Consider the following 144,179-nt stretch of genomic DNA (forward strand, 5'->3'; position numbering starts at 1 on the left):
GTCTCGTGTATAAAAGACATCCCTCCCCCCTCAACAGAACAACCCAGTTTCTTTCATTCCAGACAGTAGATCAGAGAGGGCGGGTGGCAGCATTGCACTCGGAAGGGCTCCTTCTTGAAAGAAAGCTGTTTTAAAAAGAGCAGTTTGTTTTCCTGTGTGTGTCAGCCCATAGGCAGGGGTGAAATAACAATCTGCGGCAGCCCTTTTCAACAGCAGGCTCCTTCATGGAACAAGCCTGCTCCCCGAAACGCATTTGTGGCACGCCAGGGTGTGAGGAAAAAGGTGGGCGTGAGGTGTTGCTTCCCTCAGCTGTGATTTTCTTAGACAAAGCCATTCCTTTAAAAGGGACCCCCTCACATTCTGCATTGCAGCAGCAGCAGCTCACTTCGTGTCGGACTCGTTCAGGTTTGGCACTGTTTCAGTGTCACTTCTAACCCTTCTTTCTTCCCTGTTATCTCTTGAGGAAAAAATGTTTGCAAGCCCTGCAGTGATTTCAAACACAGGTATAGCATTCCTGTCCCAGTGCCCCACAATTCTCAGGTTTTGCTCAGAGCCAGGGGCAACGCAAGGGATTTTGCTGGCTGAGGTGATGGAGGAGATGGCTTGGCACCCCCCCCCCCCAATTCCTTGCACAAAAGCTGACTGGATGGGCAGCTGAATTTTTCTTCAACGCTAGTAGTGGGACAGCATCCTCCAGCACACCTGAAGGCAACAGGCTAGCTTAGGGGCCACAGGGCAGGCTGCTTGGCACAGCTCTCTCCTCAGACTCCTTGCTGCCGCCTCCCAGCATCTGCCACCTGGGGCGATTCCCCACTCTACCTAATGGCAGGGCCGGCCCTGCTCAGGAATACTGTATGGGACTGGAGGGGAAAATCTAATGAAAGCCACCTCCTGTACCCTCTTTTTTTACCATAAGCCACTATGATCACAAAGGGTCTTGGAAGAATATAACTGCCTGGCAGCAACAACCCCGGGCATATCAGTTCTGTCTCATGCATCAACTAAGTTCCCCGCTTCGCTGCTGCCCTCTACCCTGACGCAAAAAATAATTAGGAATTCTCCTTGGTTTGCAACAGAAAACCACCTCCGGTCAGGGCAAAAAATAGCAGCAAGAGAGCAGTGAAAACCATCCCCTCTGCAGCCACCTCCCACTCATTCACCCACTCACAACCATTCCTGCACGAAGCCATTAGGAACTGCTGCCAGCCAGCCCTTGGAACAAATAGCTGGAGCCAGGGCTGGCCCAAGACCTCCCTCTCCCTGAGGCAGGAGGACATGCCGCTGCTGCTGAGAGGAGGGGGGACATGAGACGCTGCCGGGGTGGTGAGGGAGCATGGCCCAGCGCCACATGCCACTGCTGGGGAGCAGGAGCACGAGCCGGAGCTGAGCCGCTGCCTTCCCCTCAGTGCCTCGCTCTGAGGGCTCCTTCCTCAGAGGAAGTGGCAGCTCTGGACGCTGCCTGTGCTGTGGCAGCATAGGCGATCTCCAGGGTCACCCCACCAATGCCTTGCTCTGAAAAAGGACCCCTCAGGGTGAGACATTTGGCTGGGTGGGCTCAGCGGAGAGCCACGCTGCGTGCGCTCTTGATGAGGCGCTGCAGAACAGCCACCTGCCTGTGCCTTGTTCGAAGCGAGGCACTGGGGCAGCAGCGGCTGCTGCTCCGGAGAATCGCAACAGCGGCTTTCCTGCTGCGGCATTTGCCATAGCAGGGGCTCTCTGGAGTGCCTGGCCGGCCGATGTCTCACTTTGAAAGGCAGAGGGCGTAGGTGGCCGCGAGACTCCCCATGGCAGGCATATGGAATCTGCCATCCTTCCTGATCCACCACCTGAGGAAGGGAATTCGCCCCACTTCATGGGGGAGCTGTCCCTGGTTGGAGCCAAAGTTGTGGCAACACCAAACAAGCCTGAATCCTCATATATTTGTGTATGCAAGGATGGAGAAGGTCCCATAGCCTATATGGAGGCCATTCTCATACCAATATTTATTTGTCTTTGATAAATAGATCCCTCCTTCCCAGGGAGGATATTGCAGAATATATAGAGCAACAATAAATCTCAGTAAAACAATTAACAAAATATTAGGGCTTGGATCCAGCATTGTGGTTCCACCAGCAGGAGGATTCCACATCCTCACCTCTCCCCCTGCAGTCTCCTGTGCACCCTCCAAATTTGCTCCGGAGGGCTGTGGGACCCCCTGGGAGGGATTTGGAGGGTGTGGGGGAGGGGCTGTAGGAGAGGACGCAGAAGTGCCCTTCTGCCAGCAGTATCCTTCCTCTGATGGAAAAGCGATGCCAGATCCAACCTTAGAACTACAGAGGAGGCAATATTCCAGTGTTAAATGGCATTAGAACAACATTCAAAAGGCCTAGACAAATACAAGGACCTTTTTGGTGCAACAAAAAGAATTCAAATTCAATTAACAAAAGAAGTTCGGTTTAAATTAACATACTGTGTTAAGGGCTTTCCATGTTCGCTCAAGCTCCAAAATGACAGGACCTTGCCACCATTAAGGGCCACACCCTTAACAGACGCATTATTTAGGCAACATGCCTGTGTTATGATATCCTATAGTGGTTAGTTTCAGTTTCACCTCTACCTTGGAGCTGGATAGCTGTCAGTGCCAGGCTGCTGGACTGAAGTCTCAGATTTATCTGTTCACAGGGACAGTCAGGGTTGGATCCAGAATCTGTGTTTTGGAAGAGGAAGAGCTCCACTTGCAAAAGTCGATTTTTTCTCTCTCTGCGTTTTCAGGGGCTGGAGGGGCTGCCGTGGGAAGGAGGGAAAAGGAATTCCACTTCTGCCAGTGCGGTTGATCCTGCATAAATCTGGATCCAACCCATGGAGTCTTTGCAACTAAGCTATCATACAACTCAACCTATCATTCCATGTTACAAATACCCAACTGGCAATCAATACCACCCACATGAAATGCTAGAGGTGGGAGGGCCATGGGAAGCCCTTGACATAGCATGTTAAATGGAAAGGTTTTTTTTGATTAATTGAATATAGGAGCATGGGCAGATAACAGTCCTACACTTTAATGGTTGCTCTCCTTGTAAGCAGATCATTGGAGAAAGTGAGCGCAATCTTAACCGATCTTAGGGTCATGACATAACATTTAATCAGCTTTGATCAGATTGTCAGTAATGCCACTCAAAAGATCATGACACCCTAATGTCTGACATGCAGAATGTACGTTTTGCATTTGCTTGCCATATCCTCATGGAAAGGAAAAACTCATTGTGCTTAAGACGTTGCAGTAAGCGGAGATACACAGAGGATACTTCCAGGTCGGAAAAATTGTAATGCGTAAAACATGAGATATTCTAAAATTCTTCTTCATAAGACTAAAGGAGGTAGGAGACCTTTTGTAGCCACAGTAAGGCTGCTGGCTTACTGCCAGTAGAAAAGCTACTAACACTCTTGCATTGTACCTGATGTGGCTCTGTAGCCTAAAATCAATTACCCAAACATCAGTGGGGTTTTTAAGCCTTTGAATATTATAATAAAGTCATTGGGCAAACAATCCCTGTGCATGGACAGCCTGGACAGATGCCTCTGTTGATGTGAATGGAGCAATATGCAACCAGGTCTGGTCTATCAGTTGTTAGGTCTGATACACTCCCTGCAATTGCAGGTGGATCTAGACCATTGTCTTTATAATAAGCTGAATCACCAGTCCAGATGTGAATGCTGATGGGCTTTTAAGACTGTGTGAAGTCTGAATAAAAACACCATGACCAACTCATCCTGTCTGCTGCATGATGGTTACTGAACAACCTGTATTAAAATGCAAGTAAAACATTTAAAAAATCATTTTTTATTGCTTTTGATAAACAAATATCCATAATAAACTCTCACAGAGAAATGGTTCATATAACTAAAGATATACAGTGCATTAAAGGTACAGGCCAGCCTTGTATTAAATAATCCGCTCCATACCCCCATTTTGGCTCTCTTTTTCCCATGTCTGCCCATAAATGGACTCTCTTGCACACTCTCTCACACATACAACCTTGCACAAATGTATGCGTGTGTGTGTGTGTGTACACACACACACACACAGAGTATATATATACATACAGACGTATAGTTAAGATACTGTGGTTCCTGGCATGACTGATGTTGGTAGAGTCAACATGTTCCATTTTCTTGTTATTTCCTAGGGCAGGAATATAGAGGTGATTGTTAATTATGACGACTCGTTAATTATGGGAATCACAGAAAGATTGATGGTGTCCATCAACCACCATCCATGAGTGCCTTGGTTTGATTAATATGGAGCTCCCTTGTCTTTCTTAATATGGAGCTCCCTTGTCTTTCTTAATAGAAAGGATGCCATGTACAGGAAACTGTCAATGCTTGTGGTACAAACAGGGCACACTCCTTTCATACCCTTCCATGTTCTACCTTTCATGCTCATTACTGTCAGTTGTTTTCCGCTGTCAGTGACCTGTAAGCATTTGTGGCATAAGATAAGGAGATGACTTTCTGCTTAGCATCCCCTTTTTTTGTAAGAAATGCAACTATTTTCTTTTGTCCCTCATTCAAAGGTCTGGAGGGAGATGGGCCAAAGAATGAGTGCGACAGCAGAATGCCCCTCTCAATAAAAGGAGCAAGGGCACATAGAACTGGAGGGCAACTTGTCCTCAACCGCCTGCACAGTTCTCTTTGGGGAGCTTTTAGTCCAAAGGAAACCTCCGACACTAAACCAAAGGCACAATATCTGACTGCAATGCTTTTATTTCCCTGCACTTTACAGGAACTAACCCATTCAAGTGTAATTTCTGCTGCCTTGGCAACAGACAACTAGAAGTGTCTACCTGTTCTTTGGTCACAACAAATTCTAGCTCTTTCTTTGTGGGACCTGTTGGGGAAACATGCCCATGCAAAGGATCAGGAATTGGCCCAGCAGATCTCCATCCACTTCTAAAGGAATCACTTATTGCTGAGAGGAAGCTGCTGTCACCACTCAGTGGAGTTTTTACATGTCTAGGGACTCCATCACACGGGCGGAGAATACCACATCAATGCCAGTTCTTTCCCCATCTGATATCATTGCAGCACTGGGTCATTCTCTTTAGATGGCTGTCCCCGTCGCATTATTTTTCATTTCTTTCCTTCTCACGGGGGTGGTGATGCCGCTTGGGGTATAGCGATAATTCCGCCCTGGTTCCTGCCCCTTTCCCTCCCCTTGCATATTACTGTGGAAGGGGACTGACAATGCTGTAAGTCTGCAACTCTCAGCACACTTACTTGGGAGTAAGCCCCAATGAACTTAATGGGGTGCTCTGAATCAACAGAGGATGTTGACTCTGAGCCTGGTGGGGTGGGGGATCAGATATGTCTCCCTTCTTTGCAGGGAGGTGTTTTACCCTCTTCTTCCTCCAATCAAGAAATGTGCTCAAGCATTTACATGGCAGACACGTGGTTTGAGAGCAATGCACTTCTTTGGGCCGTCTGGTGCTGCAAGGAAGGGAGAGAGCACAAGCCCTTGCACCTGTCAAATCTGCTCGGACTCCTTCCGTGCAATCCTGCTCAGGATCTCCCGAGCGCGACATGCCCCGCAGCCCATTCTCAGTGCCTTCGTCATCCTGACCGTGCCCCCAACAACTGAAAACAAATGCCCACAGCCGGTTTCTTCTGCTATTGGAGAATTTCATGGGGAGGTCACGGCGCTCCTGTTTCGTGGGCTGGAAAAAATACTACTTTTGCATTTGAGAAAAACATGGGATAGGCTGGGGGGAATGATGGGAGACACCCTGGAGGGTAACGGCGTCATCTAAAGAGCCCACAAACTTCCATGACAGAGCCATCTCAAGAGCAGGATAAAAGCTCCGTGTGAAGAAGCCCTAGGTATGCAGCTCTCTGTTGTTGCTCTCCAGATGCAATCGAACTCAAAACAGCAACAAGGTCCATTTGGAATCCCACCCAAAGCAGAAGTGGTTGACCACTTGCTGCAGGCAGAAGCACCAGTATAACTACATGTGGAGATGTTGCTGTTACGAATACGACAGAAAGTTGCACGTTCCAGGAAAGGGATACTCAGAGGAAGTTGCCTCTCCTTCAAATACTTTAGGCCAGGTGTAATTTGATGTCCAGTATCCCTTCGCATTTCAACCAAGAGTCCCCACTAGAACATCACCTCTTCACAGCTCCCATAGTCGCTCTCCACCATGTCGGAGCCCTCATAGTTAGGAGGCAGTACTCGCTGAGTTCTGACATTGGATGTAGGCCTCCCCTCGTAGTCTGCATAGGAGGGCTGGGCCACACTGAGTCGCATGCTCACCCTCTTGAACCCACTGTCTGGATGGTAAGGTAGTCCCTCATTCTCTACCAGCTGGGAAGGGTAGTAGCTAATGGCAGTGTATTCATTCTGACACGGGGAAGCAGATAGCTCAGTGGAATCAGGGGGTAAAAAGTCTTCCAGATTCTGGTTGCTGTAGCGGGGTGGGATTGGGGCCCGCTTGTTGCTTTGGTCAAGTGGGAAAGGAAAGCCACCATAAAGGCCAGCTGGATCTGAGTCTACGGAAGGAGGCGATCGATGGCATGGAGAAGGAGGATGGGGGCCTTCAATAACTTCATACTGGTGATAATCTTGGTTATCTGCTTGCTGGTATCTCGGTGGCCAGTAGGTTGTCTCTCCTGGGTACACTGAAATCAAACCAGAAGCATATTAATATCTCCCAATGAAAGTGTAACTTGCAATGCCATGCCTATTATTTCACTGTGTTTTATGAAATCTTGTACACCACCTTGAAGGGGCAACTGTGCCCCAAAAGGCAGTATGTGGAATTCAGCTGCAATTCTACACACACTTACCTGGGAGTAAGTTCCACTGAACACAATGGGACTTACTTCTGAGTAGGCACACCTAGGATGATACTGTAAGGCAATTAATCTATCGATCCATCCATCTTAGTATCACATGAGGATGAGCTGGCAGGCCTTGCCCCTGCCATCATGACCCAGGTGCCAAGATCCACCTTCCATGCACTAGAAGATGGAGGTTTGCCATGGGGAGCCTGCTTTATTTGTGTAGGGTCCCAGTGCGGTTTAGAACTCCCAACTGTGCAGAGTTCAAAATCATGTGGATAAGCCTAGACAAGGACAGCAGACCTTCACTTTCCAACCCTGGGCACAGGGACACGATGTGGCAGGAACAGCAAGCGTGCCCCCACTCTTCCCAAGCAATTCTAATTGCAGGGGGACTAAACACCTAAATAGGGTGACTGCTTTCTAATAAACTGATACACAGGCAATGCGATGCTCATGACACTTCATTCCACACCACAATAAAGGACCAATAATCGTGCATCCAGTTTATAAATTTTAAAAGATTCTTAAAAAAAAAAAAAAGGGCCTGCCTGGACCTGAAGATCATCTCCATGAGCCCCTGCCAAAGGAAGTAAGATGGGTGGCTACCAGGAGGAGGGCCCTTTCTGCTGTGGCACCCCGGCTGAGGAATGAGCTCCCTAGAGAGGTTGTGGCGCCTACGTTGCATTCCTTCCGGTGCCAGACGAAGACCGTTTTATCCTCCCAGGCATTTTAGCATTTTAGCTTCATAGTCTTTTAGCTTTGGTGTTTTAAATCTGTATTTTAAATCTCTGCATCGCTGCTAGGTTTTATTCTGGTTGTATTGTTATATTGTGGTTTTAATGCTTTTATATTGTTTTATCCTGTACTTTTTGGTTTTAATTTTTGTGAACCGCTCAGAGAGCTTCGGCTATTGTGCAGTGTGTGTGTGTGTATGTGTGTGTGTGTGCATGTATGTATATATACATATACATATACATATATATAAAACCAACCAACCAACTAACAATACATTTCCCCATGGCACATTGTTAACTGTGTCACATGCAGCAGCAGCATCAATGCTCTTAAAGGCGGCTACTGGCAATAGTGGGGAAGTGAACAGCTTGACAACATCATCATGTAAGGTAGGTGATTCCATGTGTTAGCAGCAGCCCCATGCCGAGTGTATCATGCAGTTCCGTCGCCTCACCCTGGAAAACAACCTGGATTTCTTCTAAACAACTCTCTAGTCCTCCCCCTTTACTAAGCCTCAATTGACCAGAGCCTGAATTACCTCTCTACATATTAGAAAATAATATGATCAAACATGCAGGACTTCCCTTCTGAATGTGACTATACTTGTGTGTTCTAAGCATCTCTCGCCACTCATCATCTCTCGGTCCTCATCTCTCGCCACTCTACTTACCTATGACATTCCCCCCCCTCCCGCAGTTCTGTCTGCTTGTCCTATTAATCCTCCCTTTAGTATGAAGCTTATATGCATCACATGGCTTTGTTACTGAAATACTGTATGTTGTTACTGGCATTTGAGACTCATAGTTAGCCTGTTTGACCTCCACATGAGAGCTGAACCAAGATAGCTGGATGGACATGAGAGCCTTTGACATGGAAACTTGGCTTAAAATCATGAGGCTTGTCTACACTGCTCAGATTGCCCACAGCTCTGTCCATGTCATTAACTCCCTCCTCACCATAACTAACTTTCAATATATTACTGCCCCTGAATGGCACATCAGAAGGAGTGTTGAAATTAACCACTAGAAGGGTTTTCTGCACCATGGGTTAGAGTTCTCAACAACCCAGAGAAATTAAAGCCAAAAAAATGTAGGTCTAGACTGAAATGTTGAAATTAGCCATTCTTTACTAAACACAGCTGTTTTGAGCTGATTACATCTTATCTGGATGCAGTTTCTCCTTGAAGAAGAAGGACATGCAGTCTGATACAGGCTATGGTATCCCCCCCCGCCCCATTGCCAAGCTGTTCCATTTTTATTAAAGGGGCAAGTACAGTCAAATATGTCAGAATCAGACAATTTATTTGTCTGATAATTTGTCCGATTTGTCTGATTTACCTATGAGCCAGAGTGTTGCTAACGTAGGCTAATGTGTGGTATGTGTAAATGCCCTTAATGATAGATCATAAAGATCCATGCATTTCAATAGAAGGGCACATCAGTGATAAGTCTGTATGGGAAAAGATGAGGATTCTAGAGATCAGAATGGAGATCAATTAGCAGAGACATGGGGTAGAAAGGAACAAAGAACTGCCTACTGCCTGAGCTACTGGCCTGTTTCTACCACTCCTGTAATCACTGAGGGATATTCTTGCTACGGTGTGATAGCCATTCATGCATTCATTGGGTAGTATCCAATGTTAGTTCTACATAGAGTAGACCCATTGAAATGAATGGGACTTAGGTTAGTCATGACTAACCTAAGTCCCATTCATTTCAGTGGGTCTACGCTACATAGGACTAACTTTGGATACTACCCATAATATCCTTTTACATGGGGGCGGGGGGGGGGAGAGATTTGTGCACCAGTATGAGAGATGGGGTGAAAAAACCATCAAAAACATTTTTTTTTCTTTTGAAAGCAAAAGTTTCATGAAATGGCCAGGACATGGCTAGGGTTGGAGTGGGGAGGTGGCCTTGCTGGTGTATGCTGCTGCTTTTAAGGGCAACAAGTGCTCCTGTGATTGAGTAGTTCGGCAGGAAAGCCTCTAAAGAATTAAAGATGAAACAACCCTTTTGAAAGATCACAAAATGGAGTGAGAAGTTGTGTTGCTCGTGACTACCGCCATAATGGGCCCTATCAAACAGAGGTCTGTCACACTCACGAAACTGCATTCCAGATTAGTGCAATGATGCACTGAATGGGAGGGAAGACTGCCTTGTTGTGGCGAAGGGGCTTGCGTAACTCAGTGAAGCCATAAGCTATGCCGTGCAGGGCCACCCAAGACGGACAGGTCATGGCGGAGAGTTCTGACAAAATGTGGTCCACTGGAGAAGGAAATGGCAACCCACTCCAGTATTCTTGCCAAGAAAACCCCATGGAACGTATAACAAGGCTAAAAGATATGACGCCGGAAGATGAGCCCCTCAGGTCGGAAGGTGTCCAATATGCTACTGGGGAAGAGCAGAGGGTATTTCCAAGTAGCGCCAGAAAGAGTGAAGCGGCTGGGCCAAACCCGAAAGGACACTCAGCTGTGGATGTGTCTGGTGGTGAAAAGAAAATCCGATGCTGTAAAGAACAATATTGTTTAGGAACCTGGAATGTCAGATCAATGAATCAAGGTAAGCTGGAGGTGGTCAAACATGAGATGGCAAGATTGAACATCGACATCTTGGGAATCAGCAAACTAAAATGGACAGGCATGGGCGAATTTAATTCAGGTGACCATCATATCTACTATTGTGGGCAAGAAACCCTGAGAAGAAATGGAGTAGCACTCATAGTCAACAAAAGGGTGGGAAAAGCAGTACTGGGGTACAATCTGAAAAATGATAGAATGATCTCAGTACGAATCCAAGGCAAACCATTCAACATCACAGTAATTCAAGTCTATGCCCCAACCACTGAGGCCGAAGAAGCTGAGGTTGATCGGTTCTATGAAGACCTACAACACCTTCTAGAACTAACACCAAAAAAAGATGTCCTCTTCATCATAGGGGATTGGAATGCTAAAGTAGGAAGTCAAGAAATCACCGGGATAACAGGCAGGCATGGCCTTGGTGTACAAAATGAAGCAGGACAAAAGCTAATAGAGTTTTGCCAAGAGAACATGCTGATCATAGCAAACACTCTTTTCCAACAGCACAAGAGGCGACTCTACACATGGACGTCACCAGATGGTCAATATCGAAATCAGATTGATTATGTCCTTTGCAGCCAAAGATGGAGAAGCTCCATACAGTCAGTAAAAACAAGACCTGGAGCTGACTGTGGTTCAGATCATGAGCTGCTTCTTGCAAAATTTCGGCTTAAATTGAAGAACATTGGGAAAACCACTAAACCATTCAGGTATGACCTAAATCATATCCCTGATGAATATACAGTGGAGGTGAGGAATAGATTTCAGGGATTAGACCTGATAGACAGAGTGCCTGAGGAACTATGGACGGAGGTCCGTAACATTGTTCAGGAGGCAGCAACGAAATCCATCCCAAAGAAAAAGAAATGCAAGAAAGCCAAGTGGCTGTCTGATGAGGCTTTACAAGTAGCTGACGAAAGAAGGGAAGCGAAAAGCAAGGGAGAAAGGGGAAGATATACCCAACTGAATGCAGATTTCCAGAGAATAGCAAGGAGAGACAAGAAGGCCTTCTTAAATGAACAATGCAAAGAAATCGAGGAAAACAACAGAATGGGAAAGACTAGAGATCTCTTCAAGAAAATTGGAGATCTTAAGGGAACGTTTTGTGCAAAGACGGGCATGATAAAGGACAAAGAAGGCAGGGACCTAACAGAAGCAGATGAGATTAAGAAGAGGTGGCAAGAATACACAGAAGAACTATACAGGAAAGATCTGAATGTCCCTGATAGCCATGATAGTGCGGTCACTGAACTTGAGCCGGACATCCTAGAGAGTGAAGTCAAGTGGGCCTTAGGAAGCATTAGTAACAACAAAGCTAGCGGAGATGACAGTATTCCAGCCGAGCTATTTAAAATCCTAAAAGATGATGCTGTTAAAGTGCTGCATTCAATATGCCAACAAATCTGGAACACTCAACAGTGGCCACAAGACTGGAAAAGGTCAGTTTACATTCCAATTCCAAAGAAGGGCAACGCCAAAGAGTGTTCAAACTACTGCACAATTGCGCTCATTTCACATGCCAGCAAGGTGATGCTCAAAATCCTACAAGCTAGGCTTCAGCAGTATGCGAACCGAGAACTACCGGAAGTACAAGCGGGGTTCAGAAGAGGCAGAGGAACTAGAGATCAAATCGCCAACATTCGCTGCATCATGGAGAAAGCAAGAGAATTCCAGAAAAACGTCTATTTCTGCTTCATTGACTACGCTAAAGCCTTTGATTGTGTGGATCACAACAAACTCTGGCAAATTCTTAAAGTGATGGGAGTACCAGACCACCTTACCTGTCTCCTGAGAAACCTGTACGAGGGTCAAGAAGCAACAGTAAGAACCAGACATGGAACAACTGATTGGTTCAAAATTGGGAAAGGAGTACGACAAGGCTGCATATTGTCACCCTGCTTATTTAACTTATATGCAGAGTACATCATGAGAAATGCCGGGTTGGATGAATCAGAGGTCGGAATTAAGATTGCTGGGAGAATTATCAATAACCTCCAATATGCAGACGATACCACCCTAATGGCAGAAAGCGAAGAGGATCTAAAGAGCCTCTTGTTGAGGGTGAAAGAGGAGAGTTTAAAAGCTGGTTTGAAACTCAACATTAAAAAAACTAAGATCATGGCATCTGGCCCCATCACTTCCTGGCATATAGAAGGGGAAGAAATGGAAGCAGTGACAGATTTTACTTTCTTGGGCTCCAAGATCACCGCAGACGGTGACTGTAGCCATGAAATTAAAAGACGCTTGCTCCTTGGGAGGAAAGCTATGGCAAACCTAGGCAGCATAGTAAGAAGCAGAGACATCACCTTGCCGACAAAGGTCCGTCTAATCAAAGCTATGGTTTTCCCAGTAGTAATGTATGGCTGTGAGAGCTGGACTATAAGGAAGGCTGAGCGCCGAAGAATTGATGCTTTTGAACTGTGGTGCTGGAGAAGACTCTTACGAGTCCCCTGGACTGCAAGGAGGTCAAATCAGTCCATCCTAAAGGAAATCAACCCTGAGTGCTCATTGGAAGGACAGATAATGAAGCTGAAGCTCCAATATTTTGGCCACCTAATGCGAAGAGAAAACTCCCTGGAAAAGACCCTGATGCTGGGAAAGACTGAAGGCAAAAGGAGAAGGGGACGGCAGAGGATGAGATGGCTAGATAGCATCACGGATGCAATGAATATGAACTTGAGCATGCTCCGGGAGAGAGTGCAGGACAGGAAGGCCTGGCGTGCTATGGTCCATAGGGTCACGAAGAGTCGGACACGACTGAACGACTGAACAATGGCAAATTGCTACATTTTGAATATTGGGAAACTGAAATCCCTGCAACAGAAATACTACTGTGAAAAAAGACATCTGGACCCCCCACAACAAATTGATAACAACTCTGTGGATTTACTGGGCAGTATCCTATGCTGCCACATGCTAGTGGGAACTACCACTAATGCAATGGAAAGCTAGCATTTCTGAAACAGGGTAGGTCAGTGGGGCTCACAGAAGGGAGCTCCACTGACCTGTCCAGAGTTGGAAACAAGGGTTTCCAATCATTTCCAAGGCTGTTTTACAAAGCACTAGTCCCTGTTGTGCTAGTGGTAGATCCTGCTGGCACAGCAGAACTAGCGGAGGTGCAGCAGCGGTATTGGATACTGCTCACTGCGTCAAAAGAACGTCCTTTGGAAAGACCCCACTATAGCATAGGGAAGGGAGAGAGAGAAAGAAGGTCACACAAACCCATCTTTTCTCCAGCCCAGGTGCTCTTGATGACGGACTCATTGTCAGAGTTAGATGAGGGTGCAGGAATTGGGAGATTGGGGGCCACACTGCACACAATGGCACCCCGCTGTTTCTGGAGATTGCTTGCGTTGAAGGCGATGAACTCTGGTGTGGCGGAAGGCTTGCCTGGGTCTAGCGCATTGAGATGGTTGTGGCGACCGTCACTGAGGATGCTGAGTTCAATGGGGGGAAGACCTTGAGTGCCGACCCCGACACTCTTGGAGAATTCGCTCTTGGAGAGCAGGTCTGGGTCTTCTTTGGCCACTGGTTTGTGAGCCTTGACTTTGTGGCAGTAGCATTTGCGGATGACTACAAATGCTGTCACCAGGATGATGACACCGAGCACGCCGGCAGAAATTTTGGCAATCTCCCCAGGCGCTAAGAGCCAGTTGGAGGGACTAATATTTGGAGTCACAGTTTTCTGTGCGCAGAATGCCCCCTGGAAGTCACCCGTGCAGATGCAGTGAATGGAGCCGTCAGCGTTCACACAACGCCCAGCGTTCAGGCATGGGTTCTCCAGGCACTTCCCGGCAACTTTTTCACATCTGTGGAGGAAGGGATAGACGATAATGATCATCAGACATCATGACATCAAGACACGCATACCACAGACTCTACCTGTGATTTCGGCAGGTCTTTCAGAGTGCCAGAGAAATAAGAGGCCTGGATCCCAATCCAGCTAAAGTTAGATGTGTCTAGGTCCCACTGAAACCAACAGCACAAGCTGGGTGCAGCTATCTTCAGCCACATCGTTTTCAACAGAAGAGTCACACCTGAATGTAGCTGAATCCAGGCCTGGGATCTAATTCAGAAGACTCAGTTCAAAAGAGTAAAGATGTTAGTATGAAAAGCAAGGTTTTGAAAAGAAATGCATCGGAAGTTTCACTTTATTGGGATATGTCACAAATTCTTCGTTTTTAAAAAAAAATACCACTTCCTCCCACAATAAATTTTGCTTCTACTTTTGCTAGCATGCTCACTTTGCAGTCAATAGCAACTGCTGTCTCATATGAAAACGGCATTTTCTTCTTTTGAAAACCATGAAATTTTGCAGGGAGCCATACCATTTCCCGCTGTAACGTGAAAAAGCACCGAGCTGGATCCAGGTTTAGCCACCTGCAAGCTAGACTGGCAGAAGCAAGCGTCCCTGTCTCCACAGCAGCTCCGCCAGCCCACCAAAAACGGCACGCAGAGGGCTGGGTGACCCTCCTGAATAGGGTAGGCAGTGGTGGCCACGGAAGGTCCCTCTGCTGGGTTTTTAAGGATCCCTCTCCCCGCTGTAGCACAGCTCACCCCACTCGGCAGGGTCTCCCGACTCTCTGTGTAGCATTTTCAGGGGGCTGGAGGGGCCGCCGTGGGAAAGAGGGGTGGGGAAGTCCACTTCCGCCAGTGCAGTGGATCCAGCTTCAATCTGGATCCAACCCTGCATGTTCGGTCTCACAGATAGTATAAGAGGCTATAAGCCTTGGGGCCGCCACTTGGAAAGCCAGGATGAGGAAGACTTTCCCTTTGCTAGGTGCCACCCTGTGACAGCTCTGTCTTCTTTCGGACCATAACTGGGATCCCGCAACCCGGAACGTCGTGCTCCTCACCCGCATGGCAGTAAGGGGGGTTACTGAATGAAATGTCCCTGTTTAAACCATTATCATTAATGATAATAAATACATCACTTCTTTTCCTAGGACAGCCTTGCCCAGCCTGGTGCCCTCCAGATGGGATGGGCTAAAACTCCCAGCATCCCCTAGTCGGCCAGCTGAGAGTCCAACATATCTGGAGGGCACCAGGTTGGGGGAGGCTCTCCTATGAGATGTATGTACCCAAAGATCTGTAAAATAAAGCTGGTGTAGCAACGCCATCTGGTGAACATTAGTGTCTTTTCCTCGTATAGGGCTGGTGACGACAGCTACCCTACCACGGATCCCCATTCTCATGTTTGTTCCCAAGGTGGTCTGCTTTCCAGGAAAACACACAAGCAGGATGCTTCTCACATTTAGGGTATTTCTACACCAGCGTAATCCTGCATTTAAAACAGGGCTTTCTGCTTCCGTTTTAAATGCAGGATTATCACTGACTCCCTTTACACGTGCTTCCTTTCCCCCTCTCCTCCCCCCGCTTCTCCCTATATCTGAGTCTTCCATTATCTTTCATTGATCTCGTTCCTCTTCTTGCCGCTTTAACTCTTTTCACGGAGGAAACTGAAGCGGAACACAAGTGGGGGGGAGTAATTTGATAGCTCATTATCTGCGATCAATTTAAAAACGGAACAAAGGGCATTTAGTGCAGGAGGGTCACGGCGTCATGTAAAGAGCCCGCAAACTTCCGTGAAGGAGCAATCTCAATCGCAGGATAAAAGCTCCGTGTGATGAAGCCCTTAGAATCTCATATATGGAGTCCTTCTCTCTTGGGAATACTCAATAGAGTCCACATAATAAACAGGGGCCGTAAGTGCTTTGTTATTTCTCCTATATTGGTTATCTCACAGATACAACTGAATTAGCACTAATGCGCAAGTGCATATTAGTGTTAATGCACACTTGTGCTAATGCTAATGTGCTAATGCTCATTAGTGCACAAATCCTCCCCCAAAGTGAAAAACCGGTCTGCAGGTCCACAGGGCTCAGAAAACGCTGGTCCACTTCGGGATCCACAGGTCAGATTCTTAGACATCTGAACTCACTTGAATCCCTTGCAGATTTCTCCGACATCGAGCTTGCTCCTCAGCTATGGAGCCACACAGCTCCCATGTGCACTATTGCCGATTTGCACAGAACAGCCTGTCCCCCCGTCCTCTCCAGTCTAGCCCCATAAAAAGGCCCAGAGATGTTGCTGTGAATTTAGAGGACAGCAAGAGAAGGTAGAATACATACCAGTTAAGGGAGCAGTTCTTGGAAAAGAGCAGTCACTCTCTTGATTTGGAACCAAAGAAAACATCCACAACCAGTTGTGTAAGCACTAACTAAATTAGGCTGAACTCTCTCAGTCTGTAATAGCCGTGCCACGCACGGAGGATGGGTAGCGTGCAACCACAGTCCTAGCAATGCAAGGTCTGGGATGCATACGATGACATGGTGCAAGTCAAAAAGTTCACGCAGCAAAGCAATTAGGCCTGATGCTTGTAGCAGCATTCCTGAATTTGGTGCCCACCAGATGTTTCGGACTGTAACTCCCACCACTCCTGACAACTGACCATGCTGGCTGGGGAAGACGGGAGTTGTAGTTCAACACTTTGGGGGAGACTGGTTTATAATGTTAATAGGTGATCAAGAGCTGATCTAGACAGGCAGACATATCACTACACTTCAATGCACCCATCACATGTACAGAAATTAAGTGCAGAGAAATCAGAAGAGGAACAAGCACACATGAGCCTCCTTGGCAGATGAATGTGCCTACTGCCTCCATTGACAAATGTTGTGTTTGAGGTCAGGGGGCATGAAGCCTGTCTGTAGCATCTGTTATGCGATGGGCCATTTGGACATACAAGTCATGCCTTGGCACTACACCACTCATGGAGTGATGAACATGTATGTGTTCTTGGTGTTTAATGGAAGTTATGGTCTTCTCTTTCATGTGTCACTCAAGCTGAAAGCATGGGAGGGGGGCAGCACTTAAAGGGCATTCTTACCTTTCTCCCCAGTACCACTCTGGGCAATGGCAGGTATAGCCGCCTTTCTCGGAAAGGGCACAAGTCCCTCCATGTAGACAGGGCTTGCTTTCACAAAGGCTGTCAGCCACTTCACAGTGGTCTCCAGAAAATTGTATGGGGCAGGTGCAAGAATAACCTAGTGAAAACAAAAACAAAAACTAAGGGAAAACAATTAAAAAAAACGGTCGGTGGGCTAGCCACTTGTGAAACCAGAATATACTTCAGATGAAGCTGTTTTCTGTATGGAAAGGATGGTAGTTATCAATTTGTTGGAATGGATCCAAACAACACATTTCCTCTGCAGCTATCAGTTCATGGGAAATCACATTTTCCATGCACCAAAACACTACTGTTGTGAGCAGCACCTATTGGACAGTGCATGTGGTATCACTGTCGTGAAAGACAGAAGTTCTTCCTCGCATCATTTGGAGGAGCTTAAAAACCTTGCCGGGTTTTCCCCCCATTTTTCTTGCCACTTCCTGCATCACAGTGGTTTTCCTAACACAGCTGTCCAACTGAAGGATACTTAAAACGTGCTCAGTCTATGCTCAGTTACTAACCCTGAGGTTGTTCCAGCCAGTTGTTGGCATTCTAGAACATCCTCAATGTGCCTTCCAAAGTTATGAAGGCACACTCCCCTCGGGCATTTTTGTACAAGCACACACTCCCTGTCATGTTCCCAAGCACGCTGTCACCATGTGCCGCAGATGCGCATGTAAATCTGCGAGGACATGAACTTGTACGCCCTTGTCTCTATGAATACTGCTGTCTAACAAGTGCAACTTTATTAAATGAGCTGCTGAGCTGACAGGAATCCTAATCTTCTTGCAGTGAGCTGACGGAAAGGAAGAGGTGCGCCCCCCGCCTTTGGCTACTTGCTCACCTGTCAGGGCATGCAACTTGGCAGCAGGCTTCAGGCAGAAATAACAAAGGTGCATAGGCCTGCAGAAGGCGGTTCAAAGAGTTTCTCAGTACACATCTCCCATTACCGCATGCTGGCATCAAAGGCACATGCACCCATCAGTCCCACCCACCCCCGGATAGGGAAAGGGACCGTCTCTGTGAGCTGAGAAGCATCTCATACAAAGACTTAGTGCAGCTGGGCTTCTTCCTCGCTTGTAACATATGCTACTTCTGCTCCCAGACATTAGGCTGGAATATGCTCCGCTGCTTGGGGACCCTAGCAACAGAGAGTGCAGAGTTCTTGTAAAAGCCAGATGCACATGATGGTTGTGTACTACAGTTTGACCTTGAATTTATGGTTTCTCTTTTCCCCAATTCCAGAAAATGAGATACTGTGTGTAAATTACGCCAATCTGTCAAAGATCGTAATACGTACAGAGATTAATAGTCACACCTGGCCACACACGTTTGTTCACAGAGAAGTGACTGATACTGCTGGGGGAGGGGGACAGTAGTAGGGTTAACTCCTCCTAAAATAGTGGTTAACTCCTCCTAAAAAAGCCCTTTATCGTCCCATCTTAATGTGCTATTTTTTCTCATCTTGCCTGCCAATATACCTTCATTATTTATCATCACGCCTGCACCTAAATGAGAGCTACCACCCAGCCTGGGATCTTTGGAGTGCCTAACTCCATGTGTCAGCCCCTTTCCCAGTGTTGCCGCTTGAGTTGCAAAATATTCACAGGCCAAAACAGGTTTCTCTGCTTCTCCCCATCCTGCCAGCCTAAGGGCGCAATCCTATGCATGTTTAGACAGAGAAAATGCTTACAATTCCCAGCGTTCCCCAGCCAGCCATGCTAATGCATGCATAGGATTGCACCCTAAATGTCCTTGTCATCCAAATCATCTTCACTGGCCATAGGGAAAAATTCTCATCTGTTCTTTTTCCCTTGGTAGCAAAAGCCAGCAAACAGCAAATCCCAGACTTTCCACACTCCTTCTTGCTTGTGTTATTTAAACTGTAATGGAGGAGAGGCTGGTGTTTGGACAGTCAGTTCCTGCCATTTGGTAGGTCAACCCCTTTGTGCCGCTGAGGGCAATGCTCTCTAGTCCCGACAGTTCAATAATTCCTTGGGAATGTGGCAAGGTGTTGCAGGCCACACTGGAGACCCCTGTCCTGATTTTTGACAGCTCTGCCTATATCACTTGGGTAATGAAGTAGAATTTACTTCAGTTTTAGAAGTATCTTGGCATCTTGACCAAACTTCTTTAGCATCCTGCAAAAGCCTCCTATTCAAAACATGCAACAATAAGCCAGTGTTATGTGGCCATTAGAATGTTAAATCTGCAGCAGGGAGATCAAGGTTCAGATTTATCCTCATGCAGGAAGCTCATTGGGTGACTTTGGACTAGTCATCATCTCCCAGCCTAGCCTACCTTGCAGGGTTGTTATGAGGATATAATGGGATGGCCCTAATGCCTTGAGCCTCTTGCAGGAAGGATGGCATTGGGATACAAATACCAGATGATAAACCGATTGTATATGTATAGATAGATGATAGATAAATGATAGATAAATAAATTCATAGATGATAGTAGATCGATGATAGATAAATTGATAGATAGAAAGATGATAGATGGCAAGCAGGCAGGCAGGCAGGCAGACAATAGAATAAACCTTCACTCCTGTCTGGTAGAACAAATGGATGCAAACTGCATACTTCCCAGAAATTAAATTATTGAAAGAAGGAAAAGAGAATGGAAATTGGAGGAAGCGTTTTTCTCTGATACCTCTTCCCCCAGCACATGACAGCAGAGGAAGAAAGCCCCAAAGCATAATGGTGCAATTTGTTGATTTATTTATGTATTTAATCATTTCATTTTCTAAACTTGGATTCTGCCTTATTGTCAAAGACTCAAGGCAGCTAACAGCAGCAAATATTCCAGATCTTGCCGTAATTTGAGCACTAACAGTTACTTCCTGGACTAAAAGCAAATCCTGCAGATGGGAGTATGTGCATACAGTACACACAGATAGACAACAAGGAACACCACAGCTGCCAATGTCAGTGCTTGTTTAGGCAGGGGTTGGGCCTGCACCGAGATCCTGGATTGTTTTAAACCAGAGTTCCTGTTTGGGGAACACTCTTTTAATGTTGGTTAACTGACTAGGATATTAAGCCAGGAGGAGGGGAGGGGAGAGAGTGTGGTGTGTGGACCCTACACTCGTTCCTGGCTTCATATACCGTGGTCCTAAACAGGCTAATGCTTCACAAGCGGAGCATATTAACGTAGAACAGGGGTGCAGAAGCTCTTTCAGTCTGAGGGCTGAATTCCATTTCGGAGAAGCTCTCAGGAGCCACATTCCGGTGGTGGGCAGGGCAAAAGGGGCGGGACATAAAAAACAAAAATACCCACATAGTTTAGCTCTTCCTGCCAGGAACTAAGCCTTAGGAGAGGCATTTCAACCTTTTAGAATGGGGAAGAAATTGTGCAAAAGCCGAGAAGCTACCAAACAACTGGCAGTTGGGCAAAAGGTGGGGCCAAGGAAGCGTGGCTTTTTGCGGCACTTCAAAGGGCCTGATTGGGACCCCAGAGGGCTGGACTTGGGCCCTGGGCCTGAGATTCTGCACCTGATATACAAGCTCTATGAATCTCTGCTATTTCCCTATAATGTGACTGGTTTCCATGGTTATGATCCCAGGGCATGGTCTTAAGGCACATGAGGCAGCCACCTTGCTGAAGCTAAGCAGGTCTGGGTCTGGTCAGTGCCTGGAGAACCACATGTAGCCATCTTGAGTTCCATGATGGAATATATATGTAATAAATAAAAAATAAATAAATATTTATTATAATAAAATAATAAAATACTTCTCTAACTGCCCGCTCCCATTGGCCATTGCTACTTACCTCCACCTTTCATCTCAGTGCACAGCCCATCATTGAGGCAGGGGTTGCTGCTACAGACCCCAGTGTGAGGGCAGCACTGCCTAACGCCTGCCTCTTCAACGACTCCTCGGGACCTCTTTTCCTTGGGCAGAACCACCAGGTCTCTTCCATCAACTGTAATGGCATCCAGGCAACCTCTGAACCCACCAGTGACCCGCTGAGCCTGATGATGCTGCACAAATCCGCCAACGAGCAGATCTCGCCTGGAATGGGCGACACTGCAGGCCTCGGGCAGCTCTAGAGAGGTGCTTCCCAAGCCGTCAACAAGCAAATGAATGGAATAGCTTTTCACTTCCAGACGGACAGCGTGCCATGCTCTGTCGCTCACAAAATGGCTGGATGAAAGGTTCCCGCTGAAACCAGTCCGACATCTGTACCCAAGGTGAGGCATTCCATTAACAAGCTGCAAAAGATGCCAAACAGGTATTTTTAAATGCTTTTCTTTCTTTCTTTCTTTCTTTCTTTCTTTCTTTCTTTCTTTCATTTTTAAAGTCTTTTAAAAGTCTGGATTAAACACACAGGGTTGGATTCACAAATGGGCTACCGCACGCAGAAGGCAAACACTTGTGGAGGGGGAGGTTCTGCATTTTTTCCTCCCCACTGCAGCCCCCACGCACCCACCAAATCTCCTCCAGAGGGTTCTCAATCCTCCAGAACAGATCTGGAGGATTCAAGGGGAGCTGTGTGGGGCAGGGGAGGAGAGGATGCAGAGGTCTAGTACCCCAAGTGGTATCCTTCTGGGTGAGGTAAGCCTGTTTGTGGATCCAACTCATAATTGTTAGGCTCACAACAGACTTGTTTCCACTTAGCCAAGCAAATGAAAGTCTTGTTTGGAAACATTCCTTGAAATGGGAATGTGAGTGTAGTGGAAACAATGCACCAATAGTGAGGCATACCTAAATCACATTGAACTGGATGCAGGCTGAAATCAATGGGACAAGCCATGATGTAACTTTTCACATTGATTTCAATGGGACCGCAGTGTAACGAAGTCTGCACTCAACTGCATTGATTTCAGCATCAACTGTGCCCGAGTTCCACTGATTTCCCTTAGATTTAGGAACATCTAGCTTTTGTTTATATTGTGCCTATACAGCTATTTATTTGAATTGGTCTGTTCCACCAAATAAGTAGTACGTTCTTAACAAGATCAAAAATGACCAACCCAGCCAGGTAAATAGATTGCGTTATAGACAGATCTGGTCTATGAAGCACAATCCACAGAGATATTCGCCTGCACAAGTCCCACTTAAATTAATGGGAACTGCTCAACAGCACAAGACTCCTGCAGGGATCCTATTCTTTTCAATGGGGCCTGCACAGGATTGATTGCATATTCCATACTTTTGTTTTAAAGCTTTCTATCACACTAAAACACAGATGAGAAAAAGGTATGTGTATTGCTTGGAGATTGTACACAGCAAGAATGCTTGGTGGATTGTTCTCATGGGGTTTCTTTTTCAAGTCATACTGTTTGTTAATTTATATTCTATTTCCTGTCTGGATCTTGGCTTCTGCTCTTATTAACATCCTAACAATGATGTCAGAAAAAGTTAACTGGATGACAATGGAAGTTTTTATTCCAGGGTTAATGTTTTCTTATTTAATTATGTTATTTGTTTAAAATGCAAGTGAATTTTTCCGTATCGCAGGGTCAAACAATATAGTCAACATGAAAGTTCCATGCATTTATAAAAAGGGATGATTCTTCCACTGTGTTACACCCTTGGACTTGCCAAAAATTGGAGGCTCTGGCCCTGCCCCCAAACAGTGAGTTCAGACCCCTGGCTGCATCACTGAATCTACTCCAGACCTTCCCTGCTGCCCTCAGGGACTTTGTCTCCAGGCCTTGCCTAGGCACCAGAAGCATTGAATTCAAGAACTGACAAACTTCATGGCAAGACCTATGAATTGGGAGATTCTATTCTATTCTTTCCTCTGGCATAGCCCTCAACAAGGGCAAGGTTACTTTCCCTCTGCTCTTATCCATGTCTTAATAGGGCTGGATCCAGTATCTCCCTTCTGCTCATGGAAGGTCCCTCCAACTGATTTTGGGCGATGCTCCCTCCGCCCACACCAGAGCTCCCCCATTCAGCAGGTTCTCTTGACTCTCTGTGTAGCATTTTCAGGGGGCTGGAGGGGTTGCCATAGGAAGGAGGGGATGGGGAAGTCCACTTCTGGATCCCATCCATTGGCTACAATCAAAATAGAGAAGTGTTTGTTTCTTGCTATATTGTAGTGCATTGATTTCAATGTGTATCTGTTGGAAGCAGTAGTAGAAAACACTGCCTAGGTTTTGGAGTGTTGTTGCTGTTACTCCCAGAGAGTACTGAGAGGCAAATTAGATAAGTTGATAATTTTCCAGTTGAAGAGTTTACAAGCTTACAAGCCTCACTGAACTCTTCTTATTCTACCTAAAGAAAAGCTTGCTCTTCCTTTCTAAGATATTGCTTTTCAACTGGACTCCAACTAATTCTATAATTTAAGATGAATCTGATGGATCAGGTCCTTCCTGCTCAAAGTCCCTTCTTCTCCCCTACCCCAATTCTACTGCATCTACTGTTGCATGGACCAGTCCCTGAGCTAAAGAGCACAAGTCCTATGTGAAGTAAAACGAAACAGATTCCTCCCTGAATCAGGCAGCTCAAAAGGTCAGGATTCAGTCTTTTGCTAACAAAGGTTGCTAAATAAAGCTCATTAACTCATGTCATTATACAACCTTGGTGAAATATTGCCAGCCCTTACTGTGTTTGGTAATGTACATTCACCTACAATAAAAATAAAGTCTGATGGGAACAGAATCTTGGCCTTGCCCTTTGGTTTCTTGACAACCTGGCCAGACAGCTTTTTTTTCTTTCCCTTTTCTGTTTCGATCCGTTAGCCATCCTACTTGTCACCGGTGGCTTCTGGAGCTGGAAATATAGTGCTATGACATCCCATGTGGGACATCATGGCTGCCAGTTGGAAGCCTGACCTGTCTCCCTCTGTTTCTGGGTCTTAGATTATTTGGAAGTGAAGAAATGCAATACAAAAAAGTGTATTGCTTATAGAGACAGGCCAATCCAAATAATATAGAAGAGGTAAAAATGTCTGAAACAAAGACATAAAACGTGACAAATTGAGCTTCTCAATTCTCGTTCAAGCTTTAAGATTGTGACTGTTGTGCTATGTTCTTTTAAAGTTTTAGGTCATCGTGCTATATTTTTCAATTTTATGTTAATTATGTAATTATGATATTTTAATTATTTATAAATTATGCATTTTTATTATGTTTTGCACCACCCAGGGCTCCCTTGGGAGAAAGGGCAGTGTATTAATAATAACAACAACAACAACAACAATAATAATAGTAATTACTGTTGTTGTTGTTGTTATAAGAATTTTTAACATAAGCATAACCATTCAGATTACATTAAACTTTAGTCCAATTAAAGAGTCACCTTTGCTATCCACTGGCACTTTCTTCACCATACTTGCTCGAATTTTCCTAGCTGCTGTTGCAACTAATGCAAGTTGATAGAACATACATTCATACTGAACTTAAAGTAAGTATGCCACTAAATAAATGGCTTGCCACTACAAAAAGAGATCACCAAATATCAAAGTATTTACAGATTATCACTTTTCCCCATTTGAGAAAAGCCTCCACAGAACTTAGATTCTAGCAGATTCCAACTACTAAAGGCATGCTCCATCATATTCCTGTAAGGGGTAGATTATGAGTTATTTCTAGATGGACAGCTCCTGGTGTGAGAGTGTGGCATACTTACTTTTAGATGAGTACAAATGTATATCAAGTTGCATTATTTGCAACAGCAGCTGATCTTTTTTTATAGCAGCAAACCATTGAGAAGAACGATGTATTATTAATAATTTCCCTATCTCTGAGTGTGTGGAAGAAAGTAATCTGTTCATCAAGCCCTGATTGGAAGCCATGTACAGCTACACACTCTACATATATTGAATGCTGCCACATTCTGTCCTGAGAGATCTGTCATGAAGAGATTGCTTGATTGCTGGGCTCAAGTAAATGCTTGCCTAAATGACTGTACAATCTTAGCAATGACACCGTGCTCACTCTCTTGTTTTTGCTATGGATGCTGCTGCCTATGCTGGAACTGCTCCTTTGCTGGCACTAGGAAGGGCTGTTGACAGAATCCATACAACGAAAGGCAGCTGACAGATTTGTGCTGGGAGAACCGGTAGAGGAGAAACAGTGGTAGAGAAAAAGTCCTGCTGTAATAGTCAGCTATTTTCCAACAGGATGGAAACAGACAAGCCTGTTTATATATCCATGAGCTTAAGCCTCCCATAAGTGGCATCGTGAGAAAAGCAATGGGATCACAGAGCTTCTGAGTAGAAACCCACAAATTTCTTCTTCACTGTGTCAGAAGGGCGGTAGCAAACATTTGGTTGTCGAAGATTTATCCTGACGACAGCTGTGGTATAGTGAAAGACTGGGTGGGGGAAGCATGGAATTGCAGCTTTATGTAGATCTCAAGAAAAAATTCCTGTTTCTTTCCCTGTGATTCCTAAGGACATTCTCTCTACAGGAATCAAGCAGCGTGAATTAAGTGCTAGTCTACCGGGATTTGTATCGATCCACAAGTGCAAGGATATCGCTTGCAAAATAGCACTTCCATATCCTCCCCTTCCCCCTGCAGCCCTCTTGGACATCCTTCGAATCTGATCCGGGGCGTTTGGAGTGCGCAGAAGGCTGGAGAAGTGGTGGAAGTCCCATTCCACAAGTGGCATCCTTTCACTGGCAGAACAACAGATCTGGGTCAAACCCAGGGAAAATAAGTAGCTTACTTCTTCTCTAGAATAATCTGTAGGTCACGGAACAGGTACTACCAGGAGAATACAGCCTAATTGGAAAAATCAATGTAATGCATGCAACAGCTCTGGAAAAATCTATGACAGATATAGGGGGCAATCTCTGAAGGAGCCTAAGGCTGACACAGGATATATAGAAATCAACTATGGATCAACAAATACATGCATATTACCAAGCGATCATGAGAGACTTGTGGAAATCTTGCAACATACTCAGCAAGAACCTTTTATAAACAGAAGGTGGGAGGCCCTGGCAAGAATTTGCCATAAATTTGCTTATTTGCCATAAGCACTGGTATTGTTCGAATGTATGGAACAACGTAAGACTCAACTCTGACGAAGCTATTATGAGAAAGTGACAACAGACCTCCTCAGCTATATCACTGTACTCCTCCTTAGGTACTATTTTGGAATGCTTGCAATGAACAGAGAAAGAGGAGGTGAAAGGACAGATAAGAAGGAATAGAGAAGGCAAAACAAAGGTAAAATCTTGGAACAGTTTATTGAGCGCCTTGGAAATTAAAAGCCTCAGACTTGCACAGTCTGTAATCTTGCAAATTGACTTCAGTGGGAATTAAGCAGCTCACCTGGGCAGGACTGCACCCCTAGACAGCTTATAAAGAAAGAATGACAGTATAGCTGTGCTATACTATGTCTAAATTTCTATTTTCCATTTCACTCTGGAAATGCTTAAAACTATTTGGAAGTTAGAGCTGGTGCCGAATGTGGAATCCTGGCAGCCCATCCCTTAATGGGAGCTGGACGAATAAGAACCTATATGGCCAGTCCTATGCTTGTTGTACTGCACTGGCTGTTGGTTGGCTTCTGTGCTCAACTGAAGGTTCTCTGACCTAGAAACCCCTATACAAAGAGGGCCTAACATAACATAAGAACGTAAGAAGAGCCATGCTGGATCAAAGATCCATCTAGGCCGGCATTTGGTTCACACAGTGGCCAACCAGCTGCCTGTGGGAAACCCACAAGCAGGACGTGAGTGCAACAGCACCCATCCATTTTCCTAGCAACAGGTGTAAATAGGCATACTGCCTCTGATACTGGAGCTAGCATTTAGCCATCAGGACTAGTAGTCATTGATAGCCTTTTCCTCCATGAATTTATCCAACCCCCTTTTAAAGCCATCCAAATTGGTGGCCATTACTACATCCTGTGGCAGTGAATTCCATAGTTTGACTATGCGCTGTGTGAAGAAGCATTTCCTTTTATCTGTCCTGAATCTCCCACCAGTCAGCTTCATGGGATGACCCCGGGTTTTAGCATTAGGGGAGAGGGAGAAAAATGCCTACTAAGGGGCTGCATAATTAACAGGCAGGTATTAATTAGTATAGGGAACAATTCTGCCCTTAGGAACACAGGGAATTGCCTCATACCAAGGTTCGACTATGTATCCATCTAGCTCAGTATTGTTTGCTCTGGCTGACGGTGGCTCTTCCCAAGGTCTTAGGCCGAGAGAGGCCTTTCCCATCAACTTTTATGAGATCCTTCAAACTGGGGATGCCAGGAACTGAGCCAGGGGCCTTCGGTATGCAAACACCTACTCTACCACTGAGACATACCCCCCTTTCATATCAATAACAGACCCATCCAGCCACTGAAATGTGCAGAAGGGTCTTTGCTGGAAATCCTGTTCCTATCAAATTCATTCCCTAATAAGGACCATCTAAGTCCTAGTTTGCCAATTTTTAGCAAGTAAATGGAAGGTCTTTCTTTTTAGGAAGGTCTTTGGAAGTCTGTTGTAAGATTTGTGAAATGATATTTTATTGCCTCTTTTGGTTAAGCAATTTATGAGTTTAATACCCCCTCTATTGTTGTCTTCGTATTTCTATTGTTTTACAGATCTTTATAACTTTTTGATTTTTTGTATATTTTACATGATTTATAAGCCGTGTTGAGCAGTTTTACCAACAAAGTGGAAAACATATGAATAACCATAAAACACTATAACAAATCCTTTACCTATTTATTAAATAGCTGTGGAAGAAAGGTGCTTTATTATATGTTGGACCTACTAATTCCACCGAAAGGGGTGAAAGAAAAAACAAACATCAAAGACACAATTCAGCCAATGTTAAGCACTATTAAGTGCCATTGATTTTAATGGGGCAGCGTGCTTAGTTTTCCTACTGAAATCAGTGGGATTTAAACGTGCCTAGGTTTGGGTGCATTGTGTGCTAAAATATTTAAATGGGTAAATTAGCAGATTAAATAAGCAAACAATAGGGCATAGGATTAAAAGGTAATTCAAAATTAATTATCTATTAACAGTCAACTGAGGAGTAAGTCCCATTAAATTCAATGGGGATTACTCCCAGGTAAGAGTGTATAGAATTGCAGCCTATACTTCATTTACCCACTGGTTAGCCAGATTTTAGGGGCTGACAGTTTTTTTAAACGACCATGTTGCTCAATTAACTTACAGCAATGGGGAAAGAAATATTAAAATTCTGAAGACAACAAATTACAAGCTCTCTTTTCTGCATCAAGTTACATTAATATCAATGAGGGACCAGCAAGTTTTAAAAAACTGGTATCTGGTAGGTGATGCTCCTCCTCTGTTGCCAAGAGAGCACTGATGCACACACCTTTGAATTCCATACAGATTCAGAAAGTACAGCCAAAAAACGATGATATTAGATTAAGATGTTCCTGCTTCTGGCAAGAAGTCTTGAGTGATGAAACTCATCAAGGGAAACATAAACTTAGAGGTTCACATGTTTGTGCTTGACTGGGTCTCCTTCTCCCTCATCCTAATCCGTCAACATTCACATGGATTGTTCATGAGAGAGTAGGTCATGTAAGATGACCTTGAAAAGACATTAGTGCTCAATTAAAGCACAATTTGTTTAAGTCATCGCTGCTTGACATACCACATTTTTCAAATATATATGATGACCAATGGGTTTGACCTCAGCCTTCTTGACTGGGACCTTCCCAATCGAGTAAAGACTGTCTGAGCCATTTGTGAGGAAATTGCATGTTCCCCTTGATTTGGTGGTCGATGAGTAACATAATGTTCAAGGCTCCAGTAAAATCAGCCTGTAGGCTGTGGATTAGGTTAAAGCTGTGGTTGGGTTAAAGCAATGGGAGGCAATCTTTTCAGGGCGTGGGTTGAGAAACTCTCCTGGGTACCACCACAAAATGGCTGCTATGGCAAAGGGCAAGTAATCTGCCCAGAAGACTGAGTACAACACAGAGGTGGGGCATGCTAAACAACTCCTTTGAACTGACAGTTTTCAGCACCAACAGAAACCTATTTCACAGCAATCCCAGCTGCTGGTTAGAAAATGTGTTATTTTATTTTTTTTAAGGGTGAGGGGTAAGACACTGTGGCAGGTGCCAAGAAAGGTGTCTGGGGGAATGTTGCCTACTCCTGGGTTAAAGGCTGTTGACTTATTAAGCTGAGAGTAGACAGCTAACATGCTCAGGAGTTATAGGCAGCCAGTGAGACTTTGCTTTCATGTTGCTGCCTCTCATGGGATTTTTAAGAAATATTCTTTAATTTAATAAACCTTTAACCTGACTCCCAGCATTAAAGCTGCTAAGACTGCAATCCTATGGTCCCTGGGAGGGCATCCCAGGGGGCATAGGATTTATTGGATCTCCCCTCCTGAGAGTGGAGAGAAAGATCTGTCCACAGAAGGGGAGATTCAACCACGGATGCTCCCTCCCTGCCTCCACTGAAGCCTCCACAGCCCTTACCTCCACGATACCAGAAAGGGGGAAAAGGAGCTGTGCTAGGGATGGGGCAGTGGCCACGCTAGGTGAGACTGTGGATCTGCAGGATCCACAACTCTCCTGGGCCCCAAGATGGCTCCTGATTTCCTCCCACTGGTTTTAAGGGAAGAGAATTCATAAAAACAACAACAGCAGCAACAGCTTCTGCTTGTGTACACTGCTTCTCCCTCATTTCCACTCTGCTGGCATGAGCCCAGCAGGGCTTGGGATGCTTGGGAGGCTCTGAGGCCTGGACATTCTGCAACTACGAGTAGGACTGCTCTGTAAAACACAGAAAATCAATTGTATCTAAAAATCTGAACAACTGCTAATAAAGATACAGTATAGGAATAATCTGAAAACTAACACAAGGAGTCAATTAAAAAATAGGTTGAGAAATTGAATGGCATCTCTGATCAGAGACCTTCCTACCATAGCCAACCCTCTGAAAGGCTGTGGTGCTGGAGAGATAGCCGTGGCTCTCATTCCTTTGTCACCAGGTTAACTGGAATGTTCCTTCTGGCTTCAGAATGAGAAGCCAGACCAGCACGGAGCAATGTTGGAAATTCCATCCCATAATAAATAACAGTATCTCCCAGGCAAGCGTTTCAGGGTGCTTCAAGACAGAGGGCTCCTAGCACTACCAACCGAAAGGCATTGTGTAGCGATTCTATCTGGTCTCCTTAACAGATTTTCTCTGAATAATGCTAGATGCGTTGGACTGAATAAGGACTGAATATGCTAGATGCATTGGAGGGCAGATCTGGAGGGCAACAGGTTGGGCAAGGCTGGAATAAGTGGTGGGGAAACACAGAAGAGTTGCAAAATGAAGATGACGTCATCTGGACACCCTGTAAAATTCCATGACCCGGGTAGGGCAATTGTACAAGGAAAGCCTCACTGGGAAGCACCCTTGGTCAAAAAGACAAGGCGTGGGGAACAATTAGGACAAATGCAAAGTCAACAAACAGCGACAACAACCGAATATTTTTAACACGTGCTTACTGTGCAAAGAGTCTAAAATGTTATTAGAAAATTAATTAACTATGCATAGTAATTGCAAACTTTCCTCAGCCTCCCTGAAAAGCTTTAATTAGCTCAGTGTTTTGACTCTTTGTCTTCACACAATGGCTCCTAAGCCTTAGACTGGTAGAAGGCAACCCTGTAATTGCTTTCTTTCTCCCGCTGTGTGTCATCACAGGAGATTCAGTAGCTCTAGCCACATGCCTGTTGCAGCATGTTCTTTTTCACTGAAAGGAGACTATGGTGTTGAAGTCCCAGCAGCACATGAGCATAATATACTGCAAGGAAGGTACGGCCTACTTTGACAGCTGTGAGTCGAGGTGTAGCAATGCTGGGCAGAAAACCTAGACTTCCCTAGCACATTCCAGTGAGATCAATAAATACTCCAAATGAATTTATGTCCTACCCTTCCAATGCAGCTGCATCTCTCAAAACTGCTTCCAACCATTTTAAAAACAACAAAAGCGACAAAAATCAACCAATAATAATAAGCAATAATAATTTACAATCACTAAAATAGAAAGAGGTAGAGCAGAGAAATGCAACTAAAATAAGGACTAACTTGAAAAATACCTCAACCGGGCAGGTCACATGTCTGCCAGAATAAAAATAAAACATTCTTAGGGAATGGGCCGGATGGTATGGGAAGAAATGGCCCTACAAATATCCTGGTCCCAAGCCATTTAGGACTTAAAAGATAATTAGCAACACTTTCAATTGTGCCCCAAAACTAATTGGCAACTGGTAAATCTGTTATGAGACAGGTGTAACACTCTCCTGTAGGCAAGAACCAACTAGCATCTTTGGTGCCTCGACTCCTCAAAGGTAGTGTACTTTGCAAAAACATCAGCCTTTCCCCCGCTAGCACAGGGGTGCAGAACCTCAGGCCTGGGGGCCAATTTGGCCCTCCTGAGGCCCCAAATCATCCCTTTGGGGTTCCCCATATGGCCATGCCCTCTTCCCCTGGCTCCACCCTTTCCTACCAACCACCTATCATTTGGTGATTTCTCAGCTTTTGTGCAGTCCGCCACATCCCCCTCCATTATAAAGGTTGAAATGCCTCTTCTAAAACTTAATTACTGGTAGGAAAAGCTTTAAGCTACAATATACAGGTATTTGGGGTTGGCCCAGCCCCTTTCTGCTTTGGCCCCAACTCCTTTTGCTTTCAGCCCACCACTGGAATGAGGCCCCCTGAAAGCTTCTCTGAAATGGAATTCAGCCCTCAGGCTTAAAGTAGTTCTGCACCTCTGACCCAGTGGGACTAACAGCAGGTTTGGGGAGAAGGGTAGAGCAATTTCATTTGGGAAAACAACATGGGGAGAAGAGTTAAATACCCTTGCACCAGCACCACTGCTCTGATCAAAATTGGAGCCCAGCACTCATACATTCTCTCACGGCTTCTTTAAAAGAAAAAAAAAAGTTGCAAGAGCTGATCACAGATCTAAACAACTCGGGAGCAGGGTACCTAGCTGACCATGCTCCCTATATATACCAAATCAGCCCAAGTTCTTTTGAGGAGACTGTCATTGGGGAACAGTATGTAAATGGGCCTTCTCAGTAGTGGCACCCCCCACCCCCCAGAACACTCTCCCACATGTGGTTCAAGAGGTGGAAACTGTGACAAGCTTCAAACGCCTCTTGAAAACACATTTGTTCACTCAGGCTTTCCCCGACCTGAAATTACTTGTAACTGATCTGCTTTACTGCTTTTGTTGTAATGTTTTTAAGATGTTTATTATTTCATTCTGTTTTCGCATTGGTTTTTACACTGTATGTGTTTTTATGTAAACTGCTTGGACATCCCAGGATGTCTAGTGGTACAGATTCAGCTTAAATAAATAAAGACAATGATATAATCTCCTGCACCACATCTGTTTTGATCCAACGTGTGTGGAGCACATTCATTCATCCAAGTGAGTCACGTAGTTCATGACAATTTATTTCAGCACATCTCCACTTGAAAGACACTGATAAATATTGAGATATGATGGCAGCCAGCCATGATTGATGGATGTACTTTCTTGGGTGGCTAGGATGAGACGAGCTTGCCCTGCTTGTTTCTTTGCTTATTTATTTATTTAACAGATTTATATACTGCTTACCATATTCTTAAACTATGTCTAAGTGGTTTACATAAAATACATTCAAATACAGCATTGAGCAGAAAGCACTATTGCTGCCGCTGCTCTTAGCGAAATGGACACTTGCATATATGTAGGCACTCTATATTTGAGGTGGGTGGCGGGTAGGGGAGAGTGTGCATGCCTCTTTGGGTAGTGAGAGGGGCGGCCATGTAAGGACTTGGGAATCCTACCTGCAGAACAGCACTATTGCTTCCATTGGTAGTGAGCAATACGGCATGGAGCTGGTGGGTTTGCAAATGGAACTGCATCTGCCAGTCCCTTTTGCCTTGGTGGTGGTACCATAGGTAGCTGTGTCCACTGAACCTCAAAGCTGTGCCTGGGAAGATAAGCAAAGGCAGCGATATTGTGAAACAGAGCAACAGCATACGGGGCTCCTCCAGTTATGTGCCTCCTTAATGTAGTGTATGGAGCATTTTCAAGTCTTCAAAGTGCTACACATGCATTATCTAACTGTAACCCTTACAACAGGTGTGTGTGGGGGGTGTTTCCAGACGTTGCTAGACTCAAACTCCCATCAGCCCCAGGAGGCATGGCCAATGGCCAGGGAGGATAGGAGCTCTAGTCCAACATCTGGAGGGCCACCACTTGCCCACCCTGCCTTGTAACAATCCTATAAGGCAAGTCAGATTTATTTATTTATTTGCTTTATATCCCAGCCTACCTCACAAAGAACCTAGGATGGCTTATCTCCTATGTCGCAGATGTGGGGGTGCCTGAGACTGAATGAGAGTGGCTTGCCTAAGGCCACCTAGTGAGGTCATGACAGAGGCAACATTTGAACTGGGGACTTCCTGCTTTGTTGCTCAGTCTCTTCAGCCACTATGCTACACCAGCTCTTCCTCCTTAAGGCACATCTGCACCAAGGTCTTAATGCGCTTCCAAACACATGCACAGGGCTGCCAGCCCTACTGAATGCCCCTTGTAATTTGCATCACAGAAGAGCATCAGACTGGGAGTCAGTTGCTGAAATTAATATTTCCTAATGTGAGTGGATTGTAATGCTTGCCTCAATTTCCCCCCCTCTATCTTGGATATGAATCAAATCTCTGTCAGTAGCACTGGGAAAACTGCATTTCCCATCACTCCTGGCACCTGACACACAGCTGCAGCAGCGTGTCAGAGAGGGAGGGAAAAGGGACCTCATTCTCTGTCTCCATTCCACTGCTTCTGGAGCAACAATCCAGGTAAACAGGTGTGTGGGGTGGAAGGAATGGGGGGCGGAGTGGGAGGCAGGCAGGCAAGGAGCTTGGAAGCTCATAGGGGTGAGGGTGGGACTGGCCCCTGCTGCACTCCCAGCGATATCACAGCAGGGATGTGATAGGTCTAAGATTTGTGTTATTCCGTATTTTCTAAGTTTGGGGAAAGCAATTTGTTTTTTGGCGGGGGGGGGGGGTGTTGAGCCCAATTCTTAGCCTGTCTGGGGGAGTTCTCCCCAACACTCCAGACGAGCAGGTGGGCTGCACAGTCCAGACAACAATGATGAAACTAAGATGCCTGTGTGTGTGTGTGTGTGTGTGTGTATACACACACACATATACATGTACATAAATAAAAACACACACACATGCTGGGCATTCTACCATGAGGCAATCACTAACTGAAACACTGGAATATTGTTTTATACAGGATAGGAAGATGAGTGATAAGACGTCTTTCTCACCATTGCAAGAACAGATTTGTTCCAAGCTGTGCCGAGGAGTGAGGACACTGAGTCGGGCAGTACTGTAAGTGAACACCATGCCTGGGTCAAGCTGGATCGTCTCTTTGCAGGCCCGCTGGGGGGTACACTCTGCTTCATGGCATGGCACACGAGTCACCTTCTTCATCTGCAGCCCCACTCGCTGGTCTAGCGACTCAGCTGACTGAGATATCCTGCTGGCAACGAAACTGGGCTTATACAAGGCATGACGAGGTTCTCCAATGGCCAGCAGGAGGTCCACGCCATCCGAAGCACCGGAAGGTTGCAAACTAGCCATGTGGATGTTCTGCCGCCTAGTTTCCAGGATGCTTCCCAGAAACCTTTGCAGGTTGCGCCAGTGGTCCCCAATAAATTCCTCAGGGGTCAGGTGGCGGAAATGTAGCACCACAGCCTTATCCAAAGCTTCCTGGCTGAAGGACCACACATGGATGTGGACACTGGTGGTGGCTGCAAAGGTCCCATCACTGACGGTTACATTCAGAGCATAGTGGCCATGCAGGAGGCCATCGCCCACAATTATCTTCCCGTCCGTGGCCCCTACTGAGAAGTGTCTCTTTTCAGGTGCGTCTGACACCAAGGTGTACAGGAGGGTATCATGGGGGTCTCGGTCTGTGGCATGAATTTTGCCAAGAACCCCACCTCGGAATGCTCTTTCATTAGTAGTGATGAAAATCTCTAACGGGAGGGCTGAAGGAGGGTATCTGCTTTGCTGCGTCACCTGGACGTTTACAAATGCAGATGAAGAGAGAGGAGGGATACCACTGTCTGTGACCTGTGGAGGGAAATTAAGCAAACCATTACAACTGCGCATCAGCACTTGCACTCAGCTTGTCCCTGGTGTGCTTGTTTTTTTTATTTAGGCCTCAAGATAAGAAATCCATGCTCTCGTTCATTAATTCCCCGTCAGTGTTCTTCTCACAGCAGTGTATTTCCATTGAATACACATTTAGACACATCCGGGAACCTTCAAGGCCAGCAGCTTCTGGTCATGGAGGCCCCAGAACTGGAATAGAGAGCATGTTGCAACTGAGAGCTGGATTACCTTAGTGGAGTGTTCCCCAATATTTTTACGGAGTTCCAGATCCTCCTTTCAGCCTCACCTTCTAAAAAGGAGCCCAGCTTTGCTAAGAACCTTGGAAACGCACACTCTCCTATTACCCTATCACTGTCACTGACCCCAGAATTTCCATACCATGACTAGTCGTCACTAATAGACTTCTCCTCCATGAATTTGCCTAATCCCCACTTTAAAGCCATCCAAACTGGTGGCCTCATCACGTCTGGTGGCAGCAAATGCCATAAACTAATTATGCATTGTGTGAAGAAGAGCCTTTGTTTGTCTGTCCCGAATCGCTCACCATTCAGCTTCATCAGATGACTCTGAGTTGTAGTAGTCCACTTGGATTTTCACCATCCTGAAAAAGTTGGTGTCATAAGCAAACGTGGCTACTGGCTTAAATGTGACATCAGGCAGAAAATATTTACCTGTGAGAAATTGCATGCGCCCAGCATCTTCTCTACACCGGGCTGCCTTGCCTGCACATGCAGCTTTAGCACGCCAACATGGTATTTGCCTGGGCTATAGATTCCTGGTGTGCTAACACTGCATGTACAAGTGAGGCCGCCTGGTTTAAACAAGATACTGGCCACACAGTATTCCTGCATGGGTAAGTTTTTGAGGATGCCCAGCGCCACATTTAAATTGGGCCCTAGTCTCTCTGTAAATTAAGAGAAGTGATAGCAAGTACAACTGTGGTGAAACTTGCTATTATGACTTTGTTGTTTCCAAATGTTATTGTAACCGTTCCAGTCCCAGAGATCTTTGCAGAACTAAAAAAACAGGGTGCTTCCAGACAGAGGTCAAAAGGCACTGGGCAGCAATTCTGTCTTTTCCTCCTTAACTGATTCTACCTGGTAAGAAAAAAGACAGAAGAAGCAGTGGGAAAACACTGGAGGGTTACAAATGGAAGATGACAACACCTGGAACTGCCCTGTAAAATTCTGTGTTTGAGGCAGCGATTGCAGAATAAAAACCTCATCTGGGAAGCACTCTAAGTCTAATTTCCATAGGTTCCATTATTATTGTACCAGGCTGGGTACATTTGAAAACGAAGGGCTAAACTACACGCTCCACAGGAGATCTGTGACTGGATCTCCCGATGCTTTTTTCGGAGGGGACTGCCAATTTCATCAGAGCAGCAAAGCTGCAGGAGGAGTTATTTAACCCTACCCATCACAATATTGTGCAATTAAAATCCTCACTCCCAAGCTGTTGTTTGCCCTGAGCGGTATTTGTATTTTTTTCCCAAATGGGACAAACAAGAGCCCAGAGATGTGATTTTGGTTGGGAAGACGGCCCAGACAGAAGGGTTAAGCACCCCTTCCCCAGAACTGCCGCTCTGATTGAAGTGGGAGCCCCACCCCGCAACAGCAGCATTTCATCCAAAAGCAAACATTAGAAGATCCAGTCAGAGTTGTCCCATGTAATGTGTAATTTGGCTGTAAAAATAGATCTACCTGGACTTGCAAAAGGTATTGCTCTTTAGCTCTTCTGTTCAAGATGGATGATGTCACCAACACTCCATCCTGGTTGATCTGGAATGCCTTCCCTTCATTTCCCTCAGTGATGAGGAAAGAGTATGGTGGCCCATTCTCCGGGGAGTCCCTGTCGCTCATTATCAGCTCCAGGACACTGGTGCCAACTGGAGAGTTCTCCTGAAATGTTAGAAAAGCAAAAGGCCAATAGTTTAGCTAGGTACAGAACTGCTAATTTGATTCACAGGACAGAAGAGGAAGGGATGACAGAGGAAAAACAAACAGAAGGTTTTGGTTCAAGCTTTGTAACTTTAGCCAAAGGCCATCTCAAAAACAAAAGGGTTGGGGTGTGTGCAGATGCCGAACAAATAAGCATCACACAATGTCCTGGTTTTCATAACTATTTTTTTCTCACATGTTTGAATGTTAGAGAATCTTTGATAATTTAGAGGTCTGCTTATGTGGTAAGAAATCTAGTGACCAGATGTGAATGTTGCAGTTGACATCTGCAAATGAAGTTTAACTCGAGGGCTAAACAGCGGCCTCTGATTTCACCAGATTGATTTCTTACTACTGTTAAGCTTTGGTTGTCTCTTAGCTCCCAGGCAACCCAGCAATTAATATGGGAACTCTCAGGACCATCTTTAGAAAAAACCTAATTGGGTAAGGCTGGTGCCTCAGAAGGGCTACTTTACCTGCACCGCCACACTGTAATTGAGTTGAAAGAGCCTGGGTGGGTTATCGTTGACATCAGACACCCGAATGAGCACAGTGGCATCACTGAAGAGAGCCACCTGTCCATTGTCCGTGGCTCGGACTGTCAGAGAGTAGCTGGATATCTAGAAAAGATAACACATGTACTAAGAAGGTTTGGTTGCTGGAATACACATTAAGCCAAATGGTAAGAATTAAGTAAAGTATCAGCTATGGCCTTTTTATTCTTAGTGCCTACTACTTTACTAGGACTAAGGGCTGATCAGTTTTAAGTCTGAGCTCTGATCAGAAGACCCTTATTCCATTTGTTAATACAGAGGTTTTGTTACCTCCAAAGGATGCTCCCAAGGGGTTTTGCTGGACTGATAATGGAGAGAATGTGGACTATGTTTATGTCTTGACATTCCTTCCTGTCTACAGCCGATTGATAAACTGAGAGAAAGGTTAGAGGGATGTCAAAATAAGAAAACTGCATTATCCCTGTCTTATAAGCATGGACTGTAATTCACAGAAGATGGAGTTAGGGAAGCTGAGGTGGATGTGACGAGGCTTATGCGCCCAGCCAAGGAACCACAAATATATTCATGATCAAGACTGTACTTTAACCATTGACCACCACTGCCTTCCCAGGTACAGAGCAGTTCTTACTGCCTTTTCAAAGCAGCATTCATACCGTCTGTTTCCTATGCCCAGTGAATGGCAAGCAGCCCTTTCTGACTATCATTTTATATTATTATACAGAACATGTCAGGTAGATGGGCACCATGAATTTCTCTTGTCATCTGGGGGCATGTCCTCCTTTGTCTTGTGGACATGTGGCTCAGTGACCTCATTTTCAGTATCAAGCCCCGAGTAGTTTCACCCCCAATCCCAGTGAACCTGTCACTCACCTCTTCCCTGTCCAAGTGCTTGGCAATATGGATCTGTCCAGCTTTGGGGTCAATGATAAAATGGCCCAATGGATTCCCTACCACAATAGAATATGTGATCTGGTTGTTCATCACCCCATCTTTGTCATCAGCTAAAACCTGTCAAGAAAAAAAGGGATGCATTGTCATTACAAACATCCTTTCACGGGAAAGAAGTGTTACCTGTTGGGCAACTTTTGAGTCTTACTAAAACAAGCAGAATTTAAAGCAAGATTGGAGAAATTCATGGAGGAGGAGGCTATCAATGGCTACTAGTCCTGATGGTGATATGCTGCTTCCAGGATCAGAGGCAGTGTGCCTGTGAAGACCAATTGCTGGGGAACATGGGTGGGAGGGTGCTGTGGCACTCGTGTCCTGCTTGTGGGTTCCCGGTCAACAGCTGGTTGGCCACTGTGTGAACAGAATGCTGGACTAGATGGGCCCTTGGTCTGATCCAGCAGAGCTCTTTTTATGTTCTTATGATTAATATTTTGCAAGGAACCATTATATAAAGAAAGAAAGATTTTAAAAACAACTGCATAATTTACTCTTCTAAAATGATCTAGTGATTCTGAAAAAGCACATGGTATAACTAACTTGGGACTATATCACAACCAGAATACAGTAGAGAATCATATAATTAAATGCCATAAGATTCTGGCTGTGGAAAGCTAGCATCACAGGGAGGAGTTCTTATCACTTTCCACAGGAAAAAAATGCTTGTTTCCTGTGTGTTTGTAGTTTGTTTGTTTGTTTGTTTATAACATTTCTATACCACCCAATAGCCACAATATTTTGTGGGTGCTTCACAAAATTAAAACCACAAAATACATCATCAAAACAATATAAAATATAAAACCTTAAAATGACCATATGAAAATACAACCAGAATAAAACCTAGCAGCAATGCAGAGATTTAAAATACAGTAACAGGTTTAAAATAGCAAAGCTAAAAGATTACAACAGTAAAACGCTAAAATGCTGGGAAAATAAAAAAAGGTCTTCACCTGGCGCTGGAAAGAGCACAATGTACGTGCCAGGTGAACCTCTCTTGGTTGGTTTGTTTACACACTTGCATTGTGAAGACTGTAAACCCTTTTTCTGAATATGTACATTGGTAGTAAATCACATTTACAGTTATAGCAGGCACAGACTGCTACTTTGGCAGAGTTGCCATTGCATCTGTGTGATGCCAATGCTCATTCCAGCCCTGTTTGTGATTCAAAAGTGTCAAAGATTGGGCTGATTATTAACGCAAACTCCGTTAATGTGGTAATTTCTGCTTTTAAACGTTTTCTGTTAGATGTTTTGTGATCTACTTTTTTTTATAGCAAGACTTTTTCTGTTGTTCTTTTTTTGTCTGACCTGACTACAGAATGCTTGGAGATGGCTATCAGCTAATGTGCCTTTAATAGCTGCCTTTCACCCTACTGTTTTCCACTTCCTCGAACTGTTTACTGCATGCAACTATACTACCCAATATTATATCAGGACAAAGGCCCATCTTTTAGTGGCCCCAAGTCCTTTCCCATTTTGCAATGTGGCCCTCAGGGTGAAAAAGTTTCCCCACCCCTGTTTTAATGATAAGCAGATACACTGTCCAATGCATTGTACTTCACAGAGGCTGCTGAAACGCAAAATTGCAATGGCAGAGAACAAACCTGTGCCCATGCCTGGTAAGTAATAATGGAGTCTTTTGTTATGTCTTACCGTGAACACCATTTCACCAACAGCGGCATCCTCACGGATGTCAGCAATGTAAAGGTCTTGGCTGAACTTTGGCACATGATCATTTATGTCCGTGATGTTGATCACAACCATGGTGATGTCACTGAGAGAAGTAGAGCCCTTTCTGATACCCTCGATAGACAAGTAATATTCATGGCTAACTTCAAAATCCAGACTCCCATTAACATACAGGATGCCTGCACATACACAGGAAACAAGGATAAGACACATCTTGAACACAGGGCACATCCTATCTTAGAGATTCAGACAAACTGAGCGGATGACTGGGCAGATAAACTCTCATAGGCAAATGAATTGTTTCAGCTAAATCAATATTTCCAATCAAGCTTCACCAACATTTACTGGTAGATTTTTGGAGTATGAATGTTAGAAAGCTAAAAACAAAATCCTTCTGAGATCCTGAATGGATTTGTCATAGGATCTGTGGAGAAATGGATCAAAGGGAAAAATACAGGAAAGGAAAAGTGAACGGAGCAAGTTCTGATGAGTGAAGGACAAGTCAGAAGTGCTTAGAAGAGCCTAGAGGAACCCCGATAAAAGAGAACAAAGGAGCATGTTGGACTACCCTGACTGCTGGATAAAGAGCCCACTTACCCGTATTTGAATGGAGCCTGAATTTCCTGTGATCATTTCCATTCATAATTTCATACTTAATTTCTGTGCCCTTAGCACTATCCCTTGTCAGTGAAGACAGATTCAGAACCTCTGTTCCAACAGCTACATCTTCCTGCACCACAACCACATATTCCGTGTCCAGGAACACGGGCAGATACTCCTTCAGATCTACTACTGAGACTGTCACAGTAGCAAGGGAAGAGAGGGAGTGTGGGAAACCCCTGTCTGTGGCACACACAGTCAGCTCCAGTGCAGATGCCTGGGACTCCTTTAAAGGCTTCTCCAGTCGGATCACACCAGTTGCCTCCTCTATTGAGAAGTGGCCATTCGCTGATTCAGCAAGAGAATAGAACACTTCTCCATTACGACCTGGAAAAAGAGAGATAGGAATCTTACTGGAGAGACCATTTTATTTGGGAATTGTTATTTAATACATGGAACAAAACAAGGGGAAACCAGCACCTGACATCTCAGTTCCTGTCTCAATAATCAGGAGACTCAAGATTTAACCTGGGCCAAAAGTTAGGGGATTTTGCTTGCTGGAATAACAGAAATTAGATGGATATATGAACATTATAGAATGGATGGTGTTTTTTTTATTACTTGATGAAGATACACCAAGACAGGAAGGTTACTGTGTTCAGTTTGACAAGTATATGCAGGTTAGAAATATTGTCATGGCACAAAAAAGGGCAAAGAATATTTTAAGATGCATGCCTGCTTTGAAGAAATAATTAGGATCAAAAAGAAGGAGACTCTTTCCAGATGATCTCATTTGTTAATAACTTTGGATCACCTCAGGGTTAAATCCTACATATCAAAATGAGAAAAATGATCTGCTGCAAGCTACTCTACAGATGGGATGGTGATTCTCCTTAGCATGGGATCAAGATGTTTTGTCTGTTTAGATTTTAGACACAATTGTATAAAGACAGCCATGCAGTGGTGTTGGACACCTTGGAAACCTTCTAAGAGATAAAACACCAGGAATGACAAATGGTTGGTTTTGCAATAAAGTGAAGGGAGTGCTTCTTCACTTCTGGTGGGAATGTTTTAAGAGCCAGTAAATTTTGGAAAATAGTAATTTCCAAAGACGATATGCTCAAAATAACCTTATAACTGAAGTGTCTGTTCATTTATGTGAAGGAGTGTGTTCCAAGTATCCATGTTGTACTCATTTTCAAATCTCTTGTTATGGCCAGAATTATTTAAGTTAGATATACAGCCTACAAGAAATGAGTAGCTATGTCAAATTTATGAAACGATAAGGCTGACAATATATAGTTGTTATCAGAAAGCAGTAGGGATGGTAGCTGTATTCTACAACCAATGGGCTGCAGTGGATAGATACATAAGCCACTTAGCATTATTTACCTATAACGTGACACAGCTAGCCTGGACCTAAGGGGTGGTACCCAATTAAGTCCTCCTAATGATGGAACTGCTTTTGTCAGAAGACAGGGAGGGGATAATTCCCCTTTCCCCTTCACACTCCCAAAATCTGCTCTGGAGAGCAGGGGGCCCGCTGGAGCAGATTTTATGGGGTGCAGGGGGGTTGCAGGGGGGAGAAGAGGAGAAAGTCTAATTGTGCAAGTGGATTTCCACTCGCATGACAGATTTCGCTCATGACCCGTTTAATGCAGGGGTGGGGAACCTGTGGCCCTCCAGCTGTTTTTGGACTACAACTTCCATTAGCCCCAGCCAGCACAGCCAATTATCATGGTTGATGGGAGCAATATCTGGAGGGCCACATGTTTCCCACCCCTGCTTATTATATTACTGTTATACATGAACTTCTATGATACAATTTCTATTGGCACAGAATTTCCTGCCATTTATTATATAAAATGTGAAAATTTTAATTATAAAAATAATGTAGAAGAAGATTTCCCTCTGCAGAAAGAATACATGACATTTCTCATTCATCGATCTAGGTAGAAATGAAAACCTAATTTGGAACTCACTAGATGTTCCAGTTCTAGACATTTCAGTAGAATTTACTTTTCAGAGCATATTTGCATACATCTGTACAGTGGTCTGTCTCTATCTCCACTGACTATGAGTTGTGTTCCTAAGTATCTTGTACTCGCTTAAAAAATAAGCCACTTAAGATTACACACTCAAAAACCCAGACATGTTTAAAGTTCAGTCATGGTCGCAAGCTATGTTCCTTCTTCATGTGCAGAAGATATTTTCCAGATTGTAACAGAACTTATTCTAAACACCACATTTTGACTTACCTTCATCAGGGTCCCTTGCAGAGACAACTGCAACAGGTGTCTTTACTGTGGTGTTATCAAAGACAGCTACTGCACAATGGCTGGGAAAGAACCTTGGAGCATTGTCATTCGTATCCTCAACGTCCAGGGTTATGCCCACCTGGCAAAAACGCCCTCCTCCATCTGTTGCCTTGGCAACAAGCTGGTACTCTGGCTTCAGCTCACGGTCCAGTAATGCAAAAGTGGTCAACTCCCCTGGTGGGATTAAAAACATGAAATCCAGGGATATCAAAGTGGCCTTTTATGGACAAGACATCTTCTACTCATCTGTGCTCAAGAAATGGCTCCAGACAAATGGAGAAAATTTGGAAATTTAAATACAGGTGGAGGGGCTGTGGCGAAGATACAACTGAGGGAACATGGGAAACTATATTCCTGGAGAAAATAAGTTTCTCTGTAGCAACCAGTGTTAGGGAAAGCCATTTCACAGGTCTTTATAGATGGTATCTTTCACTCGTTAAATTAATTTAAAAATGTAATTGGGCTATCCCAGACAATTGCTGACACTGCTCTTAGCCTAAGGCAGATGGTAGTCAAGCCACATGTAGTAGAACTGCCCAGAATAAAATCGGCCATTCTGGAAAAGGATACAAACCATTATTAAGGAGAATCTTGGCTTCAAAATCTTTGGTCCTTGAATCTCAAATACGAAATAATGTTTTGCAGAAGCTTCTCCATGTCAGAGTATTCAGCTGTCAGGCCATGTCCAGGAGAGGCACCAAATGCTAGGTCATCCAAGCAAAAAGAACTGCCTGGAAGAAAAGTCTCTGCCTGCTTTACAGTATATAGGCACAACATTCTGACCTCTAATGCATATTCAAGTAATGAATATGAAAACCAATAATACACCTTCAAAAATAGCCACGATGTGTGTGTATAGATTCCCTTCTTACCTGTATGGGAGTCCAGTCGGAATTCCTCAGCACCAGATCCATGAAGACTATAAATAATCTGGCCGTTGCTGCCAACATCAGCATCTGTGGCTGCCACTTTCAAAACAGAAAACCCTTGAGGTGCATCTTCTGCAACTTTCCCTTGGTATGGCGTCTGGAAAGAAGAGCAAGTATCTTATCAAGCAAAATAATGGACTTCATTCCAGGTACACAAAATGCCTAGCAGAAGTGGCCTGCTCCAGATGTGTTAACAGATCACAGAATCATAGAATAGTAGGGTTGGGAGGGGCCTACAAGGCCATCGAGTCCAACCTCCTGCTCAATGCAGGAATCCAAGTCAGAGCATCCCTGACAGATGGCTGTCCAGCCTCATCTTGAATGCCTCCAGTGCGTGAGAGCCCACCACCTCCCTAGGTCATTGGTTCCAGTCCAATGTTGTAACAGATGTTGTAATTCCAAGGAGACACGAACTGATCAGTTATCAGCAAAACCATAGAATCGAAGAGTCAGAAATCTAATCCTGAGGCCCAAAGCCAAGACCACTGAGCCACCAGCTTATGTGTTATTCTGAAAGGTTATGTTATATCTGGCAACACTAATCTTAAGGAAATGTGGACTTGATCAGTGCTTGGATCAGTAAGTTGCTCCAAACTTTCTAAAAGAAAAGTGAAATAAAAGTATAATAAATAGGTCAAATCTGATCAGCCACAGATCAGCCTCTGCCATCCTCACCACAGTGTGCCATAGGGAGACAACATGTGCCCTACACCAATGGAAGACAGCTACAAAATCCCAAGGTGCACAAGAGTTCATTCAACACGGCCAGCCAATCCTTGTACTTTAATACTTACAAAGCACCGAGATTATACCAGATGACTTTCAAACTAGTTCTTCTTCTTTAGGGGAGTAAGTTAATATCTTGTATTGCTATTACAAAGGGAGAATTTCTAGGAGCATGGAAGTCAGAAGAACTAGGACACACTTCATGGTACAGGAGGTGATGGAAAATAGTGTGGGGTGACTCCACATTGCAGGCATGTCATTGCTCAAGTGATTGCCCCAGGTTGCACTATAGCTCCGCTGTCATACAGCTTGTAGTGTGTGTTTTTGAATGAAGAGATGCAGCTTTACCAACATACACAATCACCTGCTTGCATTCAGGACTGTTATCATTGACATCAAGGACTGAAATCTCCACTTCTGTTGCTGCTTGGAACTTCCCATCAGATACCATAACTCTGAGCAGATATTTTTCTGTCTCTTCCCTGTTCAGAAGCTTCTTGGAAAAAACCCTCCATTCTCCATCAACCTTGTCAACACCAAACTGTCCCAGAACATCTCCTTCTGTTAAGGCAAAGAAGGCATAGTTGTGAAATACAGGGTGAAAAAGAGTTTCAGGAGAGAGAGATAAGGCAAGGAGGCAGGTATCCTGAGTCGCCTAAGTGCCATTCACCCTGTCCAAATGGACTGCATAGGACAGTGACAGGGAACCTTTTTCGGCCTAAGGACCAAATTCCATTTTGGAGAAGCTTTTGTGGGCCATGTTGCAGTGGTGGGTGGGGCGAAAGGCTAAAGGGTGGGGCCAAAGACAAAGGGGGTGATGCCAAAAATACAAATACTAGGATAATGTAGCTTAAAGCTCTTGCTGAAAGGAGGCTTTAAGAGAGGCATTTCTCCCTTTTAGAATAGGGAAAACACTCCACAAAAGCCACCAAATGAGAGATAACAGGGGAAAGGGGTGGGGCCTGGGGGAGGGGGCATGGCCACCTCTGCTGTAAGAAAACTAGAGAATTTGCTTGCTTCTGGATGAATTATAAGGAACAAAAGAAAACATCGTATCTCGATCACTTCATCTAGACACCTGACTCTGAGCCAATTCACAAAATTTAACCTCTATATGGAGTACACGGATTGACTGGATTGAAGACAATTATAGTATGTACTGAAGCAGTTCCTTCATCATGCCCTCTGTTTCAGAACCAACCACTTCTCTATCTGTTTGGGGCAGCTTTGCAGTAACATCCTTATTATAATTATCAGTGAGACATATAGGGAAGCCCTCCCATGATAGCGTAACAATGAGCTAGGCTGTATCCAACACTTAGTGAAATTCTGAGTATGTTCAACGGTATATAAATCTGTTAAATAATAATAATAATAACTCACATTGGCAACTTGATAATTGGGTCTGTGACATTCATTATTGCAACATTCAAATCCTCCGACTCTATCACAAGAGGCATTTGTGGTGAGCAAATGGCAAATGGTGTAGTGTTAGCTCAGCTATTGTGTAGAAATAAACATGGGCTAGTTTAGATAACTGAGGGGTGGGTTTTAACACTCCTGATTAATCAACATCTGATTAGTTGACCTTTGGATGTTCCTCAACAGCTGAATTCACACTGTAGATGTAAAAGAACTTGGCTATATTTAATTAGTAGCAATAATTACTAAAATTCAAATAATTTAATGTTATGTGATTAATTCACACAACGTATTTTCCATCAGAGATTTCCCCCATAACTTCTACTGAGCATAATGTGCCTTAGGAAGAGGCCAGACATAGGAACTGCTTTCCCCTTCTCTCGTTTCAAAGAGCTGCCTTCCTTGGGACTGACGGCATGTAGTTTTCACGTCTGCACCATTCCCACAAAACTTCCTGAAGAGAAATATCTTCTATTAAGTAGGGATGTGCGAACCCACCCCAGCTTGGGTACTCTGGGTGCCTGCTGAAGCACTGCCCCCACTCCACCCTCCTGGACCCATGCTCGAGCCCCCATGAACTCAGGGAGTCACCCACACTCACCCCAGGCTGGTCTGGTGAGCGCCTGCCATTTTTTTTTTAATGGGAAAAAGGGAGCTTAAAAGTGCGCATATTTAAATATGTGCAGTTTGGGGCTGGGAAAGCTTAACATGTGCAATATTAGGAGGCATCATGACTCTAATGTTGTGCATATTAAGCTTTTCTGGCCCCTAACTGTACATATTTAAATATGCACATTTTTTAGCCCCCTTTTTTCTGTAAAAAGCCCCCCAAAGGCAGCAAAATGGTAGACACCCACTGGACAGGTTGTGGTGAGTCCGGGAGAGCATGAGTAGGTGCGAGCAAGGGCAGGGGCTCAGTCCAGGGATTGTGGTTCGGGTGGGGGGGCAAGAGACCTCCGGACCCAGTCGGGTGTCTGCAACATCCCTAGTATTAAGTGGACCTTTGTTATAATTACTGTCACCTTAGATACTCATCTTACAAACTTCAAGACTAATTCATAGAATAATGGTCTTCTCAAAGACAAGCAAACTTATCAGAAAGAAGACCTATTCTAATTTATCAAAAATATTACGAAAGGTAGATTCTTACCAGTGATGTAACATGAGACTTGTCTGTTTTGCTCTGAAATATCGCTGTCTATAGTTCTAAGAGTGGTAATTATCTGTCCAGGCTCAGCATTCTCGACCACTGACCCTTTATAGATTTCAGAGATGAACTGTGGAGCATTGTCATTTTCATCAGTGATCGTGACCTCCACTAGGGCTTGAGAAGAAAGCTGGACATTTCTGCCATGGTCGGATGCCACAACAAAAAACGTGTATGTTTCTTGGACCTCACAATCTAGTTCCTCAAGTGTCATGATCCAGCCACTTTCACTGTCAATGGTGAAGAGTTCTCTGATGTTGCTTGGTTCTGATCCTAGGCTATAGGTCACTTCCCCATCACTTCCAGTATCCTGGTCATTGGCGGTGACCTGAATCACAGTGGTCCCTGCTGGCATATTCTCCATGACAAAGGCTCTGTAGGGATTAGCCTCAAAAAGAGGTTTGTTATCATTGACGTCTTTTACATGGATGTTTATGGATACCAAAGAGACCAAGTCAGTATTCTGGTGTGAGCAGTGAGCCAAAACATCAACTTGGTACCACTTCATCTTCTCATGGTCCATTGCCTTCTGGATAGTCAAGGCCCCTGTTTGTCTATCCAAAGCGAATATCCCCTCTTTATTGCTTTCAGCAGTGGTTCCTTTCACTAGACTGTAGATGATGGGGTCCTCTGCCACAGCTCTAACTGATCCTATTTCTGATCCCGCTGGGAGGTCTTCAGATGCTGAAAAGGTATACAGTGGCTCAGAAAACCTTGGCAAAGACACTTCCTTTGGAACAACTTGAAGGTTCACTGGAACAACAGAATTCCAAAGGGGAGGCCTGGCATCTTCAGCTTTGACTTTAAAGTTCACTGTTCTGTTTTCTAGCCCACTTAGGACCTCCTTGACTGTAACAATTCCCGTGGCAGTGTTAATCTCAATCACATCCTCTCCAATGACCTTCTCCACTGAATCAACAGAGTAGGTGACATCGGCATTCACACCTTCATCAGCATCATAAGCTAGTACCTGAATGACTGGGGACCCCTTGCTCATATTGGACTGGATGGACAAGATGTATTCAGAAGCTTTAAATTGAGGTGGGTTGTCATTTTCGTCTGTGAGTATGATTTTGACCGTGCAGAATGCCACTTTTCCTCCCCCGTCCTTGGCCATGATTTTAATGGCAACAACCCTCTCTGTGGAATTTTCTCTGTCCAGTTTCTGCAGTGTTTCAATGTGCCCCTTGTCATCTATTGCAAATTTCTCTTGACCAAGCTTGTTTATGATGGTATAATCTACTGTGCCATAGAGACCATCATCCGGGTCAATAGCTAACAACTCAATCACCTTGGTTCCTACCTTAGCATTTTCAGCCAGTACTGCTTCATAAACATCCTGCTGAAATGATGGGCTATATTTATTTACATTTGTGGTATTGATGTAGACTGGCACAGTGGTTTTAAACACTCCATCTGAGGCACAGACCTTCAGATTGTAAAAAGATTCCAGGTCGTTTTTGCAACGATTCAGTGTGGAAATGATTCCAGAAGCGCTGCCAATGGTAAAATGTCTTTTCTCATTCCCCGAAATTATCAGATATTCCAGCCTAGGGGTGTCCCTGCTGTCCGGGTCAGAAGCCTGAACTTTTAGCACAACGTGGCCACAGGTGACCGTTTCGCTCACGTTCGCCTGATATTGAAGCTGACTGAACTGAGGTGGGTTGTCATTGACATCCAACACATGGACCATCACAAGGGCTTCACTGCTGAGAGGAGGCATCCCATGGTCTGTGGCCCTAACTCTAATGTGAAACTCGTGGTTGGCTTCATAATCTAGAGCCTGAGCTGTTGTTATTTCACCTGTGCTGGCATCAACGTGAAAGAACTTGGACGCGTCTGAACGGTCCTCCAAGATCTGATATGAAATGAGTTTGTTCCGCCCTGAATCTTTGTCAGTAGCAAACAGCTGTACAACGGGAGTCCGAGACAGCATACCTTCAGAGACAGACGCAGTATAGACCACCTGAGAAAATTCAGGTAAATTGTCATTAACATCCTCAACTTCTACTTCTACCATTGCTTCTGAAAAGGCACCCACTGCTGTGTCTGTCGCTCTGATGGTAAAGGCATGTTTTGTGTCAGATTCATAATCCAGTTGGCTAGTGACCATAAGCACACCGGTCTTGAAGTCAACGCTGAACTGTTTAAGGGCTTCCTCTTCCACAATGTTGTATATTAAGCGCAAGCCTTCAGGGCTCCGAGCCTGGATATGGAGAATAGGCGTGTAGAGTGGAATGTTTTCAGGCACTTTCACAGTGTACAAGAGGCTCTGGAACAGAGGGTTGGATTTGTTACGCACCACGATTACAACCTCTTCTTCAGCATACAAGGGAGGTTCACCGGCATCTCTGGCAATAACTCTTAGTGTATATTTATTTAAAGATTGATAATCAAGAGGTTTCTTGAGCGAGATGTCCCCTAAGTAGGGGTCAATCCAGAAATATTTGTAGTCTTCTACAAAGGAGTAAAAAATGACTCTGTTATTTCCCAGATCCTGGTCAGTTGCGGAAACCTGAAAGACAACATCGCCTGGCTCAGTGCCATCCTGTATTGCTATGTAATAAGGCACTTTTTCAAAACGAGGCGGATTGTCATTGACATCGTCCACATTTATTTTTACTATTGCTTGAGAAACTCTTGGTGGATTTCTAATATCCTTTACCTCCACTGCAATCTCATACATGTCCTGAGTTTCACGGTCAAATTCCACGCCCTTGGTCTGCAGCACTCCTGAAGACTGGATCATCCTGAACCTTTCTGTGCCATTCACGATGGAGTAAAAGAGTGGTTCGTTCAGTTGATTCCCAGTGACACTAAGAACATCCAGAGTTTGAATATCTGTGGAGTTTTCCTTCACTGTTACTGTATATAAATCTTGAACAAATTTTAAGCTGCTGTTTTGTGGTTCAATAAAATTTATTCTTACCAACGCACTAGTTGTATACAAACTATCCCCAGCTCGAACTGTGAGTTCGTGATAGCGACCCAAGGTAGTAGCATTCAGCACAGAGATGGCACCAGTTATTGGGTGGATGTAGAAAACATGGTCATGATTACCTTCCACTATGCTGTAGGTTATCTTTGAATCTACATCTTTTGCATGTACTGTACAAAGTTCCATACCCTGATGGACAGGAAGCTGTGCTGAAAGTTCATAAATACCTTCTGTAAATACTGGAGGACAGTCGTTTATATCTCTGATATAAATGGTGACTTCAATGGGTTTGGAAGCAAATAAAGTGGGGTTGCCACTGTCATGGACATGGACACTGAAGTGGAAAACTGGGATACGCTCATAGTCAATATCAGCACAAGTAGTAAGAGTGCCCATGCTTGGATCTATTTTGAAAAAAATCAGTGCCTCTGGCTGCAAAAGCTCATAGACCAACAAAGCATTAGAATCTTGGTCAGCATCTGATGCACGTATCACTAATGGGGTGTTGTTTTCATCCATAACCATACTCCCCAATGGGATGTTCTCATTGACCCAGCCAACAAAAGAAGTCTTTTCAAAGACAGGCACATTGTCATTCTCATCTATGATATAAACAAACACCAGGACATCCGTAAATGACTCTGCCATATTGGTGCCACGGATTTGTAGCTGGTAAGACGAAGTCTGCTCAAAATCTAGGCTGCTTTGCATAGAAATAAGTCCAGATTGATAGTTAATGGAAAAGAAGCCATTCTCATCTCCTTCTATTATTTGATAGGTGACAGCCGAAAGGCTCATGGCTGAAACAAGGATGACAGGAGAGCCGATGGCAGCAGATTCACTGATCTCTACAACGTATTCCTCCTCTGTAAATTGTGGAGGTGTGCCATCAGAGGGCTTAATGTAAATGTTCACAGTAGCCAAATCCTTCAGCTGGGGAAATCCCTGATCTTCTGCCTTTACAGTGAGAGTGAACCTTTCTTGCTTGGGGTGATCTAGCTTCTGAGAAACTGTAATAATTCCAGAGAGCTTGTTTATGGTGAAAATGTCCCCATTGTTCCCTGAAAATAAATAAATGAAAGCTTGAATGAAGAGAGCAAACCCACTCTTGAATTGCCCTTATACTTACTGGTTTCCATCTACACACCTAGTTTGATATATTAAAACATACCCATTTCAGTCACTGGGAAATAATGGTTCTTAAAAATGTTTGTTGATGGGGGAAAATGCCATCCTGTTTCCTGAGGCTTGTGCCCTGAGGACTGTGCCACATATTCTTAATATAAGAATCTTGCTACACATGGGAGGAGTATGACCCTGTACTAGTTTACTCAGACGGAAGCCCTAGTAATTTTAGTGCTGGAACTTACTTCTGAATAAGGATTGGAGCCTTAGGGACGAAGAGTTCTACTCAATGCAGTATAATGGGTAATGATCCCACCCCCTGGCAGCCTGCTCTCTGAAGAGATCTAGGAATGTGAAACTGTATAAGCCATGTGCCATCAAGGGTATGCATCAATTAGAAAGGTTAACAGGCATTCATGCTAGAGTTCGGTCCTGATGGCCTGAAGATAGGAGGCGACAAAAAGCGATACAGAACACAATAAGTTTCTGTTGCTTTGCAGCTCAGACAGCCAATGGCCTGAACTCAAAGACAGAAAATGCTCACTGTCCTAGACTTGCTACTGCAGTTTGTTCAACAAGCTGGCTAAACAGGGTGACTGTTTTTTTCAGAAGCCACTACGGTCTAGAATGAGCAGAACAAAACTGATCCATTGAACATTATATGGCCTGGTGTTGCTAAACGAACAATGTTCATCCTTCCCATTTGTCTTTAACTACGGTTGCCTTATTCCACGGAGGGTTCTGCTAACAAATAGCAGTTTGGGCATGCTCCTAGATTCATCATTGTCATTAGAAGCCCAAGTAACTTCTGTGGCACGGAACACCCTCTACCAGCTTCATCTGGGAAGTCAACTGCGCGCATTCCTAGACACGGATAGATGAACCACTGTGATCCATGCATTGATAACCTCTAGACTGGACTGCTGTAATGTTCTTTATGTAGGGCTACCCTTGAGGCTGGTTTCAAAGCTGCACCTCCTGCAGAATGCTGCAGCGAGGCTGTTGGGTAGAGTGCCTTGCCATGCACATATAACACCTGTTCTGAACTGGTTGCTAGTTTGCTACAGAGCCAGGTTCAGGTATTATTATTGACATAATAAGCCCTAAACAACTTAGGACCAGGTTACCTGAAATATCATCTCCCCCTAAATAGACCTGTTAGACCACTATGATCTTCAAGGGAGGCCTTGCTGGTTGTGTCACACCGTGCAGCGTCCCATGGCAGCAACACAGCAATGGGCCTTCTCTGTGGTGGCACCTTCCTTCAGGAATGATCTCCCCTCTGCAATACATCAGGCTCTGATGATCATGTGCTTTCAATGCTGATTAAAAATGTACTTTTTTACCCTCATTTTTCCCAATCAGTAACTTGTCTAAATGTTGTTGTGCTTTTATAATGATGTATTGTTTTATAATTTGTTGCAAACTGCTTCAGCATTCTTAAAATAAGAAGCACTATATAAATATTCTAAAAGAAATAAATAGATTAATAAATACAATGGGTAAAGGACAGCATTTCTATACACTGAATTACACAGTAACTAATTGTGTGTTTCAGAGACTCTGCACATTTATAAATACTAAGCGAGAAAATACTATTCTTCTGCAACATATGCAGGAATAAGTGATATTACTCTGCTGCTGTAGATAAGCCTGTGCTACTGGTAACTAGAAGGACACAAACCAGTATCAGAGAAAAAAATGGCTGATGAATTTGGAGACCACAGTGATAGTTGAGGGACCCTGGTGCGCTGTCTTCAGTTTACACAAAGGGTTTGGGAGGATAGGGATGGAGAAGGACGCTGTATATTCACATGCCAGTCCACTCCAGTGCATGTGATTTCACTATTCTAGTTAGTCTTGCACATCTAGTATACTGGAAAGGGGTATATTTCGCTAACATGTGTAGTTGCACTCTTTGCTCCGGCAAGCACTTGTGTTCACAGTCAGCGATGACTTGCTCAAGTCCCTTACCTGCCTCAAGGGAGTAGAGGATTTCAGCATTAGCTCCATGATCTTGATCCAGGGCTCGGACTTGCAGAACCTCTGTGCCTACTGGTGCTGCGTCCAGAACCTCCGCTTTATAATGGAGGCTGGTGAACTGGGGAGGATGGCTGTTACAGTCTTCTACGTGGATGATAACTCTGGCAAAGTCTCGCTTGATCGGAACCTCCTGGTCTCGCACCTGAGTGGCAGAAGGGATGGAGATGTGTCAAACTCAGGGAAGAGAGGCCATTCCTATGGCGCACTTTTCCAGTTGCAGAACGCCTGGTGGAAGGGTATAAAAGGCCAACCTGGAACTGATGCTGTCTTTGCCACTCTCGTTCATTTGGGAGAGCTCCCAGGCAGGAATCCAAGAGCCACATCTCAGCCCCTTGATTCAAAGCAGCAGCGCCAGCTCCAAGTGTTTGAGGGCCCTTGCGCAGGGCCCCTGCCACGGGCCCCCTCCTGTCTCCCTTCTCACCACCGTTGTCACCAGCTGTTATTACTCCTCATCCTCTTTCCCATCAGTGCTACCACTTGTTGCTTGCTTGACAGAGCCTGTTGCTGCCCAGTTGGCAATGGCAAGCGGTCGGTGATATCTACGCTTTGTTCAAGGGATGTACGAGAATTTCGTTTCTGTTCTCAGATCATCAGAGCTTGCCCTGTTTGCAACCCCAGATGTGAGCACATTTTTCGGAAAAAGTTCACACATCCCCAAATTTGCAATCATCCTCAAAAATGCATATTTGGGGGAAATGCGCACTTTAAGATGGGCATAAGAAAGGCGTTTTCACACTTTAGTCAACAGAGAAAAATGTTCAGTTTTGAAAAATGCGCACAGAAGTGCACTTTTCCAGTTCGAAAAAAAGAAAAACAAGACTCAAACGAGAATGGGAGTTTGGAGAACTGAGATTCGAAGTGGAGTTTGGAGACACTCGGCAAGCTTGAGCATCCCTGATTCTCCCATCCCTGCCTCTGGATGGCCGATTAGCCTTGCAGCCAATGCCGCATGGGTGGAAGTCCATTCGCACAGTGGGACTTCCGCTTGGCACGATGGAACTTCTCCATCTTCTCCTCCCAATCAGCAGCCCCAGAGCACCCCCAAATCTGCTCCAGAGTCCCCCAAATCTCCAGTACCAGAGGCAGTGAGCCTATGTACACCAGTTGCTGGGGAACATGGGTGAGAGGGTGCTGTTGCACTCATGTCCTGCTTGGGGGTTTCCTGTGGGCAGCTGGTTGGCCACTGTGTGAACAGAATGCTGGACTAGATGGACCCTTGGTCTGATCCAGCAGGGCTCTTCTTATGTTCTTATGTTCCAGAGCAGGTGGGGGTGTGCAGTTGAGCTGCAGGGAGAAGGGGAAATGCACTCCACCATCCCTCTCCCTTCTGCTGGCAGAACAACACCACTGGATACAATCCATGTCTGGTTATTCATGATGTGATCTTGTTTGTTTGTTTTTTAAAAACAGACTTTACATTTATAATGTTATTTTAATTTCATTTGGTCTCTTTTATCCCCCAAACCATTTTGTTATTTATTTATGTTCTTCATATTCTGCTTTTCCACAAATGAATGGTACTCAAGGTGGCTAACAATAAAATACAGATTGAAGGCAAAATATTAATTAAAATATAACATAAAAACAAATGAATTAAAAACACAAAAAAGCAACAATAAAAGAAATATTGTTTTATTTCACCAGAAACTGATGAAAACCCACTTCAGCAACAGACCAGCTTATAAGCTAAAGGCCTGCCAGAAGAACAACATGGCTTGCCAGAGGAAGAACCACAGAGAGGCAGCCAAACTAACCTCCCTCAGCAGGGAGTTCCAAAGCCTGGGAGCAGCCACCGAGAAGGCCCTCTCGTGCATCCCCACCAAATGCACCTCTGATGGTGGTGGTACTGAGAGAAGGGCCTCCCTTGGAGATCTTAAAACCTGGGCAGGCTCGTATGGGAGAAGGCAGCCTTTCAAGTCGCCAGTCCCAAGGAATATAATGCCATGGTCCCAGGTGTCCTGCCGCCACCAGAGTCATCCTCAGAGGAGGAGCCAGAACCATCAGAGCCAGTTGGCCCCTCAGGAGACCCTGGCACTAGCCAGGACAGTCCAGGACCCTTGGGGTGATGCCTTTGAATCTGCCTCCTAGAGAGGTGGAGGATTTAGCTTCTCAGGCAGAGGAAGATGCTGAGCTGCCCTGGCCCCCAAGAACGCCGGCGCCTTAAGGTCTGTGTTAAGATGGTGGCCAGGCAGAGGAGTGCTCCCTTACTGAAGAGGACTGCTCATGAGTTGGGCCCTCCTCATGAGGAGGACATCTGACAAGTCTCTAACAGGAAGCATCGGAGCATCGGGGGGGGGGGGGGGCTCTAGCAGCTTTGCCTATATCAGCTCTCACTGGTAACCTGAGAACTGCTGGGAACAAGGCCTCTGCTACTTCCAGCGTCCGCGACTTGGTCTCTTGTGCCTTGCCTTGCGATGGATGCTCTGTGCTACTGACCCTGGACTGTTTCTTGACCCTGCTTCTGAACTCAGTAACGTGCCTGACTGAATTAGGGCGCAATCAAATTCAGATAGGCAGACGCCTCCGAACTCGGAGGCAACCGCCTAGCCAAAGCGGGGCAGGAGATGCACGGAGGAGGTCGTTCCTTCCGCACTTCTCCTGCTCTGCATTTTCGGCTAGACAGCTGACTGTGGCTGTCTAACTGCGGGAGGGCAGAGCAGGGGAGGAGGAGGCTGCCAGATGACACATAGGATGTGTCGTACAGGCATTTCTGCCCTCCCTGCCCCAGAACACCCTCCGGAAGTGCCCTTTTTTGGCTGCTCTGTACTCCTCTTGCGAGCGTGGAGGATGGGGCTGTTCCACACTGCCTCTGAGGCAGCACAGAAGTGGGGGTAGGTCGGTTCCTGGAAAATCAGATATCCTATGACCGTCTAGCCGTTGTCCAGTGGCCATAGGATTGCTCCCTTACTGTGTTTGACCTCTTGCCTGTTACCTTGACCACTCCTGCTGTTCCTGATCCTTCTTGTCTGATTGCCTGCCTGTGTTCTGATTTCTCCTTGATTTTGACTACTCTTGCCTTAGCCTAAAACTCCTAGGACTGAAATCTGTGTGCTTGACGATTTGCTTGCCAAATTAACTATTCTATTGCATCGCTCTCTGTATTTGCTTGCAAAGAGCCAAGACTCAGCCTAGAGCAGGACATATAGGGCTTTTTACCAGTACCTTGAATTGTGCCTGGAAACAGCCTGGTAGCCAGCGAAGCTGTTGTAACATGGGAGTCACATGGGATTTGAGGCCAAACACGGGATTTGGAATCAAATCCATTTGATTTCATTAGATTGTGAGTCCCTTGGGGAGAGAACTATTACTATTTAGAAAAACTACTGTAAGCCCCTCAGGAGATGATGGGATAGAATAGTATATTCATCAAACAAACAAAGAAACAGGTTGCTTTTTTGTGACTCACGTACCATCACTGTCAAGGTGTGCATGGACATGCCTTGAGAATCAAGCCCTGCCACAGTCATGAGGGTGCCCCTGCTTGGGTCTATTTGAAACAGCATCATGCTTCTGGGATCCACACTGCTCTGAAGGGTGTAGATCAGCCCTTTCCCGGGGTCCTTGTCTGTTGCACTGACCCAAACAAATTTGGTCCCAGGAGGCGTGTCTTCTGGGATGTGTGCCTCATACTGGTACTCTAAGAACCGGGGGCAATGCTGGTTGATGTCAATCACACGGATATAGGCCTGTGGGGGTGAGAAGAGAAAGTGTGCATGAGAGAAGGTCAGGTAGGGTCTGGTATAAAGCCAATTCCTAGGCAATCATACCATTTTTCACTGAAAGCCCTTCCCAGAAATGCTTGCCTTAGGGTGGCTTTGGATGTGCATTTAGCATGTCAGAATCAGTGGGGTTTGGGTCTGTGCTTTCTGCCATGTCTATCAATGCAAACGTGTATTTGCAGGGGAGCGCCATGCAAGCGAAACCCCATCCAGGAGCACTGCTGTTCTGTTTTGGTACTCTTTTCCTTCTCCATTCTTACCCTCACAATCCTTGTCCTCATTTGCCCACAACTGTCATCTAAACACATCTGTTGTGGTGATCCATACCATTTTCCTTGATGACGATGCAAGCCCACATCTGGGCTGGGGGGGCTGGGCAAAGTGCTCTTTGATGGGCCCCTCCACCAGTGGTGGGCCCTGGTGGGCTTACCTGGCCCTGGTGGCAGTGTTCCAAACAGCACTAGGCGCCCGAGGTTGCCATTATAATTTCTCACAACGTCCCAGAGTGACACTGTGTCAGGGGCATCATGGGACATTATAAAGGGGGCCCAGGGCAAGTGTAGTTGGTGGGCTGTGGCAGGGTGCTGGCAGATGCCCAAGGATGCTTGGTGCTGATGTTTGTGCTGGCCCTGACTTGATGACACAACATCTGATGCGATGATATCATGGACTCCTGTAACTAAAATCACATGGGTCATCACAGCCAATCTGATTAAATGAAGCATGGGCAAATGACGATGAGGACTGCGAAGGCATAGAAAAAGGAAATGGTGGCAAGAAGCAGCAGCAGCTAGGGGAACAAAAAGGGTGAAGCAACGTGCATCTTTGGCTGCATCGGGTATGCTATTTTGGAAGCAAATGTCAAAATTACGGAACGTTTTGTGCAGCTCAATGTAGGTTAACTTCATTCTAGGAAACTAACAGAATAAAGGGAGAAATGGAATGGTGGAAAGTGTACTTATATCAGAAGCAGTGAGGAAACATATTTGAAAGAGCTGGCCCTTGTAAAAGGAAAAATAAACCCGTCCCTTGCTGTCACATGTTGCAAAGAGGATCTGGCACCTTCCTTCTATCTGATCCGACTGCTCGTCATCACACAGCCACACCTTGGAAAAGGACAGCCTGATGCAATAACTTTCTTTCTTTGGAGAAATCCAGCTTGCCACGCTTTTGCAAAAGCTGGTTCACCAGCATATCCAGCAGTGGCTGCCAATGCCAAAGTAAACAGAGAAAGAAGTTCCTGGAGGCTGGGATTGCATGTCAGCCAGGGTGTCAGAGGATGACTCTCAGTGGCAGAACAATGTCTGAAGACATTCAAAACGGCATCGGCCAACGACTGAGTCACAGTGGAATGGCACCCTCAGCTTCAGCTTCCCACAATTTCCCATGTTATACATGAGGTTAATGGCTACCAGCAAAGAAAGGATTGTATTAGATCCCTGCGGAACACCTTGTTTTTCTAGGTGAACCTCTTTCTATCTATCCCTCCCAGCAGGAGGGAAAGAGGGCAGAGCCTGATTGTCGGGGGCAAGAGGCACGTCTACACTGTAAATATATCAGGGCTTTTTGACCCTCTTTGACTGTCATGACTACTAGTGAAGCAGTCCTTGAACTGCAGCTCTTTGATGAGGCTAAATATCTCTAGCAAATAATTCCCAGGCTATGTTAGCTAAACTAATTTCAAAGTGGTTTGGCTGTGCTTTAGGATCTTGTTTGAACATGTAGTAGGGGAAGAGGTGGAGCAAGGGTTCCACCATTTCTGTTCCTCATCTTTCTCCTAGCCTTACCAGTCAACAGGCCTTTATAAATTCTGCCAGATATGCACAACAGGCAACTGGGTTAAGATGTGGACTAGACCTGGACCTGTGGAAATCTGATGAGTTGAAGTGAAATATGAATTTTAAACATTTTTGTAAAGGAATTATTTTTGAGATGACTCCATCTGTTTATCTACAGCCCATCTTAGTTCTTATTAAAGCTCCCCACACTGAAGGGTTTGGATCAGGCTCTGGGGATGCTGACCTGTGTCCTGATGATGTTCGATCCATCGGTGACTTCTACTGTGAGGTTGTAGTTCGACCTTCTCTTTGCATCCAGGGCTCTTGCGATAACAATGCTGCCAGAGCTCTTCTCAATGTCAAAATCCATTTCATCATTGCCACCTTAGAAGAGAGGGAGGAATCAGTAGGTGGGAGGTATGATAAAGAAGAAGGCCAGGTGTTTGATTACCAGCATCTCCTAAGGGGGACCAGGAAGAAAAACAATCCTTGCAGCTGGCAGCGGTTGCCACAAACCCACTCACAGGATTTGATGAGAAATATCTAGAGGGAGGTAGCTGAATAGCATAAAAGGTGGGTGGGGAATCTCGATGAAAAGCTTCTATTGTCACCACTGTTTTTTGCTTATTTACCTTAAATTTTGCCTTGGCTTAGGAATGTAATGCCAAGTTTGTTGCTGCAGTTGCAGTGTCGTTCAAGGTGAAGGGAGGGAACTCAAATTAACCAGTGGGAGGCAGGAGTGCATGTTCTCCTGAAAAGAAGGCATATCAAGGCAAATTGGCAGGGGAGAGTAAATCTGCTGGCTTCCCTTCAGGGTGTGATGCTTAAACCAGTTCCCCTCTCTCTCCCTTAGCCCTGTTTGGACTTGCCCCGATCCCTTCATTCCAGTCTCCTGCTCACTTCCCTTTTGGTGATATGTGCAATGAAGTAAGTTGAGCTCAGGATGCGCCAGGAGAGCAGAGAAACTGACCAATATTTTTCTGAAGCTGTGGGAGAGCCTTTGTTCATCTCCCCACTGTTAGTTACAGTGGGAGGAGGACCTAACCTATGCACATTTAGCTTCTCAGAACCGATTTTTTTAAAAACACCTTTATGATCCAATAGTCCATTCACAGGGGGTAGGTTTCTATGACCAAGAGATCTCTTTGTGTGAATGTACACCGAACCACAGAGCTTATCTGAGGCTGCTTCCACACTGGGCATTTACTGCAGAATAGTCACACTTTCCTCCTATAAAATATTCCTCCTAAAGGAAATCAACCCTGACTGCTCATTGGAAGGACAGATACTGAAGCTGAAGCTCAAATATTTTGGCCACCTAATGTAAAGAGAAAACTCCCTGGAAAAGACCCTGATGCTGGGAAAGACTGAAGGCAAAAGGAGAAGGGGACGGCAGAGGATGAGATGGCTAGATAGCATCACCGATGCAATGAATATGGACTTGAGCACGCTCCGGGAAAAAGCGCAGGACAGGAAGGCCTGGCGTGCTATGGTCCATGGGGTCACGAAGAGTCGGACACGACTGAACGACTGAACAACAACAAGTCACACTTTGTTCACTCACGTTTTCAGGGCATCTGCATGATATCATGAGCAAGCCACCCTTCTCCAAGTCTCCCCCACCAGCCTGTTTTTCCTCCAGAGCTCAGGAAATCCAACTTTTAAAAACAAACCAAAATGGAATAGTTGCATTCGCCACATCACACAGCTACTATTTCTATTAGTTGTGGCCTGTATAGCTTCTCTATGGTCTCTCTCTCCTCTCTAGGAGCCAATTTACATGGAAATGGGCTTTGAGGTGGTTCTGTTTAAATACAGATTGTCATGAAATCGAGTTAGCTCCTCCTGGGACAAACGGTAGCCAGTAATGCAGTGTATACATTTAAAAAACCCAGTCTGAATGGGGCAAATGAGTAGAACTGAATGTCATCAAATAGGTAAGTGCAGGGAAGTGAGGAGGCTTGCTCTCTGCTCCCTTGCTCTCTGCTCCCTACACATACACACACTGCTCTCAGTGACGCTTTTAAAATCAGTAAGGCTCTGCATACCTTTGCACTTCCATACATAACAGCCTTGTTATGATCCCCTCCCCACTCTGTGAATATTTAAAGGGGCAGGCAGTGATTGAGCGCAGGGTCGAAACAGCATCCTTTCAGAGCAGCAGGGCTGACTCCCATCCCCAAGGCAAGGAATTACTCTTCCCGTCTGCAAATCAGCGCTGCTTTCACCAGCCCACGCTGAAGCCAGTTGAGGTCACATGGACTCCCAAACTGCACTGAAGCCACTGTGACTGGAAAACTCGCCACATACAGAGTTTCAAAAGACCCTGGGTTTAGGGCAAGAAACACCGCATTAGCTACGGGGAGAGGCGTGCATCATCTGACATGATCGGCTCGAGGGGGGGGCGGGGACGGGGGGAGCAGAACTGGAATAAAAGCCTGGTGTAGATGAGCCCTAGGAATCAGCTCTACCACTTTAACCCTTCCCTTTTCAAATAGCGTGTCTTTGTGCCCATTTATTTTTCTCCTGCACCCTCCTTAAATTGCAGGTGTGGTGGTGATGCTGGCAAAGGGGGTGGGTGGGCCAGAAATGTAGCAAGAGGGGGAAGGAGGAGGACTATTTAACCTTTCCCCCCACCCAAATGTTGTTTGGATTTCAGAGGTCTGGAAGCAGCGTTGCTGCTCCACGTGCAGCTTGAAGCAGAACAGCAACTGGATGCTGCTAAATCACGCATGCCTGGAAGAGCCACGTATAATCCAGGAGAAACCAGCTTCAGCCACAGTCCAGTTTGGGGGATGGTCATAAGGGGCGGAGTGTAGGTGAATGGCAAGAGTGGCAGGACTTGTGTTCATTAAAAAATATTTGTAGAGGTTCTGTGTTTTGGCACTGGAGAGAAGGGACGGAAAGGTTACTGATAACGAAGAAGAAGAATTCAAAATGTTCCCAATATGGATTCCTGAAATGGTGGAGCGTTAATATATGTAGGGAAGAATGTCGCATCTGTGTCTGTATGCACGTGTAGCTTGGAATTCAAGGTCAATCTTATGTGTGAGCTTGCCACATCCTTTGCCATCACGTGAGGGAAGGTGCATGCTTTCTGGGCAACCACACGATGCTGCGCAGTTGTAGAAATAGACCATGCTCCCAACAGGAGCTTTAAAGGCTCTTAGCTCCATTCCAGTGTAGGCCTCCTTTCTTGCTATATGAGCATTCTGTGCCTTATGATACAGTGGAGAAAGTGCACGGCTCTACATTTTAAAAGTACATTTCAAATTCAATGCATCCAGTGCAGAAAATGGCACAGAATAATGGGGGGGGGGGCGGGGGGAGGAAGGGTCATCAATCAGGCAATAACCAATTCAGGCCTGCTTCACTTCCAAAAGCATATTCTACATCACAGTTCAATTAACTGTGGAACAGTACTGGGAAAATATGTCCAAGTAGGAAAGGTGCTTGGCTCCTTTGCAGTAATTTAGGAAGGAAATAAGGAGAAACACAAGGGAGGGAAATGACAGCCAGACAGAGAGTTAAATATGGGAAGAAACAGAGTGGAGGCATTTATAGAAACATGGGCAAAAGGGAAGGCCTGAGGGATGGGGCAACATTATTATTATTACTATTATTATTTCTATACTGCCCAATAGCCAAAGCTCTCTGGGTGGTTTACAAAGACTAAAAACATTAAAAATTCAGTATAGGGAGATTAAAAGACATGTACATAAAAACACAATGACACGGTTTGCATGAAATGGCAGCAAAACAAGGGTCAAATAAACTAATTAAAACCCAATTAATTAAAACCCAGTTAACTTATGATTAGGTTAACTTTGGGTTGTTTAACCCATGAATAACCCATAGTGCCCAGGTCTGCATGTCGCACAACCTCCTATCGGGCCAATTCAAGATTGCATATTTAGAGAGACAGTAGCATGAGATCCAGTAGATCGTGAACTAATTGATTAACCCAGAATTTGCCGCCATTATGTCCCAACAGGACCTATGGGAGAGAATGAACTTGAGCAACTGAGCAATTTGAGCAGACAGGTAAGGACACTGTCTGACTTGCACTATAAATCACTTCAGCAGAGAAGTGGAAGGGAAGAATGTTAGCAGTGAGGGAAGCTTTTGGCTTGGAATTCAAGGTCAACCTTGTGTGTGAGCTTGCTGCATCCTTTGCTGTCATGTGAGAGAAGGTGTATGCTTTCTGGGCAACTACACAACGCTGCACAGTTGTAGAAACAGGCCATGCTCCCAACAGGAGCTTTTAAGGCTCTTAGCTCCATTCCAGATGGTCACAGCAGAACAGAGAGAAACTCATGGGAAAGTGCTATGCCAACGTCTTTTAATCCAAGCATGTGTGCACAGATCCCTTGTTTATTATGTTTGTGCTTGTATTGTGTGCAAAATGCAGGATCTGGAATATTCCATTAAACACATGCGCATACACACACAGATGCTACTTTCAGCCATATGACCCTGTTCAGAAGTTAGATCATTTTGCTGAATACTTCACAGGGCGACTTCATACATTGCCATTTTCTATGTGGAGATCAACCTTCATAAAGGGAAGAAAAATCCCAGGTGCTTTAGTGTATGAAGTGCTGTATATGTTTTTGGTTTTATTATTTGTTTATTTTATTTAGGAGTATTTATAAACCACTTACATCTACAGATTTCAAAGCATCGCACACAAGTAATAAAAAACATAAAAATTCCGTAAAAAATGCTGCCCAATGGGTACAATCAAAGTAGGAGGGGAAAACACACCACGGTTCATATACAATAATGCACACAGTTTTCCTCCTCTATGTAGATTGACCTCTATGTATTGGGTGTGGGGGTGAGCAGAAGACCTCATGCTATTGGGGTGTTTCTACTGGTACACTCTCTACAACATGTCCCTGCTCCTTTGCCTGATAATCTGTCCTTTCCCCTGGCGTCCACTGTCTTTATTTGGAACTGGATATTTAGGCCAGGCATGTTCCCGACTTCCATACTATTTGTCTGTAATTCTAGTGGGGTCAACTGCAGTACAATAGGGTCAGAGGTACTGAAGCAACATGGACCACCACAGTAAGAAATTGTAACATACTTGAAGTGGTCCATACAACATTCAGGGAAATCATTAATCACTAAACAAATTACGCCATTTCTCATCACATCTTCCCACTCATTAATCCCATACAAGCAAACAAACTATCCCTGGTGCATCCTCTCGATATTAAGGCCTGATACTCAGAAGAGACAAGTGGTCGCAAAGGCCGGTAAGACCCCCCATCTCTAAAGAAATTGAGAAACAAGAGAAGATTTATGAACACAAAAGAATAACCTGATTTGTCATGGCCAACACAGTAGAGGAGAGGAGATCCACTTCGCCACTGGAAACATATCCTGCTTTAATTCCAAGGGACCAGAGCCTATAAAGCAGGGGTGAGCAAGTTGTGGCTCTCCAGATGTCATTGGACTGTAACTCCCATCAGCCCTAGCCAGCACAGCCAATGGTGAAGGATAATGGGAGTTGTAATCCAACAACTTATGGAGAGCCACACATTGCCCACCCTTGCTATCAAGCCATTCAGCTGTCTTCTGGGAGCCTCCTGATGAATGTGGCAAATGGCTTTCAAATTTTGCAACAAAGCACTACTCACCACCTTTTCCATTTCGGAAACAGAAGGCTGCATACTCCATGACACTGCAGCCTGGGCAGCTGGAGAAAACACCAGGATAGTGTAATGGTTAGAGCAGCCTTCCCCAACCTGGTTCCTTCCTGAAGTTGTGGACTTCAACTCCCAACAGCCCCATCCTCCATGACCAATAGTCAGGAACCCTGGGAGTTGTAGTCCAAAAGATCCGGAGGGCACCAGGTTGTGGAAGTCTGGGTTAGAGTGTGACACTTGGATCGGGAAACCCAGTGGGTCACACTGGGAAAATCAAAGTTCCTCAGTCTATCCTAAGCCCCTTTCAAAGGGCGTTTCTACATTAAGCAAAAAACCCACAAACACCCACATCCTTTCTGGAGCTTCCTGCTTTCGGTTTCTTTGCGGGATTAGGAAGGGGCTCCTTTACATGGCATCCACATGGTTTGAACTGAGGGAGTGCCTCCCTCCCTGGTATGTGTGCAAAGGGGAGGGAGTCTTGCTTTCATAGCTTAACTTCTGTTGTACTGTTTTCTCGCAGCCCTCAGGAAACCTCTGACTTACTTCTGAGTAAACACAAAATGTAAGATTTGCGCTAAGTCTGCAACCCTTGGCACACTTATGTGGGAGTAAGCCGCGTTGAACTCAATGGGGCTTGCTTCTGAGTAGTCATAAGACCACCCTGTAAGTCTGCAACCCTCGGCACATTTACTTGGAAGTAAGCCCCGCTGAGCTTAATAGGGTGCTCTGAATCAATGGAGGATGTTGCTTCTGAGCTTGGTGGGGTGGGGGATCAGATGTGTCTCCCTTCATTGGAGGGAGGCATTTTACCCTCTTCTCCCTCCAGCTGAGAAATGCAGAGGCAGGAGAGGCAATCAGCAGGCGATTCTTCCCCTTGCACCTGTCAAATCTCATCCTGACCGTGCCCCCAACAACTGAAAACAAACACCCACAGCAGGCAGACGCTGAGGTTTCTTCCGCTATTGGAGAATTTCACGGGTAGGTCATGGCGCTCCTGTTCTGTGGGCTGGGAAAAATACCATATTTCTTGCATTTGGGGAAAACACGAGATAGGCTGGAGGAAATGGTGGGAGACACCCTGGAGGGTAACGGCGTCATCTAAAGAGCCCGCAAACTTCCGAGAGAGAGCCATCTCAATAGCAGGATAAAAACCCTGTGTGATGAGCCCCAAAGTTTGCTGTAGAGCACCATGCCACTTTTTCAATGTCTAAAGCAGAAGGCTGCTTTCTGCTGCACGTTACAACTTCACGGGGTTGTTGAGAAGACAAAATAGGAGAGTCACATGCATGCCACCCTGCCCTAACCTCCTTGGAAGAATGATGGGATACAGATGTGATTTATGAACTAAGAAGTGACATTTTCAACTCCAGCAATGCTAGCCTAAATACAGAAGCAAATTGGGTCATTATTAAATGCAAAGAACTAGCGGTCTCACTGTATGAATATAGGAGGCTAACGTATCGTACAGTAAACCGAACCTGTCTTTGGAGGAGAGATAAATGCTGAGATTAAATTCCAAGGAAAATGCCTTTAAGGGGACACAATGCTAGTAGACAGTCCTAACACAAAGCAAACTTTCCACAAGCATTGTCAATTCTGTACTATGTTGATTCTTGTTCTGCTTTAATTGTATTTGTACTTCATTATCCATGCCCAACTGCGCCAGACAAAGAAGTATTCTTTGGAGCTGCCTTACGAAGGGCAACTCTTGCATGTCTGCAAATTGTCTGCCTCCAGGGATGGCTTTACTCTGCAGCGGCAAAATAACTAGTCTCCAATGTGATGCCAGGTAATAGGAATTACAGACTCACAGATCACTACAGCTGAAAGATATATCAAAGATAATGTAGTCCAGCCCCCTGCACAGAGGACTCACTCTGCTGAAACCATCCCTAACAAACTAACCCTTTAGTGAAAGAATATAGCTTATGACTAAAATCATAACAAAGAGTTAATAGCACAGAGCAGGGTTTAAGGAGGACCAAGCCCAGAAGTGATTATCTGTCATGCAGAATGATTTGTTGTTGTTCAGTCGTTAAGTCGTGTCCGACTTTTCATGACCCCATGGACCATAGCACGCCAGGCCTTCCTGTCAGAATGATTTGTATTGCATGCTAAATTCACACATAACCGTTTTTGAAACTCCTGTTTCTACTCCACGGTAATCACTTTATTTTTGTAACAATTCAACTTCTGGTTTGCACTTACATATGCTTCATGTTAGGAGGAAAGACAGTCCCATGCACTTTTATATGGTTTTCAAGAGGTGCAGAGAACAGTTCAATTAACTGTACTTAAATCTACAACTTACATTTCATTTATAGATACTAAAAAAACAACTATATGACAGTCTAATTTCCTAAATGCCTAATTAACTATTTGAAAAGCTATACGTTTCTAATATTCTGCCATTAACTATACATGGAAATCTACCAAAGCCACAAAAACATCTTACAGTTGCACCCAACTTTCTTCCAAAGAACTCTGGATGCCACAAGAACATAAGAAGAAGAACCCTGCTGGATCACACCAAGGTCCATCTAGTCCAGCATACTGCCTCTGATACTGGAGGTAGTGTACAGCCATCAGGACTAGTAGACATGAATTGTCCAATCCCCTTTTAAAGCCATCCAAATTGGTGCCCATCACTACATCTTGCGGAAGTGAATTCCATAGTTTAACTTATGCACTGTGTGAAGAAGTACTTGTTTTTATCTGTCCTGAATCTCCCACCAATCAGCTTCATGGGATGACCCCCATTGAGTTCTAGTATTATGAGAGAGGGAGAAAAATGTCTCCCTATCCACTTTCTCCGCGCCATGCATAATTTTGTACACCTCTATCCTGTCTCCTCTGACTCGCCTTTTTTCTAAGCTGAATTGTCCCAGATAAGACCCATAGGTGCAGGTAAGGTACAGAAGACAGGGACAGTCTAGCCACTAATTTCCATCCAGGATGATAGAACTAATTCCTTATACACCGGGAGCACTATTACTGAACAAGATGCCAGGCTAGTCAGCTAACCTGGTTGTAATAAATAAGGTGTAGGAAACTTGTAGGCCAAAGCATCTGGACAGCCACAACTCCCATCAGCCCTACCCAGAACAGCCAATGGTGAGAGACGATGGAAGTTGCAGTCCAAAACAACTGGAGAGCCACAAGTTGCCCACCCCTGTAAGAAATTCTAAAATGGGTAATGTATAAAGTCCACCATGGCAGAGACCATTGCTGTTAGATCACCTTTAGAGCTTCAAATTCTCAAAAAAAGACCACCATGCATGTTCACCAACGTGCCAGTTTTAATCACTACCTGTTGACTGTGACAGCTGTATCTCCAGGGATCCCACCAGAATCCCACTGAAAGATCTAGCACAAGCAGACCTCTCTTACCTATATATTTCTGCAAAAGTTAAGATGTGTGTTTTCCAGCATGATAGCACACATAAAAAGTATAGGGCCTTTCAGACTAGTGGAGCAAAATAGGGAAGAAAAGGAATAAAACACAATAGATTTTATTAAGGGAACTGCCAAGCATTGATGGTAGATATTTTCCAACTCAGCATTTAAGATCTTCCAAAAACTATTTATACGTGTACGTGTGTGTGTATGTATGTATGTATGTATATATATATATATATATATATATGCACACGCGCGTGCGCGCACACACACACCCTCCAGTTGGTTTGTTTTCATTGCTGTGGGGAATAGGTAAGATTACCGCATATTTCCTGTAAGCCACAAAGATGTGTTTTTGCCCGTTTACAGCACAAGAATTTTCATTAAGATTGGGTGCATGCCAGGAATACAATTTTGCAAATTGCGACGGGTAATACAAAAACTGCAAAATGCTTTTGGGGGATCCCTGCTTGTGCCAGCCTGAATACTGCTCTCTGCCAGTGCGGAGGCCTTGACTATAATGCACCCGCCATCTAGAATAAACAGCCTTTGTTTGCTCAGCTCATGGGCATGACAAATGCCTGGGAAATTGGAGCAACGTTCTGTCAGCTCAGCACCACCATCTTGGAGCTCATTTCCCAGTCGCGCACCACCCACCTGTGATGTCAAACCAGAGCTGGCTGAGCCCAGCCTCCACGCTGATCACTCCCACCATGTGGTTCACCGGGTCTGTTTCCATGACTGCGAAGTTGAAATGAGGCTCATCGAAATCGAGTGACTCTGCAGAGGGGAGGGGCTGAGGGATCCAACTGATGTGAAGCCTCACGCTGGAGGCAAGTGGGGGGCGGCCGCCATCCGTAGCCCTGACCTGCCAAGAGAGGAAAGCACCAGCTTATAAAGATCTTGTGGTCTGAAGTGGAGTGGTGATGCATTGTGGAGTTCCTCATGATCCTTCAGGTTGAATGTCAACCTGAACAGAATCAAAAAACTAAATGAAAGCTTAGCAGAAGTGAAACACCTTGAGCTGTTTTTTGGGTGGGATCATACCAAACTAAAGTTGCTCTGGCCAAGATTCTAACTAGTGCTGTGCTGAAGATTTCTCTTTTACCATTCTCATTCAATCTGATAGGGAAAAAAAGCTTTCGAAAAGAAATTCAGTGATGAAGAAAATATTGGAGAAATTCTCATGGGATAGGTTTGTGTTTCTTGTACTTACCTTACTTCAGAGGTGTTCGAGGAGTGCACGCGAGTGCCCTGTCTTTCATTGTACAATCATATCCCTGGCAGCCTGTAGCCTCCTTGGCTTCCCACACTTCAATTAAAGGAAGACATCTTGAGGTAATTCCTCCCATAGATCAGGAAGTGTAGGCAGTCTAGGAGGCTGCAGAGCAATGGAGAGATGTGTAATAGAAAAAAACACACGCCTCACACTCAGGCTCCTTGCAGTGATTATGTAAGCTCAAAACTTCCACAAAAACAAAACATAAAACACCCTGAGAATGAGATAGAACAATGGAAGCCTCTTCCATGGGGGAAGAAAACTTTAGGAAATTGGAGGACAGATTTTGGCTCAGCACTAGCTCCACCTCTGCCCTGCAGCTGGATACACTGCCACCCTCACACCTGCATTGTGGCGGATGCAAAATGGGGGCCAGCCTGCCAACACAGTTGATGCCGCTGCCACTTGCAGTGGCAGCACAAAAAACTAAAAACCCTTCAAAAATAATAAAGCGGTGCCAATGGTGAGCCCTACCTGTGAGTAAATGTTGAGAATTTCTCCTCCCCCTGGAGAAATTAAGTGAAATTGTCCTCCCGCTTTCTCTGCCCAAAAACAGGGTGAAGAATTTTGAGAGGTCATTTGGCACACAGTTCTAATTCGGTACAGCTGTGTCATCGCAATCTGAGTTGCAGTTGCTGTCGTCTTCCCCAAACTGGGCGATGAAGTGCACATTTGGATGGCGCCCATTCTTTCGCATCTACCACCTGAGCAGGGACTGGGTGACACAAGCGGTCGATCAGATTCCTCCCGGGGTCTATATTGCTGCTGGCTCTGGCCCGACTCCTCAACCTAAGGCATTGGTTGCTCAACACACATAAAAAAACATACGAAACACCCTGTTGGATCAGATCTGACGGTCTACCCAGCCCAGCCTTCCCCAAACCAGCATTCTCCAGATGGGTCAGAGGGGGATGATGGGAGTTATAGCCCAACACATCTGGAGGGAACGGAGCTTGGGAGAGCTGGTCTAGTTCAGCATCTAGCTTCCACAGCGACCAGTCAGATGCTTCCAGGGAGCCCACAAACAAGGCTTGAAGTCAATAGGCCAGCCTCGCTTTTGTTCTCCAGCCTGTGCTATTTAAAGGCACCCTGAACCGTTCTTGGGCTGCTCATCTTTGCTTACCTTCAGAGTCCATTCCCCCACCCAGGCAGGCCCCCTCTGCACTGAGCTTGATCTATGAACTAAGCCCTTCCTTATTCCTTATAAAATATTTCCATGACAGGCTCGACAACAGGCTGCTCTTCCTTTGCAACAGTCAGTGAGCTGGCTCTAATGTGAACCCAGCATCCAGCACACAGGATTCTCCCTGAATAAATGGAATGGATGGACACATTCTAGCAATACATTGTCTTGATGGCTATGTGCTACCTCCAGTACCAGAGGCAATGAGCTTATGTACACCAGTGCTGGGGAACATGGGTGGGAGGGTGCTGTGGCACTCATGTCCTGCTTGTGGGTTCCTGGTCAACAGCTGGTTGGCCACTGTGTGAACAGAATGCTGGACTAGACAGGCCCTTGGTCTGATCCAGCAGGGCTCTTCTTATATTCTTATTTTCACCCATGTGCATCTATGGGAAGGATTCATATTGTGGATGCAAAAGAGTAGCTAACCAAATGTCTCCCACCAGCCCCCTCTTTCCTTGCCTCTTCCATGTGTTACCAATGCCATTCTTTCTCTCATCTTCCTATCTTTCTTTAAGTCTGGCTGGAGTCACGGAATACATTTTTAAGCAAGTTGAAAAAGCTGAATGAGTATTTGTCGCCTGCGGTGTACATATTCATTTCATTTGTTTCACAGTTGGTTTTGGTCAAATAGGTTTTGCAGGTTTTGAAGCGCTAGCGAAATCTGCAAACTCCAGCCAGTAGAAGGACGAGTGTGTATGTAACAAGCAACAATTCTGCTGCCATACCACTTTCAATACTCAGCAGAAGGGCCGGGGGAACAATCATCTTCTTCGTCCTCCTTATCTTCTTATATCTCACTCACCGTTAGTATGTTGTACTCCTGGGCAGGAAAGGCCTTTTTGGAGAACACTACGCCTGTCCCCGGATGGATGCTGAAAAACCCCTCATCGTTTTCTTCAAGGCTGTAAGTGACTTGGCAGTTGAGCCCCTCATCACGATCTGCAGCAATCACCCTGTAAACTGGCAAAGAGGTCTCAGATGCTGCTTTCTCCGGGAGCTGAACCATGAAGAACTTTTGGGAGAAGTTGGGAGGGTTATCATTGACATCCATGACCTGAATTAGAACTCTGCCGGTGGTTTTCAGAGCTGGATCCCCATGGTCTGAAACAGAGACCTGTAAGGAAAAGCCAATAAACAATCCCATCACAACACAAAAGAAGACAGTTAATGTTCATGATGCAGGGCTTACAAATGACAGCCAGTGTGGTGTAGTGGTTGGAGTATTGGAATCGGACTCAGGAGACCCGGGTTCAAGTCCCCACTCAGCCATGAAGCTCACTGGGTGACTTTGGGCCAGTCCCTGAGTCTCGGCCTAACCTACCTCACAGGGTTGTTGTGGGGATAAAATGGAGAGGAAGAGGACCATGGAAGCCACCTTGGGTTCTTTGCAAGAGGAAAAAAGGCGGGATATAAATGTAATAATACATAAATAAATGATTCCCACCAACCCCTGTGGCTATGTACTGGCTTTTAAATACATGGCAGGTTCTTCAGGGGATGGCTTAAAGATCTACCAATATGTTGTCTGCCTACATCAGAGGCTGAAAGTTATTGGTGCTAAAATGGAGGGACTCCAGCAAAAAGGCATGGTCTGTGTGCATGTATGCGGTGGTATGGGTGGCCAACGGACAAGCTTAAAGAACAGAGACTGCCAATGAAGGTGTGTTGAACCCCTTTCAGCCTGAGGGCTGAATTCCGTGCTGACATTCCCGTGGTGGGTGGGACCCAAGGCAAAAAGCGGCGGGGCCAAGAACACCAGCCTATTTTAGCTCAAAGCTCTTACTGCCGGTAGCCCTAAGAGAGGCATTTCAATCCTTTGGAATGGTGGGAAATGTGCAAAACCTGGTACACCATCAAATGACTGGTGGTCAGGGAAAAGGGGGTGGGGCCAGAGGAATGGGATGTGGCCATCTGGCGAACCCCGGAGAATCCTCAGGTGGGCCAGATTTGGCTCCTAGGCCCGAGGTTCAACACTCCTGGTATTGAAACTCTTTTGTATTGGCTTCTGCCAACAGTGAATCTTTGATTGAGCTACATAGTTTATCTGAAAGATCCATTACTTGTAGAAGCTAAGCTGCAAAATGGAGTGGATTCCATCGGGTAGCATCCACGAGCCTGTAAGGTAAGTCTGGACAATATAGGCTAGGCTTGCCAGCCCGCCGGAAGGAAATCATACACAGCCTGCCTGAGAATTTTTTATTTTCTTTAACTAAGGGAGACACTTAGGTGTATCTTGTGTTTTGTGCTGGCTCTACCACCCTGGAACCCCCAAAACCACAAAGCTCCAGCCACTGACTTGCTCTGGACTCCACTTCCTGATCCAGGTGGCTCTGACAACTATGCACTATTTCTGTTGAATTTCAACAGCTGGCAACACGACCACGGGCTGTATTGAAATTCATTGTTCCTACAAGCCTTCAGGAATTTTGGTATGAAGTATTTTCTCAGAGTGTATTTGAATGTGGCATAATAGTTAGAGAGCCAGTCTAAGTCCAGGTTCCAATCTATACTCAGCTCACTGGGTGATCTTGGGCCAGTCACTCTCTCTCAGTCTAACCTGCCTCACATAGCTGTTGTGTGTATAAAGGGGGGTGGGGGTTGTAACCCACCCTGACCTCCTTGGTGGAAATATGGGATCAGGATCTAATAAATAAATAACATTTTTCATGAACTACCTATTGTGTGTGGGTTAGTCCCTCATTTTGCATATTCCCTTCACTGTGGGCAGAACACCCATTTATTCCCCTTGTACGTGACCATTAGCCATTCGCAATACCTGATTGTCTTTATTGTTGAATATACACAATTATGATGCACAAAGCAACGGTAGCCATGATGGTCATAAGCAAAATTCCAAATCCATATTAGTGTAATACCTTTACTAAGCCAACCAAAAGATCACAGAAAATGTGCAAACTTTCGAGAACTCCAGATCTCTTCATCAGGCAAGATGTTACGAAAAGCAGGTTGCAGGTAGCGGAAGGGAGAGACAGAGACAGAGACAGAGACAGAGACAGAGACAGAGAGAGAGAGAGAGAGAGAGAGAGAAAGCAGATGTCATGACTTCAACATCAAGTCAGATTTCTCTCTCTCTCACCCTCCTTTCCCCTGCCCCCAACCTTCTTTTTTAACACCTTGCCCGATGAAGATATCTGGAGTTCTCAAAAGCTCGCACATCTTTTGTGAACTTTTGGTTGACCTAACAAAGGTATTATACTAGTATAGATTCTGAAATGGTTACGACAGTGATTTTAATTATTTAGGTCACTTTGTATTTATATTCTAGCACTGTGTCTGAATCTCCAATTAGACCATTGGCCGTATTGGCTGGGGGTGATGGGAGTTGTAATCCAATAACATCTGGGGACCCACGGTTGAGGAAGGCTGCGCTAAGCTATCCCTGCTTGGTTTTCATGCCGCCTCTCAACTTGAAGGCCGCATTTAGCTGTCATTTAATCGTGAAATCCATTACGTTAAGTGTCCATTTTGTTAAACGGCAGGAAGCCACTTGCCATCCTCTATTCTTCTGCACGGCTTAGCAGCAGGGTTCCTGCTCCAGTCTTCAGTTAGGAAGCCAAGCCATGAGGTATTTCTGAAGCTGGCACTGGGGGGCAAACACACACAAAAATGCAGAACAGACAATTATCTGCCTGAGCAATTTGGAACCCACGGAATGACTTGTCCTCCTTTTCTCTGTGTGCTCTGACTTGCAAGGAAATGTTCTTTGAGGACTTTAAAAAAACACATACCCTCCACTTGCAAGTAAATAACACTAATTGCGGCTTCGTCATCACTCACCTCTAAGATATGTTCAGCCTTGTATTCCCGATCTAACTGCTGAGAAGTGGTATAAATCAGACCTGGCAGGAGAGAAAAGAGCACTGTCAGATCCAAGTATTCCGCATGATGCCATGCAGCACTTGCCTGCTATACCACACTTTCCCAACCTGATGCCCTCTGGATGTGTTGGTCATGCTGATTGGGAACTATGGGAGCTGCAGTCCAACACATCCAGAGGGCACTAGTTGGCAAAGGCTATGCCATACCAACATGAGCCAATCCCAAAGATGATGCTGCCCTCAAGCAAATCAATACCATAAGCAACAGAATTTTATAGATAAAAACACTTCCTGCCTCCTGGCCATGGAAGGGTTCCATATTTCTTATATTAACTGAGGCGGTTTGTTTCATCCCCTTTCCCACATTTTCAACATTAATCTCACTGAAGTGTATCCTAATGATCCAATGTTTTAGCCCATGTACCCTCCAGAGATACCATTTCAGATTTCAAAGTGGAAGGGTTGGTGGTGATAAGAGAGGTCGGTGTTACACAGGCATAGGAACATAGGAAGCTGCCTTATCCTGAGCCAGACCCTTGGTCCATCTAGCCTGATACTGCTGATGCTGATTGGCAGCGATGGCTCCCCGGGATTTCAGGCAGGCATTTTTCCAGCCCTGCCTGGAGATGCCAGGGATTGAACCTGGAACCTTCTGCATGCAAAGCAGGTGCTCTACCACTGAGCCATTCCCCGTCTAAGACTTGTCAGCAAAATTAAATGCCTGCTTTTTGATACAGTCAAGAGTCAATGGCCCAAACACAGTCTATTTTAAGATCATTTGTACGGCTGCTCTTTTACACCTTACAATAACTATAGCAATGTTATCAATACAGCTCAGCTACCGCCCTTTAAAATAAATAAAGGTGCAATGCTATGCACGTTTAGACAGAAAAAAAAGACCTACAACTCCCAGCATCCCTTCAGCCAGCCATACTGGCTGGGGCATCCTGGGAATTGTAGGACTTCTTTCTGCCTAAACATGCATAGGATTGCGCCCTAAGCGGATTTGGGCTTTTGGCCTGCATATCTAACACCGCCCGCCCCATGTAATTGTTTATGACAACAGTCATTCATTTAATTGCCCCATTACATGTAGTTTGGAACGTGAGGGAGGGGGGAATGGCCTCCCTAAAAGGTGATGCTCTCACCTACTCAGGGTTTGTTTGTTTGTTTGTTTTAACCATGGTATCCCAGCATTGGAACTGCAGTCGCTCCTTCCTAGTTGCCCATGCATCTCGTCAGCCCTAAGCTTCCCATACTGAAAAAAAGGCCAATCAGTCTAAAACAGATGCTGACATTAGGGTACATTCACATCGCATCCCTAGACACCTTTTATATTGCAAAAATGCCAGCACCATTTATGATGCATTTTGAAGTCGGGACTGTAGGTTTCTTGCTATATGTGTGGTTTGCAGCTTATCTTGTTATCTTCAGCTCCAAGATGTTCTGGAAAGTGTCATGACTGTTCAGCTTTTGCAAATGAAGCAACATTGCATGGAAAAAAACCCATCAGTGCAGTATTTTAGATGAACCTGACATGAACAAACTAGGAGATAGTAGATAAGATTAAAGGGCGCCAGAGAGATAGATCAGCATGCCTAATGGTAGCTGAGCAGCCAAAGAGGTAGAATCAGCAGGTCTAGCTTTATTTTCCTTTGAGATTATTATCTTTTCCTTAACATCAGTGGTATCGTCCTTCCCTCAGACATCCAGCACTAATCTGGTCGAAGGGTTTCACAGCATCTTCATGCAGGAACACATGCATTAAAAAGCCAAGTGGGGGAAAATTCAGTTGGAGGTGATTCAGGAAAGTAAAAGGCAAGCAGGAAAGGGGTTTTGTGTCCCCTACCCAAATCTCCAATCCTGATGCTCCTGTGGAAGCATCTTTTCTGGTTTCAAAAAGGGGTAAACGTTACACACCTCCAGTGGCGTTAACGGTAAGTTTTGAAGTGCAGGCGGTCATCATGACACTCCCCATAGCCACGCCTCCAAAGAGAGTCCAAACATTCTGGCTGCTCTGTTGCTCCATATCAGCAAACCACTTCTAGGTGTTTTTATCTCAATCAAGAGGAGGTCTTTTGTAAAGCTAATGAGTCTTAACTGGCCATTCAAGACCAAGCCACCCCAAAATACTTCACAATATAACAAGGAACAATATATTGTTGCTAGGTAAATTCAATTCCCCCCAGCTATTGTAGAGATTGCTCAGAGGGAATTCGGGGGGTGGGGAGTGGAAGATGACATCAGCATCCCTGCTAACTGAAAAGTGCCACCGCTGCATAACCTACAAGACCACCGCTGCTGGTCTTGAAAAGCCGACTTACTTTTATGAATTCTGTGGTGAATTCTATTCTATTCTAGGGTTCTATTCCTGTATGGAGCAGGGGTTTGGACGTGATGGTCTTGTAGGCCCCTTCCGACCCTACTATTCTGTGATTCTATGATTCTATGAAGGTTCCTTGTTATAGCAAAAATGCCACCAAGGATTCTCAGTATGTGACTACTGCATCCCTGGCAACACTACACCACTGCACACCTCTTCATGTCCTTATAGGCACTCTACAGATCAGGGGGAGGCAACTGGGCAGGTTAGATGAGCAGAGTCATTTCAGAACTCAAGAAATGCTCCAGTCATCACCACGTGTTCTGTAGGTTCCTGGTTCTAGAACTAGCAACTTCTCGGTTGTTATTTCCCCCCCTCCCCCCTCCCTTATAGGCCCGTTCTGGACAACTCATGGCCCACCAAGCTGAACACAGCCCACCAGCCATCTATGGCAGAGGTTCCAACACCTCCTGTTTTACTGCTCCCCTGGGATGCAAAAACAGGGCCGCTGCTCAGGGTCCCTAACCTCACTACCATACATGGCTGGTGGACCAAGTTTGGCTTGGCAGATCACACCCATTGTGCAGACCTGCTACAGGCAGAAGACAGTGCCATGGGAAACAGCACCTACTCTACAGCTCCAGGGACTGTGATGTAAGTATTTGGAGCACAGCTACAGTTAGCAGTCACTACTTGTTCCTTATTTTCTCCCTCTCAGGGATTTTGTATATTTGGCTTTGACTCGCATTATAAACTACATTTAACACTGAAGAATGCAATGTGTTATAACAAGACGGATTTAATGGACTCTCCGGGTAGTGCTCTGTCTGGTGTGTTGCTTGTGTTTTTTTTTTTTTTTCATCCTACATCTAAGCATGAACAGAAGATCCCAAGGGCAACAACGAAACTAAAAAGGAATGTTTGCATATATACCTGTTCATGGCCATGAAGAAGGCTTTGGGCAAAGAACTTAAGCATGTGGTCTCTGAAGTACAGCCCAAAGGTTTTTGCTAAATTGGATCCTAAATACTGCACCATGACTCATGTGCGGAGCAGAGACCTAACAGAAGGTGAATGCACCTTTTATAGACGCTTATTGACATGAGCCCTTTGCAGATGTTCTTAGATGTTCTAAGAATGAGCGCACGTAGGCAGAAGGCTGGCATTGTGGCAGCAAGCTCTACCCCAACATGTGCACATTTGTTTCAAATAAATGCATGTAGGCTGGGGCAGAGCCTATTCTGCCGTGGCATCCCTCACCCCCTGCTCATTCCTTCTGCGCACTGAGGACCAAATTAGACATGATATTCACATCTTTAGCCTTGTGTGTCTGATTAAAACATTAAAAGTAGCTGATGCTTGGGGAGGGGAATGGGGTGGATTGGGCCCATGGTATGGAAGGGAGACCCGGTGGAGTGGAGTGGCTAGAGTGTTGGACTGGGACTCAGGAGACCCAGGTCCTAGTCCCCACTCAGGCCTGAAGTTCACTATGTGACTTTGGGCCAATGACTCTCAGCCTAATCTACTACACAGGGTTGTTGTGAGGATAAAATGAAGAGGAAGAGGATTATGTACACTTGGAGGAAAGGCAGGATATAAACGTAACAAATTATTATTCTGGATGGGGTTGCACTCCCCCGAAGGAGCAGGTGCGTAGCTTGGGAGTACTCCTAGATCCATCCCTGTCACCGGAGCCCCAAGTGGACTCTGTGGCCTGGAGTACTTAGGCCCAATTTCGGCTGATCCGCCAGCTACAGCCTTTCCTGGACAGAGATAACCTAGCCACTGTAGTACATGCACTGGTAACTTCCCGATTAGACTACTGCAATGCACTTTACGTGGGGCTGCCCTTGAAGGCGACTCGGAATTTGCAGGTAGTGCAAAATGCAGCAGCTAGACTGCTGACCAGAACACCTCATCGAAATCATATGACACCAGTTTTAAAGGAATTGCACTGGCTGCTGATACGCTTCCGGTCAGAATGCAAGGTTTTGGTGATGACATTTAAAGCCCTAAGCAGCTTGGGACCTCGATATTTGAGGGAGCGCCTCTCCCTATATATGCCTGCCTGAGAACCGAGATCTGTTGGAGGGGCCCTCCTCTGCATCCCACCAGTATGAGACATACACTGTGGTGGGATGTGGAGAGGGCCTTCTCTGCTGTGGCACCCCAGTTGTGGAATGCCCTCCCCTTGGAGGCCCGATTGGCACAGACTGTGGTCTCGTTTCGGCACCAAGTAAAAACATGGCTTTTTACCAAAGTCTTTGAGGGCTAAATGCATTCCCTAGCACAGTTTTGACTGTTTTATTGTTTTACTTTTTAACTGGTTTTAGCGTGTTTAATAGTTTATTATGTTTTTAGGTGTTTAAAGTATTTACTGTTTTAGACTGTTTACATTGATTGTATCTGTATGCTGCCCTGAGATCTTAATGATATAGGGCGGGATAGAAATGTAATAAATACATACATACATACATACATACATACTCTTTGCTCTCACTGAGGTCCTGACCCAGACTAGGGGAGAGAGCATCTGCTATTTGCAATGGGAGAAAAGCTCCCACTGGGCAAAGACATTATTTCTGATGACGACTTATTAGATGCTGTTTACATGTTCCATGATTCTACATCTCCACTCATATGATGCTAACATGGGACTCTGTCCAGTGCCTGTCTCCTCCTCTCAACAGGACCGGCAGCTTTAAGTGTAATTACTCAAATGCTGTGGGTTGCTTAAAACATGCCATTATAGCATTCCATTTTTCAAGTAGTTCTTAACTTTGTTAAACTTCGACTGTTTAGCTCAAAAACATTCAAAAGGATTGGAGAGGGGCCTCTTTCAGTCTCGGTTGTTTTGCTGTATATCAGATCATGTTAAAATGGGAAGATAAAATAGAAAAACTACTTTTATTGTTGTGTTAGTTTATTCTACTGCTTATGCACGAGTAAATGAATTCATAATGTATAGGATGGATGCTGGGCTTCTGCAGAACACCAATGCTGCGGTGGGACTCATTCAGCATTCCAAACAATGCGATGCTCTAATGGAATGTTTTAAGTAACCCACTACAATTAAAGCTGCCAGTCCTATTGAGAGGAGGAGTCAGGCACAGGACAGGAATCCTAAGATGTATCACACGAGTGGAGACGTGCAACAATGGAACCGAGGACATGCAAACAGCATCTAATAATTCACGGTTAGAAACAATGTCTTTGCCCAAGGGAAGCTTCTTAAAATATTTTTACTCTGCTGGATAGGCAAAATTCAAGAAAAATCAAAAGGAAGAAAATTACCTTCTTGCTGGACAGCGGGGGATCTTTATTCTCATTTATTTATTTTTATTTTACTTGGTGCTGGAGCAGGGGTGTGGACAGGCAAAAACAAAACAACAAAACCAAAGGGAGGAAGTGTGCAGTTAGCAAGGTGTGAGGACACATGCACAAAACCCATTGTCAACATTCTGAAATAATGTTCTTGCCAGAAGACAACCAGAGTGGCCCCTAAAGCAAAACAGAACCCTGGAATAATAACGAAGTGGAAGGAGGAGAATCTGCATTTGCGGGGGGAAATCAGCAGGAGTTTCCTTCTCCCACCCATGAATTCTTCTCTGCAAATGTCCGGTAGGCCTTTTTTTTTTTTTGCATTACCCAGGGATAGCTTCTGGTTTCAGAATGCAGCTGGTGAAAAAAAGTGTAAAAACAACCTGGGAGAGCATTTGCAGGAGACTGTGAATAGACAGAAGATTGACTACCCCGCCTCGCTGATTCTCCCATAATGTGTGATGGTCCCTTGTTTACATCAGCAGAACTATGTCTGCAATTCTTCTGCTGTTGCTTTATCCTCACCTTATCCTCATCTTAAACAAATCCTGCTTTTAATGGTTTCTTTCCTTGACTGTACAGCTTGTACTATTAGGGGGCAATCTTGCCTGGCTGCCCCTGTGACTTTAGGCCCGTGCCTCAGACATATACACATCCACCACTGATTTCCTTACAAGGTCTGTTAAACACCCTGTAATGAGATGTGAGAGCAATTGTGGTTAATGGTTAATTACACCAATTCCAAAATAGAGCTGTGGTGTTTTTGCTCCTGCCAAGGCATGCACATATGAAATGTGTTCACATGGATCCGATCACATGGATCTTGGAAAATGCAGAGAAAAAGGGGTGGATTTAAGAAGAAGCTGAGAGGAATGAATACATATTCTTCTCTGTTGCCACTCCTAAATGTCTAGAGATACAGATTGCTAAAGAGGGCAGTGTCTAAGCTAAAACTTTTGTTCCCCCAAAGAGATATATCTACTTAGATTTTTGCTGCTCTACAGCAGGAAAGTTATATTTTTAGGCCTAGTGAGCATGTTGCCCTTCACTACACTTCACAGTTTTAGGTGTACACCTAAGATCAGCCTTCCCCAACCTGGTGCCTTCCAGATGTGTTGGACTAAAACTCCCAGGGTTCCCCAGCCAGCCATGCAGGCTGGGGGATGCTGACAGTTGTAGTCCAACACATTTGGAGGGCACCAGGTTGGGGAAGGCTGCCCAAGAGGTTTTAACCTTAAACCTAAAAACATAAAGTGTGAATGCAACAAACACGTCTTTGGAAATCTGCATCAAATCAGTCCATTTGTCACGAAGACATGGTTGGCTGCAGCTCCCCACTGAGCTCGATCCAGACATTATACAAATATGGAGAGGGGAGTTGGGACACATGCCTGATCTCCAGGCATTCATTTTGAGATCTCGAAAAGCTGCCACATATATATATATCTCCGTGCGATCAGTAGAGCCCTCTGCACATACGCTTGTATGCCAAGGGGCTCTTTCAGACCATGGGCTTGTATGTGAAATATTATTCCTCCCACTGTACATGTTCATATAACATCTGAACAGGGCTTTAGTGGTAAACTCAGCCCTATCCCTGCATAATACGTAGAAAGGCCCCATGACCTGCCTTTCTGATGAAATGAAGACGGGCTTTCTCTGGCTTGTTTCTTATTTGAATCTTTACATGAGTCAGGTAACAGAAGCAACGAGGAATATTGCAAAGATATGTGTGGAAGGGTATATGGAGATGGGAGAAATGCTTCTGGATAAACGAGATGTGAAATGTTAAATGGGGTTCATACCCATTTTCCCTGTGCAGATGTCAGGATGGCACGTTCCTGCTCCATCCGGTGGGACTTCCGCTTGCACAACAGGACTTCCCTGTCCACTCCTCCCCACTGCAAGCCCCCATGTGTGTCCCAAATCTGGTCTGGAGGGTCCCGCAACTCCAGAGCAGACTGGGGGCACATGGGGGAGCTGCAGGGGGAGGGGGAATCCTTTCTGCCAGCAGTTCCCTCCCACTGACAGAAGGACATCTTTGGATGCAACCCAGAGTCGCCACATTGGACATCATACTTTCACAGGGACCTACATCTGCAGAGTTTAGTTAATGCAGGCCACAGCCGTGTGATCAGTACACTCTTTTGATTTACAAGTTGTGCAGTTGCAATCTGCACACGTTGGGTGCTACATGCATAGGTCCCTATGCAAACATGATATCCAAAGTACAAACACTATGGTTTTAATAACTGTAAATGGCCCTGAGATCCCTGGATGAAGGGCAGTATAATAATCTTATAAACAAGCAAACAAAACAACAAAAGCAATGGGCAGGCCGTAAGATGGAGTAGATGAGCTTGAACTCAACCCCCTCACCACGTTTAGCTCCTCTGCATAGGGAAAAGCATATTTCAGGTATCTTTGTTCAATCACAAGCTAAAGACTTTTAAAGGCACAATCGTATGCATGTTTAGACAGAAAGAAGTCTTACAATTCCTAGCATGCCCCAGCCAGCCATGCTGAAGCATGCTGGGAGTAGCTGGGGCATGCTGGGAGTTGTAGGACTTCTTTCTGTCTAAACATGCATAGGATTGCACCCTAAAAGTCTGAAAGCTTCCAACTCCATGGTTTCTGCTAGTAGTACACAAGATTAATGTAGTATCTATGCCATTTGTTGAAAATCACAAGACGGAAGTCACCAGCAAACTGGGTCTCTTAGATGTATTGGCGCTGTCCTTCCTTTTAGTCCATTGCCCTAGTTAATCAATAACCCAAGTGGCTCATTACTAAATTCCTGAAAAGCCCAGCACAAACATATCTATGCTGATCAACACATTTGGATTACAAATGAGATGATACCCAATATTAGCTTTAAAGTATGCTACACAATCACCACAAAATTGAAACCAGGTAGTCCTATGTCTGATGTGCTCTATTCATTTCACAGACGAAGAACGGCAGTCCTAGAGTAGCATTCTTCACATACGAAAATATAATCCAGTTGTTTGGCTATCTTGCCCATTATAAAAAAAACAAAAGAAAACATTATTTGGTGGGTCCCCTCCTCCCTCCTGGAATTAGCTGAAAGTAAAAACAAACAAACATTTAAGTTTGACCCAGGATGTAAAAAGGGCTATATCTGGTGAGCAGAACATGGTTAAACACGAGGCTGAGTAAACTATGGAATACTCCTCTAGCCAAGCTAAAGGACCCTGAGGTAGTGTATTTCCCCCACAGTAGTCACCTAAGAGACTAGTACGAGAATATAGACAGTTGGTTGTCATATTTTTCTCCCATGGAAGCAGGAAAGCTGGGTATTCTATTTTGGTGATTCTAAGCATATTCAGAAATCCTAGGATTTCCTTGTGTGTATTAATGTGTAAAGATCTCCTGAAGGTAGGGATGGCATTTCATTTTCTTCCGCATTGTTTAAATCTCAAGTTCTTTCTCCCCCGAATATGAAAAACTTTGCGGATTTTGCTAAATTCTTATCAAAACCGAACTGAAACAAAATTCTCACCCATCAGCACTTGCAAAATTCAATACATACAGCTATAGCCCAGCATGGAGAAGACCATGTTATACCTGGCTTCCATACAGCTGTTAAAAATGAGGAGCCCATCAAAAAAAGGAGGGAGCAACCCTAATTAAGCACTAACATGGTTGAATACACAGGGATTCAAAGACAGGCCTTTAAAAGCACAGCACTCAACCCCCCGGCCTGGATGGATGAATCTGTCAGTTTCGTCCAGTCCCCCGCTCCACATTTAAATTCTTTAAACCTCAAGGTTTTTTTGTACCCAGTATGGAGAACTTTGCAAATTTTGTAACTTTGCAAAACTTTGTAAATTCTTATCAGAACCAAACTGAAACAAAGTTATCACCCATCCCTACCTCAAAGTACTGCTGTGTGGTGATTAGAGCTTTGGAATCTGCATGGCACTCAATACAGCTTAGAACCACCTTCCCCAACCTGGTGCCCTCCAGATGTTTTAGACTACAACTCCCAGAATTTCTGACCACTGGCCATGTTGGCCGGGGCTGATGGGAGTTGAATTCCAACACAACCAGAGGGCACCAGGTTGGAGAAGTCTGGCTCAGAAAATGGTACCTATTTGCATGTGATGGGGGAAGGAGCGTCTGCCCAGCATGGCGAAGTGACCAGCCTGCATAGACTAGTATGGCAGATTTTGGCATGGCATTTGTACCTCAGGGTGAACTGCCTTGAGCTTTTCTTCACCACTAGGACAAAGCCAAGGCTCCTCTTTAAATGCCCAGTTCAGCTAGCTGCCTGCCTGAGCTCACGTGAGGAGCATCCCACAGGGGCATACCATTTCTGCCTGCTCTTGTGGAATGCCTGCCTTCTGCTTCCCGTCATGAATGGGTGAAGAAAGTCAAGCCATGTTAGAACAGGAGGGGCAGTATCAACACTGCACTGTCGTCAGCCAAGAAAAAAAATTGAATCAAAAGACAATTTTCTGTTGGCAAAGGTAGAAGTGGGGACAAAGTCCTGGTTTCTTGCCTATCCTGAGGTGATTAGACTTCAAGGAATAAAAAGAATGAGGACCTGGTTACTCAGGGCACGTGGAATTGTTTTTCAACCTCATCCTGTGCGCTCTGATCACTGTGTGCTGTGGTCTATCAGTCACACAACGTGAAGGTGCACAGTATGAGCACTTACTGTTAAGTTCTAGAGTTTTAAAAAAGGTAACATCTAAAGAGGAGTGGGGGCTGCCTTCAAAGAGCCCTCATCATGTTCAATACAAATGTATGTCTTTCCATGTCAGAACAAGCCATAAAAATCGTTTGAAAGTTGTCAGGCAGATCAGTTTGTATCAGATGAGGAGAATACCTACTGGCTATCGGGGAGGAGCTGTAGCTCAGGGACACTTTAAACGGCAAAGGTTCCAGATTCCCTGGCAGCTCCAAACAGGCCTGGGAAAGAGTCCAGTCTGAACCTCTGGAGAGCTGCTTCCAATCAGGGCAAAGCTGAGGCAAAAAGTGTCACTGGGAATTGCATGCATGTTTTTTTAGAAGTGTCAATAGTAGCCACTCAGCCTTTCCCCACCACTGCTGTGGTCCCATGGAAAATTTTCTCCCAGAGAGGGTTTTTTTATCAGTACTGCAGCGAGAAGGAAAAGGTTAAACCTCTTGGTGCCTACCATGGTCACAATCTGGCTTGGTTCCCAGCATCAGCACTCATACAGCACACAGTGATGTATGTAGCATCACAGCTAGCTTGGCCTCAGAGCAGACCGAGCGATGATACGCCATAACAGCTTTCTACGTTCATTGACAACACATCACTCTTCCCCCAATCCCTGGTGCCATTTTGCCATTTTAATTTTTTTTTTATGAAGTGAAGGATGAACATATAGCTATCTAAACATATGTATGCTGATTTTTTTTTTTAAGTGGACAACACATCCAACATGTAAGGAGGGAGGGGGGAAATACTGATAGCTGATCAGCATTCTGCTTGCTGGAGTACAAGTGTATAAGGCTGGGATTACGCTTCAGGTGAAAGACCTATTTACCTGGTTCACACATAGCACTAACCCATGGTTTATTTAACCCGTAGTTTGTTGCCCTAGTGAGGGTTTGTCTGGCAGACAATCAAACAAACTGTGGCTTGTTTTCTCAGTTCCTCAGTTCTTTGTTTCCCTCCTCCTTTGCCCACTCCCTCCTTGTATCCCAAATGCCTTTGCAGCTCTGCAGTACTGGCACGTAGAGTAGCTGGTGTTTTTTTTTTAATTACTCTTGCCAGCCACTTCTGTAGCATGCTAAAAGAACCCATGAACAACCTATGGTTCTCGGTTCACATGTAACAACAACCCATGGTTTAAACAACCAAAAATTTACAACCCAACAAACCATGGGTTCTCTTTCTAGAGTGTTCATGGTTAACAAACCATGGTTTGTTAGTATGGCTGCATTCGCACATCATGACAACCCAGAATTAAGGAACCCCTGGGTTAAATAAAACATGGGTCAGTGTTATGTGCGAACCAGGTCATTGTGATGGCTATTCAAATGTTACACCTCTTTTCACCACAAACAGTTTTTCTTGAAGCTGTATGAACGGCACCAACTTTTGCTTAAAGAATTTAACTTTGAAAAAGACAGTGTTTCTTTTACAGCATTTCAGAACTTCAACCTACTTGTCTGTACACAGAAGCATAGCCCACATGGAGAAAGAAGATTATTGGAAGGATGACGATCTCAGCCAGGGGTGGCTCCTATATATGTACCTCTTTGGTGCACGTCTCTAATTCCTAATTCGAAGAAACGAATCTAGGAATGTAAGGCTTGGCAATAAAAGACCATGGATTAAGATTTGGAACAACTCAAGCATGCAGAGGCTTGCTGCAGGAGTGAAGGTTAGAAACTCAAACCCTTCCATTGCAGCAAAAGCCTTCAATGCTGTATCATCCAATATTATCCACTGAATGCATTAATCTCTTTACAGATCTTCTAACTCAAATATTAACTGACATTTGCCAGGATCACATCTCAGTAGTCTCCAGCCCCTTCAATAGTGCACATTTAACTCCAGCTGGTAACACAGGATTCATTTTTAATGTTCTTCATTACATATTTCTCTCTCTCTCTCTGTATGTGCACATACAGAAAACAAACACATTATCTGAATGTGGATCTTTATGTGAACAAAATGGTATCATCTGAGCACAAGAGGGAACTATCAGAAGGCTTGGGGAAAGCCCAAGGTTTGCAAAAGTATAAAAAATATTTAGGGGAAAAAATGTGAGCCCCAAACAGCTCAGTGAGAACTGAGCATGCTCAGTGGGCATGGAATGCTGATTGCTGGGAGGGTGGCAAAGCTAGGTGAGAAAGGAAATGGAATGGAGTGTCCTGGAAAGGGATGGAATCATGAACGGGAGCACTACACGCTGCAACATTTTCCTGCAGATCCCACTCGTACACACACATCCCAGTCACCATTTCTTCCATTCTCTCCCTCACTTTCCTTCTCTTAAAAGGAAAATAAACAAGAACATGCCTACCAAAATCAGGAATGAAACCCAGCTTAAAGACGAATGACACAACAAACTAGTCTTTACAAACAGCAACGATAAAGCCTGTGGCAGTAAAATGAGCAATATGTGGTTGTAGGAAAAGACAACAACCAGTTTGTTTCTCGTCCACGATGTGTAGATTAATAGATATTGGTTTATTTGTTAATTTATTTGCTGCTTTTTTATCCCACTTTTCAGAAAATTATTCTCTTTCAAAGTGGCTCACATCAATAAAACGAGAGATTTAGTAATATAATATAAAGAAAATAAAGAAAGTGCCTAATATAAAGAAAAGAAAAATGTAATATAAAGAAAATGCTGAGAAATTTCACTAACCAAATTGGTGAGGGCACAATGTACAAAAGCTGAGCTACCTTGTGAGTCAGGAGTGTGGCCTTTAATCAAACTATGAAAGACATAGGAAAAGCACCCAATGGAAGAGGAGTGGGAAAATATGGTACCACTTAAATCAGGAAGCCGGTCAATCCTGCTTGTTACATTGCCATTATAACCAAGCAAAGGGATCACTGTGTGTTCCACGAAAGACAGTTCAAGAAGACAAGAGGGAGAGGTTAGTTTGGTGCTTAAGTTGTAAAAAGAGAAGCACTGAGCCAAAAGATTGCCTGGAAGCCTAGCCATGTGCTCTGGAAACCTCACTGCTTAACCTTAAATTGCACTGTATCCAACGTTAGAGTGAAATGAAATGAATCTGATTGAAATTAGACTAACACTGGATACAATCCACTGTGGGGACGGGTTGTGGTTACTTGATGGTGAAGGAAAGGCATTCTATACACGCTCAGAAACCTAAACCAGACATTTTTATTGAGAGCAAAGTTCTTTAGTAAACAGTCAAAGCTTTACTAAAATGTTATCAGGTTTACAGCAGCAAATGTTACAAACCACGTGCAAGAGTCTCTTTCCTCTGTTTACCAAATCTCTGTTTTCCATTTCTTCTTCAGCCCATCATATGACACAAAACTTGTAGCTATTTACTTCAGAGTACTATTACTTCAGAGTACTACTACAGAGTACCAGTACTATTCCTGAATATATTCGTCTGAGGTTTGCAAGAGGCCATAGGCGTGGGCAGCTTGTGCTTCCTTGGTGCTTGGCACTGCTGCAGCTCCCACAGCTGAGAACCCAGATGGCTGTTCATTTTTTCAAAAAGTGGCTGCCCTTCTCAGCTGTGGGAGCTGCAGCAGTAAAAGCTACAAAGGAAGCCCCAGTTCTACACATGTTTCCCAAACATGTGTGTCAATGGGCTCTTTGGGCCATAAGTACACTTTGTGAAACTCTTCCCAGTGAAAGATCACTCCATAAAAAGCACAGCTGTGCCATATGTTCAGGTAAGGATACTCCTTTGGCACCAGCATGTAGTTTTAATCATCACTAGGTAGCTATATTCTCTTACTATTACTGATTTAGTTTTTGTCTTGTAGTTATCTCTCCCCCCACTTTTCTTTGTCTTTTCTTAAAGGGCTGACAGAAAGGGCACAGTACACCAGGGGTGTGCGGAAGGCAGAGCAGGATCTACTGGTAGATCCCTAGGTGATTTGGAGTAGATCTGCAAGGGTTGCCAACTCCCAGTCGTTTAACCACAACAGAAAGGCTTCCTCCCCTGCTGCGCTCTCTAAACGAGACTGATGGAATGAAAAAAGCTTGGGGTGGGTGAGGGAAATCAGGAGCGGATTTGTCTGTCACATCCACCCCACCCCAGCTGTACTTTGCACCTGGCTCCAGTTGGTAGACCTTGAGACTCTAATAAAAAAAACCAAAGCAAATCCTGGAAGCCTGAAGGCTGCCCACTTGTGCAGTGCACAAGCCCTCCAGGAGATCATCCTATCAGCCACCATGATACTTGGGGGGCTTCCGCCTCTGCTGATTCTCTTCCGCCACGCTGACTGCATTGTGCAATCGGCCCCCACAAATTTAGCCCTTCCGGGACAACCAGAAACGACCTGAAACACATGTTTCTGGAAGGAGGCAGGTCACATAAGGGAGTTCCCACCAGCTTCCTTCCAGAAACGAGTGTTACTGCTCATTTCTGGGCTTCCCCTAGGAAGTGCTAAATCTCCCTTGTGCAGCACAATCAGCAGGACCCACTGCTTGAGGAAGGGGCTCGACGGGGCAGACAGGAATTGGTGGGGCAGACAGGAATTGGCGGGGGCATAAGCACCCCCTTGGATTCTGTCCATAACGCCACCATAACTACTGATTTTGCATGGAACAGTTGCAGCCACAGGAGGAAAGCTGGTATATAGTGTCCAAGAGCCTGAAGTCTCCCCGATAAAGTCTGCACTTTAAATCACACCTCTCCCATAATCTCACTAGATGTGCTTAGGTAAGCCCCCCACCCCCCATCTCTCTTGGCCTCAGGCCTTCATCTGTAACATGGAGATAATAATAATAATGAACTAACCTACAAGGAAGTTGTAATAATAACAAGGTACTACATGTAAAGTGCTTCAAAGACCAGAAAGTGCTATATACATGCTAAATGTTATTACAGAGTAGCTTGGGTCTGCACAATTTGTGACGGGCCAACTTGAATGCAGCCCACCAGCCATGTATAGAGAACTATTTGTTGTTGTTGTTGTTCAGTCGTTCAGTCGTGTCCGACTCTTCGTGACCCCATGGACCATAGCACGCCAGGCCTTCCTGTCCTGCGCTCTCTCCCAGAGCGTGCTCAAGTTCATATTCATTGCATCCGTGATGCTATCTAGCCATCTCATCCTCTGCCGTCCCCTTCTCCTTTTGCCTTCAGTCTTTCCCAGCATCAGGGACTATTCCAGGGACTTTTCTCTTCGCATTAGGTGGCCAAAATATTGGAGCTTCAGCTTCATGATCTGTCCTTCCAATGAGCACTCAGGGTTGATTTCCTTTAGGATGGACTGATTTGACCTCCTTGCAGTCCAGGGCACTCGTAAGAGTCTTCTCCAGCACCACAGTTCGAAAGCATCAATTCTTCGGCGCTCAGCCTTCCTTATAGTCCAGCTCTCACAGCCATACATTACTACTGGGAAAACCATAGCTTTGATTAGACGGACCTTTGTCGGCAAGGTGATGTCTCTGCTTCTTACTATGCTGTCTAGGTTGGCCATAGCTTTCCTCCCAAGGAGCAAGCGTCTTTTAATTTCATGGCTACAGTCACCGTCTGCGGTGATCTTGGAGCCCAAGAAAGTAAAATCTGTCACTGCTTCCATTTCTTCCCCTTCTATATGCCAGGAAGTGATAGGGCCAGATGACATGATCTTCGTTTTTGTAATGTTGAGTTTCAAACCAGCTTTTGCACTCTCCTCTTTCACCCTCAACAAGAGGCTCTTGAGATCCTCTTTGCTTTCTGCCATTAGGGTGGTATCGTCTGCATATCGGAGGTTGTTGATAATTCTCCCGGCAATCTTAATTCCGACCTCTGATTCATCCAACCCGGCATTTCTCATGATGTACTCTGCATATAAGTTAAATAAGCAGGGTGACAATATGCAGCCTTGTCGTACTCCTTTCCCAATTTTGAACCAATCGGTTGTTCCATCTCTGGTTCTTACTGTTGCTTCTTGACCCTCGTACAGGTTTCTCAGGAGACAGGTAAGGTGGTCTGGTACTCCCATCACTTTAAGAATTTGCCACAGTTTGTTGTGATCCACACAATCAAAGGCTTTAGCGTAGTCAATGAAGCAGAAATAGACGTTTTTCTGGAATTCTCTTGCTTTCTCCATGATGCAGCGAATGTTGGCGATTTGATCTCTAGTTCCTCTGCCTCTTCGAAACCCAGCTTGTACTTCCGGTAGTTCTCGGTTCGCATACTGCTGAAGCCTAGCTTGTAGGATTTTGAGCATCACCTTGCTGGCATGTGAAATGAGCGCAATTGTGCGGTAGTTTGAACACTCTTTGGCGTTGCCCTTCTTTGGAATTGGAATGTAAACTGACCTTTTCCAGTCTTGTGGCCACTGTTGAGTGTTCCAGATTTGTTGGCATATTGAATGCAGCACTTTAACAGCATCATCTTTTAGGATTTTAAATAGCTCGGCTGGAATACTGTCATCTCTGCTAGCTTTGTTGTTACTAATGCTTCCTAAGGCCCACTTGACGTCACTCTCTAGGATGTCCGGCTCAAGTTCAGTGACCGCATTATCATGGCTATCAGGGACATTCAGATCTTTCCTGTAGAGTTCTTCTGTGTATTCTTGCCACCTCTTCTTAATCTCATCTGCTTCTGTTAGGTCCCTGCCTTCTTTGTCCTTTATCATGCCCGTCTTTGCACAAAACGTTCCCTTGAGATCTCCAATTTTCTTGAAGAGATCTCTAGTCTTTCCCATTCTGTTGTTTTCCTCGATTTCTTTGCATTGTTCATTTAAGAAGGCCTTCTTGTCTCTCCTTGCTATTCTCTGGAACTCTGCATTCAGTTGGGTATATCTTCCCCTTTCTCCTTTGCTTTTCGCTTCCCTTCTTTCGTGAGCTACTTGTAAAGCCTCATCAGACAGCCACTTGGCTTTCTTGCATTTCTTTTTCTTTGGGACGGATTTCGTTGCTGCCTCCTGAACAATGTTACGGACCTCCGTCCATAGTTCCTCAGGCACTCTGTCTATCAGGTCTAATCCCTGAAATCTATTCCTCACCTCCACTGTATATTCATCAGGGATATGATTTAGGTCATACCTGAAAGGTTTAGTGGCTTTCCCGACGTTCTTCAATTTAAGCCGAAATTTTGCAAGAAGCAGCTCATGATCTGAGCCACAGTCAGCTCCAGGTCTTGTTTTTACTGACTGTATGGAGCTTCTCCATCTTCATGGATCACTGCCTTGTTGTGGCGAAGGGGCTTGCGTAACTCAGTGAAGCCATAAGCTATGCCGTGCAGGGCCACCCAAGACGGACAGGTCATGGCAGAGAGTTCTGACAAAATGTGGTCCACTGGAGAAGGAAATGGCAACCCACTCCGGTATTCTTGCCAAGAAAACCCCATGGAACGTATCACAAGGCTAAAAGAGATGACGCCGGAAGCTGAGCCCCTCAGGTCGGAAGGTGTCCAATATGCTACTGGGGAAGAGCAGAGGGTATTTCCAAGTAGCGCCAGAAAGAGTGAAGCGGCTGGGCCAAACCCGAAAGGACACTCAGCTGTGGATGTGTCTGGTGGTGAAAAGAAAATCCGATGCTGTAAAGAACAATATTGTTTAGGAACCTGGAATGTCAGATCAATGAATCAAGGTAAGCTGGAGGTGGTCAAACATGAGATGGCAAGATTGAACATCGACATCTTGGGAATCAGCGAACTCAAATGGACAGGCATGGGCGAATTTAATTCAGGTGACCATCATATCTACTATTGTGGGCAAGAATCCCTTAGAAGAAATGGAGTAGCACTCATAGTCAACAAAAGGGTGGGAAAAGCAGTACTGGGGTACAATCTTAAAAATGATAGAATGATCTCAGTACGAATCCAAGGCAAACCATTCAACATCACAGTAATTCAAGTCTATGCCCCAACCACTGAGGCCGAAGAAGCTGAGGTTGGTTGGTTCTATGAAGACCTACAACACCTTCTAGAACTAACACCAAAAAAAGATGTCCTCTTCATCATAGGGGATTGGAATGCTAAAGTAGGAAGTCAAGAAATCACCGGGATAACAGGCAGGCATGGCCTTGGTGTACAAAATGAAGCAGGACAAAAGCTAATAGAGTTTTGCCAAGAGAACATGCTGATCATAGCAAACACTCTTTTCCAACAGCACAAGAGGCGACTCTACACATGGACGTCACCAGATGGTCAATATCGAAATCAGATTGAACTATAAGGAGCTCAATAAACCTGGATCTTCAAAAATGGAGTGGGGAAGGGTTGTCAATCATCTGACAGGCTACAATGCATGTCTTGATTCAACTAGGTGGGTTACAGCTTGGTATCTACTAATTGCTTCTTGTGGGGGGAAACACTCAGCCAAGTAGACAGCCAGTCCTCAAGGCTGCGCGTAACTGTAGGAGATATCCCAAGCCTGGCATCCCTGGAAACACTGTAGCCATAAAACTGATTGAGGAAGTCCCACCTCTTCTGTTCCCTTGTCTCTCAAATAAGAGGGCAGCCCAGCTCACCACCAAAACCCAATTCACCATCCTTGGCTGTCAGCCCTGCCCCTTCACCAAGCCTTCCTCATTCTTTCTAACAAATCCCTGGCATATGCACACTGGCAGTGGCGTAGTGGAGCCAGAACTCATAGGGTCGAAGTGCTGGGACTTTCTGATTAGCAGGGATACTGATGTCATCTGCCACCCGCCTTAGACTTCCCTGTTCCCTGTGCTGAACTTAGCTGTAATCCTCACAGTAGCGGGGTGGGGTGGGGTATTTTCCCAACAATTTATTGTTCCCATTGTGATGTGAAGTATTTTTGGGGTGGTTTGGTCCTGAATGGGCAATTAGACCCATTAGCTTCGCAAAAGACCTTCTCCTGGTGGAGATGAAAACTACTAGAATTGGATTGTTGACATGGATCAACATGGCTGCTTGCCTTTTTGGCCTCACTTTGGCAGCACAGCTATCAGGACTCTCATGATGAGTGTCTGCACTTCAAAATTTACTACTACACTACTGTATACTGGGTTCATTATTCCTCTCTTCTACCATCTAAACTACCTAAAACTGAGCAAAAGACCCATGCCACTAAAAAACTGCAGCCAAACAGCTGGTGCTTCTGGCAACTGCTACATTTCTAATGGCAGAGGGAATCATAGAATCATAGAATAGTAGGGTTGGAAGGGACCTGTAAGACCACTGAGTCCAACCCCCTCCTCAATGCAGGAGTTCAAGTCAAAGAACAGCCACTGAGCCCTAACGCCCTGATGCTGCCTGCTGGAGGACATGATTTAGCAGGTTCCCTCCGCTGGTGGAGGGCACTCCATTGTCACACAAGCCCCCAGTGCACCAGCGCGGTCCTCTGTGAGTGGAGACCTACCACTAGCAGTGTTCCTCTCAGTTGCAGCAAGCTGGATCCAAAGCCTGGGTCACACTCAGATGAAGCTGGTAGAGCCCCCTCCGGTTGTGCTGTGTTCCATAGAACTCTTAATTTTACAGTTAAGAGGAATGGTTGTCCAAATTAATTATTATGGATTTTAAAGATATATTACTGATACTATTTAGATATGAATTTGGTTTTCAGCCTCTTTTGTATTTTGATATACTATGTTTTGTTGTATTGAGTTATGATTCTGGTATTTTGCTTTAAGTGTGTGTGTGTTTTATTAAGTGCTTTTGGCTTCCCTCAGGAAGGAGGAGCAGGTTATATGCAATAAATGAAATGAAATGAAAAGATGTTAATGCTCTTGATGGCCCTCTAAATGGTCTGAGAACATAAGAACATAAGAAGAGCCATGCTGGATCAGACCAAAGGTCCATCTATTCCAGCTTTCTGTTCACACAGTGGCCAACCAGCTGCCCACGGAAACCCACAAGAAGGACATGAGCGCAACAGCACCCTCCTGCCCATGTTCCCCAGCAACTGCTGTACATAGGCACACTGCCTCTGATCCTGGAGGTAGCACATAGCCATCATGACTATTAGCCACTGATAGCCTTTTCCTCTAGGAATGGACCTTGGCATGTTCCCAGTCATCAGCTGTGGTGAAGTTTGTGCTGGAGCCTGTATGCCTTCACTTAGTTGCTGTACAAGGATCCAAAACCAAGAAGCAAATTTCACTACCTAAAGTCAACATGGTGCATTCACACCTCTCCTACGTCAGCCAGAGCCACAAACTCAAAATTAATGGACTGTTCCAATATACCTGACCTGTATTCCTAATATATACCTATTGCAGCCCAAAGGTCAGCTTATCTGCAGTGCAATTCTATGCATGTCTACTGGGAAGTAATTCCCATGGAGTTCAATGGGAATTATTTCCAGGTAAGTGTATATAGGATTGCAGCCTAAATCCACATTGTATAATGCACAGCACCTATATCTATTGCACTGCATCACTTAAAGTGGAAACCTATGCATGTCTACTCAGAAGTAAGTTCTGCTATTCCAATGGGACTTACTTCCACATAGCTGTGTATAGGATTACAGCTTCAGAGTAGGAACCATTTTGCTTTAAGATGAGCCCAATAGGAGTTTACTAATGCTGAGAGGCAGTTTACATTAAACACCAGTAGGATTTTTAAAATCTGGAAGGATCTGTTACCTAAGCTAGAGATGACACAGACATAATGGACACAAAAGACGGGGAAAGAATAAGTTGATACCTCCTTTGCTAACACTGACAAAAACAAAGGAAGTGATAAACACAGCTCAGGTTTATGGAAATTGAAAAGCAAGGGGAATATAGCTGGCATTGAAAGCTGCTTGCATTGAATAGGAATTAGGAACTCAAGCGTCTAAAAGGCCATTTCAGCTCACACCGTAACAATAGTGGTGTGAGCTGAACATGGTTATTTTTCTTCACATAAGTTGTTCCGAAACACACTTTTGCATGGGAGAATGTTCTATGTGAAGGGGCATGGATATGACCTGAAACAACTCCCATTATTGAATGGTGCCTGGAAAAAGTTCCAGCAGGGCCACAGGGACAGCTTCTAACCATATCTGTGATTGTTCAGTAAAAGCACTTTGCTTGCTGATGTGACTGCAAGCCTGGAGAAGGCTGGGACTGCTTGCATGGAGGGAAGATGTTTTGTATCATGTGATTCCACCAGGAGTTATGTCTGACGTATGGAACCAATTAACAAATTCTATCATCACAATGATATTCAGTCTGCTCTAGGCCGCACCTTACCATCACTTTGCCCAAAAATCTAGTACAATGGCTTGAGCCAACGTTACACTAGCAGAAGTCCACTCGCACAATGGTACTTCCACTCATCAACGGTACTTCCCCATCTTCTCCTCCTCCCTGCAGGCCTTAAAACTGCTCCAGAGCATCCCCAGATTTGCAGGTGCACTGAGGTCTTCAGGAGGAGGGGAAGTCCATTCCACCAGCGTTCTCCCTTCTACTGGTGGAATGACATCACTGGATGCCATTGAATGGCAACCCTATCTTATTAAGGTGATTGGTGTAGATGTTGGGAATGAGTTTCATACGGGAGCACTTTTAAATCAGTGGCTGCCTGTGTCATTTGTGAGGTGGTGACTGTGCCATCTGAGTGACTGAACATTTAAATCAGCCCAAACAACCTAATATTCTAGGCTTTAGAATTCTGAATTTTGAAATTCAAACTCTGGAAATGGTGGACAATAGAGATCAAACTCTACTCCATAAAGCATCTCATATACTCTAGGAGAGTTTAAAAAAGCAAACACAGAATCTTCATGTATTCATTCCTTACCAGTGACAGGATTAATGGCAAACAATCCTTGATGGTTCCCATTGATGATATGGAAAGTCAGCTTCCCTTGGGAGCCAGAGTCTGGATCCATAGCCTCAACCTGAAGGATGGAAGTGTTGGCTGGTGAATTCTCCATGACAGAGGAATAATAGACAGGACTGGACATCTGAGGTGGATTGTCATTTACGTCAGTGACATCAATGTAAATTTCAACAACAGAAGACAGAGGTACTGATCCTAGATCCACAGCCAGCACTGTCAGCCAGTAATGAGAGCGGGATTCTCTATCTAGTGGCCCTGTGGTAAAGATTGTACCTAAGGGAAACAAACAAAAAAATTCCATGGATTACACAGCCAGAAAAAATATGTGTAATATATTCCTCTTTTAAAATTTAAAGTAAATGGGTTTCAGAGTTTACTTTAAAGACAAAGGATGGAATCCAGAGTTGTGCAAGTGGTCGGACAGAACTATCTCTGCCTCTCTTCCTCCTGCAGCCCCCATACTCAAAACTGACCCTGGAGGGTCCCCCCAACCCTCTGGAGCAGATTTTAAGGGTACGTGGGGAGGGGGCTGCAGGGGGGAGGGGGAATCTCCCTCTTTCTGGTTCCACTAATAGAAGCTGTTCTGTCAGTAGAAAGACTTCAGTGGATTCCAGCCACTGTAGCAAGTGAAAATGTACCGTTCAAACCTTATTTTATGGTTATTCTATTTTCATTGTCCCTGAACATCTTAAAGAAATCTATCTTAGCTGTTCTAAGTAATACAATTTGCACTTGTCACCTTTGTTCTAACAGCAGCGGATCCAGCCAAGTTGCTATCATCCTGGGTATATAAAAGGAGCTTAAAAAAAAAAAATTATGTTCTAACTATCTCTGTTAAATGGGGAAAAAAACATGCTTGAAAACTCACTGCCTTTTGCAGTGCAATCCTATGCATGTTTACTCAGAAATAAGTACCATTTTGTTCAATGGGGCTCATTCTCAGGTAAGTATGCATATGATTACAGCCTAATTAAAACAATGAAGTATTTCACATTCTATGTCCTTCTAAGCCCATAGATAAACAGATGCTCCCCCTCCCCCAAATAAGCAGAAAATATCCTATCGAAATTAAGAGCTTATGAAAATTCTGTGTATCCCCTTGTGAGGTTCTAATAGTCCAGCCTTTGAGTAACTCTGGTTGCTAAATTATAGAGAGGCGTGCATTCAAGAAATGTTTGTTCTCTACTGTTTGTTGCAAAGAAGAAAGATTAATTCTGCAATACAAATTTTTCAGTAACCTATAAACACGAATATAGGGGCAGAAATACTGGCAAATCAACATTTCACATCAAACCATCAGTTTCATTTGAAACACTCCTATACTCTGTAGTGCCTCATTATTACCTGTGTCCTTTTCAATACTGAAGACAGCCAGGTCTGTTCCCTCTCTGATGAAATACTGGATTTCTCCATCTTTCCCTTTATCGCCATCTTGAGCTATTACTCTCATCACAGATGTCCCCTCTTGGCTGTTCTCTTTCACCGATCCTTCGTATACAAAAGAAGCAAAGCGAGGAGGATGCAAATTTTCATTGACATCCAAAACATCAATCTCAATATGGCAGAGGGAAGAGAGAGAATGGGGCTTCCCAGCATCACTGAGCTTCACAGATAGATTGTAAGAGTCCCTCTTCTCGTAGTCTAGCTCTTTTTCCAAGAACAGAGCCCCTGTGAGCTCATTCAGATGAAATGTATTCTCATCATCAATGAACAGACTGTATTTCAGCTCTCCCTCAGAGTTGATATCCGGATCAAAGGCTTCCAGGAACAGCAGAATTGTCCCAAGGGGCAGGTCCTCAGGAACTTTCACCTTATTCAAGGCTGGGATGCAACGTGGAGAATTGTCATTTACATCTTCCAAGGAAATAACCAGATCGGCAATTGCAAAGAGCTGGTGGCCTGTTTGTGGCTGGTCCCTGGCCTCAATTTTTAGGACATAATGAGGCCATAATTCTCTGTCAAGGGAAGCGGTCACTACTACTTCTCCAGTGATACTGTTGATGGCAAATTTATCAGTGGGTACTAGAAAGGAATATTTCACTCTCCCATTGTCTTCTGTATCAGCATCATTGGCTTTCACCACAGTGACTGTTGTGCCTGTTTTTATGTCCTCTGGTACAGTAACCAAGTATGTGCTTTGCAAAAATGTAGGAGCATTATCATTTGTATCCAGAACGTTTACTGCTAGCAACTTCCAGGATGACATCTGAGGAGTGCCAAGGTCATACACTGTGATGTTAATTACATAGAAAGTTGTTCTTTCGTGGTCTAAAGGAGAAGACACCAGAAGGAGACCCGTTTCTGTGTCTACATAAAAGCAGCTATCTTCATTTCCAGAAGATATTACATAGACCACCTTTCCATTAAAGCCAGTATCACTGTCTATTGCTGTCAGCTGAGCAATGGTTGAGTTGACTGGTATTGTCTCCATTATATCAATGGACCTTGGGAAGGAGTCATCGAACTGTGGTGCATGATGGTTTATAAGGTGTGCATTCAAGGAAGAATCTTCATCCAGGTTTTGCTCTGGAGTCTGGGAGTCAGCAGAGTGGATGACGGTCTTAGCCACTTCCTTCAACACCCCAGTTTCTTCACACTGAAAGTAGACTGGGATGTCCTGGTTGACTACAGTGATGTTTACACATGTTGGGAAAGCGTAGTTATCTCCATCTGCAGCAGTAATTTTGAGAGTGTAGAAGGTTGGTAGTCCAGTATAGAGATCTCGGAGAGAAGTTCTAAGGGAAATCACCCCAGATACAGAATCCAGTTCAAAAAGCTGCCTTTCATTGCCAGACATGATTTCATACTTTATGTGCTGTAGCTCATCTATATCAATGGCTGACATTGTGACCACAGAGTGCCCAACAGGCAAGTCCCATGGCACACTTCCATTGCAGTTAATTTTCTCAAATACTGGCACATTATCATTCAGGTTACTCAGAATGAGGGAAACATAAACCTCCGTCTGATGGCGAAAAGGAGATCCTGAATCTGACGCCCAGACACGCAGATGGTACCACCTCTGCATTAGCTCATAATCCATTAACTTGGAGGTGGAGATGACACCTGAAAATGGGTCAATGACAAATGGAACAGCTCTCTGGTTGGCTATGGTATAGGTGACAAAACCGTTCTCCCCAGAGTCACTATCTGTAGCCTTTACTGAGAGGACATTGGTGCCAGGAGGCAGATTTTCATTGAAGCTGCCATGGTACGAAGGCTGGGTGAAACTTGGAGCGTGGTTGTTGCAGTCAATAATATCAACCACGACAGTGACAGAGACCTGACTGTAACTGGCTGTAACTTCCAGTTCAAAGTGAGACTGTTCCTGGAAATCCATCCATTTGTCTGTAGTTATCAGGCCAGTTTGAGGGTTGATTTTAAACCTTGTGCTGTCAGAACTAGGCTTCAGAATGTACTTTATATTTGCGAGAAGCGGAATAATTTGAACCAAAGCAACATGACTCCCAGGAGGTGCAAACTCACCGAGTTGCACTTGATACATATCTTTTTCAAATCTGGCAGAAGTGTGTTTTGAAGGCGGTATGTGAATAACTACAATCTGAGAAAGAAGTGGTGGTTTGTTCTTATCCTTAGCCCGCAGGCTGAGATTGAAACCAAGTGGGTTATCATTCCAATTGATCTGATCTTTGGCTGCCACTATCATGAACTCCTTGCTTCCCATGTACGATCTGATGGATTTGAAATGCCTTCTCGGGTCTCCGTCCACAATGTCAACTGAATCTACCTCAGCTCCTGATCCATCTGCTTCCACACTCAGAGTAGCATAGAGGAGATCCTCAGCAGAATCAGATGACCTCACCGTCACTGATGCAATAACAGGGGGTTTCCTGAGAGATGGTTCCACCTGGACTGTAAGACTGGCCAAGTTTCCAAAGCCATTACCTTCAGAGATCTTCCTCATTCTGTCCACAGCCAGGACCTTCAACTGGTGCTTTCCTCTGTGGGTGACATTCAGTCTCATAGCATTCATAATGACACCACTAGTGGGGTGAATTGTAAACAAGGGTGACCTTGCATTTAATGCGTAATAGAACTCTGCATTCTGGCCAATGTCAGCATCTGTGGCACTGACAGCACCAATCACAGTTTTTAGGGGCACGTCTTCTTGGACAGTCACTTTGTAAGAAGGGGGTGAGAACAGAGGCTTCAAGTCATTCCTGTCAAGGATGTGGATCAGTACTTTGGCCCAAGCCTCATAGGAAAACGTCTTCTCCATGGCTTGGATTATTAGCATGTACTTGTCTCTGAACTCCCTGTTCAACCGGTCAGTATTGCCACTTCTAGTTCTAATCCTCAAAAAGCAGAAATCTCCAACGATATACTCCTCTGCTTTAAACAGGCCACTAGTGTCACCAGAAGCAATTCTGTATTTGATGTCCCATGCTGGGTCTGTGATGTAAATGCCCATTTTGACATAGCTCTCAACGTAGGTTTTGGGAGCCGAATTTTCATAGATCGTGGTGTTATAAAGAGGATACGTAAAGTGCAATAGGGAAGCATTGCCTTTCTCTGAACTCCCCTCACAAGCCAGAAATGATATTAGGCAAAGTGCAAAGCTCACGACAGGCCTCCTTGTATTGTTGTCCATTGCAGGTCCTAATGAAGGAAAACAAGAACAGTCAGGAGGCAGAACAGTAAAACAAAGCAGAAAAAAGCAATATGCTGCCTGAACTACATGTTAACCATTTATGATCCATACGTTAAAAACAGAAGTGAAAACTCATTGACAGCTCAAGAGAGTGTATTACCCCTTCTGCTCAGCATTTGGAGCTCTGTCAATAGCTCAACAACACTGTCTGGCAAACTTCACGATAAGACTTCTGCTTTATTGAAACCGCACATGCACAGTAGCCAGTTCTTTCATGTTGCTACTGTTTGCCAGTGTGTGTTTCTACATCAGCTGCTGTTTACACGTCCTTCATTTCTGATTCTTTTGCTGTCATCACCCTGATGCAGACGTAAGCCCCGTTCACTAGTTTCCTTCATGCAAAGACTGAAAACATGGAAGGGATCGTGTCTGTTGGCCCAACCTCTGCACACTCAGTTAAAGTGTATAAGGGGCTTCTACATGTGTACATCTGTCTGTGCATAGGATACTCCCTGTGATCAGGAACAGCTGTACACACATAGACCCCTTTTTACACTTTCGCTGAATACACAGAGGCATAGTCAGCAGGTGAAATCCCGTATAAAATGGGCTATAATGATAAACATTGGCTAGCATTAACCATGCGTTTAACTCAGTAGTCATCAAGCTTTTGAGACCCACCTTATACCAAGCTGTAATACGGGACCCAGTTTTTTTTATCATAGACTTCCATCCTTCTTTCTCTCTCTCTCATTCTCAAAATCCTAAACGAACAAAAATGGCAGTATCACAGCTGGAGAGTTTCCTCCCTTAGGTGGGGGCATGGCCAAGTTGTGGGTTATAAACCACTGGTTGAAGAGCAACAGTTTAACTTGCTGGCTTAGGTGCAAGTATATGTACAGATACATCACTTAGATCTAATTGTTGCCTTACAATCAGAGAGGCTAGAAGCAGGGGAACTGCTTTAACCATGGCTTGCTCAGTGCAAATGTAACAAGGGTTTATGGTGAATGGAAACCGTGGTTTGCCATACAATTTGAAACCACAGTTTCACATCCTAATTTGGGGGGGGGGGGTAAAAATACATTTGCACAAATTATGGCTGTACATTGTTCAACTTATACAAATTTGTGCAATTCACAGCCAAAATTTGTGCAAATTATGCAAATTTGCGCAGTTTTTGTGACTGTGATTTGTGTAAATTTCTATCTGTGCAAATTATGGCCGAGACAAAAAAAATGTGTTAAAAGTCCCTGGAACCTGGGGAAACTACCCAGCTTGGCTTGCAAAAGCAAGCCAAGTCAGGTGCACCGTGGAAGCTCAGCAAGCTCCCAAAGGGCCAGATTTCGCAGCAACAGGCATCCCTAGTAGTACCCAACACTGGCCATCTGCCAGAGGAATGGAAACCACTGGCGGAACTGTTTGGTTTCCCCCCAATGGAAAACCAAGGGGTTGGGGGACCCTCTTGAGCGGTTTTGGAAGGTACAGAGAGAGCTGCAGGCAAAGTCCTGTTGTGTGAATAGAAGTCCACTCGCATGACATTGGATTTACCCATAATCCTGAAAATATTTTTGCATAAAGACAGGTGAGTGCTTTTTCATTAACATTCTACTGTGAAATGAGAGAATATTTACACACTGTTTAGGTTAATTATAGGTGCCTATATTTCCCCTGGATATCTCCAGAAGATCTCTACCAGGTACTGTTCCTTCCTGTGCTAAATTAAAATCAATGATCAAGTACCTGCCAGTTGCTTGGCATCATTCTATCTTAAAGAAGACAGACTCGTTTTTCCAGACATTTTTTCCAGATCGAAAATTCAGAAATAGTTCTACTTTCACTTTAAACCAAACGTTAGGTGCATAGCCTCAATTTGTAACCCCACTGATTACGCATGTATTTGATTCTTTTGTGGGAATGTTTAATTATGATAGACAAAACATAGTAAGGTTTTGACTGTCACTCACATCTGGCTTTTGCTGCTAAGTATAACTTTTCCAATCCTGACAAGAAACTGGCTACCATTTCATTTTCTTGTGGAACAAGATGTCTGACGTTTAACTTCAGGGCTAATTAGAATTGGCTTCTCCCATTTCATCTATATGGGTGGGTTGGCAGTAATTATCGCAGTATTTGGGGATTCCCGTAGTCACAACTGCTAGTTAATGAGCAAATGAATATGGGCTATCATACCACTAAATCATACCATCACTAATATTTTCAGGTTGAAGCTACATGTAATGCAATTGCTGTATTCCTTACTGAAGCTCTATGCCTTCAACTTCTGTGTGACAGGTAGAAATTCAACAGATGCTGCTCCCCCCACCCCCATCAGCCATTAAGTTTTATGCACTATTAAAGACACTGAGCATCTATCCGGAAAAAAGTGACAAAGTAGTCATAATCCCGGGTTGACAACTTCATATCATCATTTTGAACATATGTGTTGGGCTCAAATGTTCACTATAATCAGTGATCAATGTAGGTAAAATATTTTTTTCTGAAACCCCATCGTATTTGGTGATGCTCTGTCACTGTCAATCTCCACCCAATGTCACCACTGAAATGTACAACGATGCTTTAAGGAGATCAGTCAACAGACTACACATACTGGGAAAACAATAGCACAAAGAGAAGCACACGTCACTTGCGTACTAGTTTGTGTAGTTTGAGATGGCAGCTATTGAAAGACAGCTTCACTTCCCCAAAGATCTTTGCCTGCCCATGTGCTGAGCAAACAACTCAAGACACAAGTGCTTAGGACAAAGGTGGGGAACCTGTGATTCCAACTCCCATTAGCCCCAGCCAGCATGACCAATGGCCAGTGATGATGACAGCTGTAGTCTAAAACATCTGGAGGGCCACAGGTTCCCCACCCCAGCCTTACGGAAACCTGACGGGCCTGGGCTATGAGAAAAAGATACACACAGAGCTTACTGCCAGCCAGAGAGCCAAGATCTTAAAAGTACAGTTCGAGTCATGACGTTAACAGGGTTAAAGAGTCAGGGAGCAAGAAGGAACTTGTCAGAGGCTGCTCCTTCTCCATGCTTCATCTGCTAAACCTAGAAAGAAGTCATGCAAATGCCGGTGCCCTCAAGTCCTGTGACACAGGAAGGATTTCTTCTCCCATTCAGTAAAATAAATGAACAAGGGACTCATACGATAACAAAAGGGGTGGTCGCTGCTGTGGAAGCTTAGATAGACCAAGTCTGCATTAGGGACTCTGGCCCTTCACAGCTGGTCTCCTTCCCCAACAGCAACCAGTTCACATCCCCTGGTTCATGTGAACCAGTTTGCCGCCTGCCAAGGCTCCAGACAACCTGTGTGCAAGCGTGCCACTTTTATGCAGGCATCTCTGGCATCTAGCTCTGCAGAGCAGGATGGTCACATGTAGAGATGTGAAGGCCCGGAAACCCCCCCGGAATGCACACACAATTTTTCCCGTTTTTTTCCAAAGACCGTTTTTGGTTTTTTCTGAAAAGTAGGGAAAATTGAACATTTTTGGATTATGAAGTATTTTCTTTTAGGATTTAAGACAAAGTGTTTATATATTGTTACCAAGTCTTTACTCTCCACCAAATGATTTTTTAAAACTATGTAATAAAGAAGGCTTTTATAGAAAGACTAGAGATGTGAAACGCCTAGAAATAATGAAGCCATGGGGAAAATGTTTTTAATCCTCTCAGCATCCTCAGTAAGATTCTCAGAATAGTTATTTCTTCCATTTCTTATTAAAATTATTGATTCAATGTATCTATTACTCATAAACATTTTGGGATCCTCAATTTCCCAACATGTGAATAGTCACCACTATTTCATAATATGAAAGAAAATGTACATTCTTGGCAGTTCTACAGAGTCCTGTATTTCTGGATTTATCTTCCTCTTCCTTCAGTTTTTCCTGCTTCTTCTGGATTCTAGGATAATTCAGATGTTCCAGGGAGTATTTACTGAAGTTCCCCCTGGTCACACACAAACTAGGAAACTAAAATATGTTATGTATAACTTCATTTGCTCATAAAATTAATCATGTTTGGTATACTAAATTTTAAAAGTATAGTTTATAAAGCCAATAATTACAAATGTACAAACTGAGTTCACTTTTTAAAGTTTTTAAATATAATAATTTTATGAACAAACCAAGCTATTAGGAACACAAAGGCTGCTTTACGTTCCTAAAGCAGCCTTCCTCATCCTGGTGCCCTACAGATATTTTGGATTGCAATGGCCAGCATTCCTGACCATTGGCCATCCTGCCTGAGGCTGACAGGAGCTAGAATCCAAAATATCTGGAAGGCACCAGGTTGGGGAAGGCTGTCCTAAAGGAAAAAAGTGACTTTAGATCTTTAAAGAGTGCTAAAAAGAATAAATATTATTTTTCAATTTCTTCCCAGAATTTCCATTTTTTCTGGGGGGAAAAACAGAAAAAAATGGGTATTTTCCCCATGGCTTTAAAATTTCTGGAAATTTCATATCTCTAGCCACATGCAGAGGAAGAAAGGGCTCCTGTCTCTTTATGAGTTGTATAGAAGAGGGGATTGTGGTAGATGCAACTTCTCACGCAGGGGAAAGAAAAGTTGCGCCTGGGAACATGCCCTCTGCCACACAACTATGAAAAGCACAGAGGACCAGCCCTTATTTGCATCTCATAATCTGAGAGAGATATTAATCTGTTTAATATCTGCACAGATTAGGGTCTGTTATGGGTTGGCCAATTATTACACCTGTGGCAGTGGGGGAGGGGGGAAAACCCCAACTCACATCACACTTCATACTTTACAGTATAGACATAGTTTCACTTGTGGAGATCACCTGCCCCTTTCAGAAACAAGTTTGCCTAAGGATCTGCAAGGATCCATGCTTCTCCCCCAGAAGCAGGTATTTTGTAAAGCGAATGAGTCTTAATTGCCCATTCAAGACCAAGCTACAGTAAAATGTTTTGCATGACAACACAGAACAATATATGGTTGTTGGGAAAATTCACTCTCCCCCACCCCATACTGTGAAGATTGCAGCTAAGCTCAGAGGAAACAAGTCTAAGGGGGGTGGGGTGGGGGTGGCAGATGATAGCATCTCTGCTAAAAAAAAAAAGTGCTGACACTGTGTCCCTGTAAACCCAGGCTCCACTACATCACTGTGAGGATGGGGATGGTCTGAACACATCCCCACAAACAAACTATGGTTTGTTAACCAGCTATTAACCACACATAGAAGGCATGGTTTGTTGTCGGCTTGCATAGTCTGGCTTGTTTAAACTATGACTTGTTGTGATGACTGAACGCAGGACCGTGACTTATCCCTGGTTTGTTTGCACTGCTGACTTCCTTGAAACAGAGGTGCCCAGCAAGAGAAGCCTGAAAGTGAAACTGCTCTGAAGATTGGCAAAATGGGTGGGAGAGAAAGAAATAAAAAATTGGGAAAACAAGCCATGGTTTGTTTGTTCATCTGCGGGACAATTCATGGCTAAGCAACAAACCATGGTTTTAACATAAACCATGGCTTAGAGTTAGGTGCAAATGCAGCCATTTTCTTCTGAGAGGTCCAAAACCACCATCCCAGGGTATCTTGGGTTGCTTGGACCACAGTGAGTTTTTCGACCACTGCCAGTCAAGCGCTTATCTCGAGCACAAATTGGTAATCGTATGCCACCTTTAAAAAGCAGCCTAAAAAAAGGTTGCCAGGGTATTAATCCTTATTTTCAAGATGAGGCTGGACAGCCATCTGTCAGGGATGCTCTGACTTGGATTCCTGCATTGAGCAGGGGGTTGGACTCGATGGCCTTGTAGGCCCCTTCCAACCCCACTATTCTATGATTCTATGATTCTATGAATCACATGGGTAACCTCCACAGATTAAAAAAAGGGTCTCCTCACTGCAGAAATTCTCCCTCAACACATGAGGGGCCATGAGGGGCCAAGTGAACCCCAGGAGCGGGGCTAAACAGGCAGCCCCACAGCCCCTTGTATTCCTTCATGTGATAACATGCACATGGCTATATAGTTCAAAAGAAAAGATCTGAAGCTGCAATACCTGTCGTTTAAATGGTAGGTGGGAACGGAAAATTTGGTGAATAAGCTAAGCTATGGCACAAACTGCGAACATCAGGTGCAATTAATTTCTTCTTAAATTCTATAGCACAGTTTTAAGGTGGGGGAATGGATGATTAAGGGTGTGGGCCATCTGTGCTCTGACTCAAAAGCAGCAGCAGAATGCCTAAAAGGCATCCTGATTTTTATTATGGAAACAAATACACATCTTGTGCTTTCATCCCTGAGACCTCCAAAGGATTTCCTAAATTTGGAAACAAGAGTCTCAGACTTTCTGTGGGGACTACTAGCATCTCTCATTACTAGTCATTAGTGAGGTGTCGTGGCTGGACCCACAGCCTCTTGCACTAGCTTGACACAGAACATGCAGAGGTGCTCTGGCAAGGGAGTCTTGTTTTATGTAGACAAGAGATGGCCAACTAGTATTTTTTGGACCGGATCCAGCTCTCAAAGCCATTTCTCTGATCCCTGCCAGACTTTCATCAAGGTGTGGTGAAAAAATTGCATACAAGTTATCTCATAAGAAAAAAATAAAAACATATTTTAGGCTGTAAGGGGAGAAAGTCCAGAGAGAGAGAAGTGGGGGAGGGAAGACAGAGACTTTCTTAGGGCCTGTTCACACTTCACGCTACCCCATGGTACGTGACTAGCTACGCTGGGTAGGTGGTTATACAAACAATCTACTGTGCTCCCACCAGACAATCAGGCAAACAGGCTACACAGAGTAGTTTGTTGTCCCCCACCCCCTTGCTCCTCCTCCTGCTGTAGGCCTCCTGCCCAGCCAGGCAGGTATCCCTGCGTCCTTTGTGGCAGGAATAGATCGCTTGAGAGGAGCAAAGCGGTGGCAGCATTTTTGGCCGCTCTTGCCAAGCAACTCTGCAGGCTATCTCCATAACCCACAGTGCTGTGACAGACAGACAACACGCTAACCCACCACAGGTAAAATAACCCTTACTGCAGAGTAAGGGTTCTCAGGGTGGCTTATTTGGGGGAAATAACCCACCGTGGGTGAGAAAAACATCCCACAGACAACACACTAAGCCATCATGGGTTGTTCCAGAAAATTAGCCATCATGGGTTAGCGTGTTGTGTGAACCCAGCCTTACTCACTTTAGGGCGCAATCCTATGCATATCTAGACAGAAAAAAGTCCTACAATTCTCATGGCTGGGGCATGTTGGGAGTTGTAGGACTTTTTTCTGTCTAAAGATGCCCTTTAAAGTCTATATCTAATGTTCCAGCTGTGCCTGATCACGCATAGTCTGCAAAGGTGAAGCCCTTACTCCTAGATGACGTCAACTTTATGAGAGAACCCAACTATATCCACGTGGGGGCCAGTTTATATGGCCGCCATCTGGAGTAGCCCCAAGAACACAGACACTGGTCATCCTTGACCGAGACCATCCTTCCCCAATCTGGTGCACTCCAGATGTTTTGGACCACAACTCCCATTATGCCTGACCATTGACCAGGCTGGCTGGGCCTGGCTGGACCTAGACAATAGTCACTGTATTGGTTGAAAAATGGCAATGTCTATTACCTGTTCTTGCCGGCCTAGTCACAGTCAGTGTCTGGAAAAAGCCACAGCCTAAGCACATGGTAACTATTTACAACTAAGCAACACAACAAACGTATCTTCCTGTAGTCTTACGATGAATGCATTTCTTCCTTTGCAGCTTTCTTTAAAGTAATTATAATATATCACTGTGAACACCAAAGAATCACAGAACAGATCAACCAAGCAGGGTGCTTTAATACATTCTTTAATATAACACTGGGCTTCTGATGATGAAAGCAGTAAACGAGAGGAGCCAGAAGCGAAGGTGTCTCTGCTATACATCACTAGGACTGGCTGGATTGAGAGGTTTGTAGGGTTTTGCTTTGTGGGTGTGATAGAACTGGCATTACTAATCTTTCCACACTGTCTTCTCCAACTGCTCTGGTGGTTTTGGAACCTTCTTAGTAATACACAGGTAAGAAAAAAAACTAGCTGAACAGACAGATCTGCATTAAGTGCTGGGAGGTAAATGCCAAGAGATCATTACCAAATCACTCAGGCCTCTCTCACTATCACCACTTAAGGTTTGAGCTTCTTAAATACAAGGATTCTTCCCAAGCACCTCATCATGGTTTGTTGGTTTGTTTGTTTGTTTTTAATTAACCCCGTATTTTTAACTGAGCAGCCACCTTGGTGAACCTGAATTAAATTCCCATTTGTGGCTCTACACTTAAAAGTCTAGCTAAGACACATTCAAATGTATAGACTGGCACAAGGGTGAGGTTCTGGAGAGGTTTTTCTTTAAAATGTAGGAAATATTACTGATTACCAATAATTATAAGCTGTGATTAGGGATGAATGAATACACACATATAACATTTCCCCTCCTGATTACATAAATATATGTTGTTCTTCCATCCTCTGAGAGCTATAGAAGCAGCAAAGGAGTGCACAGGCTCATTGACTGGCTGTCTGGTATAAAAGCAGGTCTAGAAACTTCCCCCAAACAACACAGGTCAACACAAATTTCTTTAGGGCACAATCCTATGCATGTTTAGACAGCAAAAAGTCCTACAACTCCCAGCATTCCCCAGACAGCCAGGTGGAAAATCCAAATGGCATCCACCCTTGCAGTACATTAGTGTCCTTCCCCTCACAATTAATAGGCTATATATCGCTGCTAGGCACACTAATAAAGCCACAAGGCGCAACCCTATGCCTGTTTGGACAGAAAGAAGTCCTACAACTCCCAGCATGCCTCAGCCAGCATGGAAGTTGTAGGACTTTTTGCTGTCTAGACTTGCATAGGATTGCGCCCTTACTGACTTCACTCAGTCCATTAAATCTGACCCCAGAGGCCATAGGTGAGTGGCAGAGCACGTGCTTTGCATGCAGAAGGCCCCAAGTTCAATCCCCAACATCTCCAGGTAGAGCTAGAAAAGACTCCTGCCTGAAACCCTGGAGAGACTCTGCCAGTCGGTGTAGACACTATCGGGCTAGATGGCAGCTTCCTATGTTCCTGTGATCAAAAGGGCACAATGCACTACACAAGCCCCAATAAAAGCATCTGTGACTTCACCAGAGCACAATACTCCTCTTGCACAGCTCATTTCAATACAGCTTTCAAGTGGAGTGAAGAGTGAAATTACTAAAAAGGGAATCCTACTTTCTCCCCCCACCCACTGAAGTTGCTGCTATAGTTTCTGTTCTACAACCTGTGAAATTTTGATGGGGCCCAGCAGCAGCAGCATTGTAAATAAGCCCGAAAATGTTACTAACCAGCAAAAGGTTTTAGTAGCCTGCTAAGAGCGTAGGAGACTGTGTTTTGATGCTGGCTGTGGAGGAGGGGATTTGGCCAGGATGGAAATGCAGGGTACTAGCCTCTTAGCAGTACAGTAAAAAAAGGGGAAAAAGAAAGAAACCCAACCCTGACTTCTACCAAGTGGGCTGGCAGAGGAGGGCACAGATCACCAGATCCCCCCTCCTGCTACGTTTCCATGCTGGTGGAGGAGGAAAAGACTTTCCTTCCTTGGACAACAGCATGGAAATCAAGAGGGCTGGCACAGGAAGGATGGAACGATCCAGCCCTCCTCTGCCAGCCCATGCATTTATTATTTATTTAAAAACATTTAAATGTTTTAAATAAATAAATTTAAATAAATATATAAATACATTATTTAAAACATTTGTATCCCGCCCTATATCATTAAGATCTCAGGGTGGCATACAGATAAAATCAATTTAAACAGTATAAAACAATAAATAATTTAAACAGCTAAAAACCTATTAAACTATGAACAAGCTAATCCAATTAAAATCTAAAACAATAAAACAGTTAAAACAGTGTGCTACTTTAGGGAATGCATTTAGCCCTCAAAGGCTTTGGTAAAAAGCCATGTTTTTATTTGGGGACGAAATGGAACCAATGTCTGTGCCAATCAGGCCTCCAAGGGGAGGGCATTTGCCTGTATGGAATTCCTGGCCTCCCATGGTGACCTGGCAAATGGTTAAATACAAGGCTGGCCTGATATTTACGAAGCCCTGAGACAGATTTAAAACAAGACAGTCCGGCAAATGGTTACATAGAAGCCTGGCCGAAATTTACTAAGTGCTGAACCAGATTAAAAACGAGACTGTCCGTGCCCAAAGGCTTGCAATCTAAAAGACACAACACAAAAAGAAAAAGGAATGACCTGGGAAGCGGAAAACAAGCTCCAGAATAATTTGTGTAAGGAAATCTGACCATGAGACTGAAGTTGCACTGTACTGGCTTAGGCTCTGTTCATTTCAAGGGGATCTGCCCTGAGGCAATGGCACGCTTTAGTTGAGCTTCACCAAGCTGTTAGTTCTTTCAAAGGGGCATAGGTGTGTACACACAGTGCAAATTCATTCTCAGCCATCACTGATGCTTCAGTCTCACATCCACTAGACAGCCAAAGGAGTATTGAAATCTTAGCTGTTAAATTGGTAAGCGTATCACAGAAATATGGGTTGACTATGAAAACAAACTGGACGACATGGCTATCCAGTCAAGAGAACACCCACTACAGGTTCCACTTGGCATCTCTTACCTTACCCTGCCCCCAACTTTGCTAAGCCATATGCTCCTTAATCTCTGTCCCAGTTACCTTTCTGATCTTTGTACTTTACAACCCCAATAAAGCTGACCCTCTCTTGAGTCATCGGTAAAACTGGAAGAGTTATTTTTTCCTCCATCTTTTTCTTCATTCCTCTCTGTAACCTTAGCAGGAAAGTAGACATGTCACTGCATGTGGGTCTTTGAGACAACTTAAGCAGCCTTTGTCCAGGTGACTGGGAAAGGCGGGGGAGGGAAAGAAATGTCTGCAATCTCATGCTAGGGGAGAGCCAGTGTTGTCCAGAAATCTGGCAATTACTCAGCTCACCACCTGGTTCCCTGATATTGTCTCTTGGAAGTAGCAGGTTAAGTAAATAGGAGAGAACAGTACGGATTTCTCTAGTGGACCAAAGAACACGTACACTTGCTCAGAGAAAACTCCTATATTATTATGCATTTTTAGGTGTGCCCCTAAGATGTGTGTGCATATAAATATGTATGGTGTGTAAGTGAAGCAAATTGGAAATAAAAGGTTTAGGATTGGCTGTAGCTCCCTGTTAAGCCTATTCTAGGCTGCAGACCTGGGTTTGTGGCCACGTGGTACATGAGAAGATCTTCCCATCTTCTGCTGATGTGGAATATATACACTTACCTTCTAAACAAGGCCCCAAATTTAGATTAACAGAGATTCCAGGGAAGAGGATTGATGCAGCAGAAACAAATAAAGCTAGCGTCTAATCAGAATGCTAGGACACAGCCAGTCACACCCTGCTCTGGCTAGATGTAATCAGGGACCTGATGAAAAGACTATGTAGATTGAAGTTGTTCATACTCCACAGCCACGGAATTATGGTGCAGGATTGGACTTTCTGGGAATCTCATCAAGTTTCTAGTTCCTGTGGTTGCTGTGTTTTTTTGTTTGTTTGTTTAATGTCAAAGGCTCCAAAACTAGAAGACATGTTTGACTGTCAGTAGTCAAGGGATCAGCGAGGGATTTAGTTTCCTTTGCTGCAGATGTTTGATATTTTGGTGTACAGAGTAAGTCCATGCCCTGATAAAGTGCTTATCAGATACACAAGCAAATAAGAGACAGATTTAGTGCAGCCTTTCTTAGCCTTTTATACTAGGATTATTCCCTTTTGTACTAGGATTGATGCCCTATCTCTGTTTGAATAGAGGTTATATAGACTCTGTAATGTAGAGGCTTGATTCTGACATACTGCCCTTCATGAAAATGGCGAATTCTACCAAGTGGATTGAAATCAGATTCTGATCATGCTAAAATCTGTATCCCTCTTCTACTGAGTTTCCTATCCACTGGATCATTCTTCTAACAAAATATGCGATTTTTAATATGAGGTGTTTTTGCATGATATATACAGCCAGATCAAGAGGCAGAGCAGGCAGATGAATCATGAGCAAAGACAACAGGAGCTTGTCCCCTTAAAGCTAGTAGCACGATGGACCAAGCCAACTTGCATTGACAACACTGCTGGCGAGGGCTGCGATATTGCAGCTGGAGGTCGCACTGAGGCCCTGATGAAAACTGAGGACATCACGCCTATTATGAAATCAAATAAAAACCTGTCATGCTTTCAAGAGATACACAATAGGATCATGTGTAGGTTGGCCCTCATAGTGTAATTAATATATAGGGATATTAGGGCCCAACTACAAAACTCTACTCTGACTACAAAAGTTTGCAACTTCTGCTGATGCTTTCCACCTAACTGTTCTTCCTGGGACAGTTCTTGCATACTTTTTGAAAGTTGTCCCATGTCTTTATCTTTCCCATTATCTTTGCTTGGAGAATGCAAAACAAGCCAGTTTCAATTTCATGTCTGGTTATTTCTTAGTTATGTTTATATTGTCACGGCAATAGCACAATGTGTTGCGGTTAACACAGTTTCCCTGAGAATACTTATCCAGGTCTTTGTTTGTTTGGGGGCGTTGTACAAGCTTGTTTGGCTGAATAGACGCAACTGGATTGGACAATGCAGTCAAAATTATTTGACGATTATGTTTGCTTTCCTAACAGTCTTTAAATCACAAATGTACTTCTTCTTTAAAAAAAATAAAAGGTCTTGTCAGAGCACTGAAAAAAGAAATATTTCCCTGTTTGCCAAACAGCCAGGAGCAACAAGATATATGATTAATCATTTAAAACGTGGTGCACTGAGCATTTTTATTATCATATTCTGCCTTATTTGGAATGACCCATTAACAGTGAAAGAGATGGCACCTGGCTATTTCACCCTCAGTTATAACTAGGGATGTACGGACTGTGTAAAATCCACCCCATCTGCGTTTCGCGGATTGTCAGGCACCTTTTGTTCTGTCATCCACTCACAGATGGATGCAGATTTTTTTCGTCATGCGGAAAAATACGCAAATAATTACGTAAGAGGTTTCGCAACAATTTACATTATTTACCTTGGTATGTAATGTTTAGCGTATTGTCCCCCATTGCATTCTGTTTTTCCTCAGCAGAAACGTGTGTATTTTCCTATGAATAAATAAGCATACATTTCGGGAAAGTAAAGAAAAAATCCGAAAGTCCACAGAATCCATGCAGCCTGAGGGGGTTGCTCTACGGAGGATTCTGCAGGTCAGATTCTTAGAAATCTGAGCTCATTTTAGTCCTTCTCAAATTTCTCCAGAATCCCTCGTTGTAATACCCCTATGCATCAGATGTAGACTTAACAGTTGGTAACTGTATGATTAGAATACCAGACTTAGGACAACATCCAACATCCCACACAGTAGGGCTTCCTCTCTGCCCCCCTGCTCCAGAGGCCCCCTAACATTTTGTAGCAGATCTGGTGAGCATGTGGGGGGGGGGCTTTGGGGGGAGAGGGATCCATTCTTCCAGCCGTGCCCATTCTGTTGGCGGACAGACACAGTTAGATGCAACTGTTAGACAGGACTTCTATATAGGTGGATTTAGGTTTCTTCACTATATTCTGCAATCCAAATTCTTCAATTAGAAAAATATATGTAAATTAACCAAACTGACAAAACTGTGTTCACATTTTCCTATAAAACTCAATTGCAAGATTGGAAATTGGTTGGTTGAGGGCAGTGGTAAAGAACAGAATGGATGAACTGGGTCACAGAAACAGTCATTTGTAAAGCAAAAGGAAATAAACTAGGAGTGGAGCCACAGAAAAGGACCAGGATGGATACATTGCTTATACTGACCATCAGAAAGACTAAAAACATTTAAATATATTCTAAAACTTGAGTAGACCTTTCTGAAGTGCTTCTATGGTTTGCTCAACAACCACCACAGCTAGAAACTTGCTCTATAAGTAGAAGCTATGTATTTCAAAACTCTGAATGCCTGCTTTTATTTTATTTTAAATATGGCTAGAGTTAAAATATTTATGCCCTATGTTTGTCTTTCTGTTCCATTCGGCTGCCATACTGGTCCATGATATGCCTCGATTTGTCTGGGACCACAGCTGATCTACCAGTATTGAGTTAAGAAGAGTTTGAGTGTTGTTGTTGTTTTAATGCATTAATTACATTTAATGCTTGTTTCTTTCCTATTTATCCCTGCTGCATCTCACTGGTATCATACTGCCTTTCCTTGTTAAGGTGGCCATATAGTAGGGGAGGGGAACCTCATGCCCAGGGAGCAAATGTGGGCCTCCAGGTTTCCCTAGATGGCCATGCCCCCTTCCCTAGGAAGGAAGGGGCTCCCATTCTCCCATTCCCACCCCTTTTCCCCAACCACCAATCACTTTTGTGCAGTTTTTTCCCATCCCAAAAGGTTGAAATGCCTCTCCTAAGGCTTAGTTACTGGCAGGAGGAGCTCGAAGCGACAACATGCTGATATTTTTGGTCCCACCCCTTTTGCCTTTGGCACCGCCCCCTTTGCCTTCAGCCCCATCCACCCCTGGGAACTTCCCCAAAATTGAATTTGGCCATTGGACTAAAAAAGATTCCCCACCCCTGCCATATAAAAATCAATCACTTATGTGTGCTATTGGCTACCAAGGCATAAAGATGCCAAGTTTCAATGCCAGTGTAACGCTGGACAGAAAGGGAGGGAAGGTATGCTGTTCTCCAGGCAGCCCAGCAAACATTGGCATTTTCCACAAAAACCACATAAAAGTGTACACAACATACATTTATGCCTTTAAACTAGAAGACTTTTCAGATGTTCCAACAGGGTGCAATGAACATGCATGGATGGAAGAGGGCCTTATGGCCCTTCATACATTATAATGAACATATGTAAAGATGGAGAGGAGCCTGCCTCTGTGATGCCACTCCCCATTCTTCACATACATATCGAGCCCTGTTCAAACTTCTGAAAAGGCCTACCCAAGTCTGGGGAGCCCCAATTAGGATTCCCAGATCAGGGTGTTCATGTGTGTATTCACTAAGGAAATCTGGCAAGTCCCCTTTCTCTATGCCAGGGGTGGGCAATACGTGGCCCATGAGCCACATGCAGCCCCTGCTGCCCTCCACCTTTTTTTTTATTGTAAGGGGAAAATGTCATCCATAGCACTACGGAGCACCAAAAAGGTCAAATTTAGCTTGTTTGCAAGCTCAATTTGCCCCTTTTAGGGCTCCCTAACAGCTACAGATGCCATGTTTTCCCAAAGAGTTTTTTTTAAATTCATGTTCAGGTCCCCAGCAGATGGCAGCATGGGGGGAAAGGCAAAAATGGCCTACGGACCTCCCAAAGTTGCCCACCCCTGCTCTACATGCTTAAGCGAATTTTGAAAATGCTTTTATTTGGGAGAGCCTTTTATGATTAGTTTTGATCTGGATGTGCTGGCATAATTTTATTGGTTGTACCCCGCTTTGGGATAATCTTATAAGACTTTTTTTAGCTATGCTGTTTTATGTTATTTTGTGATTTTATTGCTCTTCCTGATTGTGTGATGTTTTTATTGCTGGTGAATTCTGCAAGATGCCTTGTAAGTAGTCTAAAAGGTGTGCTACAAACAAACAAGGTGCATATGTCATACACACTTTACATTTGTTGCGGGAAGCGTTAGTTGAACACCAATGTACATGCAGCAAATACAGTTGCTATGTAAAGTGTGATGCATCCCTCAATCTTTGGGTCAACTTGTTCCATTCACTGAGGAGCCTTTGCACTGGTGCTACTATAACAGTAGAGAAGAAACAGTAGAGAAGAAACAGACTGTTCTCCTTTGAAATGCTAGACAATATAAATTGCGGCAGTTTTCCAAAAACACACATTTATGAGCAGTGATCTCCCTGCCCCCGGCCCCACCCCGCCCCGCCCCGCCCCATCCCACCCAACCCACAATCAGATATTCTAGACCCCCTATAAAAGATGCTTCCCTGGAGACAAGAAACACCTTGCCCTCGAATTATAAGATTTTTGATACTGGTATTGTAAACATGCTGAAGGCTCTTTGAGAGAAGTATGAGCCCCAGAGAGTAAACAAAGAGGGTGAGGTTTTGTGTTGCCACCAGAAAAATGTAGCCTCATGGCAATAAAGAGGGATAAATGGATAAATTAGCAGATTAGATAGCAGACGTTTGCCTGCAGAGATGTCACTGCTCTGCTTGTGTGTGCCTGCCTGGATGTGTGTATGTTAGTCATGGGAGAAGCTCCAGTGGCTTGGGGTCTTTCCAGACTACCCCTGCACTGTGGAGGGAACGCACAATAGCTACGCAGCCCAGTTCAGATCTAACAGTGGCTCTTCCATAAATTCGTCAAGAGCACTACCTCACTTAGCGGTCTGGCAGCATTCACTTAGAAGCAGTACTTGCAAGAATTGACTACACGGCAGCCACATTTTGAAGTGGCCTCTTTTCAAAGTGCAGCAGTTTTATGGACTGCTGCAGCAAGATGATCCACTCCCAAATGGAAGCACCAGTTCCCCCAAGTGGCTCATCCACCTATGTGCTACTGGGGATCACGGTTATGTCTGAACAAGGCCTCTGTTGTCGTAGAGCAGGGGTGTTTAGCCTCAGGCCCGTGAGCTAAATCTGCCCCCCCCCCCCAGTCCTAATCAGGCCCTCTGGGGTTCTCCAGACAGCCCTGTGCCCTTCACCTGGCCCCATCTGCTTTCCTCCAACCGACAATTGTTTGGTGGCTTCCAGGCTCTTGCATGTCTTTTGTCTCTCCTAAGGCTTAATTACTGGCTTCAAATTAAATACGCTGGTGTTTGGGGGATTTGGGGCCCACCCGTTTTGCCTTCAGCCTCACCCACCCTAAAGTGGTTCTCCAAAATTCAATTCGGTCCTCGGACTGAGTAGTTTTAATGCCTCTGGTCTATACTCACTGGCAATAGCTCTTCAAGGTTTCAGATGGGAGTCTTTCCCAGCCCTATCTGAAGATGTTGGCAGTGAACCTATGGCCTTCTGTACACAGATCATCTGCTCTACCACGAAGCGACACCCATTCCTCCAGCCAGTACATGAGCTGTAGGGAAATCACGCTTTCCCAGCACATTCAATACACACACACACATACACACACACACACACACAGTGCTCTTTCACCAGCAACTACTGGTTACCGCTCATAACGTCACTGATAAACACCAACATACTTCTCTTTCCCCATGTCATTTTGAGATCCTTTCATTTGCATTTTAAAAATCTTTTTTTTTTCTGGAAAAGGAGTGTTTTCTGCTTATGTTACCTTCACATCTTTTTTAAATCTCTGGAAAACACCAAAAAGCTGCCACCTTCCCCCAAACACTGCTGTACCATGACATGAACCTTTTGTTCTGTAAAAAAAATTATAATTATTAACTATTTATTTATTTGTTTGTTGTCAACTTTAAAAATTGGTTTTCCCCACTTTGTTTGGAAAGGGCTTTATGTTTGAATGGCCTGTTCCTCCTTCTCACTCCAGACATGGAGATTACAAAGAAGAGGTAAATACCATTTTGCTTTCTAGACATATGAACAGGTTCATCCAGACACAACTGAGTAGGAAGTAAGATAATCAGGGATAATATATCATCTGATCCAATACCTAATACTTGATGTAAACAAGACTGACAGTTATTTATACAGCTAATAGACAAAACATCACTAATACTTTATAATAATAAAGTAGTAAAATATCCTAATTAATCAGTCATTACAATTACTGTTGCCATCATCATCCCACCTGACAATAAGGCAGAGATGAGAAACCTCCAGCCCAGGCAGGGGTTCCCCATCCTGCCAGCAGCTTCTTCCCATGGCCCCACCATCTCTGCCCTAGAGGGAAAACCCCTTATCTCCAATCAGCTGATTGGAGATACATGCTTTTCCCTACTTAGCACTGAAAAAGGCTCCTTTTCTCACTGTTTAGCTGGGGAAAAGTCTTCTCTCCAATCAGCTGTTGATCAGAGATAAGAGCTTTCCCCTGTGGGGTAGAGATGGTGGGGCTAGGGGAGGAAACTGCATCCTTCTGAGTCTTGCCCAGCTTACTTCTGAATAGAACATGCTGCTCATGCTTACTTTGGAGCAGACACACATAGCCATGATGTTTGGGATGCTATTTTAAAGTGCTGCTGAATGATACAGTCCTGCTTACTTCTGAGTAGCCATGCAGAGGCTTGTCCTGCTTATATATGAGTAGACATGCTGCTCATGCTTACTTCTGAGTAGACCATATTCCTACAATACATTGGTAACAATGGACTATTTGTCCATCTAGCCCAATATTGTCAATTCCGCCTAGCAGCAGCTAGTCTCAGTCAGCAGGTATTTCCTGCAACTTGCACCTGGAGATGCCAGGATTGAACGTGAGACATTATATGTGCAAAGTATGTGCTCTGCTACTGAGCTAAGGTCCTCCTTGGAGTTTACGTAAGGAAACTCTGGCCATGCTTCTTGCCAAACGCCACACAATCTACCTGAACAAAGCAAAATAGCCATTGATTATAGCCCTCTTCAGGCATTCTACTTACTGTGTTGAAAGAATGCATGAAGAGAGGAAAATCAGGGTTCTTAATCGCATGGACACCTCCACGGATACAGGAGGCACTCCCCTTCAGATCACTGCCCTACACACATACAGGGCAACAGATATGATGACACAGGGGGATGGGGCTGGAGCGCTCCTCTCTTCACATGTTCTTTCAACATGGAAAGTAGAACACCCTGGGGAGGGTTTCAATGATATCCGGATTAATGCATATTTTTGCTGTAAATGGGTAGGACAGCTGTTTTTTCTCTCCTGAATCTTCTTTCCTATGTCCATTCAAGTCAGCTGGTGCTTTCCACTGCAAATTCGCACTTTACAAATTGTGAAAGCAAGGTAATAAATGTTAAGTTTATTCACATTCCTTATTTTTTAAAATTGATTTCATTTGATTTATCCCCCCCCCCCCTTTCAACAGGATCTGGCTTACAAACATTTAAAATTACAATAAAAACAAATGAAAACAAAAATAGTAAAACAAGAATGTTAACATGCCACAATATAAAACAGCAATATAAGAGCAGTCAACAGAATTAAAAACAAACATCAAGCAGAAGAAAAGCAGAAAGAGGGTATTTTAAAACCTGGCAAAATAAAAGGTGCTTTGCCTGGTACCAAAATGCCATCCTTATCTGTATGATACATGTGTTTGCCAACAGATGTTGGTCACATTCACGCTGCATCTTTAGTTATACACTTTTAGGTGTACACCTAAAAATCTAATGTGCAAATTAGTTCTTAGTAGACATATGAAAGAATGATGGAAAATTATTCCCCAGAATACTGTAATGCTGGAAACTGAAGATTCTGATTATGTTGTTGGTAGTGTTTATTTCATTTATAAAAATAAAATAAAAATAGATTAAAAAAAAGAATTTTTTTCAGTAACACACACACACACACACACACACACACACTTCATTTAAAAATAGCTCATCAGCTATTGGATGAGTTGGCTTTGTTTCTCAAAAATGTAACTGCTGGAGACAGAATTAAAAAATGCAGGCAGCGATGTAGAGGCATCAGGGAAAAAACTGAAACACGAACGATGTCATAACACCTATACTAGAACGGACTAAAAATTGCAAACGGTATTAGCGACCTTGAGCACAATTTTTGGGTCAGAAAGGCAGTACAGAAAATGAATAAATAGATAAAATAAAAACTTTGAGACGGACTGAACAGCAGTTACAGCAACCTGGGGTCGCCCTCTTAAGTCTGTTGCAGCAAAAACAACAAAAGTCTTAAATCTGCTTGTCTTTAAGGTACCGCAAGAGTTTTTGTAGTTTTATCTGTTGTTGGCCAATTCAATGTCCCTGACAGGCACTGAGAAAACCTTGAAATTTGATTACAGCTTGCTCTCTCACTATTCTTTGATCAATAAAACCTTGATTCCCCTCTCCGAATTACTGTGTCCAGGTTCACCCAGGTTGAAGGTCACAAAAATCCAGGGCTTCTGGCATGGAAAACACTGCCATTTCAAACTAATCAAATTCTACTGTTGTATCTTTCAACAGCAATGTTGTGACTAGTTCAGCACCGAATTTTTCACTCTATTTACTTTTGACCTTTGGGGGGGGGGGGTGAAAAGAAATTGCACCTGAAAATTGTGGGAAGGGATGAGAATTTCAGAGAAATGTCTCAGCATACAGGGCTTCAGGGCTCAGCTTAATGTAAGGAGGTGGCTGAGGGGTGGTGGTGTGTGTGCCTTTTCGTTTAACAGTTTTCCTCCATTCTGTCCTTGTAGCCTCTCTGGCTGCTTCAGTTTTTTGGAAAGCCCTCTAGAGTAGCGGTCCCCAACCTTTTTGGTGCCAGGGACCGGTCCAATTTTTCCACAGACCAGGGTTGTTGTTTTTTTCGTTGGTGGACTTCTGGCCGCTGGGACGCAAATGGCGTCTGCTACGTGGACACCATTTGCATCCCTATTCTTTGCAGTAATCGGCTACGTAAAGATTTACGTAGCCTATTACTTGTAGAACAGGGACACAAATGGCATCCGCATAGCGGACGCCATTTGCGTCCCAGCGGCCAGAAGTCTGCCAGCGACCAGAGCCGGCCGGCAGCTCCATGGACTCGCTGCGGAGTGGAGCCAGCTGGGGCCAGTGAGGATTCGGGGGGGGGGGACGGATTGCCTCCCCCCTTCGCGGACCCAAGGTGAGGGGGTTTTGCACACCCCTGCGGCCCAGTTGCTGACAGGCCATGGACCGGTACCAGTCCGCAGCCCGGGGGTTGGGGACCCCTGCCCTAGGGGACTTAGCCAGGACTTCCTCCTGAGAGAGGAATTTTTGGTTTTGCTTTGCTGTTATTAAAAGTCCTTTTAACAACAAGAACTCCTCTCTCAGCTTTCAGACACTCAGCAGGCAGAAGCACTGGAAAGACCCAAAGAAAGAGCACACACACACAACCCTTGGCCACCTCCTTACAGTAAGGTAAGCACTGAAGCCCTGCAGCCTGGGAAATGTCTCCGAAAATCTCAACATCCCAATGAAAGAGACAGAAAAAGGACTGACTCTTTCACAGGGAAACAAAGAGGGTGCAAAAGGGCAGGTGGGGTTTGGCCACAGCACTACTTGTAACAGATCTTAGGTTGCAAATGAAACTGTTATCTGTGAAAACACTTGCATGGATTGAAAAACGTCTCAAAAAAGACATAGGATGATGCAGGAGGTATGCATCAGTAAGGTTGTTTAATGATCACACTACTGGAATGATAAGGGAGGATAGAACGGAAGGAAAAGTGAATGCTATCTGTGCCTCAAGTATATACATGCCCTATTCTTTTCAAAGGCCAGTAAAATATCTTGGCTTGATCTGAGTCTATCTGGTGGTAACCTGGTCCTATAAACCAGAGGTGGACCTCTTTTAGCCTGAGGGCCACATTCCAATTCAGAGAAGCTCTCAGGGGCTGCATTCCAGTAGTAGGCAGGGCCAAAGGCAAAAGGGGGTGGGGCCAAAATACCGAAAACACCAGCATATTTTAGCTTAAAGCTCTTACAGTCAATAACTAAGCTTTAGGAGATGTGGCATAGTCTCTCTGCTTCCCAACTGCCCAACTGAAGATCAACTGCTTCCCAGCACAGCTGCAGAGTATTTAACCAAGTGTTTTTTGTTTAGCCTGCTCCTACTATAGAGGTTATTATCCTGACTTGGATTTCTGCATTGAGCAGGGGGTTGGACTCGATGACCTTGTAGGCCCCTTCCAACCCTACTATTCTATGATTCTATGCTGGTGCTGGGTTTGTACTTAGAATAAAGAATAAACCTTTGTCTGCTAAATGGGAGCCTTCATTTATGTGTGAGCCTATTCCATGGAACCCTTGAAGGACAAGTCTTCAAGTGGTGTCAGAAGTCGGTGTGGATTTTGGTTTTTTCCTCTGCAATTGGGAGTTTGTTTGTTTGTTTGTTTGTTTGTTTAAACTGAAGATATAGACTCGTTCCAGCCTCCACCTTCACTTGCTTTGCAAGGTAATTTGGCTGAGAATTGGAGGAGATATTTTAACATTTTAGAGTGGGGGGAAAGATTAACAAAAATTGGGAAACCACCAAACAATTGGTCCGTGGACGAAAGGGGGTTGGGCCAGGGGTAGGGGGCATGACCATCTGGAGAAACCTTGAGGGCTGAGGTTCTACACTTGTTATAAAATCTCCTCACACAAAATCTGGTAACATTAACTCTGGCTGCAAAATCTTTAAGTAAAGTTTTCCTAATTAGCTTCCCTCTTTCAAAGAAAACTTCTCAAGACACTCCAGGGCCGCTCTGGAGGAAAGCAACAGAATTAATGCGATTTGTGTGAATTGTGTTTTTCACCTACTTTTAACTTTAGGATCCAAACACACCTGCTGTTTTTTACACTGTGGTCTGTTGGCCCTGGAAAAGCCAGGCGCCTTCATTCGCTGTTGGCAGTCAGCTTTGAGATGCTGCAGCCTTCCCTACTTCCCCCAGACTCTTCCTACCACTGAGTCAATGAACTCAACAACATATTAAGAGTTCTAGGAGTTCATTTTTCAAGCTGCATGGAGATGAAAGCCTACGGTGGGTAGCCAGGTGTAAAGAAAGACAGATGTGCGGAAGAGGGAATTTCAGTAGGAGCACCACAAACCAAAATTCCTCCTCCAGTTACTAAAGGTCTACAGTGGTGCACTTAGGTAATGTTAGATTCTGGACTGATGGGTCTTACGCCCCTAGATGGTAACACGTATTACTTTGCTTCAGCAAAGGAGATCGTCACCTTGTCGTGGTGCTGGAGCCTGAGCACCTCAATGACGTCATGAGCTAAACCGTGAAGGGACACCCAAGACGGGAAGGTCATGGCGGAGAGGTCAGACTAAATACAATCCCTGGGGAAGGAAACGGCAACCCACCCCAGTATTCTTGCCATGAAAACTAAATGGATCAGTACAACCAGAGATATGTCGGTATACCATCGGAAGATGGGACTCCCAGGTCGGAAGATGGTCAAAATGCTACTGGGGAGGAACAGAGGATAAGTTCAACTAGCCCCAGATGTGATGACGCAGCTAGCTCAAAGCCGAAAGGACGGCTAGCAGCCGATGGTGCTGGTGGTGAACGGTGAATCCGATGTTCTAAAGATCAACACACCATAGCAACCTGGAATGTAAGATCTATGAGCCAGGGCAAATTGGATGTGGTTATTGGGGAGATGTTAAAATTAAATATAGACATTTTGGGTGTCAGTGAACTGAAATGGACCGGAATGGGCCATTTCACAACAAATGACCACCAGATCTGCTACTGTGGACAAGAGGACCACAGAAAAAATGGAGTAGACTTCATAATTAATAATAAAGTGGCTAAAGCAGTGCTTGGATACAATCCAATAAATGACAGAATGATCTCAATTCGAATTCAGGATAAGCCATTTAACATCACAGTGATCCAAATATACGCCCCAACCACAGATGCTAAAGAAGCAGAAGTAGATCAGTTCTATGGGGATCTGCAGCACCTACTGGATAGTATGCCAAACAAAGATGTTATTTTCATTACAGGAGACTGGAATGCTAAGGTGCGTAGTCAAACGACACCTGGAATTACAGGCAAGCATGGTCTGGGAGAACAAAATGAAGCAGGACATAGGCTGATAGAATTTTGCCAAGACAACTCACTGTGCATAACAAACTCTCTTCCAACAACCTAAGAGACGACTTTATGCATGGACTTCACCAGATGGTCGACACCGAAATCAGACTGACTACATCCTTTGTAGCCAAAGGTGGCGGACATCTATGCAGTTGGTAAAAACAAGACCTGGAGCTGATTGTAGTTCAGATCACAAACTTCTTATTGCACAATTTAGAATCAGACTAAAGAGAATAGGGAAGACCCACAGATCAGTTAGATATGAGCTCACTAATATTCCTCATGAATATGCAGTGGAGGTGAAGAATAGATTTAAGGGACTAGATTTAGTAGATAGGGTCCCGAAAGAACTATGGACAAAAGTTCGCAACATTGTTCAGGAGGCGGCAACAAAAAACGTCCCAAAGAAAAAGAAAACCAAGAAGGCAAGATGGCTGTCTGCTGAGACACTGGAAGCAGCCCAAGAAAGAAGGAAAGCAAAAGACAACAGTGATAGGGGGAGATATGCCCAATTAAATGCAAAATTCCGGAGGTTAGCCAGAAGAGATAAGGAATTATTTTTAAACAAGCAATGCGCGGAAGCGGAAGAAGATAATAGATAGGAAGGACAAGAGACCTCTTCCAGAAAATTAGAAACATCGGAGGTAAATTCCAGGAAAAATGGGTATGATCAAAAAGAAAGATGGCAAGGACCTAACAGAAGCAGAAGAGATCAAGAAAAGGTGGCAAGAATATACGAAAGATCTGTATAGGAAGGATAATAATATCGGGGATAGATTTGACGGTGTGGTCAGTGAGCTAGAGCCAGACATCCTGAAGAGTGAGGCTGAATGGGCCTTAAGAAGCATTGCTAATAACAAGGCAGCAGGAGATGACGGTATCCCAACTGAACTGTTTAAAACCTTGCAAGATGATGCTGTCAAGGTGATGCATGCCATAAGCCAGCAAATTTGGAAAACACAAGAATGGCCAACAGATTGGAAAAAATCAACTTCTATCCCCATACCCAAAAAGGGAAGCACCAAAGAATGTTCAAACTATCGAACAGTGGCACTTATTTCACATGCCAGTAAGGTAATGCTCAAGATCTTGCAAGGTAGACTCCAGCAATTCATGGAACGAGAATTGCCAGATGTACAAGCTGGGTTTAGAAAAGGCAGAGGAACTAGAGACCAAATTGCCAATATCTGCTGGATAATGGAAAAAGCCAGGGAGTTTCAGAAAAATATCTCTTTCTGTTTTATTGACTATTCTAAAGCCTTTGACTGTGTGGATCATAACAAATTGTGGCAAGGTCTTGATGGTATGGGGATGCCGAATCATCTTGTCTGCCTCCTGAGGAATCTGTATAACAACCAAGTAGCAACGGTAAGAACAGACCACGGAACAACGGACTGGTTTAAGATTGGGAAAGGAGTACGGCAGCCTTGTATACTCTCACCCTACCTATTCAACCTGTACGCAGAACACATCAGGCGACGTGCTGGGCTTGATGAAGCCAAGGCTGGAGTTCAAATCACTGGAAGAAACCTTAACAGTCTCAGATATGCAGATGATACCACTTTGATGTCTGAAAGCGAGGAGGAGCTGAAGAGCCTCATGACGAAGGTGAAAGAAGAAAGTGTAAAAGCTGGGTTGCAGTTAAACCTCAAAAAAACCAAGATTATGGCAACCAGCTTGATTGATAACTGGCAAATAGAGGGAGAAAACGTGGAGGCAGTGACAGACTTTGTCTTTCTAAGCGCAAAGATTACTGCAGATGCTGACTGCAGCCAGGAAATCAGAAGACGTTTCCTTCTAGGGAGGACAGCAATGACAAATCTTTATAAAATAGTTAAGAGCAGAGACATCACAAGGTCCGCATAGTTCAAGCAATGGTATTCCCCGTAGTAACCTATGGCTGCGAGAGCGGGACCATAAGGAAGGCTGAGCGAAGGAAAATAGATGCTTTTGAACTGTGGTGCTGGAGGAAAATTATGAGAGTGCCTTGGACTGCAAGAAGATCAAACCAGTCCATACTCCAGGAAATAAAGCCCGACTGCTCGCTTGAGGGAATGATCTTAAAGGCAAAACTGAAGTACTTTGGCCACATCATGAGAAGACAGGACACCCTGGAGAAGATGCTGATGCTAGGGAAAGTGGAAGGCCAAAGGAAGAGGGGCCGACCAAGGGCAAGGTGGATGGATGATATTCTGGAGGTGACGGACTCGAGCTTGGGGGAGCTGGGGGTGGCGATGGCTGATAGGAAGCTCTGGCGTGGGCTGGTCCATGAAGTCACGAAGAGTCAGAAGCGACTGACCAAATAAACAACGACAAAATTACTTCACTTACTTCAAAATGCGATAATTATCCCTGTTTCATTTGGGGGCCCTCCTGGTCGTTCTACTGAGTGGGGCCCTAGACCTCTGCCCCAAAGTCCTACCCTGAGTGTACCACTGAAGTTCTAGGAACCATATTAGCCTCTTAGGGTGCAATCCTATGCATGTTTAGACAGAGAAATAGTAGCAATAGTAGCCACTGAATATTCCAAAAAGACACCAGTTCTTCATTGCCCTGCACCTGAAAAACCTGTGGTTCACCAAGCTGAAGACAACCATGCTTATAGCAAAATACTTAAAGCATGTTGTGTCTGTCTATCTTTTTTTCCTAGGCTGCCATACCAAACATGAGCAATACTTCCATTTTCTATTGCTATTTATTTAGACTGGAAAGAGTGAAACCCTCTTTTTGAAAAATTGCAGCCAAACCAGGTACTTCCTTTGGGGTTCCATGCACGAGGGCAGCAACTCCAGTAAAGCAAGCACACTTTAGGTCTGTAATGTCTTCTAACTCCTGGACTGTTTACACTGAGGAGAAACTAAAGTCTTACCACTACCATGTGGAGGCCATTGGAAATCCTGTCACACGGCAGCAAGTCCTCATAGGAGCCTTAGCATTTGAAAGCTGCTCACTCCATCAGTTGCCCCAGTCTTGAGGTGAATCTCCACAGCAACACCAGCAGCTTCCAGGAATGTGTAGCTTGACTGGCGGGAGACTATGCAACCAGACTGTTCTTCAGGGTTGCGAGTAGCTTCCAGATGTCAAGCCTCAGTACACAGCTCCCCATTTTCATGGCAGACGTGTGTAAATAACCTGGAGTAAGGAATTAAATTGAAGACGGAACAGACGTATGGTCTCCTCTTCAAAGGGCTGTGTGAACTTTGCAGGAATCGAGCTCACTTTCCCCCTTCCCAGGGCATCTCTGTTCACCACGGAGAGCATGGCTACTTGCACTGTGGGAAGCAGAGCCAAGAGGAACTCCGGGGTAAGCACCAGGAGTTCTTCTATACCAGGCTTTCTTTCAATGTTATCCTGGGACAAAACCAAATAAAACAGGAAACCATGCTTCATCTCTTAAAATATGTCAGAATACTCTGGAAAGCACAGCCTGCTGAATATGTCCAACGAAGTACCTAATACGTTTCCTTCACATTCATGTGAATGCAGCATAGATGTTTTTGCGACCATTTGATTAGTTTTCTGTATCTTGTAATCCCTTTCTCAAATGCTGCCCTGTAACATATAGCGGCGTTATTATCCACATATTGCAGATGTGGTGCTGAAAGAATAATGGGTTGCCTAACATCAGCCACTGATTTTGTGCCTGGGGTGAAATTTGAGTCAGGAACCTCCAAACATGTGTCCATTACTGTTACACTGTCCCCAGTCATGAAGTTCAAATATCTCTCTACCTAATTTACCTATTTTCCATCCGTAACAGCGGTGGACAGAAGGCAGATCAAGGTGAGTCTGAGCCATGTGCTCAGATGTACCCTGTTCCTTAATTCTAGGTGTATGTCTGCCCCCATTCCAAGCCAGTATGTTGCACCCGATTCCAGCTGGTGGACCTTGAGATTCTAGTACAAAACAAAGTAGATCTCGGAAGCGTGAAGATTGTTTGCCCACCCATGGTCTATAACTTTAGTCTTTTCACAATTTCTTCCTCGTGCTTAGAAATACCCAGCTGTCTCACATCTTTATGTTCATGCAGTTTCTTCTTCCAAGAACCAGAAAGGGACATCTTCTCTGCTGTATGGAGCTTTCTCTAGTACTCCCCCGCCCCAAAAGAAACCACAACAGAATGGGGCGGGGTGGGGGGGGACATCTGCCTATTCGGCAAACTCTGGTTTCTTTCTAATATCACAATAGCACCTGTTTTTCAAGAAAAGTCTGTTACTTTTTAATCCTGTTATGTTCAATGATCAGTGAAGGCTAAAATGTGCCGGCTGCTGTGTGGCTATGTGCATATCACATGCACACACACTCACTAGGGTGGCTGCTTATGAATCCTTAAAGAAGAGGAAATGTATCACCCCAAAAAGAGAACAAAAGGGGAACCTAATTTGCATAAAATTTGCATTTGCTAATTTATATGCACAGATGCAAATTCCAAAATAAGTATTTGAATTGAAATAGAAATGCAGTATGTCTCACCACAGTGTGGAAGACTGTGTGGGGCAATCTATATTACAGCTTTAAACTGGTTTCAAACCAGTTTATCTAACGGGATCCTGCAGTTTCATGAGGGTACTGAGAATTCTTTGCTAGAGACCCCTGTCCCCTGCCCAAGCGGCCCCTCTTCCTAGAGCTACAATTCCCAGAATTCCTGTATTTGGTAGCCATAATCGCTAAAAACAGGTATGAAACCAGTTTAAAGTTGTAATGTAGATTGCCCCTGTGACCAAGTGACCTGTGTGCCTTGCTCAGCCTGCTGTCCAGGTGCTGTGGATGGGCAACTTCAAGGCCCAGCTCTCCCTTCTGATGGTTCTTTATCTTTAAACAGACTTGGGCTGGACAGCCCTTCAAAGAGAGGAGGTCTTCAGATAGAGGACAGTCCTCTGTAAAAGAGGACACCTGGCCACTCTAGCATTCACACACACTCTTAAAGAGGTACAGGCAAAAAAAAGAGAGAGAGCAGAAGCCACGTCTGTAGCCAAGGACTGGTATGAATGATCCTGTATGGTGTGCATTGGAGCCAGCAGCAGTTGACAGTAGAGCATAATGTAAAATGCATTTGTTGCCTGGAGCAGATGTTGGATTCCAGGTGTGTGTAAATTATTTCTAATTTCCCTTTCCGTAACAGCAATACTTGGCCAACACATCCGATCAGCTTTTGTAGAAATCTCTTATCAGAACAAAAGGATCTGCCTGTAGAAAAGAAGTTTCAGAGAAAGGAAAACTACAGCCTTTTCTGTGGAACGTTTCCCAGCGCACACAAGCCTTTTTGCGCTTATGCTAATGACCACAGCCGAAAGAACTGTGCGTGTCCAAGGAGTTCTGCATGTCCAAGGGGAAGCTGGGCTTGTGTTTCTTGAACAGAACTCCCCTCCCTGCCAATGCAACACTGCAAACCACACTGGAAATGGAGGAAACATGAGAGTCTGCTGTTCAAAATAAAATGAAAAATCCCATGGACATGTCCAAGTTATTGGGCATACCGAAAAGAGCTCTTGGGATCTCAGCTCCCATATTTTACACAAACTAGAGGAATGTGTACAAAGGCAAATTTAGCTGAAAAGCTCTTGTTGGTTCATGAAGATCTAATTCCCCTAAAGCCTTATTCAATGCCCCTAAAGTAAGGATAGAGCAGTAGCACTGTCTGTTAAGAGTTGGTAAAGCAGAAGAAGCAAGCCAAATGCTTTCAGCATGATAAAAAGGAGAAAATCTGTTGCTGTTTTAGCAAAGTAAGAAAACAGTATGGTTCATACTCTTGAGGTCTCTGTATTTTAATAATTCGCAGAAGGAATTACCGAATACATTTGGCCAATTTTTGGACACGTGCACACTTGCGCCCCTCTCAAGACCACTTCACACATTCAATGGCAATACAAACATGTATATGCTACTGCATGTATATATACATGTAGTGGGGAGCTACAGTCAATCCCAGGTCCCTTGCCTGAATAATACATGGGTATGTCACATGCTATGCGCACTTAAACCCACTGAAATCAATCTCTTTAAGTGCACTTAATTATGTGTACATCTTTACACACAAATATGCACACACCATGTGTAATGTAGTCCTTACAGAGACACACACTCAACAGCTGAGAGCAGAGAAAATAGGTGGTGGCAGCATCATGTTATAGGGATGCTTTTCATCGGCAGGGACTGGGAAACTGGTCAGGACTGAGGGTAAGATGGATGGAGTCAAACACAGTGCAATTCTAGAGGAAACCAACGGTCCCCATCAACCTGACAGAGCTTGAGCAATTTTGCCAAGAGGAATGGACAAAAATTGCAGGATCCAGATGCACAAAGCTGGTAGAAACTTACCCCAAAAGACTCACAGCTGTAATTTCTGCCAAAGGTGCTTCTACCAAGTAATTGACTCAGGGGGGTGAATACTTATGCAACCAACAAATGCCAGGTTGTTTTTATTTAATTAACTTTTGTGCCACAATAAAAATACTTTGCACCATCAAAGTGTTAAGTATGTTGTGTAAATCAACTGGTAAAGATGTCAGTTAAATCCATTTTAATTCCAGGTTGTAACAACAAAATGTGGAAAAATCAAAGGGAGAGGGGTGAATGCAAGGCACTGTATTTCCTACAGCCACTCCACTATTGTTTGTACTTCATACATGACATATAGGCTGCGTTTGCACACAGCGATGTCATAATTCCGGAGAATTCTGACTTGTCAGCCCGATCACTCCGCTTGGCTTCTCCCATCAGTGGGAATGCATTAACTAACTAAGAATTAAAAGCTTAGTGTTCTGTCCAAACCAGAACACCTAGTTTGTTACTCCCCCAACAAGCCAGAATCACAAACCGTGGTTTGTTCTTAGTTTATGATTTCTGGCTTGTTTGGGAGCAACCAACCAGGAATCCCTGTTCGTAAGTACCTCTAAGCTTTTCATTTCTAGTTCCACTGGTGGGAGGAGCCAAGCAAGATTGAGCCAAGCGTTCACAATAAACCAGTGTGCTCCAGAATTCTGGCTTATCATAGGATGCAAATGTGGATTAGTCTACATTGCCTACATCAGATAGTGGATTAGATCAAGAAAATGAACCTGATCTATGCACATGCTTCAAAGGGAAGCATATCTTGATAGGAGAGCATTGTCTGACCCAATCCAGTGCCATTCTGATCCATTTCAGCCTTAAACCATAGATGGTTAATTTACAATACAATATAATCCATTTCAGCCTTAAACCATAGTTGGTTAATTTACAATACAAGGTCCTAATTTGTCTGTGAATAGTAGTTAGACATGAAAAATTGAAGTCTTGACACCTTATTGGCTGACTCACTCACTCCCATCCAGTTAAACCAGAATACTTTGGTCTAATACAGTTTCCCACCATTTAAATTAACTGGGTTATTAAACTGTCTCTCATCCAGATATTCCTGATACACTTGGGCTGAGGCTTCTCAAGGGAAGCCCTGGACAAATCATTGTTTCCATCCGAAAAACCACATTGTCCAAAACAGTTTATGTCATTGAGCAACTGATCTTTGTCCTTATGGTCTCTTTCATAGTCTACTTTTAATTCCCCAAGGAGGTCAATTCGCTGATAATGCCTGCTGCTTATGTTACCTTTGTTCTCTATAAGTCTGGTTATTCCCCTCCCCTCCCCCCTTTTACTCCCTTATGGGTGGTAAGAGAAACAACTCTTGACTTCAGTTTACTTAGAGATCAGTATCTAGATGGGTATCCCACCCATAAGGGAGTAAAAGGGGGGAGGGGAGGTGAATAACCAGACTTATAGAGAACAAAGGTAACATAAGAAGCAGGCATTATGAAGGCACATGAAGAATCAGTTTTATATACTGACACACATGTGTGCTAACTGACAACATGCAACATCTCTGTGTGGAAAGAGAACTGGAAGACCTTGACTCCAATAAGACATCTATTCAACATTTCCCACAGTTACAGATCTGCCAGTGACCTGGTTTGCATGTAACGACAACCCAGAGTACGGTCGATTGACTGGGTTTGGACAACATGCTGTGGCTTGGCATAGGTTATGTATCCTGCAGTGGGCCACGGCACCCGCAGGCACCAGGTTGCATACACAACCCCTACTTGGGGGATGTCATGTCCATGATTAAACAACCCTCGCATAACCCTAAAACAAACCATGTTTGTTTTAAACGCAGCAAACCCACACTCACCAGGTTTGCATGACCCAACAGCCCACTGTGGGTTATTTAACCCACGGTAAGGCTGTGGTGCGTGCGGCTGCCATTTTGAATATGCAACTGAGCAGGGTTGCATATTCCAAATGGCAGCAGAACACAACACAGCTTCACCACGGATTAAATAACCAACAGTGGGCTGTCGTGTCATGCAAACAGCACCAGTATGGGTTGAGTATGGGTTGTCATTGAATCAAGGGTTGTTGTTATGTGCAAACCCTAAACTATGGTTTAACTATCAGTTTGTGAACCACAAACAACCTAGGAAGAGTACCCATGGTTTGTTGTTGGGTTGTGAACTCTGGGTTGTTTGTGGTTAACAACCCATAATTAAACCATAGTGCACAGTTAGCACATAAGAACAACCCACTGAGTTGTCGTTACGTGTGAACCAAGCCGGTGAGAGCAATGCTGGGGTTGCAGGAGGTCAAAGGATGTTAGGGATACCAGAGTTTCTACCATCTTCTTAAGAGCAGAGAAAGACATTTGTGGCAGCAAAATTTCTCTTTAGCATGACTCTTCTGGCACTACTTTAAAGTTCCAAGTTCCAACAGAACATTACCAGTAGTTGTGTATCAATAGAAAATATAAATGAGTAGGTTAGCTAAGACTGAACCTGCCATTCCCTATACACAAACATGCTGTCTGCATGATTTAATTACCACATCCACTTCCCCACCACCACCCCACATATTCATTCCATTAGTTACCAGTCATCATGACTGTACTATTGTAAATTGTCATGGAATTATCCACCATGGAAAAATGCACATTTGGGCAGGTACACCTATTCTTCCTGTTCAAGCCAGAAGCATGTGGATAAGCAGTTTTTGCCCCATTGAATCAAACAACGTAAATTCATTATCTGGAGATGGACCATAGCTCCCTTGACCCATTTTGAGCCACCTTTGGACCCCTGGTTTTAGACTTCTGACTGCGTTCAGGGTCACCTGAATGGAAAAGGGCAGCGGGGGGGGGGGAATCCAAAGAATATAGGGTGGGAAAGCATTCCGAATATTAATCTATTCTTGCTAATAATAATAATAATAATAATAATGCACAGCACTTGTTCATTCTGAGTGTTCGAAGTGCTTCACATCCATTCTCAGTAATTCTGACAACAATCCTCTAAGGTAGCCCAGTATTATTATACCCACATAGTAGATGGGAGGCTGACAGAACAGCAGCTTGCCTGCTGTGTGGGATTTCACAGCCCACATCACCTTCTTGTAGCACAGTCCTAAGCACACATCCCTTGAACTCAAAGAACCTTACTCCCGAGTAAATATGCATCAGATTGTGGCCTTGGCCACTGCACCATCCCTGTGTTCTTGCTACAGCTGCTCTTTTTCCTTTTTCCATGTTCCCTGTTCCTGCTCAGTACTGCTTATTTAATGGCAAAGGCGGCAATATCCTGGGTTAAATTCAAAAGTTCTCACAAAATGTCAGGCTTACTCTGGATAAGAAATAAGTCATATGATTTAGGGTGAATAAAGATAAGGCAAATAAAGACAAAAGAAAACCCAAATCAATAAAACCATTAATAACTCGTTCTGGGTATTACACTTTTGCCAAGCAAACCAGAGAAAACTTTGGGCAAATCAGAATTGTGATTGTCCCCGTTTTGTGACTCCTTAATAATTTTCCAGCAGGGCAGTTTAAATTGCGTTCACCTCTTCACCACGGTTGGGGCTTTACCTTTCCCAAGAAGTCCTAAATCTGTGGTCCTTCCAAGAAGGATACATTAGAAGCGCTTTTGAAAATTCACACAAGGACACCACGCACGAAAATAGACATTTCTCCTCGCAGCAAATGCACACACCTCCTGTTGCACATTTTTTGGCCGCTTCAAGTTAATAAAACTGCTGTGTGCGTCGACTGGCACGAGGAGGAGACAATGCCTGCCCCGGCGAGTCTGCAAAGTTTGCAAGAGCCGCCGAACTGAAACGTGCATCAGCCTGTATGTCTTCCTCCTCCCCTCGATGCTGGCACTGCATTCAGTAAGGACATGATCCCCACCCGTTTTTAAAATGCGTGTTTGAATCGGGGTGCAGCGCATCGGCTTCCCATGCAAGGTGAGTTCCAGGATGTCTTTGCCCACCCAAGTGGCCCCGCCGGCACCATCGCCTTCACGCCTGACTCTCACGACGCGCCGGGCCAAAGCTCCCGAGCGGTCCGTCTTTACCTGGTGCTGCAGCAGGAGGGGTCTCGCCTCCGAGCATTCACCGGCCCTCGCTTTGTCCGGCTGCTGGGTCCTCCCCGGCCAGGGCACAGCGCCGGGCCGGCTGCGGAGGATGCATGGCGAAGGCTGCCGCCGCTGCCCCTGCGAAACGGCGGCGCAGGAGTTCGAGGAAGAGCGGCGCGCCTGCAGCAGGCAGCCGGGGAGGCAAGTCGCGAGAGGAGCTGCCGGGGCGGCACGCAGGCAGGCGCGCGCTCCCGCTGGCTTCGTCCCTCCTCCCGCTGCAGGGGGAGGAGGAGGAGGAGGGAGAGAGGCAGCGGCAAGCAGGTGTAGGGGCGGGCGGGCGTGCGTGCGTGCGATTGTGCGTGCGTCTGTTCACAGGCAGGACTAGAGATAACGCCTAGGGTGGGTGCGCGGCGTTGGCTCTGCAGAGTTGGTTTAAAGGCGTCTGCGCGCGCGCGAGGGTGGGACAGTGCTGGGAGCAGGTATGTTGGCACTCCGTGTGTGTGTGTGTGTGAGAGAGAGAGAGAGAGAGAGAGAGAGAGAGAGAGAGAGACTGTGTGAGACTGAGTGAGTTAGAGACTAGGTGGTAGTTACTGACACTATGGGAGTACATTGGGAGGGGCCATTCTTTCCACACTTTCACAACAAAATGTCCATATTTTGCATTTGTCCTACGCAGGCCATAAGGGGTTTTCAAGGTTACGCTGGAAGGCACAGTAGTTTTAGCCTTATGGGAATCCATCAGTCTCATAGAATAGAATAGTAGGGTTGGAAGGGGCCTACAAGGCCATCAAGTCCAACCCTCTGCTCAGTGCAGGAATCCAAGTCAGAGCATCCCTGGCAGATGGCCATCCACCCTCGTCTTGAATGCCTCCAGTGTGGGAGAGCCCACCACCTCCCTAGGTCATTGGTTCCACTGTTGTATTGCTCTAACAATCAGGAAGTTTTTCCTGATGCTCAGCCGGAATCTGGCTTCCTGTCACTTGAGCCCATTATTCTGTGTCCTGCACACTGGGATGATCGAGAAGAGATGCTGGCCTTCCTCTCTGTGACAAGCTTTCAAGTACTGGAAGAGTGCTATCATATCTCCCCTCAGTCTTCTCTTCTCAAGGCTAAACATACCCAGTTCTTTCAGTCTTCACAGGGCTTCGTTTCCAGTCCCCTGATCATCTTTGTTGCCCTCCTCTCAACCCTCTCCAGTTTGTCTGCATCCTTATAAAATGTGGTGCCCAGAACTGGACACAGTACTCCAGATGAGGCCTAACCAGTGCTGAGTAGAGGGGAACTAGAACTTCCCGGGATTTGGAAGCTATGCTTCTATTCATGCAGCCCAAAATAGCATTGGCCTTTTTTGCAGCCACATCACATTGTTGGCTCTTCTTCAGCTTGTGATCAACAACAATTCCAAGATCCTTCTCGCTTGTAGTGTTGTTGAGTCACATATCTCCCGTCTTGTAACTGTGCATTTGGTTTCTTTTTCCTAGGTGCAGAACTTGGCATTTATCCCTATTAAATGTCATTCTGTTATTTTCTGCCCAGCGCTCCAGTCTATCCAGATCACTTTGAATTTTGTTTCTGTCTTCCAAAGTATTAGCTATCTCGCCCAATTTTGTGTCATCTGCAAATCTGATCAGCATTCCCTGCACCTCCTCCTCCAAGTCATTAATAAAACTGTTGAAGAGCACTGGGCCCAGGACTGAGCCCTGCGGTACCCCACTCGTTACCTCTCCCCAGTTTGAGAAGGTCCCATTGATAACCACTCTTTGAGTCCGATTCTGTAGCCAACTGTGGATCCACCGGATCGTTGTTTCATCTAGCCCACTTTGAGCTAGTTTGCTGATCAGGATATCATGGGGCACTTTGTCGAAAGCTTTGCTGAAGTCGAGGTATATGATGTCTACAACATTCCCACGGTCCACAAGGGAGGTGACCTGATCAAAAAATGAGATCAGATTTGTCTGGCAGGATTTGTTCATGACAAATCCATGTTGGCTTCGAGTAATCACTGCATTGTTTTCAAGGTGCTTACAGATGGATTGCTTTATTATCTGCTCCAGAATTTTCCCAGGGACTGATGTCAGACTGACTGGTCTGTAGTTCCCAGGTTCCTCCTTTTTACCCTTTTTGAAGATAGGGACAACATTAGCCCTCCTCCAGTCATCTGGCACTTCCCCCATCCTCCATGACTTCTCCAAGAGAATAGACAGCAGTTCTGAGAGTTCTTCTGCCAGTTCCTTTATTACTCTAGGATGCAGCTCATCTGGCCCTGGAGATTTGAACTCATTCAAAGGAATTAGGTGTTCCTTGACCATATGCCTATCGATCTCAAGCTGCAATCCTGCCCCTTCAGCCTGTACCTTTGCCAGGGGGGTCATAGACCCTCTGTTGGGAGAAGACTGAGCCAAAGTAGGAATTGAGCACCTCTGCCCTTTCTTTGTCATCTGTTATCGTTTTGCCATCCTTATTTAATAGCTGAACAACCATTTCTTTCCTCTGCCTTTTACTATGCACGTAGCTCAAGAAAGCCTTTTTGTTGTTTTTAGCATCTCTCGCTAACCTCAGCTTGTTCTCAGCTTTAGCCTTCCTGACACCATCCCTGCAATTCTGTGCTACCTGCCTGTACGCTTCCTTTGTTACTTGGCCTTCTTTCCACTTCCTCTATGTGTCCTTTTTTGTTTTCAGGTCATCCCTAAGCTTTTTGTGAAGCCACATTGGCTTCTTCTGTTGTCTTCCACTTTTTCTTCTTGTTGGACTTGTTTGTAATTGTGCCTTGAGAATTTCCTTTTTTAAGAGCTCCCACCCATCTTGGACTCCTTTTCTCGTTAGCCTCGCTTGCCATGGGACCTTACTAATCATTGTTCTGAGTTTATTAAAATCAGTTTTCCTAAAATCCAGGGTACGCATTTGACTACACTCGGCTTTTGCTTCCCTTAGAACCAAGAACTCAAGTACAACATGGTCGCTTTCCCCCAGAGTTCCTGTAACTGCTACTTTATCCACTAAGTCATCTCTGTTGGTTAGGATCAAGTCAAGGATAGCCGATCCTCTAGTTCCTTGCTCTACTTTCTGTAGGAGGAAGTTATCCGCCACACAAGTCAGGAATTTCCTGGAGGGGCCATGTTTTGCAGAATTTGTCTCCCAACAAATATTGGGGAAATTGAAGTCCCCCATTGCTACTACCTCATGCTTCCTTAAAAAATTGGCTATTTGCTTTTCAAAAGTTTCATCCTTGTCTTCTCCTTGATTGGGTGTCCGGTAGACTCCGACCACCAGGTTCCTTTTATTCTTTGCTCCATTTATTTTGATCCAGATGCTCTCGATGGGGCTACCAAGCTCATCCTCCTGTATTTCTGTGTAGAGATATGTATTTTTCACATACAGTGCAACCCCACCTCCCTTTCTGTTCCTCCTGTTCTTTTTGAACAAGTTATATCCTTCAGTTGCTGTATTCCAGTCATGAGAGTCATCCCACCAAGTCTCAGTTATACCTATCAAGTCATAATTTCCCTCCTGTATTAAGAGTTCAAGTTCATTCTGTTTGTTTCCCATACTCTGGGCATTAGTATATAGACATCGAAGACTTCATAGTCTGGCTTTCTTCCTACATGTGTCTGAAGACTATCTTTGGGCGCTATCAGAGCTGTTCTCTCCGTTGCAGTGCATGCACCTACATCCATTGTTACCCCAACATTCCATCTCCCTTCCCCGTAGGATTCAGTTTAAAGCCCTCCTGATGAAGTTCTTCATGCTGTGGCCAAACACATTCTTCCCATCCTTTGTGAGGTGCAACCCATCCATTGCCAACAGCCCATCTTCCAGGAAGTATAGCCCGTGGTCCCAGAATCCAAATCTCTCTCGTCGGCACCACCTTCATAGCCAGTCATTCACCCGGAGTAGTTTTTGTTCCCTTTCTATCCCTCTTCTAACTACTGGAAGGATGGATGAGAAAACTATCTGGGCCCCAAAGTGCTTGAGTTTCCTTCCCAAAGCTTCAAAGTCTGACATGATTTCTTTGTAGCTCTGCTTGGCGGTATCATTTGTTCCCACATGGATGAGAAGAAAGGGATACCTGTCAGTGGGCTTTATGAGTGCAGGCAACCTTTCAGTCACGTCTCTAATCCATCCTCCCAGGAGACAATGATGACCTTAGAATCTAGCCTTTCATGACCATTTGACCCAACCTCCCCCCCTCCCCGTGTATGTGTTCCCAGGCCAGTGTGGTGTAGTGGCTAGAGTGTTGGAATAGGAGATGGGAGATCCAGATTCTAGTCCCCACTCTGCCATGAAGCTCACTGGGTGACCTTGGGCCAGTCGCAGACTCAGCCTAACCTACCTCACAAGGTTATTGTTGTGAGGATAAAATGGAGAGGAGGAGGATTATGTATGCCATCTTGGGTTCCTGAAGGAGGAAAAAAGGCAGGATATAAATGTCACTTGAGGCTCAGGTGGACTCAGTGGCACAGACTGCCTTCTACCGATTTTGGTTGGTGGCCCAGCTATGCCCCTATCTGGACAGGGATAACCATGTTTCAGTTGTCTATGCTCTGGTAACCTCCAAGGTAGATTACTGCAATGCAGTCTATGTGGGGCTGCCTTTGAAGACAGATCAGAAACTGCAGGTCATGCAAAATGCAGCAACCAGATTGATAACTGGGACTAGAAGGTCCGAACATATAAGACTGACTCTGGCGCACTTGCACTGGCTGCCTGTATGGTTCCAAGCTCAATTCAAGGTGCTGGTTTTAACCTATAAAGCCCTACATGGCTTGTGACCACAATACCTGATGGAACACCTCTCCCAAAATGAACCTACCCGTACTCTGCATTCAACATCTAAGGTTCCCCTCCAGGTGCCTCTTCCGGGGGAAGCTCGGAGGACAGCAACGAAGGAGAGGGCCTTCTCAGTGGTGCCCCCGCACCGCATAAAACAATCTCCCTGACGAGGCCCACTTGGTGCCAAGATTGTTGTCTTTTCAGCACCAGGTTAAGACCTTCCTCGTCTCTCAGGCATTTGGCAGTGCATGATGAGTTTTTAATCGATCCTGGATCTGTCTTTGGTTATGACTGACTGTTCAAAGTTGTTTTTAGTTATATGTTGTCTTTGTATATATTCTCTGTGTGTTTTATGTAAACATCCTTTAAACTTTTTGTATTGTATTTTAAAGTTTTAATCTCTGTAAACCGCCCAGAGAGCTTGGGCTATGGGACAGTATAGAAATGTAAATAATACTAATACTACTACCAATAAATTAATATATTGTTGTGTGCAGTATGGAGGAATAGGTGCTATGTGAACCTATTGTACATTATTATATACTTATGACCAGCACAACACTTCTCCCCCTTATTTCATTTTGTGAATGGTGTGTGTGCACTCATTCGTATGCTCTAGTGGGACCTGCAACAAAATATTGTCATGTGGAGTGTTTCTGTTCAGGTTTCCTGGTCTCCATTCCGTTCTAGTTCCCCTTCCCAGCTTTCCAATCCCACCCACCACCACCAAACAGTCTCACTCATGTTCAGTCCCTCTTGACCTTTTGGGGAGGGGTGCCGCCCGTCACCCTTAGGATTCTTTCCTAAAGATTTTTTTGTACTTTGCAAATGTTGGAGTTCCCTCAAGCCTGCTGATACCTCCCTCCCATGTGTGGAATAGTGCCATTTTGTCTACATAGCTATTCAGAGTTCAGTTCACTATTAGAGTATCTCTACACCAGCCTAAAATCCTGCATTTAAAACGGGGCTTTCTGCTTCATTTAAAAATGGAATAAAGGTCATTTAGTGTAGGAGATGCCCTGGAGTTTCACGGTGTCATCTAAAGGGCCCACAAACATCCGTGAGTGAGCAATCTCAATAGCAGGATAAAAGCTCCATGTGAAGAAAGCCTCAGGGGTTCATCACATGGGGGCAGAAATCTGCATCAATACCGGGCCTTTCTCCATCCGATTTCATCACAGGATTAGATCGTGCTCCTTTACACAGTTGTTTCTATTTTGTTATATTCCTTACTTTTTCACAGGGTGGCTATTTTTCTGCAAAAAGTCATTACATATACTGGGGGTATCACGAAATCTCCTCCCTGGTTCCTGCCCCTTTTCTTCCCCTTACAGATTACTGGTGGTTAGTTGTGATTGACACGCAATGCAGGTGGACAGCAACCTGCACCAAACTACCCAAACCCTGCTCCCACAGGCACCGGTTTTCCAGCGAACTGCTGGAATGCTGGTATGCCAGCATGCTGGCCATTCCGTGTTGTGGAGTAAGCAGCCGAAGTTGGGAGCAAAAGTCAGTGCATTGCATTTAGTCATGGCATGGCGGTAAGCTGATAGATCAGTATACCAACACGCCCACCACCCTAACATCACTGCTGTTTCCTCATGACCGTGCCCCCAACAACCCCAAACAAAGCGGGTTTTTCGCGCTATAGGAGAAGTACATGGGCAGGCTATGGCACTCCTATTGCTAGGGCTGAAAAAATACTGCATTTTTTCAGTTTGGGGATAACACAGGATAGGTAGGGGGAAATGACAGGAAAATCACTGGAGGATTACAACATCATGTAATGGACCCACAAACTTCTGTGAGTGGCCAATCATGAATGCACGATAAATTGCAGGTGTAGAGATGCCCTTCAGGTGAAATCTGCAGCAAAGTATTCCCTATAAAAGGAAGAACTTCACACATAGTTAAACTATGGAATTCACTGTTCTGGCATAAGCATCGACACTCATGCCTGAACATCAGAAATAGAGGGAATGATAGATTATATATAATTTGCTTTGGACCTGATTTCACTGGTAAAATTCCTGAAGTACTGATCTAATCATACGTTTCTGAAAAGCTATGAACACCAACACAAGTCCTCTCCAAATGTCTCCCCCACCCCTCAAGCAATTTTATCAACACTTTGTGGAGTTTTACTTTACTTTACATTCTTGAAAGGCTATCTGCTACTCCTCTCCAGCCCTGGTTTGCACATCTATGAAGGTTTTAAGGAAATGGGGAAAGTACCATGGCTCGACTGTGCATTTCCTCGTGTATTACATACAGATGGGATATCATGTTCCTGCCATTGAGGAAGGTCTTCTGGGAGTATTGTACAAGGGCCAAAAGGTAGCTGGCGCATGCTGATATTAATCATGGGGAGAGGTCGTGTGGGGTAGGCAAGGGAGAGAAACAAATGTTGCTGTGAACAATCATATATTTGGAATAGTTTTAATTCAGTATGTCTGAAGGAGTCAATTCAGATTAATAAATGGCATGTTCTGAATGTGAGTTGAGTGGGGCCCAATTCACATGTAAAGATAACCTAGAATTATTATTTTTTTAAATCTGGGTTATTGTGAACTGGTGAACCCACTCCTGCTAGTGGGTAAACAAATTATGGACATTCCATCTATGGTGTGGTTAGCATTACGTGTGAATCAGGAACTCTGACTTTTCTTTCCCCTGGCAAGCCAGAGAAAGAACCCACAGGAGACAAGCCAGAGGTCTTCATTCACATGGCACCCTAACCAAACTATGGATGGAAGATTGGTTGGAGTGGGAGCAATTGGGCAGCATGAAACAGGACACTGCCTCATTCACAAAAACATATAATTTATTTATTTTTTTAAAAAGTTAATGTTACGTGCAAACTGGAGTCATGGGTTCATATAAAACATGCATTTTCATCACACCAATTTGCCGGGTGAATTGCCCCTGACTAACAGAGACCTAGTAACGTATGAGCCTAACATTTGAAGGAAGCAATTGAGAGTGGAACTGTGACGTGCTTGTGTCCTGTGCCAGCAGTCTCCAGGTAAGTTAGAATTGGAAGATACATTTCCAGTTAATGTGGTGAAATTGTACAGAGCTTCTTCTAAACCCACCCAAGGAACTTCATGGCCAAGTAACAATCTGAACCAAGCTCCTTTATCCAAACATAATATTCCATCTAGAAACAACACAGAGTCCTGTGGTACTTTAAATACTACGGATTTGTGGCATAAGCTTTCATCATGAACTAGAGTCCACTTCATTAGATGCAAGTTGTTGTTCTTGTTCTTGTGTGTGTGTTGCATGTGTGTGTGGAGAGAGATGGAGGAGGACGAGGAGGAGGAGAAGAAGGGAAGGAAGGAAGGAAGGAAGGAAAGAAAGAAAGAAAGAAAGAAAGAAAGAGAAAGAAAGAGATGGTTTTCCACTTCATATGGCTAAATATTCCATCCTGGATTTTTATTTTACAGAAGTTTGCAGTTTCTCTTTAAAAGGCCTGGGTTTATATGTATGTTTTAGGAATATTACAATTTCAGTAAAAAGATTTCTGGGTAAGGACACAAATATGACAGGTTCAATTAATCCTATTTAATATCAGACATGTAGCAAGAAACATGTAACTCCAAAACTGATCAATCTTCTTTTCATTTTAGAACTGTTTCCATTGCAAGCCAACACATTAAAAAAGAATCATATACAAAAAGTTGTTTCTTAATTGTAGGTATATAAACACGTCCCAAACAAGCTAGGGAGAATAGAGGGGTGATTCCACCCCACCCCTGCTGATAAAAAGCTGTGTGAAACTTTTCCCAGTTGGCCCAGTGTTGCTCCCCCACCCCAATCTGCCCGTTTGATCAAAATTCACTGCCCAGGGCAGCAAAAATGGAGTATGGGAAGGGGTGGATCTGCATTCCTTAGCAGTGTTTCTAGAGGCCTCTAAGTGCCGGCATGCATGTATGATGTCGGCAGGCCTTACTAGCCCTTACAGGCAACTGCACAGGCTGCTTGGTGTGTGGAATAGAACCTCTCCAAGCCCACCTCTTATTCCCACTGCAGATTCACCTTAAGGTAAACCTGGAAGACTGGATCTATGTCCCACAAGCTGCGTCATGGCAAACCTGCCTATCACAAGCACCTGCCAGACCCACCAAAACTATGGTCAGTTCCACAGAAATTCCAGCTCCAAATCTGCCACACATTTTGGGTTGAGTGCAGTTTAACGTAACCCTACTGGAGAAACACATGAAGAGTCGGACACAACTTAACGACTGACCAACAACTGGAGAAACAAGGCTTTGTTCATCCACAACTAGTAAACAGAAAATCCCAAACCACACAACTATGCACTTTTGAGAGTGAAAGGGCATCTCT

At 44.6% G+C, this 144,179-nt stretch overlaps 1 protein-coding gene across 1 annotated transcript; it reads right to left on the reverse strand.

Annotated features, from left to right (window-relative positions):
• Positions 1–3,800: 3,800 nt before the first annotated feature.
• On the reverse strand, positions 3,801–101,044 carry FAT2 (FAT atypical cadherin 2). Its single transcript, XM_084832434.1, has 23 exons — positions 97,777–101,044; positions 96,391–96,705; positions 74,356–74,417; positions 71,360–71,671; positions 68,750–68,960; positions 59,281–59,420; positions 56,950–57,225; positions 53,471–53,681; positions 47,377–51,432; positions 45,169–45,365; positions 44,022–44,175; positions 43,090–43,323; positions 40,829–41,218; positions 40,196–40,410; positions 38,468–38,605; positions 37,559–37,702; positions 36,846–37,043; positions 34,290–35,100; positions 32,800–32,945; positions 20,856–21,297; positions 17,022–17,178; positions 13,355–13,941; positions 3,801–6,654 (listed from the first exon to the last, which is right to left on the reverse strand). The coding sequence occupies exons 1-23, from the start codon at positions 101,042–101,044 to the stop codon at positions 6,134–6,136; spliced, it is 13,185 nt and encodes a 4,394-aa protein (XP_084688560.1). The 3' UTR covers positions 3,801–6,133.
• Positions 101,045–144,179: the final 43,135 nt, after the last annotated feature.

This window comes from Heloderma suspectum, chromosome 2 (genome assembly GCF_057233095.1).
Source record: "Heloderma suspectum isolate Gila_16-S chromosome 2, 16-S_ref, whole genome shotgun sequence".
NCBI lineage: Eukaryota > Metazoa > Chordata > Lepidosauria > Squamata > Helodermatidae > Heloderma > Heloderma suspectum.

Coding starts and splice junctions, on each gene's coding strand:
- FAT2 (XM_084832434.1), bottom strand. CDS start 101,044: ATGGACAACAATACAAGGAGGCCTGTCGTGAGCTTTGCACTTTGCCTA. Junction 68,961..71,359: donor AGGAGTACAACATACTAACG/GTGAGTGAGATA, acceptor CTCTCTTGGCAG/GTCAGGGCTACGGATGGCGG. Junction 17,179..20,855: donor CACTGAGATGAAAGGTGGAG/GTAAGTAGCAAT, acceptor TGTTTTCACTAG/GTTATTCTTGCACCTGCCCC.